Raw genomic sequence first — 122,784 nt, forward strand, 5'->3', positions numbered from 1 at the left:
TTTACAATGTAATAATAACAGAAATCAAGTACAAAATAAATGTAATGTGCTTGCATCATCCTGAAACTATCCCCACCCAAGTCCATGAAAAAAAAAGTCTTCCATGAAACCAGTCCCTGGTTCCAAACACTGCTGTCCTGGTGTTCCTAAATACAAGAAGGCTATGATATGTGATAGAGAAATACATGTGTCAGATAAGTGTTTGCTCAGTCAGGAATGACAGTGCTGTTGAATGTCAGTGAATCAACAATGTTAAATAAAATGTCTTCAAACAGTGATACACATCAAACAAGGTTACGTACTGACCATTGGAGGAAAATACTGTAACCCAAGGCTTACAGATACCTGTATTTCCATTAGGAGCAATGACTCATTATTCACTAATTCAGTGTTACAGCGACTTTACAGACCATAACTACCGTGAATAAGAAGCAGCTGTATGCGACTATAGGAATTATTCAGTGTGATTCTGACATAAGTTTCCACACGTTCTCCTGAAACAGCCTTAACCAACCCCAGGCCAGATTCACTCAGTGCCCCGCTGCCTCGTCTCCCTCCTTTACATCCTCCTGCCCCAGAAACAAGAAAGTGAATGTTGCCCACCTGAGGGAAAAACTGTTTTTATACTTGCAACACCTGTGACACCTAATGCAGAAGGTTTTTTTTTTTCCTCCCCCCACACCAATCACCAATACTCCGACTCTCCAGACACCAACCGGGTGTCCAGTAATTCAACTCAATTCCGAAACTAACGACCAGGAGTTAGATCAGACCCCACTAGTGAAGGGTTCCGTCCCACACACAAGCCCCCCACTTCAGATGCCAGTAGTAAATCTGGACCTCCACACTTTTGGCCAGCTGGCTATAAATAAGGGGTCCCCACGACCCCATGCTTGGATTTAATATTTTGCCAGACTGCCTCACAGAATCCAGGAAAAGAGTCTACGCGTTTATTATAAAACACACGACTCACGAACAGCGAAAGGAAGAGATGCTGTATTAGTCCGTTTTTACGCTGCTAATAAAGACATACCCGAGACGGGGAAGAAAAGGAGATTTAATTTGACTTACACTTCCACATGGCTGGGGAGGCCTCAGAATCATGGCAGGAGGCAAAACGCACTTCCTACGTGGCAGAGGCGAGAGAGAATTAGAAGCAAAAGCGGAAACCCCTGATAAACCCATCAGATCTCGTGAGACTTATTCACTATCACCAGAAGAGCACGCACGGGAAAGGCCGACCCCATGATTCAATTACCTCCCCCTGGGCCCCTCCCACAACTCATGGGAATTCTGGGAGATACAATTCAAGTTGAGATTTTGGTGAGGACACAGCCAAACCGTATCAGATGCCCAGTACGATGTATGGGGAAGGGGCAAAGAGCTTCCATGCCCTCTCCAGAGCACCACCGTCTAGGAACCTCCTCGTGTTCACCAGTCCAGAAGCTCTACAAACCCCATTATTTAGGGGTTTTTATGGAGGTTTTATTACATAAGCACAATTGATTAACTTATTGCCTGTTGGTGATTAACTCAATGCCCAGCCTCTCTCCCCTTCCACAGGTTTAGGGGAGGTGGGGTGATGAGGCTGAAAGTTCCAGCCTTTGATTCCTCTGGCAACCAGCCCCTAACTTGTTAGGAACGACAAAAGAAGCTCCTCCCACTCCCATCACTCAGGGAGCTCCAAGGGGTTCTTAGACGCTCTTGTACCAGGAACCAGGGGCAGAAATCAAATATATAGTTCTTAATTTCTTATAACACCCCTCCCAGAAATTCTGTCTTGTGGCACTATTGGGAGAGTCAGCGTGGCCTGCTTTGTGAGGGGTTTTTTTGTTTGGTTGGTTGGTTGGTTCGGTTTGGTTTTGGTTTGGTAAGCCAGGTGCGGTGGCTCACGCCTGTAATCCCAGCACTTTGGGAGGCCAAGGCAGGTGGATTACAAGGTCAGAAGTTCGAGACCAGCCTGGCCAACACGGTGAAAACCCGTCTCTACTAAAACTACAAAAATTAGCATGCACTCCTATAGTCCCAGCTACTTGGGAGGGTAAGTGAAAGAATCGCTTGAACCCAGGAGGTGGAGGTTGCAGTGAGCCGAGATCGGGCCACTGCGCTCCAGTGTGGGCGACAGAGTGAGACACCATCTCAAAAAATAAAAATAAGTAAATAAGAAAGCAAGAAAATTTTCTGTTCCATTGTAGAGATTTCCTCTGACGGCTATCCTTGCATGGTGCCATATTGGTACTGCATGTGCTCATACACTTATATACTGTATGTATTTCATATGCTAAGAGATAAAGGGTGCCTCCGTTTCTTCCAAAAACTTCCTGGCTGTGGGTTAAGAGAACTATGTGATCAAAGGGAATCCAAGATTGAAGGGTTAGAGGAAGTGAAAGGAAGTTTAAGAAACGACAAGGCATCCTTAGTGAAGAATTGGGATGCAATGTCAGAAGTAAGCTCTCCTGATGATGGAGAAACCAGAAGCAGTCTGTTGCCTGAGCTCTCCGTTACGTAACTTCAAGGATTCTCACACTCACTCGCACACCCGAGTCAGGAGGTGGGGCGTGGGAAAGTACATGGCCGTGGTCACTCCTCTGTAAATTGCAGCAAGGGCTGGGGACACAAAGACCCTTGAGAAAGCAGCTGATTTCCTCCCCAGCACAGCCCGGCCAACACAGGGAAGATTCCAGAAGAGGAAATTTGCTCAGCTCATAACAAAGTTTATCAGCTTAGCAGATCTGTTTGTCAAATGAGAGTCCACTTCTGAAGACTCCATTCATCAAATTGGCTCAAGCTTAGTCATCTGTGAAAAAAAACTGCCAAAAACCCCACAAAGACAGCATACAGAAAAAAATTGCAGCCCAAGGTTTGGGAGGATTTGAAATAAACACAAAAATCAGAGATAAATACCAACTCCCTGAGACTATGAGCTGATTTCCTCAAGGGTAGATAGTTAGATGTAGAAGGGAACTGTCATTGCTCCATGGGTTCTTCCTGCTCACTGCCCAGACAAAACCAATTCATTGCAACCATGACACTGCAATAAGGAAGTCTGACACAAGACCAGCCATGCCACGTGGGAGATGAAGTTATTACCCAAATCAATCTCCCTGACAATTCAGAGGCTAGGGTTTTTTAAGAATAGTTTGGTGGGCAGGGGGCTGAGGGAATGGGTACTGCTTGATTGGATGCAATCACAGGGGTGTGGACAGTGGTCCTTGTACAGAGTCGCTTCTGGGCAGGAGCCACAGGAACAGAGTCCTGGGTCCGGGTGGGCCATCTGTTAGATAGAAATGCAAAAACCTGAAAGGCCATCTCAAAAGGCCAATCTTTTTAAGTTCCACAATAGCGGTGTTATCTGCAGGAGTAATTGGAGAAGTTGCAAATCTTGTGACCTCCGGAATAATGGCTGGTAATGGTTTATTACCTTGTTTACAGGTAACAGTTTATCCTGCCTACATCTTAGCAGAATTCAGGCTCCTCTCATCTTCCTAACCTGGTAGTCTTTCATTAGTTTTAGAAAGGTGGTTTCGTTTTGGGGAAGAGCTATTATTATTTAAATGATAAACTAAATTTCTCCCAAAGTTAGCTAGATCCAAGCCTAGGAATGGCCAAGGGCAATCTGGAAGTTAAAGGCAAGATGGAAACTGGTTAGATCAGATCTCTTCGACTGTCATAATTTTCACATCGTTAAAATTTTTGGAAAAGTGGTTTCAAAACTGTCCCATCTCTTACTGGGCATGACGGACAGGAGGGAACAGGAACAACTGAGATACCTTGTAGGCAGTTAATGCCAGAAGAGGTCTCAAGACTGGGTTGGGTCTAGGTCAATTATTTGCAAAAGTGTGGGTGCAAACCATGTTCTGTCTAGGGACTGCCAAAATACAAAAGTGGGAAGATAAAATTCTGCTACAGAGAATTCAAATGTGAGGCTAGAAATAAGAGACAAAGTCAAGATGAGGAAAGACGGTACATCACAGCAGTGCCTGCACTTGGCTTAACACCAAGGGGTACAATTCACACTGCAGTCTGTACGAATGGTGCCCAGTACAGCTGGGCTGAGTGTACCCCACACCACTCCTTTGTAGCTGTGGATAATGAAATAAACAAACTGAGAAATGAAATGACAGAGCCCTTGGATCAAAAAGATCCAAGATAATTGCTGAGGATAAGGCTTGAGCTTCCTCCTTTTTATTAGCTCTCCATTTTAAAAGCACAAATAGCCTGAAATAGAATCAAGATGCAGTAGAAAAAGCAACAGTCTAGAAATTAAGAGACGGGAGGTCAAATCACCCTCTGAGAAGTTGGTAATTTATTCAGTATTCTTTGAGTCTGGTTTATCTCTAAAGGGGAGACAATGAGAACTGGTCTGCTTCTCTTCCTCTCGGGGTAGGACAAAGTTTGATCAAGGATATAAGCAAACACTGAAAACGAATGCTTTGCAAATGTCGGGGGTTACAAGTAACACAGTTGTCATGGTTTTAGCAGGGTGCTGAGATCTATCAATGGCCTACAAGACCCTGCAGTATCTGTCTCCTCTTGCTAGCCCCATCCACTCCACCCACACTGGCCCCTTTGCATTCCTCCAGTACCTGTCCCCAAGGGCCTTACGAGTGGCTCTTCCCTCTGCTTGGCACACTCTCCTGCGGAACATCAGCTTGGTTTGCTACCTTCCCTCCTTTGGGTTTTATTCAAACATCAAGTTCTCAGTGAAGATTTCCCTGACAACACAGTATTTAAAATGCTCACCTCCTAGCATTTTCTAAACCCTTCCCTATTTCCTTTTTTTCTCCTGAACACATCACTGTCTAATGCACAATTTAATTTACTTTTTCCTTTGTTTATGTTTTCTCCTCCCCCATCAGAATAGAAGCTCCTGGAGGGCAGTGATTATAATGTTTTGGATCCTAAACCAAAAATAAAGTCTAGAAAATTGGTAGGCACTCAAAAAAAAGTCAGATGTATGAAAGGGAAAAAGCTGTTCAAAGACAGAGGCTCGCCTCCTTACCAGGATGCCTTTTGCACGTCAGTTGAAATGGCTCCACCCAATAAAATGTCTGTTTCAGCACTTTGCTATCAATCTTGACTTTTGCTCCGATTCCTTTTGAGACTCCAGGACGTTTCAATGAAGTTTTAATTCCCCTTGCTTGCTGCCCAGGAAAGAGTATTGAGAAATGCAAGGTCAATTTCGAATAGACAATTTGCCAATTTGCCACATTTGCTGACCTACTAGTGAAATGAGCCATATTTCAGGGAAGGCTGTGGGTTCCCTGAGATGGGTTGTAAGAGCCCCACAGGGGAAAGAACATGTGGAGAGCCCCATGCCAGATGATGGAATGTTTAATAGGCATTCAAAAAATATATGTTGCTTAGTACAAAAGAAAAAACAAGCTCTCTCTTGAGCTTTCTTTGCTGTTGTTTGTTTAAACAAAATACATCCTCTGAACTCAGTAACTTGGAGAAATCTGCTGTTGCTGCAGAACTGGGAAGCATATAGAGTTCTGCCAACAAGAAATCTATTCCCCTTTGGGGGTTATATTCTTATCTTGAGTTATTTTCTCTTGGCCTAGAATGTAGTGCTAAATTATTCTCAAATGGCTTGCTTCTGGGTCAGTTCTTTATGCAAGGACACAGTTACCTCACTGTGATCTGGTCAAAGTCAGTCTCCGACCTGCTGGGAATAGAGAGGGGATGGAAAAGAGGCCACCTCTCTGCCATCTGAAAACAGAGGCTTGTAGATTATTTGCTCAAATTGGTTAATATAACGATGTTAGGACTTGAGTATATATATATATATTTTTTTTTTGAGACAGAGTCTCACTCCATAGCCCAGGTTGGAGTGCAGTGGCACAAGCTCAGTTCACTGCAACCTCTGTCTCCCAGGTTTAAGCGATTCTCCTGCCTCAGCCTTCTGAGTAGCTGGGATTACAGACATGGCTAATTTTTGTATTTTTAGTAGAGACGGGGTTTCACCATGTTGGCTAGGCTGATCTCGAACTGCTGACCTCAGGTGATACGCCCATTTCGGCCTCCCAAAGTGCTGGGATTATAGGCATGAGCCACCACACCCAGCCAGCACTTGAATGTTTTCACCATATGAAATTATCTAGAGGATTCCATATACACTCTGCGGAAACAATACATCACCATACTAAAGACTAGCTTTAGAATGAAATAATCGTGGTTCAAATCTCAGTCCTTCTGCTTATGAGTTATGTAATTTTGAGCAAATTACTTAAGCTACCTGAGACTCAATATTTTCATCTCCAAAATGGGAATAATAATATATACATCAGTGTTTTCTAGGATGATCAAATGAGATAATGTATTTAAACAGCTCAACAAATTGTTCTTGTTTATAATGATTATTCCAAAAACACAGGAGTATAGTTTTGTTAACCAAGACGATTTACCCTTAATTGACAAGAGAACACAGAAGGCAAGTAGTGAAGACAACATAATCCATCTGGTGAAACTTGGCCAAAGTGATCAGATGACGTCACTTTCCTGTGTAAAGCATCCTGCAGCAAACCAGCATGTCAACAGCAGAGCTGTTCGTCTGCAGATGGATGAGAGGCCAGTGGGAAGGAGGATCATACACCCTGGGACAAGGAAAATGATTCTTCCTCCTTCCCTTCCCTTTCCTGCCCTCCTTCCTTCCTTCCTGATACATCTTTCTAATTCTGTCATTTGTGGCTGTCCTTTCCACACAGTCCCTATTGTGTGTCTACACTGGATGTCCTCAAGATTTGTATGTTCTAGACCCAGTTTGGCTCACTCACTAGTTGAGTTGGACAAATCACTTTTACCACAGAGTTGAACGGTTGAGAGCATGAACTCAGAATTAGTCTATCTGGATTCTAAAAGCCTGCTCTACCACTTACTGGCTGTGTGACCTTCAGTGAGTTGCTTAAACTCTCTGTGCCTCTGTTTATCGGTCCATGAAAAGGAGATTTCCAATAGTGTCTATTTCACAAGGTTGGTATGAGAATTCAATGAGTTACTAATGTGAACCACTTTAAACTGTGCCTAGCATGTAAGCCTTATATCTCCTCATTATTCTAATAGATTCCTATTACTATCTGTAAAATGAGGGGATTATGCCATCTCCAAAGTTCCTGCTATGGTAGAACTAACACTCTGTGAGTCATCTGGGATCCTCCCTGCAGGGACTGAGTTTCCCACTACCTGCCTGCTGCCTTTCCCCATCCATCCTACCTCATTCACTTTCAACTTTCACAGCTTCCCTCCATGGCAGAAATTATGGAACTGTTCCAGCGTGCCATCGTTGGTTCAGTTGGGTGACACAGATGCCATCTGCTAGGGGTGTCCATTTGGGAAATCAGATGTTTAACAGATCACAGCGGTATTGTGTTCAGGGAAACAACATCATGTTCCTGCACAGGAAGGAGACTCCAGGAGGCTTGGTTTGGAACAGGGCTGGTACACATGTCGGTACAGTGGTTTCCCCACCCCTTATTCAAGGCTTTCTTTTCAAACGTTTTAGTTGCCAGTGGCCAGTGGCCAACAGCAGTCCAAAAATATTCAGTGGGCCGGGCGCGGTGGCTCACGCCTGTAATCCCAGCACTTTAGGAGGCCGAGGCAGGTGGATCATGAGGTCAGGAAATTGAGACCATCCTGGCTAACACTGTGAAACCTCGTCTCTACTAAAAATACAAAACATTAGCCGGGCATGGTGGTGGGCGCCTGTTGTCCGAGCTACTCAGGAGGCTGAGGCAGAAGAATCGCGTGAACCCAGAAGGCAGAGGTTGCAGTGAGCCGAGATCACGCCACTGCACTCCAACTTGGGCGACAGAGCGAGACTCCGTCTCAAAAGAAACAAAAATCAGCGGAAAATTACAGAAATGAACAATTTCTAAGTTTTACATTGTGATGAAACCTCGTGTCATCCTGCTTTGTTCCACCTAGGATGCAAATCATCCCTCTGTTCAGCAGATCCACACTGTAGACACCTCCCACTGTAAGTCACTGGGGTGCTGCCTCAGTTATCAGATCAACCATCACAGTATCCACAGCACTGTGTTCAAGGAACTCTTATTTTACACAGTTATAGCCCCCAAACACAAGAGGAGTGATGCTGACAATGAGGATCTGCCAAAGGGAAGCCATAAAGTCCTTCCTTTAAGAGAAAAGGTGAAAGTTCTCGACTTAGTAAGGAAAGAAAAAAACAACGTCATGCTGAGGTTGCTAAGATCTATGGTAAGAAGGAATCTTCTATCTGTGAAACTGTGAAGAAGGAAAAAGAAATTTGTGCTCGTTTTGCTGCTGCAAAAGTTACTGCCACAGTACACGATAAGTGCTTGAGGTGGAAAAAGCATTACATTTGTGAATGGAAAACAGGGACAGAAATGTGTTCCCATTGATTACAATCAGGTATGGTACTATCTGTGATTTCAGGCCTCCACTGGAGGTCTTGGAACACATCCCCCGTGGATAAGTGGGAGAGATGCTGTGTTATCACCCCAGGGAATCAGTATGTACTGTATATTCCACCGGGCAATGGGAATGTACAGAGTACAGCCACCCAGCCACCAGCTGAGGCCAAGCGCCCAGTGGCAGCACGTCAGGGTTGGAGGTCAGCCTGGAGCCAGGAGACCCCGGCTTATGCCTCAGCTCTGTGTCAACCTGTGAGATCTGGGGATTGTCAAACTTCAGAGGCTCAATTTTCTCAGCTACTAAATGGGGATAACAAAACCAACTTCATAAGTCATTTTAAGAATTAAGGGAGTGGCCGGGCGCGGTGGCTTACGCCTGTAATCCCAGCACTTTGGGAGGCCAAGGCAGGCGGATCAAAAGGTCAGGAGATCGAGACCATCCTGGCTAACACGGTGAAACCCCGTCTCTACTAAAAATACAAAAAAATTAGCCGGGCGCAGTGGCGGGCACCTGTAGTCCCAGCTACTCAGGAGGCTGAGGCAGGAGAATGGCATGATCCTGGGAGGCAGAGCTTGCAGTAAGCTGAGATAGCGCCACTGCACTGCAGCCAGGGGGACAGAGCGAGACTCCGTCTCAAATAAAAAAAAAAAAAAAAAAAAAAAGAATTAAGGGAGCAATCGTGCAGTTTAGAGCTATCATGGAGGAGAAGAAGATACTTTGTAAAATGTATAGGCTTACACTGTAAGAGTCATAATTATTCTCATTAGAGCTTCAATACATGGTAGGACTGGAATTCCTGAGTCTTCCTTAAAAGACAATAACCTAATTTGTTTTCTTGTTTAATTTCAGAATGTTTACTATTTCTTAGCTAAACAATACATTCAAGAAGTTGGAGAAGCAAAAATAACGGTAAAAGATGTCCCTTCCCCATCTTCCAAATTCCCACCGCCTCCTGTTACTAGGTTTTTTTGGTTGTTTTTTGTGAGCTCTCAGATCTTTTGGATAAATACAGAAGGCAAAGGCATTTGTCCATTTCAAAATACATTATCCCCTGCGTTTCCGCCTTTTAACCACAAATGATGTCACACTATGCCCGTTGTTCCATACTTACTCCCTTAAAATCTTAGAGGAACTTCTACATCAGTACATAGAAAGTTTTCTCATTTCCTTTTCTTCTGCTTCTTTTTTTAACCACTGAATGAGTTCCATTGTGTATATATACATATTCCATAATTTAACAGTCCCCTATTGATGGAAATTTAAATTACTTCTTAACTTTGTTGTTACAAGTTACTTCATATGTATGTGAGTGTATTTGTAATAGAAATTCCTAAAACTATAATTCCCAGGCAGAAAGCATATGTATTTACAATTTTAGTATTTATTGACAAATTGGCCTCTGACAGAGTTGTGCTAATTCACCCTCCCAACAGAAATGTCTGAAAATACCAATTTCCTCCTCACAGCCTTGCCAACTATGAGTGTTATCAAATCCTGAAGATTTTACCAATTTGAGAGGTGAAAATGCTATCGCAGCATAGTTTTAAGTTGTGCGTGTTTCCATATGTGTGTTTAGCAAGTTTATTCCCAAATGGACAATGTGTAGGAATTATTTATTATTTCCTTTTTTCTAAATTGTCTCTCACTTTTCCATTAGGTTGTTTTTTCCTATTGATTTTTAGAGATATTTTGCGTATTAGGGAGATTAACCTTGTGTCCGAGATATGGTTTGTAAAATATTTGTTCTCAGTTTCTCATTTATCAATTGGCTTTGGTTATGGCATGTACGTGTGTGTGTTTTATTATGAACAACTCTTTAAATTTATATGTTGCCAACTTTGTCAATCTTTTAGGTCTTACTGATTCTGAGTCATATTGAGAAAGGCTTTTGCACCACAAAGACATAAAAAATAATTCTTCCGTATTTTCCTCTAGTCCTTTAATTAATCTTTTTAAAAAATATTGTAATATTGGATTTATGAGGAGTTAGTGGTTGAGGCATTTACCCCTAAATGATTCCCACAATTGTCACTCATTGAGTAGTACTTTTCCCCACTGAGGTTGAGATGCTATTTTAATAATCGTATACTACATTCCCATGTTACTGATTCTGTTTCAGATTTTTAAAGACCAGATCTCCCAAAGAGTGAATCTGCCAGAGAATGTAATCTCATTGGCAGGGGAACAAGAACAGCATACCTGGTCTGGATCACTATTGTTAATATGTTCTTGCTTTAATGCCTTTTTTAGCCCTCTGAAGAACCTGTGATACAGAAAGTGGCAGTCTCTTGGCAAACACTTATTCTCTTTTCTAGAGAGTAAATTTACTATGAAATCACATAAAAATAACAGTAAAGCCTCCCAATGACTGGACTGAGGCTTTTTGTGCCGGTCTGTAGAAGTCATAAAAAAGAGTCCTGGTGGGCACAGTGGCTCACACCTGTAATCCCAGCACTTTGAGAGGCCAAGATGGGCGGATCACAAGGTCAGGAGTTCAAGATCAGCCTGACCAAGATGCTGAAACCCCGTCTCTACTAAAAATACAAAAATTAGCCGGGCCTGGTAGCACGGACCTGTAATCCTAGCTACTAGGGAGGCCGAGGCAGGAGAATCTCTTGAACCCAGACGGCAGAGGTTGCAGTGAGCCGAGATCACACCACTGCACTCCAGTCTGGGCAACAGAGCAAGACTTCGTCTCAAAAAAAAAAAAAAAAAAAAAGAGTCCTGGCCTGCATGTGGTGCCAGACACAGTGTCATCACCAATGCTCATAGTGTCCCTGGGAGACAGAGCAAGACATTTTTTTTTTCCTTGCTCTGTCACACAGGCTGGAGTACAGTGGCAAGATCTTGGCTCACTGCAACCTCTGCCTCCCAGGCTCAAGCAATTCTTGTGCCTCAGCCTCCTGAGTAGCTGGGACTACATCCTTGGCTAACTTTTTTTTTAATTTTTAGTAGAGACGGGGTTTTGCTGTATTGGCCAGGCTGGTCTTGAACTCCTGCCCTCAAGTGATCCACCCACCTCAGCCTCCTAAAGTGCTGAGATTACAGGTGTCAGCCACCGTGCCTGGCATTGATCAAGACTCTTTTTAATGTCATACTTCTTTACTTATACCTTTCTTTCTAGTCACCCTTCCAAAGTTCAAAGCACTTTAATTTAATTATAATAACTAAATGTCTTAAGTGCTTTTTATGGACTTAGACCCTACTAAATGCCTTATTTACATTATCTCATTTGATCCCTACAGTACTCCCATGAAGGAGAATTTATACTAGGGTTCACTAAATGTAGGCAACAGAACCAATCTATCCAAGTCAATAAAGATATAGTAGAGTTCACAGAATCCAAGGAGAAGCCAAAGAAACAGGGTTGGAAAGCACAGGAAAGGGCAGCCAGGGTCTGGGTAGCAGGAACTAGTTAATATACTGTGTTATACTGTATAGTTAATATACTATATAGTTAATATACTGCATACTTTATATACTGTGATATACGTGGTGAATTAACTTCAGCAATTTTCTCATGATTTTTACACCATTCTGCATCTGATTTTGAGTCCAGGAACACAGTGGCTTGGTGTAGTAGATGACAAATGGTCACAGTTTCTTTGTAGCTCCTCCCATCAAAATTGGGTCAATTTCTCCACCCTTTGAAACCAGGCTATGACTTGCTTTAACCAATAGAAAGTGGGGAGGTGACATTGTGTGAGTACCAGGGCAAGGCCTCAAGAGATCTTGCAGCTTCCATCTTTACCCTTTTGAAATCTGAGAGCACTAAACTCTGAAAAGGTTCTGGGTAGCCTCTGAGTATAAGAAATCCCACAGAGGGAGAGGCTCAAAATTGCACAAGTCAGGGAAAGGCCTTTAGAGACCTTGCAACTTCCACCTTTACCCTTTTGAAACCTGAGACCACCAAGTTGCAAAGAGGCCTGGGAGAGGCTCCCTGTCTATAAGAAATCCCAAGGAAGGAAAGAGGGGTCCAACCAACCCAGCTGAGGCCCAGACACTTGAGTCACACTGTCCAACATAAGCACAAATTTTATCCAAGAGAGGTTAAGGCTTAGGGCAAGATAGAGACCTTGTTAAAAGCATCCAGTGCTGGAATGACTGCTTTAAGTTTGGCCAATCATGTTGATCCTTGGGTCCTAAGCTTTACCAGGGACATCCAGGCGAAGGGATGGAAAGCAGTAATGTTCCACCGAGCTCCACCATCTCTGATGGCTGGCAGTGTCATTTGTACAGCCTATAAACTCCCATTGCTGCTCCATCAGTTGACCGCAGGGGTCCCCTGGGGCAGTGGTGACTTCCTCCAGCACTGTCTCCTTAGATCCAGACTCCTTTCTAAAGGCAGCACATCCCGGTCCACACGTCTCCGCTACCAGAGTCCAGCCGAGAATAGGTACCTTAGAACGGCAAGGTACATCCACATGACTCCTCTCTTATCGCCACTGCTTGGAATCTTTGCCAGCTTCCCTGCTGGCTGACTGGGCCTCCTGACGTGCTTTTCTGAACCCTGCCTGACCTTGACATCTATCAGGACCGTGCCTAGGGCTCTCTGGCTGTATGCTGGCTGGCACTGCCTCCACAGTCACATTTGTTTCCCCAGCTGCTCTCTGTCCCCAGCTCCCCCAACTCCTCCTGCTACCAGGTTCTTTCACTTCTCTCACCTGAGTCATGTGATTTTCCCTGAGCAGAGCCAAACTTCTCCTTGGTCCTGCGCCCAGCCTGTCTCACGTGTTCCTAGGGAGATGGCCAAGGACTGGAAGTCCCTCATCTCTGTGTGTTTCAGACAGACCTGCAGGCAGGTTGCAGGCAGGCAACACCCCCAGGGCATCAGGTTTACCAGGAAGCCTCTTTTCACAGCAGGAATTGGTGTGTGGGGGGATGGGTGGGTCAGGGCAGGAATAGACAATGACTTTCACTTTCTCACTCACTCTTCACTTTTCAAACCTCTCCTCTGGAATGCCACCATGCCACCAGCAAAGGCTTCTAATGACTCTCATGTATCCAAGTCTTATCCAACTAACATTCAGTCCTAGTTTTAAAAAATCTGCTGTTAGTTTTCTGGTTTACACTTGGCTTGTGGAAGCATCTCTCCAATCGCTGCCTCTCTTCACACGGACTTCTTTATAAAGCTCTCTGTGTCCTCACCTTTTCTCATGGGAAGAGCAGTCACTGGATTTCGGCCCACCGTAATCCAATATGATCTCACCTCAATCTTTAACTAATTACTTCTACAAAGGCCCTATTTTCAAATAAGGTCACATCCTGAGTTTCTGGGTAGACGTGAACTTTTGGGAGACATTAATCAACCCACTATACCTTGTAAGCAACATTTAACAAAATTTCCCTATTCCATTTCTTCATCTTTCTGACCACTCCAATGTTCTTTCAATCCACAAGAAATGTTTGGGAAAAAAATTCACATATACAGTTTCTCTTGAAAAATCTGAGCCTTTCATTCCCCACGATTGCCCCCTTTAAATGGGGGCTATCCTCTCATTTTCAGTACCTGCCTGACCTTGGGAGCATTTGAGTTTGTGACTCCATTACATGTAGAAGGTTTTCTATGATCAGCATAGAATTTACTGAAATAGAAGTGACAGCATAATAAGATTTCTACCATGCTGGGCAAATCTGTTTATTCATTTCATTCATCTATCAGATAACACCTATAAAATGAGTGTCTACTATAGGTTAGGTACTATCCTTGGCACTGGGAATACAATTTTGAGCAATTATAAATGCACTTGCCCTTATGGAAAAAGGATATGAATCACATGAATAAAAATAATAATTATGACAAATCTTATAAGTGAGAGGTCCACAATGCTTTGAAAAGATAGAATGGGAGAGATTTTCATTAACCTTAAAAGCTAGGGAAGGCTGAGATATGAATGACAAGGGATTTAACTAGATAAGGGGAAGCAGTGTATGCAAAGGTCCTGTGGCTGTTGGGACTATTATATGGAACAAGAGTAAAAGAATGCTAAGAGAGGCAGGAGAGCTGCAGAGGCAGGAGAATGCCATAGAAACCAAGGGGGTGGCGGAGGCAGCAGCCCCATACAGAGCCCTCCTCACCAAACTGAGTTTTGTCTTTATCCTAAGAGCAGTGGGGACTTGTTAATGTGTGTTTAAAAAGAGAATATGTTAATATTTGTCTTATTAAGGAGATTATCTTCGATGCAATTTGGAATTCAAGGAGTGCAAGGCAGATATGGGTAGACCAATTAGGAGGCTTCTGTCAAAATCTAAGCATGAAAATGATGGTATTTTGGAATAGGGTAGTAAGGTAGAGAAGTGTGGATAGGCCTGAGAGAAACATAGGATTCCATAAAATCCACAGAATTTGGTGATGGATCAGAAATGGGGTGCTAGGGAGAGGGAGGAGTCAAGGGTAACTCCTCAGTCTAGGTATTAATAGATGCTGTTCACTGCCATAGGGGACACTGGGAGAGTCTGGGACGGGGCAAGGCAGCACAAACTTCTGTTAGGACACGTTGAACTCGATGTGTTGTTGAGACACTCAACAGGAGATATTGAAGTGGTGGGTGGTGATCTGGGTCCAGAGCTCGGAGGAAGAGTTTTGGTTAAATAAAGTAACATGTGCAAAACACTTCTGTCAGCATCTGGACATGAGCGTTAGCCAATGCTATGATTTTCCAGCAATGTCTTTAGTGTGGTCATGATTAAAGCTACATACATGATTAAATGCCTGAACTCAAGTTTAAAGTGCTAAAGCAGTGCCCAGCCCACCATAAGACGTTATAAAGGTTAGGGAGGAAATAAAAGGGATTATATCTCTGAAGACATTTTTATTTCTTTGTATCAGTGTAAGAAATTACATCTTCCAAATTTGGTCCAGCTTTGGGAACTTCATAGCCAGGGGGCAGTATCTCCACCTGTTATTTAGAAAACTTCACATTGCTTTCCAAATAGAAATTTCTAAAAATTGTCCTTTATACTGTTATCAGAAAAAGCACTGAATAAAGAGTCAAGAAACCCAGTTCTAATTCTCAGCCCCGCCTTTGGCACCTGGGCTGCCTGAATGAATTACGTGTTAAAATTCCATATTTGATTGATTTTTAAACATCCCAGGAAGCAACAACCTCTTGGTACTCAGACCAAGGAACTCACAGAAGAGCCACAGAGAAACCACACCTCAACAAAGAGACTGGCCCGGCAGGCTCCCTTCCTTTGTCCCCAGCATGGAGATAGCCATCTGGAGATGGCATGATCATCTGATTAACAGTCATCTCGCATGTGCTTGTTATTCTCTCAGCGTTTCCTCTTAAGTCAAAGGTCAATGATTTCCCCACTTCCTATCCCTGCAACAGACAGAAGGAGATGTGGAATGCAGATACACCAGGGGTCAGGACACTGGCGCCTGGACACAAATCAGTCTAGGGAGCGAGGACGTGGGTGTCCTGAGGCACCTCTTTGTGCTTCCAAACCCTTGGGACTGTTGAGTCTTGGGAAACAAATGGGGCCACTGATGTGAATGGCTGAGAGCAGACCTAATATAATCTCACTTCCCACCGGACAGCCCGTTCCTAGAGGAAGCAAGCACTTAAGGGGATACCAAGGGACATTTACTGCCACAGAGGCTTACTGTATTCCAGGACAAAGCTGTGGGTCACAGCACTTGGGGGAGAAGAAAGATCTGTTGGAGAAGTGAGTAATTCAAATCCCAGCTTGGCTACCAACTCACTCCATGGCCTTAAATTCAGAAAGACTCGCGGCTTTCTGAATTTAAGCTTCTTCGTCTATAAAATCTCTATGACTCCCCTACCCTACCTCACAGGATTGTCATAAAGATCATGAGATTACAGGAATGAGAGCAAGCACAGGTCCCAACACACAGTAAGGAGTGAGTTCTCAATACATGTTCCACATGATCTCTGAAGCAGACATACACTCTTGCTTCGTAGCACTCAACAAGAAACTTCAAAGTGTGAGGGGCCCATCAGAGTAAACAGAAGACATATTGTCTTCCTACTCCTCTCACAGAATTCTGCTGGGATCAATTATGGAAAAGAAACAAAGGAGATAGAGAGAGACGCAGCCTTTGGACCAGTAAATCCCAAACTCTGAAGACTCCAAAAGGAGCTGAGCTCCCTGGAGCATTTCCTCGCGTATTCTGCCTGTTTTCAGCTATGCAGAGCCCTGGAAATGGGTTCTGGATCATGGGTCTTCTAGAATGTATTTGCAGGAAACTTTTTGCCATCAATCTCAAGAATGTGCCAAATCACAGACTCTACCTCAGGTCCAGGAGATGCAGAAAGAGAGATCGGATGGGTAAATGCACTGACTTTGTCAACTACATTAGTTCTTTGAAGACATAAACATTCCTTACAGGGCCAAGTGCGGTGACTCACACCTGTAATCCCAGCACTTTGGGAGGCCGAGGCCTGTGTATCACAAGGTCAGGAGTTCAAGACGAGCCTGGCCAATATAGTGAAACCCCATCTCTATTAAAGACACAAAAAAATTAGTCGGGCGTAGTGGCGCACGCCTGTAGTCCCAGCTACTCGGGAGGCTGAGGCAGAAGAATTGCTTGAACCTGGGAGGCGGAGGTTGCAGTGACCCAAGATCATGCCACTGCACTCCAACCTGGGCAGCAGGGCGAGACACCACCTCAAAAACAAACAAACAAACAAACAAACAAAAATTCTTACACTGATACCCAGAAAGGAAAGACATTTTCAGAGACATCTCTTTTACTTTCTCCTTAGCCTTTATTAAGCTCTTCCTATGCTGTAGGCACTCCTTTAAGTACTTTAAATGTGCAAATGTATTCAGCATGTAAATTTAACCTTGTTGGGGATGACCACATAGAAAGGATCTTTCCATAACCCCGCTTCCCTCTCCCATTGCCAGAGGAAATGGGTGGGATATTCCCCTTGTCTCACATCCTTTGTTGGTTGTTCCAACAGTGAGCACCCACCACCTCCCTGCACTCCCTTGTTGACCACGTAACTGTTAGAGCAGCTTAGGGAAGATCCATAAAGTTCTAGTGCTTCAGTCAAGACCTCTGGCCCTTCCCCAACCCTCATAGCCTCACTGCCACAATCCTCCAGAAGACCACCAGGGCTAGTCTTTTCGTGCCCAGTGAGGGTCAGCCTGCAGACCCCCATGCCCAGAGGGACTGCACACCCTGCCAGTCTGGCGCAATGCCCTCTGCAGCTTGCTGTCATTCATCAGGAAAATACCACTTAATCTAAAACTCTTCCTGAATTGTGCCTTCGCTGTCTTGATTGAACTCATGCCTTTTATCTTTGGCTGCCTATTATAACTGCCTGTAAAGCACTTTAAAAATGAAAAATATATAAAAAAATCCATCTTCCTCCCCTCCCCAATAATTGAGTAAGGATTTGGGGGCGGGGGCTGGGGCTGGGTAGAGTTTAAGCGTGGGTATTTTTAAAACGTTTCGTCCCACCTACTGGGGAGGCTGAGGCAGGAGAATGGCGTGAACCTGAGAGGCGGAGCTTGCAGTGAGCCAAGATCCGGCCACTGCACTCCAGCCTGGGCGACAGAGCGAGACTCCGTCTCAAAAAAAAAAAAAAGAAAAAGAAAAAGAAAAAAGAAAAAACGTTTCGAACAAGGGGTTTGAGTCAAGACTCACAGATGTGCAGGATCTCCAGAACAGCCAGAACCCTGGCGGGGCCAGCCAGGCAGCAGAGGGGACCCTCCATCTCAGGGCAGCCCTGGAAATGGGGGAAGGGGGATGTCTCCATTGCCACCTTCACCAAAAATTGGAGTCTGCCCACCACATGCTCCCCCAGGGTACTTGCTATCAGTAAGCATTTTTTTTTTTTTTTAATAGAGACAAAGTCTCCCTACATTATCCAGGCTGGTCTCAAACTCCTGGGCTCAAGTGATCCTCCCGCCTCGGCCTCCCAAAGTGCTGGGATTATAGGCTTAAGCCAGCATGCCCAGGCTGGCTCACATGTTTGTGGAAGCTGGCAAATCTAAAATCTTCAGCATAGGCTGCCAAGCTGGAGACCTGGGAAAAAGATAATATTGCAGCTTCAATCCAAAAGCAGTCAGCCGGCAGGGTTTTTCTCTTTCTCGGAGATCAGTCTTTCATTCTTAAGGCCTTCAACTAATTAGAAGAGGCCCACTCAACCACATTACAGAGGTTCATCTGCTCTACTCAGAATCTACCGATTTTTTTTCGAGACAGGGTCTTGCTCTGTCACCCATGCTGGTGTGCAGTGGCACAATTTTGGCTCACTGTAACCTCCACCTCCTGAGTTCAAGAGATTCTTGTGCCTCAGCCTCCAGGGTAACTGAGACTACAGGTGCCTGCCACCTTGCCAAGCTAATTTTTGTATTTTAGTAGAGATAGGGTTTTACCATGTTGTCCAGGGTAGTCTCAAACTCCTGAACTCAGGCAATCTGCCCACCTTGACCTCCCAAAGTGCTAGAATTCTAAGCATGAGCCACCACGCCTGGCCTAAAATTGCCTTTTTAATTGAGATACAATTGTTTGAGTTTTAATATATGAATGCAGAACAGTTCCCTCATCCCAAGTTACCCTCTCAAGCTACCTCTTCATAGTGAAATATTCAGTTCCACTGCAACCCTGGGCAGCCACTGGTCTGCTCTCCATCACTGTAATTTTGTCTATTGGCAATGGGATGTAAATAGAATCATGAAGCGTTCGGCATTCTGAGACTGGATTCTTGCACTCAACGTAATGTACTTGAGATCACTCCAAGCTGCTGTGTGGATCAAGAGTTTGTTCCTTTCCACTGCCAAGTACTGTTCTTTTGTGCGTATGCGCCAGTTTGTTTATCCATTTGTCTGTTGAAGGACTTTTGAGACTCTCCCATGATACCACTAAGCCAGCAGTGCTGATTGTGGAAGAACATTTGGATTGCTTCTGGTCTTTAGTTATTTATAATAGAACTCTCAGGTCCATACTGTAGGGTGAAATTGTTTGGCCACATGGTAAGAAACTACCAAACTGTTTCCCAAAGTGGCTACATCGTTTTGCAATCCCAGTAACCATGTGCGGCCACCCTAGTCATTCCAAATCTTCATCGGAACTTGGTATTGTCAGTATTTTTTCATTTTATCCATACACACAGGTGTGTCTTATTGTAGTTTAATTTGCATTTCTCATTGGTATTTTTTAATGTCACCATGTGATTTTATTTATTTATTTATTTTTGAGAGGGAGTCTCATTCTGTCTCCCAGGCTGGAGTGCAGTGGCGCCATCTCGGCTCACTGCAAGCTCCACCTCCCGGGTTCACGCCATTCTCCTGCCTCAGCCTCCCAAGTAGCTGGGACTACAGGTGCCTGCCACCACGCCCAGCTAATTTTTTTGTATTTTTTTTAGTAGAGACAGGGTTTCACTGTGTTATCCAGGATGGTCTTGATCTCCTGAGGTCGTGATCCACCTGCCTCGGCCTCCAAAAGTGCTGGGATTACAGGCGTGAGCCACCACGCCCGGTCCACCGTGTGATTTTAATATGTAGCTGGAATTGCAAACCACTGAAAAAACTAGATCTTGTCTGCCCAGCAAGGCCAGCTTTTGCCATCAAATCTTTTACACATGTGTGCTATGTCTCTGCCTGTTACAGTGGAGTTATCTGTCCATGTTCCCACAAACTCCTTCATCTGCACTCCAGCTACACATAGGATTTGTTTTCTTTATTTTATTTATTTATTTATTTATTTATTTATTTATTTATTTATTTATTTTTTAGAGGGAGCCTTGCTCTGTTACCCAGGCTGGAGTGCAGTGGCATGATCTCAGTTCACTGCAACCTCCACCTCCCAGGTTCAAGTGATTCTCCTGCCTCAGCCTCCCGAGTAGCTGGAATTACAGGTGTGTGCCACCACACCCACCTAATTTTTGTATTTTTAGTAAAGACAGGGTTTTGCCACATTGGCCAGGCTGGTCTCGAACTCCTTGGCTCAGGTGATCCACCCGCCTCAGCCTCCCAAAGTGCTGGGATTACAAGCATGAGCCATCACGCCTGGCCTACATGCTAGATTGCCCAAGGGCATTACTTGTGTAATTATTCCTTCTATTTCTTGCCATCATCATTTTTCCTACTACTAGATCATTATCATCAACAACATACAAAGATTCTGTAATTAAAATAACTCTTTCCCACATCCATTCCTAGCCACCACCCCACTTCTCTGTTCCCCCTTACAGCAACAATCAAAGGGAGAGTAGTCTGTAAGTAGTGTCTGCAAGTCCTTCCCCAACTCCATCTTCCCTGCCTTTTCTTCTACATCTACACCAGTCCATGGACAATGTTCTTGTCAGATTCCACAACTGCCTTCATGTGCCAGATCCAAAGTTCAGATACTCTGAGATCTCAGCTTGTTCAACTATCCTCAGCAGAAGTGATCTCTCCCTCTCTTCCTTAATAGTCTTTTGGCCTGGCTATTGTGGGGAGTAGTTTTTGACCCCTTAGCTCTGTACCTACTCTGTCTCAGCATCCTGCTTTTGACCCCTTAGCTCTGTACCTACTCTGTCTCAGCATCCTGCTTTTGACCCCTTAGCTCTGTACCTACTCTGTCTCAGCATCCTGCTTTTGACCCCTTAGCTCTGTACCTACTCTGTCTCAGCATCCTGTGCTGGTTCTTCATCATCCTTTCTCTGGCCCTGGGCTCAGTCCTCAGATAACTTATCTTTATACTCATTACTCAGCTGATGTTACTCCGTCCCTCAGCCTCCAATACCATCTACAGATCGGTAACTTTCAACTTTACCTCCCCAGTTGAGACCTCCGCACTGAACTCTAGACTAGCATAGCAAGCTATCCACTAGGCATCTGCACTTGTACGTCTAATAGACATCTCAGACTTAGCATGTGCATCTCTGAATTCTTGAATAATCTCCCAAGTGTCTGTTTCCCATCTGATCTTCCCCAACTCAGAAAACAGTAACTCCATTCTTCCATTTACTCAGGCTAAAAACCTTGATATTGTGCTGCTTTTTTCTTTCTCTCATATCCCACATCCATCCAACCAGGACATCTTGTTGGCTCTCTCTTTTAATATATCCAGAAGGCGAATAATTCTCTCTATAATCGCTATATCCTTATAGTAGCCACCATCAGCTATCAATAAATTATTGCAATATCCAAATGGTCTCCTTGCTTCCACCTCTCTCTCTCATTTTATTCTTCACACACCTCCAGAGTTAATACTAAAAACATTTAAACTTAAAATAAACATGAGCCAGAAACCATCACTGAATATGTTCCAGGGGCTCCCCATCTCAGTGAATAAAATCCACAGCCCTTTTCACCAGCCTTCGAGGCTTTCCACAATCTTACTGCAACTGTCTTGCTGACCTCATTCCTCCACTGTGCACCTTCTCCTGCTGATCCTATTCATTCATAAGCAATTTGCACATCTGGGAGCTGACAAAAGATACGATTGTGGTTGTGTTATTAGATGGTGTGATTTGGAGGAGCAAGGATGTACTTACATCACGTGATCATTGACCATCCCCACGAAGCTCCCTCTTGTTCTCCTCTCTGCCCGAATGTTTTTCCCCTGGATATCTGCTCTACTCCTTCCTCAGGGATTCAGGCTTCTGCTTCTTCTATTAATTAGGAATATTGATTAGGGTCTACCAGTGAAGATGACGACTCTGTCAAAGGGGCTTCCTTGAGTGCACTTTCTAGACTCACATCTCTCTCTTGTCACTCTCACCCAGCTGATTCCTTCTTCAAGGCACCTATCACCCCCAGAATTATCTCATTTATTTATCACGGATCTCCCCTCTACCTCCCATGTGAATGGAAGCCCCATAAGACAGGGATCATTCTAGGTTTTGTTCACTGATGGAGGCCATGTGCCCAGCACAGTGCTGAGTTAGCACTTTGTAAGGGTTCAATATTAGTTGAATGAATAAATGAATACATCTTCCCTTACCTAGCCATTTTAGGATAGTTTTTCTTTCTAAAGCTTCCCTAAATTTCGTCTGAGCTGAGTTTCATCCAGATGATAACTCCCAGAGGGCCCCATATGATGTGTTTTTCCTAACCAAATTTTCTAGTGATAACTCTGAGACCCTGAGGCTCTCTAAGGATGCACCCACTCTGAATTAGTTTACAATGGCATCATTTCAGGGGAGAATCCTATTCGGAAAATTCCTGTGAATGGAAATTAACCATAAATGGAAGCTCTTGGGACAAAGGATTCGCACACACTTGCACATAATTTGGTCTCTTTGGTAAATATTATATTTTGTCTCCAAGCCAAAGTTATGTTCTATTTGTCTTCTGGAACATGTCTTTTGGCTTTTAACATGTCTTAAATAAAAACCACAGAAGTTCATCTCCACAGGGATTCTTACAGAAATTATTTGTCCGGTTCCATTTTTGAAACTAGGTCATCTGCAATTTGGAAATGACTCAACACAAAGCATAATAAAAACAGAACCAAAACTGCATGCATTCACATAACAAAGAAATTTATACTTTTAGGATATCATTTTATAAAATGTTATATTGATTTTTTTAATTTTCAAAGTTCTGAAATTTTATTTACTCATAATTGTTTTAATAAATACAGAAGAACAAAATTATCTGCCTGCAAACATGTTCTGTGTAGGTAACAACTCCGTAATTCAACTGGTGTTATCATTTTGATATATTTCTAGTTATATTGTATAAGTTTAGTGCATCTTTGAACTTTGCATCGACTCCATCACTAAAGGAGCTAATCTACAAATAAAATCACTGCACTTCAGAGGGGCAGGCAGGCAGCAGATGTTCACGGAAGTGCTCACCACTCTCTAGGCTACACAACTCCTATGAAGAATACCTTGCATCCTACGAAGGAAAGGCAGACAATGATGAACAGTCAGCACTCACGGGGCTTCTTACTGGGTGCAGGACTCTAAGTACTTTCTAAATATCAACTCATTCAATTCTCATAATGACCCCATGAGATGCATGCTATTATTTCCCCCGTTTTATAGATAAGGAAATTGAGGCTCAGCAAGTTTAACTGAAGGCATCCAATGTCACACAGTTAGACTTACTCCCGAGTCTACTCTTTTATTCACCATGGGACACACACGAACAAATGCACAAGTTATTTTTAAGAAATGAAATGATATTCTAAAGAGTAACTGGAATTGATGCTTTAAAGATGTTACAGAAGGGTCCCTGAGAAGCTGCCATCTGAATTGAGAAGGCAGCCACCTGAAGATGTGAAGAGAGGCATGTGGTTGAAGAGGGTGAGGGCCCCAAGATGGAAAGAGCTTGTTTGGGGAAGAAACAGGGAGCCAGTGTGTCTGGGAAGAGTAAAGCAGGTGGCTTAGCGTGAGTTGCGATGGGCAAGTAGGGGCAGGATTCACAGGGCCTTGTAGGCCTTGCAAAGGATTTTGGATTTTATGCTGGATATAATTGGAACTCATTAAAAGGTTTAAACAGTGCAATGCTGTAATCCAACTTACGCATTAGAAAGGTCACTCTGTAAAGGGTGGATTGTTATAAGGGTCAAGAGTGGAAGCAGAAAAATAAACGAAGGAGCTACTGGGTTAATTCATGTGACAAATGACCATGGCAGATTGAACTAAGCATACAGCAGCAGAAATGAGAAAGTGGTCAAACTCAGGATGTATTTTGGAATAGATTTACTGATTCACTGGAATGTGTGTTAGCCGAGCCCCAGGACCTGGGCCTAAGCAACTAGGTGGCTAGCAGTGAAGTCAATGACTGAGAGGGAGTAGTGTTGATTGGGAGTAAACCACATTATTTAATTCTTGCTGTTTTGGGGCTAACTAAAAAAGATGTCATGCTTTATATAGTTTGAGAACTTGCTTCTTCTTTCCTCTGTAACATTATGTTATGAAGAGGAATTCATATTGTTGCATTTAGCTACATATCATTGTTTTTATTACTGTATAATATTCTATCGTATCCACAAAATGTATCTATACATTCTCTTCTCATGGATGTGGAAAAGTGGAATGACAGCTCCTCTGAAGAAGCCATGTCCTTGTCCCTGGAGCCTGGGAATATGTGAGCTGGGAAAATCCAGCATGTAGGCCAGTGCATTTCGAAGAGGAATTAACATTGCAGAGGGAATTAACGTTGATAATCAGCTGACCTTGGAATGGGTTAATCATTCTAGATCATCCAAGTGGGCCCAATGTAATTATAAGAGCCATCGTGAAAGAGGAAGGCAGAAGCATCTGTGTCAGAGGGATGCAGGATGACCAAGACCGGACCAGCCATTGCTGGTTTTAAAGATGGAAGTGGCCCTGAGCTGAGGAACATGGGTGACCTCTACAAGTCAGAAAAAGAGAGGAAACAGATTCTCTCCCATGGAGCCTTCACACTTGGCTCTGCCAACACCTTGATATTAGCCAAGTGAGATCCCCTTTGGACTTCTAGAACTGTAAGTTAACACGTTTGTGTTGTATTGAGTAACCAGGTTTGTGGTCATTTGTTACACCAACAATAGGAAATTAATACAAAGGGCGTTTTGATGTTTTTTTTTTTTAATGACTACAGGCAGTGCAGCTATGAACATTTTTGCACATTATCTTCTGATTTACATGTGCAAGAGTTTCTCTTTGCTGTACACCTAGGAGTGGAATGGTTGAGTCCTTGCATACATGAAAGTTCAGTTCTATAGGATAATGCCAAGTTGTTCTCCAAAGTGGTTGAACCCATTTACTTCCTCACCAACAATGTGTAAGAGCTCTGATTGGGCCAGGTGTAGCAGCTTACGCCTGTAATCCCAGAACTTTGGGAGGCGGAGGCGGGGGGATCACAAGGTCAGGAGATCAAGACCAGCCTGGCCAATATGGTGAAACCCTGTCTCCACTAAAAATACAAAAATTAGTTGGGCATGGTGGCACGTGTCTATAGTCCCAGCTACTTAGGAGGCTGAGGCAGGAGAACTGCTTGAACTAGGACCTGGGAGGCAGAGGCTGCAGTGAGCCAAGATCACACCACTGCACTCCAGCCTGGGCTACAAACCAAGACTCCATCTCAAAAAAAAAAAAAAAAAAAAAAAAAAAAAGCTCTGATTCATTAAAAGATCTTCTCCGGCACTTAGTAATGTCTGATGTACTGATGTATAAATTTTTAGTAATCAAATAAGTGCAAAATCATATTTAACTGTAACAGAGAATATATGGCCTGCAAAACTTAAAAGAATTGATTGCTATTAAGGAGGGCATTGTTACATCTTTACTGAACAAATGTCCTCCTTTCCTGTGAAATGCAGGTTTATGATTTTTACATGTTTTTCTATTATTTGTCATTTTCTTAGGAATTAGTAGATCTTTTATATTTTTATATTCTTCTTTTTGAGACACAGTCTGGCTCTATCACCCAGGCTGGAGTGCGGTGGTGCAATCTCAGCTCACTGCAGCCTCTGCCTCCTGGATTCAAGCCGTTCTCCTGCCTTAGCCTCCCAAGTAGCTGGGATTATAGGCAGCCACCACTACCCACAACTAAATTTTGTATTTTTAGTAGAGACAGTGTTTCACCATGTTGGCCAGGCTGGTCTTGAATTCCTCACCTCAAGTGATCTGCCCATCTCAGCCTCCCAAAGTGCTGAGATGACAGGCATGAGCCACTGTGCTGGCCATATCTTTTATATTCTTGATATTAGCAAATCCTTTGACTATTCAATGTGTTTAAAAAAAAAAAAAAAGTCTTCTCCCAGTGTGTATCTTTTCACTTTGTTGAAAGCAGAAGTCTGCAAACTACAACTAGCTGGTCAAATCTAACCCACGGGCTATTTCTGTATGGCCTTTAGGTAAGGATAGTTTTTATGCTTTTTTTTTTTTTTTTTTTTTTTTGAGATGGAGTCTCGCTCTGTCGCCCAGGCTGGAGTGCAGTGGGGCAATCTCCATTCACAGCAAGCTCCGCCTCCCAGGTTCACACCATTCTCCTGCCTCAGCCTCCTGTGTAGCTGGGACTACAGGCACCCGCCACTGCGCTTGAGAAGACCCAAGGCTGGAGGAATATTAAAGACCAAAATAAATCACTAAAGAAGATCTATGTTATGGAGAGATTTTCAGTCTTCAGAGATAGTATTATTTAATATCATAAATGTGATGGTTAACACTGAGCATCAACTTGATTGGATAGAAGGATAGAAAGTATTGTTCCTGGATGTGTCTGTGAGGGTGTTGCCAAAAGAGATTAATGTTTGAGTCAGTGAGCTGGGGAAGGCAGATCCACCCTTAATCTGGTGGGCACAATCTAATCAGCTGGCAGAAAAAATGTGGAAAGGAGAGACTGGCCTAGCCTCCCAGCCTAAATCTATCTCCCTTGCTGGATGCTTCCTGCCCTCAAACATCGGGCTCCAAGTTCTTCAGTTTTGGGGTGTGGACTGGCTCTCCTTGCTCCTCAACTTGCAGACAGCCTATTGTGGGACCTTGTAATTGTGTGAGTTAATTCTTAATTAACTCCCCTTTACATATGTGTGTGTGTATATATATATATATATATATATATATATATATATATATAATCGTCTATTAGTTCTGTCCCTCTAGAGAACCCTAATACAATAAAGATGCCAATTGTCTCTAGATAGGCTTACAGACTATAGGTTGGATGCAACTACAGTGGAAATCCCCAATGAGATTTTCATGGGCCTTGACAAACTCATTTGAAAATAAAAATGGGGAGTCATGGCCAAGAATATTTGAGATGCTTCTGCATAAGACAAATAAGGAACGGGGACTTTATCCTACCAGATTTCAGAACTTATTATGAAACTTAAGTAACAAAGTACAATACTGGGACAGAGATAGGGGATAGACAAGCTGAATGATGGGACAGAAGGTCATGCAATAGAGCCAATACAGAAAGCTGATATATGACAGAAGGGGATGAAAGACCAAAGGCAAATAAATGGAGCTAAAATTAAGTAATTATTCAATGGTGGTGAGGGAGCATAGAATTGCATCTCTACCTTATGTCATACACAAAATGAAACTTAGAGTGATTTAAGAACTTAAATGCCAATAGGAAATCTTTAAAGCTTTTAGTAGAAAATATAGGTCAACATCTTTCCTTTCATACAGCATTTCGAGATTTCTTGAACAAGACACTTAATGACTGAAAGCTTAACCAAATTAAGAAGTATGCTCATCAACATGATTTAAAGCAGGAAGGGTATCTGATGGCAACAGTTTTAGGCTTCCCAAGCCACATGGTCTCTGTCTTGTCTTCTTTTTGTTGTAGTGGTTTTGTTTTTACAACTGTTTAAAAGCATAAAAAGGCCGGGCGCGGTGGCTCGCCTATAATCCCAGCACTTTGGAAGGCCGAGACGGGAGGATCACGAGGTCAGGAGATCAAGACCATCCTGGCTAACACGGTGAAACCCCATCTCTACTAAAAATACAAAAAATCAGCTGGGCATGGTGGTACATACTTGTAGTCCCAGGTACGTGGGAGGCTGAGGCAGAAGAATCGCTTGAACCTGGGAGGTGGAGATTGCAGTGAGCCGAAATTGTGCCACTGCACTCCTGCCTGGGTGACAGAGAGAGACTAAGTCTCAAAAAAAAGGAAAGAAAAGAAAATCATTTTTCACTTCTTTCTTTTCAAGACAAGTGGCAGCATGATTCATGCAACTACTTCCTCCTCCCACATTGTCTTAGAAAAGGATTTCTAGTGGAGAAAAAATAATGATTTCGTGGCAAATCCGAATTTACTTGCCAACTTGCAAAATTCTCCCTTCTCCTTTTTATTCTGCGTTTTTCTTCCAAAACAGAAAGAGTTGGGTAGAATCTATGTAAGCATCTACGTTCTGGTTTATGTCCACCCTCAGTAACCTTCATTTCTTGGTACTTAAAGAATAGAGTTTCATCCGGTGGTACACTTATCAATAGCAGACTTAATTAAGATGTGGATATTCTAGCATTCATAAAATATTTTTGCTTTCTAATTGCTGAAAGTGAACAATTATTGGAAGTAAGACTACAAAAGAAATAAATACATATTTAAAAAAGAGAAATGCTACAGTTCAGAGATGTTACTCTACGATTAAGGGGAAGACACTTAAACTCAGTGAGCCTCAGTCTCCTTATATGTTAAACAAGAATAAAGAGTCTATGTTTTACTCACCTCAGTGGCTTGTTTTGAGAGTGAAATGAGATAAAGCAATGTTCTGTATGGTGGCTTAATTATAAGATTTCCTTGAGTTGCCTGTTTAAAAAAAATGTAAATTTTCTAGATTTCTATGCTTTTCAGAGAATTGGGTAATTCTTCTCACAGGTAAGTTTGGGGAATGTGAAATAACAGAAGGAGATCACAGAAATACAAGATGCTCACTTTTCTGATAGTCTCTTACAAGTATACACAAATTTTCTTGTAAAATTATTTTTCATATTTGTTCTTTGTCAGGGTAGAGACTGTTTTGCTGCTATCATTGTTTTTTGAGACCTTGGTTCTGATCTCAGTTCTCCTAACTAGTTGGTAATTGGGTGACTCATTTCTCGGAGCCCACTTATTTGCAGAGTAATTGGAAGCCTTCCTTTTTTTTTTTTTTTTTTTTTTTTTTTTTTTTTACTTTTTTTTGAAATGAGGTCTCACTGTGTTCCCAGCCTGGTCTTCAAGTAATCTTCCCGCCTCAGCCCCCCGAGCAGCTGAGATAACAGGGCACAAACCAACTTGCCTGGTCGGCTTCCCTTTCTGATGTTCTCTTTCTTCCCTTGACAATTTCCCTTCCAATTTTCCATCTGTAAATGCCTAATACGGTGAAGTATTTGATCATTTCAGAATTTGACACATTTATGTTTAATAAGGAATCATAGTCCATGCCCCTATCATGTGAAAACTTACTATTTTTATAACTCTACACCAGTATCATAGCAAAAGCAAAGGAGTTAAAAACATTCAACAATTTAATTGGCTGATAGAGATTTGTGGATAATTACACCTGAGCTCACAAAAGGTCACTTGACAATTATAAATGAGAGATATGAGCGACACGTGCTGTAAAGACAGATAATAAGGTGACTTTCTTATCAATATTAACGATAAAAGTTTTATTTTTAAATTTTAAAAAGTCAAACATGTATTTTAAAACCTAATGGTATTTACATATTAAATGTATTATGTAACGTGTTACATATTAAATACATTACATATTATATAGTATGTAACCTATTACATAAGTAACATTTTACATATTACATAAGTAACATATTACATATTACATAATATATCTTAGCTAGTATTACATGCATACATCTTATATATTTCTTTAAAATTTGAGATTAAGCAATGAAAAGCAAATCCTTCTTCCCTATTAAAGTCCCAGTCATTCCTCCTTCAGATGCTAACGTAGCGAATTCTGCATGTCATTTTCCAGAGAAGTATCTTATGCACAGACGTGCACACACAGAGACAAACACAGCCACACACCCCCACAGACACACCCCACGAACATGGCTTTACAACTTACGTTTTCTCTCCTAATATACCTACAAACTCAATCCAATCCATTTCAGCTCATATAAATTGGCTGCATTGCATTTCACATCCAAAGAGTGTTCAGTCAATTGCCCAATTATTCACTTTACTATTTCTCATGTTGATGGACATTTGAAGGCTTTCAGGTTTTTTGCTCTTAACTAATTACTAAATAATACTCCAGTGAATATCTTTGCACATCCTTCTTTGCACATTTCATGTGGGTGTACCTGTAGGATATATTCCTGGGCATGGAATAACTCGATATGTGCATTTAGGATTTTGAAAGTTATTGGCAAACTGTTCTGCCTTTAATTTGTAGCAGTGTAAGGGTGTACTACTTCTGTACATTCATAAAAGCTTTAATAGCCTTTTGACCTTTGACATTTTGATAAAAATGGACACTTGTTTTCATTTGTTTCTAATAATAAGATTAACTTTGAAAACCTCAGATATTTACTTTCTTGTTTTCTGGAGTTCTTGACATTTTTGTATTTGATTGGATCCTATTTGATTTTCTGTTGCTTTTTTCTATTTGATTTGATTCTTATTTATTCATAGACTCTTTATATTATAAAAATTAACCCTTTGTTGGATCACATGTCTCATAATACTATTGCTAATTATTTTCGTCTTTTAACTTTGTTATAGTATCGATAGGGTTTAACTGCGTCCCCACCCAAATCTCATCTTGAATTTTAGCTCCCAAAATTCCCACATGCTGTGGGAGGGACCCAGTGGGAGTTAATTGAATCATGGGGGTGGTTTCACCCATGCTGTTCTCGTGGTAGTGAATAAGTCTCACAAGATCTGATGGCTTTGTAAGGGGAAACCTCTTTCACTTGGTTCTCATTTTCTCTCTTGCCCCTGCCATGTAAGAAGTACCTTTCACCTTCCACCATGATTGTGAGGCCTTCCCAGCTACATGGAACTGTGAGTACATTAAACCTCTTTTTCTTTATAAATTAGTCCTGTCTCAGGTATGTCTTTATCAGCAGCCTGAAAATGGACTAATACAGATGGTTTTGGTGAAGCACAAATTTTTACTCTATAAAATTTAAAACAAAAAAGTTTAGAAGAAGCTAGTACACCTACTAAAAACAGTTTTGACATTTTTACTGGGATGATACTAAATTATAGATTATTTTAAGGAGATCTGATCTCTGTACAATATCAAGTTTTTCTTTGCAAATTGTATCTTTCAATTTATTCATATCTTCCTTGGGTAGCTGGAGAGGAGAGAAAAGAATACGCAAGGAAAGTAGAATGATAAGATGAAAGAGCTGTGAAAGAAATGCTCTGGGAACTCTGGACAGATCTATTTTTTTGGAGTCAAAGAAAGAGTAGACAACAGTGGGATAAGGCTTCTGGGAGCAGTCAGGTGAATGAAGACTTTTGAATGCCAAGCTAAAGAACATGGATCTCATTCAAGCAGGTGAAAGGCTTCCTTCAGGAAGTTTCTTAAGAGCTGCAGTTTAGTTCTCAACCAGGAGCAATTTCATCCTTGAAGGCATATCAACTTCTGCAGACATTTTGGTCAGCAGAGGGGGAGATGTTCCTGGTATTTGGTGGACATTGGCCAGGGGTGCTGCTAAACACCCTGCGAGGCACAGGGAAACCCCCACAACAAAGAATTATCCAGCCCCAAATGTCCATAGCGTGGAGGTGCATAGTCCCTCTACTAGAGAGACTGAAGGGCAAAGAGACTACTGGGCTCTGACCATGCCCCCACATCGGTCATTCTAGTTAGCATCTCCCCTCCCAGCATCTGTGGCACAAAAGCAGAAAAGAGCCAGTGAAGCCCGGGAGGTCCTGAGTTGGCTCCCAAACTCACTTCCTGCAAAGGAATTCTTCCTTAGTGGTTTATAGACTTCCTGTTTATTCACATGCAAACAAACACACAGGAAAACCTCAGTCCCTCCATTCAGAACATGTTTTGAGGAATTCAGGCTGCACAGCTTTCCTCAAAAGTGAAAGCTTCTTTGTGTAAACGCTCAGAATTCATAAGCAATTAAATGAGGGATGGCGGGAACGAGGGAGGGTGGGAACAGGAGAGAAACCACATGGGGCTGACTTTAGAATGGCCATAATTCAAGTGAACATGGGTGGCTTTTTTGCTCGTGAGAGAAATAAACAGCATTTCCTCCCAAGGAGTCACATCCCTGAAAGCGTTGTATCTCCCCGCTCCTCAAAGCCGTCATGGCTCCTGGGCCGCTAATGCAACACTTGGCATCGTGCATGCAAATGGTAGGCACTCAATAAATAAAGTGAGTGGCTACATAGTAAAGGAAAAATAAATACATCACTGTTTTATTACAGAGAAAGTAATTTAACAATATGAGTTGATTACAACTAACATTTACTTTTACACTTAATATGGGCAAACCCACTGAGCAGATTCTCTCATTGACTCCTCCCAAGAGTGAGAAATGAGTCAATAAATGTTGCTTGTTGTTTTGATTAACTCATTGTTAAATTCCTTTAAAATTGTCAGTGAAATAGGTGTCATCACTATACCTACTGAAGCTGCGACACCTGTTATTAGTTGACAATTTCCACCCTCTGTCTTATTTGATCCCGGCTTTGAAAGATAAGCATATAAGACCCCGTTTTGTAGCCATGAGAGTAGAGGCTCAGAGAATGAGACCTGCCTGAGGCCATATGTCGCTGTGCTGGGCCTAGAGCCCAGTGTTCCCTGTAAAATGCCATGATCTGCGTCAGTTATCAATTTATTGCCTCTCAGCTCCAAATTCACCCTTCATTGTTCTGGGCCAATGGAGCTGGCCCTGTGTTTCTCCTTTGCTAGCTGGCACAATGTGGACCCTTGTTAGCAGAGGATGTTGGAAGGGTACTGCTGCCAGAAGGGGTTTCTCTCTTTCGGGTTCCAGAGCATTCTCCTCTCTGGGCTTTTGCAATACACAGTCTGTTCAATATCTGAGCCCAGCAGTGAGTGACCACAACCATCTCCTGCAGAGCACCCAGCTCCTGCAGGGCCTCGGCGCCTCCTCAGGAATCTTTGCAGTGAGTCCTGAGACCTATCACCTACCTGGGACAGTTCTCCCTGGCACCTCAGAGGGAAGATTTCCAGCAAGTTCTGCCACCATGGCATCTCTGCAGGTTGATGTCTGAGCAGTGAGCCATGGCTGGGCTCTCAAAGAGTTCTGGGTCTCAGCCTTAGGGACAGCAACTGCTCTCTATAGCTGCAAATCCTGTATTCTTTGGTATTTTCTCTCCTTCTTACTGATGAGTTCCCCACTACTTCAGTATCTTGTTCCAATGAATAATTCTTTATAATAAACTCTCTACATTCAAATATCGGTATGGTTTTTGTCTCCTGGTTGGTCCCTGATTGATACCTGTTGCTTCCTTTCTGAGCATCTTATTGCAGAGATTAAGGCCTGAAAATTACCTGGCATCCCACAAACATGAACAAAAGATTCAAGAAGCTGGGACCTGAGGAAAAATTGCTTTTATCTTATCTTCTTAGTTTCTCATCTAGGTTTCATGGGATGCAGGAGAAAAAGATCTACCACAACGCACTTTTTGGAAGTGGCACCTATGAAATACATCCATCTTTTTTCATGATCTAAAAATATTTCAGTCTTTTTAAAATTTCACACTTAGGTTTCAACTATAACCCCATGTACAGTAGCCAGCATCCAATTCTCCATCCCATTGGATTGATTTTAATCAATCTTAAAAGCTCAGTGTAATTCCTCCCCCAGGAATGAGTGGACTCAATTATCAGCTCTCAGGACAGTAAGGCCACCTCCCATGCACACAGCAGCTCCATGTGTGTTAAGTCATTCAACTATCAAAGCTCTGGGACATCCAGGACAAGTTTTACTGTCCTCCCCCTTAGGCAAGCAAACCTGACCCTGGAAGAGTTAATGGGTCTCACAAGGGCAAGTAATAAACAAGTCAAAGTGTGTGCTAAGACTAAAATCCAGTCCTCTAAATTCATTGTTCTTTGAGCCATGGCTTCCTCCCCCACATCTCTCTGTTTCCTGGACAAAGGCTTTATCTTCTGCTAAAGAATTTCAAAGATCAGCAAACAGGAGTGTGCGGGAGGTTATTCTGAGGGGGCGACAGTGGGGAGTGTTCAGGACTCTTCTGGTACCTCATCTCTGCTGAGTAGACGCCATCTGATACACTGAACTGGCTCCAAGCCAGCCCCAGACAGAAAGGCAGGAACCGAAGGTAGGCGAGGGCTGATGTGGGGAGGGAGGGACAGTGGAAATGGTGTTGCACAATCAGACGGGGACTCGTGAGGTTGGCACTTCCCTAGCAGGGAGGCAAGGCTGCACAGAGGGAGAAGGGGGTGGGGTGGGGTAAACAGTGGCTCTGCCCATCCTGTTTGGACACTAGCTATATGAGAGAAGTCACCCTATCTGAGGGTGCATGCCAGCGGCCTTCACATGGTGGCTTAGAGCTGGTACGCTAGCAGGGAAACAACCCCGCTGTGTCCCTATATAGATAGGGTGATGGAATGGCCTGCTTCACAGCAGACTGTCTCAGTGTACACCTGCTCTAGAGCCCTTCATTCCTGCTGATTCTTTCTAGCACTGTTTTTACTCTCAAAATTAAGTGATGTGGTCTCCCTAGTAAGTCTACTACAGACAGCAGACACTGGAATGTGGGACTGGGGGCTGTGTAGTGATGCTGCCACCTCAAGTGTGGGTGTTTGAACTCCCTAAAGAAGCCCAGTTTGGGGAGAATGATTTGATGTTTTTTGAGTTACCTTCATTTTCTGGAAAATTTCTCTCCTCTTTTCACCACTGATTTAGCTGTGTGTCTGTGCACAAGCCCCTTCATCCAAGGTTTAGTAAAACCAAATTCATTTGCTCATTCTGGAGTCCTAAGATAGTTCTAAGGACACATTTATTTTAATAAAAAGAACACATAAATAACTCCTATTTTTAATTTCCTAACAAATTGTGGTGGCGTTGAGTAAAAGTTTGCATTAGTCCATTTTTGGGCTGCTGATAAATACACACCCGAGAGTGGGCAATATACAAAAGAAAGAGGTTTCATGGACTCACAGTTTCAGGTGGCTGGGGAGGCCTCACCATCATGGCAGAAGGTGAAAGGCATGTCTCATATGGCAGCAGAGAAGAGTGAGAGTCAAGCTAAAGGGGTTTCCTCTTATAAAACCATCAGCTCTCATGAGACTTATTCACTACCAGGAGATCAGTATGGGGGAAACTGCCCCCATGAGTCATTTATCTCCCACTGGGTCTCTCCTACAACATAAGGGAATTATGGGAGCTACAATTCAAGGTGAGATTTGGGTGGGGACACAGCCAAACCATATCAGAGTCAAACTGAGTCTGTACCTAAGGGGAGTAAGTGCAGATGTGAACATTTCCAAGTGGAATATGTGTGTCACCAGAGGCCCCCTAAGCTTCAAGAGCTTATAACAACCAGGATGACAACCATGGAGATGACAAAACAGTGGCTAGAATTTATTAGGCACGTACTGTGGGCCAAGGACTGCTCTAAGAGTTTTATATTCACCATTCTACTTAACCTCAAAGTAGCCACATAAAGGAGATGTGAATGAAAAATACTGTATTTAACTTAGCACCCAATGATAATAGATACTAGCTTCTCCCTTTGGCACCTCTTCATTCTCCCACACATCACGGAAGACCTTCTCACCTTCTTCCACCCAACTCCCAGTTATTTCTGGAACCCTGGAAATCTCATGAGTCCTTGTGTGTTGGGGGTGGGGGATGTAAATTTTTTTTAACTTTTTCAAGCTTTTCATTTTGAAATAATTTCAGACTTCCATAAAAATTGCAAAAATATCACAAAGAATTCTAGCGTACTTTTACCAACTCCCCAAATGTTAACGTTTTATATAACCACAGTACAATGATCACAAGGAAATTAACACTGGTATAAATAACAGTTATGGAATCTACTAATGTCACTTTTTTGGGTTTAGGATCCAATCCATAATCATGTATTGTACTTTTTTGTCATTTCTCCTTGGTTGTCTTTAGTCTGAAACAGTTCCTCAATCTTTTTGGCTTCCATGATCCTGATACTTTTCAAGAGTACTGATCAGTTATGTTGCCCAATGTTCCTCAGTTTGGGGTTGTCTGATGTTTCCTCATGATTTGTGTTCAGGCTTTCTATTTGGGGTAAGAATAGCACAGAAGAACTATTTTGTCCTCGTTAGGGCATCATATGAGACACACGATTTGTCCCTTTACAGGTGACAGTGACTTCCCCTTATTAAGGTTGTGTCTCCCAAGTTTCTCCATAGTAAATATTTTCCCTTTGGTGTTTAATAACTAGATCCTTTAAGAACATGTGAAGACCATGTTCTCATCATTGTCAATTAAGTTTAGCTTACATTGATGATTCTTGTCTGCAAAAATAATCATTATTTTGTTTCCCTAAAGGTGATTTTCTATTTTATTGGCCCTTTTGTATTTACTCATTGGAATTCTACCCCAAGAAAAAGCCTTTTCTTTTCTGTCATTTATTTTTTGAGACCTAGTCTCTCTCTCTCACCCAGGCTGGAGTGCAGTGGTACGATCTCTGCTCAATACTACGATCTCTGCTCACTACTACTGATCTCCACCTCCTGGGTTCAAGCGATTCTCCTGCCTCAGCCTCCTAAGAAGCTGAGATTACAGGCATGTGCCACCACGCCCGGCTAATTTTTGTATTTTTAGTAGAGATGGGGTTTCACCATGCTGGCCCAGCTGGTCTTGAACTCCTGACCTCAGGTTATCTGCCTGCCTCAGCCTCCCAAATTGCTGGGATTATAGACATGAGCCACAGCGCTCAACCTCCCTTCATTTATTTAATTATTTATTTGTATTGACATAGACTCAATAATTCTTATTTTATTCCATGAGTTCCAATCATCTCAGATGTGGTCATGGAATTGAAAATCCTTTTAAACTCACTCCTATAATCCCAGCTCTTTGGGAGGTTGAGGCGGGAGGATCAGTTGAGGCCAGAAGTTCAAGACTAGTCTGGCCAACATGGTGAAACCCCATTTCTGCAAAAATAACACAAAAATTAGCTGGGCATGGTGGTGCGCACTATAGTCCCAGTTACTCAGGAGGCTGAGGCAGGAGAATCTCTTGAACCCGGGAGGCGGCAGTTGCAGTGAGCAGAGATCATGCCACTGTACTCCATCCTGAGCGACAGAGTGAGACTCCGTCTCAAATAAATAAATAAATTAGCTCCAGTAAGACTCATGTTCTCTCTCTGTCACCCAGGCTGGAGCGCAGTGGTGCGAGGATCATAGCTTACTGCAGCCTGAAAGTCCTGGGCTCAAGCAATCTTCCCATCTCAGCTTCTCTAGTAGCTGGGCATGCATCACCACCCCTGGCTACTACTCTCTTGAGGCCATCTCCTCCTGGAGGTCTGTGTCCGACAGCCACGTTTCCAAAAGGCCCTTGCCACCACTCCTGCCTTTGCCACTGCCTGAAAATGGCCTCTCTAACCCTTCATCCTATGGGGTGCCCCTGCTGATTCTGTTTTCTGGTTTTCTGAAGGCCTGGGGTGCAGGGCAGGAAGAGAGACATTGCCCCATTCTATGTGGTCCTTTGTCTCACCTGGGCCTCAAGTGGCCTTGCCCACAGCCCACAAGCGCATGTGTTTTCAAGTGACTTTATCCACTTCTAAGTTCTTTACCTTGTGCTGAGAATTTTAGGAGGCCTAAGAGAAAAGTGCGTGGTGAGCTTAGGGGCTTGGGAAGCGCCGGAGCCACAGAAAGGAATCCAGAAGAGGGTCATAGAAAATTGATCAACTATAGGGTGGGGGAAGTCTCCGAAATCAAATGTACCAGGAACCCGTCTATTGGAGAAACAGTTATTTAATCCATTTCTTCTATGAGAGTAACAGTAAGCAGCCTTTATTCAGGAGCAGGTAAACCATTACTTCCACACATAGCTTTTATAACCATGAGATGTCTTGATCTTGATGTAGCTTTGTAAAAAGAAGCAAAATTAAAGCTTTTTAAAAAACAGCTATTTTATGAATGAGAAAACAAAGGCCTTTAGGAGGTCCTACAGGCTCAAGTGAGTGTCTGTACCTGAAACTCAGGTGTTCTGATTCCCGTTTCCGGTCTCTATTGATCACACTGACCGGCGCATCACCTGCCTTCTCTCGGCTGGTTTCCTCTACGATACAAAGCTGGGCTGGGCCACGGTTTTGTTATCCCAAGAGGCATAGAGGTGACAAGAGGTATGAAAACAAAGCAGAGCTTTCATCCGTTGCTTTGATCTGTTTTTTATTTTTATTAAATTTGTCATTAATAGCAATAATATTTTTTAATTTTCAACTAACTTAGAAGCAGATTATAAGATCATTATATTCCGTTGTCCAAGGGGACATGGAGAGAAAATACTGAGAAACACAGGAGTGGGTGGCCTTAAGTTCTTATTCAGCCTACTGGTCACTGATTCCAATTCCATTAACTTAGTGATGCCACCAGGAAGTTAATTTGCATATGTTGATCCACATGCTCAACAACTCACAAATGTTTGTTAGGTATTGTTTTCTAAAATTGTATTTACCTACATATGTATGTACTTATGCTAACATACCTCAAAAGGGGGAGTTAAATGTTTAAAGACAAAACCTGGTCCAGACATAGCTGCATGACTTGAATATTTTGAGTTTCTTCCACTTGCAAATTCTAAAAGAAAACAGATAACCATCCCCGGAAAAATGTCACTGTGACAACCCTAGAGTATCTATGATTTGTTTTTGGTAGAAGTGGAACATGGATTGCTAGAACATGTTTCCAGGTTGGAGATTTAAGCAGAGCTCCCTGTACAGAAACAAATCCTGTGGTCTCAGCAAGGGAAATGAGATGAAGGGGTACACATTCTCCCTGCCAGCCCTTCCTCCTCCAAAATCTCAGGGCCCCAGGGGGAATGTGAATGTAGGTAAATGATTTAGAAACAATTCGAGGTTCTTTTGCATGTTTAGAGTGGAGAGAGGGAGTTGCAGGATAACTTTTGCTAAAATATAGAGTGGTAAAATAATAAATGAACTTGGCTGCAACCCAGCTCAGAGCTTGTCTCATTTTCTCATCTCCTGCTTGCATTGGAAGTAGCATAAAATCAGGCGTCTTTTGACTTTAATCCTAAATGGTGATTGTCAACTGAATAAAAATCAGGTAAAAATTTATTATAAATGGCTGTTAAAACCACCTTTTTATTTTTATTTTATTTTTTTGAGACGGAGTTTCGCTCTTGTTGCCCAGGCTGGAGTGCAATGGCGTAATCTTGGCTCACTGCAACCTCCACCTCCTGGGTTCAAGCCATTCTTCTGCCTCAGCCTACCAAGTAGCTGGTATTACAGGGGCATGCCACCACACCCAGCTAATTTTTGTATTTTTAGTAGAGACAGGGTTTCACCACGTTGGCCAGGCTGGTCTCGAACTCCTGACCTCGTGATCTGCCCACCTCAGCCTCCCAAAGTGCTAGGATTACAGGCGAGAGCCACCACGCCCAGCCCGTAACTACTGTTTCTATAGGTTATTTGCTCAGACAAGGAAATAGGTTCCTTTCACAGGGCCTTCTTTCTGGTGTTCAGGAAGTACTGTGGACAGGAGTCAGAAGATGGGGATTTGCATTCTGACTCTGCTACTCACTAGGTATGTGACCCAAGCAGGACGCTGAGCCTCCTGAAATGTCTGTGTCTTCATCTACAAAGTGGAGTGAATGATACCTGCCCAGTTCATATTGGATCAAATGAGGGCGTTTCCATATGTTGTAAGGTACCACATAAATTTAAGATGTTATTAGTATTATTTCCCATTACAGGCTTCCACCTACATAACCTGTACAAAATTTCCATCTCTCTCAAGGCCAAAGGAGACTCTCTGGCTTAAAGTTTGTCTTTGACACTTGAGAAGACAGGAGGTTCCAGAATGTGCTATGGCTCTTCTTCCCAAGACTACATGTGGCTCAAGCCCCCTCTGTAGAGATTGCCAGAAACAGAACTCTAACTCTTCATCTGAACACAACTCGATGCATAATAGAACAGGCTATTACAATGCTATTTCTCTAACAGACCCAGTTGTGAGCTGTACCCAAGATTTGGGCTGCAGGTGTCTTGTCAGCTAGCTTTCTGTCTTGGGGCTTTGCAGAACAAGGCTGACTTAACTATGGACCACATTCCAGGGACCATCAGCTTCAGGGTCAAAAGCCACCATACTTTTCTTTTTTTTTGAGACAGAGTCTCACTCTGTCACCCAGGCTGCAGTGCAGTGGTGTGATCTCAGCTCACTGCAAGCTCCACCTCCCGGGTTCATGCCATTCTCCTGCCTCGGCCTCCCAAGTAGCTGGGACTATAGGCCCCTGCCACTATGCCCAGTTTTTTTTTTTTTTTTTTTTTTTTTTTTTTTTTTTGTATTTTTTAGTAGAGACTGAGTTTCACCGTGTTAGCCAGGATAGTCTCGATCTCCTGACCTCGTGATCCACCTGCCTAAGCCTCCCAAAGTGCTGGGATTACAAGAGTGAGCCACCGCACCTGGCCAAAAGCCACCGTATCTTTTCCATATCTAGGACTCCGAAGAAACAGACTCTGGTGGGAAAAATTAAAGCAGACACTGCTTGCCAATGGCTTGGAATTTTTCTTGATTTGGGCTTACAACCTATATGGGGAGTTTGGCTGATACAGTTTTATCAGGCCCTCTTTCACCTACAAGGATGTGTCTCCAGATTTCTTTGCCAAATGTAATCAAATGCCTTTACCAGGGCTCTCAGAGGAGAAATAGTCATATATTTTAGGAGCATTTGGCCCAGGAATGTGAATTGTGAAATGATTTTCAGAGAACTATCCAGAGATACCCTGTTTGGATAGAAAGCAAGCATTGTTTTGATTTTTTTAGTGGAAAAGTGAATCTTACAAAATCAGTTCAATTCCCTATGCTTCCTCTAGTTCACTTTCCCTGCGTGTGGGGTAGAAGGACTAGGTATGTCCATGCTTCCTGATGGTCAAGAGAACACAGATTTTCCCCAGCGAATGCTTTTGTAAATGATCTTATCACAGTCTCTCATTCAATCTTAGTTCATCATAATTTATGTCTCTAACACCTTCAGGTACGCGCTCATGGTCTCTCTGGGCTTGAGGCTTCTACTTGGAACTCTTCCTGCCATTCTATGATTTCGTTAGTCCAAACAAGACAAGGATTTTGAAAGAGGCCCTTGGACTTCTGCACATGCCCCCAAATTATGCAACATCTTCAACAGAGAAAATGAAGCCTTGAACGACCAGCTACTTAGGGCAAAAGCAGTGGCAGGCAGGATCCAAGACCCTGATCCGGGCTCTGACTTGCTTAGGTTTGGTACACTGCTGCAGCCTCTTTACCAGTCCGCCTGTCTCCTGCTGCCCCCTTCATCTACACTACATGGCCCTGGCCAATCATCTTCCTGGACGACTGCCTCTGTATGCTCCCTTCCCTTCTACCAGTAGGATGGAAGCCAGCTTCCTCTGACCCATTAGAGGCTCTGAGGGTCCTGTAACTCACACCCAGCCACCTCTTCCTCCTTCGCTTTCTTTTCTGCTCAACCTGACACTTCTGTCCTGGCGGCTTTTCACCCTGCCATTCCTCCCCCTTCTCTGTCCATGGCCTGAATGTCCTTAGCATACCTGTGCTTTCCTCAATTGCCTGCTCCTCTCTTTCCCAAAATGTGTTCCTAAGCTTCTTTGCCCGACTGAAACCCAATCCCTTCTAAGGAGTACAGCCCAAACTCTGACTTCCACAGCACTTTCCTGTGCCCACTTCTTCCCTTTAACTGTTTCAGAAATGTTCGCTCTTTGTCACTTCAATCAATCTCCTGCAATTGTAAACTTTGATAACACTAGGAGCTGAATGCTTCCGCCTCCCACTCAGCAAGTCTATATAGTGAAGCTTTAACACCCAAGGGGATGATATTTGGAGATGAGGCCTCTGGGAGGTGATTAGAATTAAATGAGGTCAGGAGGATAAGACCCTGGTCTAATGGACTTAGTGCCCTTAGAAGAAGGGATACCAGAGAGTTTTCTCTCTCCCTTTCTCCAGGAGCCTGCACTAAAGAAAGCCCACAGGAGTAGGTGGAGTGGTAGCAGCCATCTGCAGACCAGAAAGGGGACCTTTGCCAGAATCCAGCCATGCTGGCACCTTGCTCTCAGCCTTCCAGCCTCCAGAATGTAGGCCATCCAATCTATAGGTTTTTATTTTGTTTTGTTTTGAAGACAGAGTCTCGTTCTGTCACCCAGGCTGGAGTGCAGGGGCACGATCTCGGCTCACTGCAACCTCCACCTCCCAGGTTCAAGTAATTCTCCTGCCTCAGCCTCCTGAGTAGCTGGGATTACAGGCATGCACCACCACGCCCGGCTAATCTTTTTTATTTTTAGTAGAGACTGGGTTTCACCATGTTGGCCAGGCTGGTCTCGAACTCCTGACCTCGTGATCTGCCTGCCTTGGCCTCCCAAAGTACTGGGATTACAGATGTGAGCCACTGTGCCCAGCCTCTTTTGTTTTTTTAAAAAAAATAAGCTCTGGCAAGCTTTTTTCGAGAAAAATTTGGCGTGGTCTACCTTTCGCCAGTCTGTTCTGGCACATTATTGATGATACTATGATCACCCTGATCAATGGTAGCCAGTATGCCTACTCTGTAGTATTTTCCACATGCTGTGCCCAATTGGATATTATTGCCACCATAGTGATGGACAAGTTTTGGCCAACATCATGTTGTTCTCTATTTTGGATTTCCTTGAAGTTGGGCAATTGTTAGCAGGCACAGCCAGTTTCACTTTGCCTCATCTGATCATCTCTGGAATCTGCTTATACCCCCAGCAGATTTTCCGCTTTTCATGTGTTAGAGTCTAGAGTTGATGCATTCCAGTGAGTTTTCCTACAAAGCAAACATTAAACACAGACCTGAAGGCCTCTTTTGCCACCACCTCAAAACTATGTCCACGGTAAAGGGAATTTGAGGAGATATAAAATTAAAAACAAAAACAAAATAACTTGATCTAGCTTTCTGAACCTGAGCCCATTAATAAAACCTCTCCAAGTCATTGAGAGGGCTTCTGGGGTCCCTTGGGACCCTCCAAATGCCAGTGGCCATGCTGTCACCCCGGGAGGCTCGCATCTGCCCACCCCGGCCGAGACTCACCTCTCCACGTGAATCCCAGCCTACGGTATTTTGTTATGGCAGCCTGAGCTGACTAAAGCAGATGATATTTCAAGGTTTGCTAAGTAACTTCTTCTTCTCTTGTTTTACTTTCTAATTCCCAACAGGATAGTGCCCTCTCCTGGAGAGCAAGTTGGTACCCATCTTAGCATCCTTCCCGGGAACTGACACTCAAATAGGGATTCATCTCATTCAATCCAGTTCAGCATTTCAGAACAATTGAGGAAAGGCCTGTCTACCTTTGTGAGAAAGTATGTTTCTGAATATAATTCAAAAGATCTAGTTTTATATTTTTTAAATTGTATTCTAACTAAAATCATTTTCTAAACATATCATTTGAGAGAACTCCTTTTGAGTGTTTAAAGTATAAATAGAAATTGTTGACTTAGTTGGATTTTAATGGGTTTTTCTTACTCTTGACAATGCTTATGAGGGCTTTTCATGCCTGTGAAGTATTCGGAATCTCCAACCTGCCATCGTGTTTACATCTTCCTAGTGTTGAATCAAGTTTAGCCTAAAGCTACCTCCTTATATATTTTATGATCAGCCTAAAGGTTTCTCTGCACATCGTGAATTATAACCTAAATGGAGGTATAAACAGACTGTAGCCTACTTTGTGCCAATCACTGAGTTTTGGCCAATCGAACGTGGCCATCTATTGAAAGTGTTCAAGTAAAGCAAACTCCAAGCTGTAACCAATCCACCTACTTGTTCCTCAATTCTGTTCTCTGTAAGTCACTTTCCTGTTTCTGTCCATAAATCTTCCACCACGTGGCTGCGCTGGAGTCACTGAGTCTATTCTGGCTCCGGAGGCTGCCTGATTCGCGAATCGTTCTTTGATCAATTAAAACTCTTTTAAATGTAATACGGCTGTTTTTCTTTTAACAACAAGAACCACCCTTCCTTTATAATCAGTCACAAATCAATTCATCCTTCATGTGATCCACTGTGATTTCTCAGGAAACTAAAACAGAATGAGTGAGGTTTTAACAATATGTGTATTTTGCAAAACAAGTGTTCTTCTCCAATCAGTTCACATCTGCAAAAGCTTTATCTTTTCTTAGCATGCTTACTACAACGTGGGAAAGAAAAACACCCCAAAAAAGTTGAGGGCTGATCTCCCACTCCTCTCCTCCATCTGAGATGGGATGTTGACTCTGTCTCTGAAATTTATAGCAACATAGCTCTAATAGCAGATAAGGAAAGACCTGGCTTCTTAGGAACTCACTGTATCTCCACTTAGAAATTTAGGTGGCCCAGAGATCACAGCAGCTGATGAAAATAAGGGTGTGAGATTGTTAGACAGGATACCTAACTCAGTGGGGCTGCTGTGTCCTCACTGGGAAAAAGAATCACAATGCATTTCCTGTCCTCTAGTGGATGTTAGTTCGTTATCTACAGGAAGCACTCAGCAAAGCTTCTTCGATTATTGAAGCAGCAGCTGAAGAAGTCTCGTAACTATACTCTGAACAGCACAGTCTATTAAGCCTGAGGCCCTGAAGTCTCTTATAACTATACTCTGAACAGCACAGTCTATTAAGCCTGAGGCCCTCTGCCTGGTTGGGAGGACTCTTCCATTTCTCCTGCTCGATGACAGTGGCTGCTCCCTCCAGCAATTCTCTTTCCTGCCTCACCCTCTCCAACAGACGCTCCCTACTACCCGCAGACTGGCCTCAGGTGTGTTTGCGCCATACACTGGCCTCAGGTATGTTTATGCCCACAATCCTTGTTCAAAAACATTCCATGGTACCTGAAGCATCCACACTATTAATTCCAAACATCTTCAAAATGGTATTCAAAGCCCTTCACAATCTCACTGCTTCTAAATGTTTCAGCCTACTCTCTCATTACAACTTCCCAAGTTATGTGATTCATAACCCCCATGGGTCTGGATCGACCCTAGTGTCTCCTACCTTTGCTCAAGCTATTCTCCTTCCACGTGGCCTCATTTTTTACCAATTTGGCCAGTGCTGTGTTGAGCCATGTTGGAGTCCAGGAGAAAGGAAAGATACACGCTCCCACATGCACTTCTTATGTTTGGAATCAAGTGTATTCATCTGTTCTCACACCGCTAATAAAGACATACCTGAGACTGGGTAATTTATAAAGGAAAGAGGATTAACGGACTCACAGTTCCACACAGCTTGGGAGGCCTCACAAATTATGGCGGAAGGCAAATGAGGAGCAAAGCCACATCTTACACGGTGGCAGGCAAGTGAGAACGTGTGCAGGGGAACTCTCATTTATAAAACTATCAGATCTCACGAGACTTATTCACTACATGAGAACAGTATGGGAGAAACCACCCTGATGTTTCAATTGTCTCCACCTGACCTTACCCTTGACATGTGGGGATTATTACAATTCAAAGTGAGATTTGGGTGGGGACACTGCCAAGCCATATCAAGTGTAAAAGCTAATAAAAGCTCTACAGTTTTTAAAAATGACTATATATAAAGCTCTAGGTTGCCCAATCTGCTCACAGGTTGCTGACAACCCTTATAAAGGCTCCTGGTAGGGAACTAGGAACCAAGGGCTGATTAAAAAGAACAGTTCCCTTGTACGAGAATGCAGGCTCATTCAAAACATCCTGGACTTATTGAAATAATGGATGTTCTATTACTCATGGGGTATTCTGCATTTATTTTGATTTTAAAATATTTCATTAACATGTTATTAATCTTGATTACTGAGTTTTTTTGGCACGCCTGGACATGCGGTAGCCCACTCAAGTGTCCCACTCATTTCACCCTCATCCCCGCCTTCAATCTGGTAAAAGTCTGTGAGATCCCTGTTTCAATTCCATTTCCTCTAATGAGCTTTACCAGAGCTCCCTAAATGAAATAGATCTCTCCCTATCTTCTACTTCCATAGCACGCTGCTTGGGTCTCAGTCTTGGTCTTAACTACTTGCCCTTTAACAGGTTATTTATGTAGGTCTTACTCTCTTACCAGCCTGAAGCTCCTGTAAAGCAGAATTCACACATTGTTCTTTTCTTCTCTTCTCTTTTTTTGAGACAGAGTGTTGCTCTGTCACCCAGGCTGGAGTGCAGTGACACGATCTCGGCTCACTGCAACCTCTACCTCCTGGGTTCAAATGATTCTCATGCCTCAGCCTCCCAAGTAGATGGGATTACAGGTAAGTATCACCACACCCAGCTAATTTTTGAATTTTTAGTGGAGACAGGGATTCACCATGTTGGCCAGGCTGGTCTCAAACTCCTGGCCTCATGTGACCTGCTTGTCTCGACCTCCCAACATGCTGGGATTATAGAAATGAGCCACCGTGCCCAGCCCCACATTTTTCATTTCTTGCTGTATTTAACACAGTGCTCTGCACACATAATTTTTCAATGACAAGTCTTGGCTTGATTAAATGACAGCTCTAAGCCCCTTCCCTGGCATCTCACTCACATGTTATTTACTGTAAAGCAGGACTTAATATAAGTTATTCTATTGCAACTGTGGAGAACTTCACTCCTGAAGCTCTAAGGATACGAGTTTCATTATACAGAGACCAAGGCGTAGTCCACCGAAACCTCTCTGATGATTTCCTAATCTCCTTCAGTGTCTCTTACAAATAGGCCTCCTCGCATTTTCCCTGATTAGATCAATGCGGGTTTCTCCCACAGTGAGGGCTGCCTAAATTCTTTACTCTCCCTGCTGCAGAACTAGAACTAGACATTGGGTCAAATGCTCTAAATGTTTTTCATATTTATGAGTATACTTGACTGTTTTCCATCAATCTACCTCTCACTCTCCAGGCAAAGCTTCTCGAATGGGGGAGGCTGCTGCTCCCCCAGATTGCTGGGGAAGAAAGGGAGTTCCTGATCTTTCTCATAGACTCACTGAGCTTCTGGTCTGGAGATTCACTATACTTCAGAAATGGCTCTGGAGAAGAGAACTCAGTATCCTCAAGACCCAATGGCTCGTGATGATAAAAGCCTTTGGGTCTACCGACATTTTTCCTAAGTAATCAAAGACATGTCTGCATGCATTTACTGGCCCACTTTTCCACACTCAAAGCAAGTTGCTATATGTTGGTATTAAAGCAACTCATAACAGTAAAAACGAATTTCTGCACCAAGAGAAGGAATCGGCAGCTGAGAAAGTCAACGTGAAGAGGCCTCTGTAATATCTCTACCTCCTTGAAGGTTAAATATTCCTAAGACTCTAGGAGGAAAGAGAAGAGAAAGTGGGCCCTGTTCTCTCCTCCAGAAGATTTTTCCAGGCTACTTTGAGAAGTCTCAATTACTCCAGGCTATAGAAGAATAAAATCGGAGATGAGTTCCCTGAAATCAAGGACACCGCCTTATCTAAGGGTGCTGGGAGCCCAGCGAACTTGCTGGGGACAGTTTGAAGGATCCTCTTAAGCTCTGAAACCAGGTTGCTGCTGCCTGCTACAGACCACCCACAGCCAATGTCCTTGTCTGAGCGACACAGCTTCCCAGTGACCACCACCGATCCAACCACCAAGTATGCAGCCCAACCTATGGAGCTGAGCCCAGAAGTGGCTCAAGAAAAACAAGCCACAACCCAGAAATGAAACACAACAGCTTTTTCCTTAACACCATACTTGCTCTATTCAACCTCCGCCACGGCCAATTCAATAGATTTTCACAGAAAATATCGCCAGGATGGCTTGGTTCTCAACACCAGCTTTGGAAAGCTGGGTTTACACGCCCCAGCTGAGCAAGCCCGATCGGTGATTTTGTTGGGCTCATTCCTCACTTGGCCTCTTCAAGCACAGATAGGCCCTGCAAGAAGTCTCTCTAGGAATTATTTTCTCAATATTCTGAAATCTACTTTTCCTATATTCTATCGATGGGCATGGAGTGAGAGTGACACCGGCATGTGGAATTTCACAAGGCAGGATGTGCCAGCTTCAAGGCTACTGAGCTTTAGGTATACACTTGCTATGGTTTGGATTTGTGTCCCCACCTAAATCTCATGTGGAATTGTAATCCCCAAAGTTGGAAGAGGGGTCTGGTGGGAGATGGTTGGATCATGGGGGCAGATTTCCCCTTTCCTGTTCTCATGATAGTGAGTGAGTTCTCATGACATCTGGTTGTTTAAAAGTGTGTAGCGCCTCCCCTTCTCTCTTTTCCTCCTTCTCTGCCTTGTAAGACATGCCTGCTTCACCTTCACCTTCCACCATGATTGTAAGTTTCCTGAGGCCTCCCCAGCCATGCTTCCTGTATAGCCTACAATAGAGTGAGCCAATTCAACCTCTTTTCTTTATAAATTACCCAGTCTCGGGCATTTCTTTACAACAGTGCAAGAATGGACTAATACAACAACACTGAAACATACATACCAGCCAGTATTCGCCCTGTCCTGTTCTTGACATGGTGACCTACCAGTATCACTCTTTCCAAGCCCATTTCCACTGCTCCTTCATGTTCTTCTTTGCCTTTTGAGTAAACAAGTCAAATCTATCCATTCATATCCCCATGTATTCACTTGCTTATCCAACATTATCTGAGCACCTTCTGTGTCCAAGCCACTGGCCAGGTGCTATGGGGGTTGGGGGGCTCAGAGATGACTCTCAGAGCAACAGAGAGCCCTGCTAACTCATCTCCCTCCCCATCTGCTCCCTGCATTAGCATTTTAGAAGCTCAGACCTCCCCATACCCTTAGCCCTAGCCACCATTACCTGGATGAACCAAAATCAAATTCTTCAATAGGGAAAGATTTAGAGATCTTGTCCTCATAGAAAAGGTAAAAGCAATGTTCCTAAAATCAACAGTATGGTGTTTCAATTAGAAAAATAAAAGTTCAGGTTAGTCAAATATTGCTGGGTACCAGGAAATCTGTGCAGGCAGAGAAATTGTCTGTCGGGCCTATGCCAAGATAATCTTCTGTCCAATCTTCTGGGAGGTCAGGGCAGGCCAATGCACTGACTCACCAGGGAGGGCTTTCTAAGAAAGAAGTCTGGCCAGGAATCTTCTGGTGGGAAATATGCTGTTTTTCTTGTGCCTGGTCTCCCCGACTCCCTCCTATACCTGTTGAATGAGGGAGTTCATCCACGTGGTGTTTGACAGCTCAAGCTGTCCAGCACTGTAGTAAACATCAGGCAAAGAGCAGTAAACAGAGCCTCCCCGTCCCAGCTGGGAGGAACCCAGACATTGAAGAGCACAGCGGTGAGCCACAGACACATAGAAAAACAAGAACAAGCACCCGGTGCAATGGCTCATGCCTGTAATCCCAGCACTTTGGGGGGCCAAGCTGGGCGGATCACCCGAGGTCAGGAGTTCGAAACCAGCCTGACCAACATGGTGAAACCCCATCTTTACTAAAACTACAAAAAACAGCCGGGTGTGGTGGCGGGAGCCTGTAATCCCAGCTACTCGAGAGGCTGAGGCAGGAGAATCTCTTGAACCTGGGAGGCAGAGGTTGCAGTGAGCTGAGATCACACCACTGCACTCCAGCCTGGGTGACAATAGCAAAACTCTGTCTCAAAAAAACAAATAAACAACAACAACAACAAAAAGAAAAACAAGCAAACAGAAGCAGGGCTTTGGCAGGACTATTGGCAGGACTGAGGTTGGTACCCAGGTCTGTCTGACTCCTCCTTGCAGGCTTTCCCAGAAATCAAAGCCTCACGTGACCCCCTCCTCTAAGGCATGGCAGAACCCAGCTGTCTGTTCAGGCAACGGGAAGGAAGGGGTGGCCCACCTGGGGGATTTCAGGGGTGCTGCCACCTGGAAAGTGTCCCTCAAGAGCTCACCAGCAGTGCCTGGAACTCAGACCAAAATCACTCTTGGGTGTTTAAATTGTAAATATGTTTACCTGTATTCAGTCTCATCCTGTTTATTGTTTGCTTCTCCTCAGTCCAGAAAGCATTCAACACTCACCATTCTAAAAATAATAAAACTGGGCTGGGTGCGGTGGCTCACGCCTGTAATCCCAGGACTTTGGGAGGCCGAGGCAGGTGGATCCCCTAAGGTCCGGAGTTCGAGACCAGCCTATCCAACATAAAGAAACCCTGTCTCACTAAAAATACAAAATTAGCTGGGCATGGTGGCGCATGCCTGTAATCCCAGCTACTCAGGAGGCTGAGGCAAGATAATTGCTTGAACCCGGAAGGCAGAGTTTGCAGTGAGTCAAGATGGCACCATTGCATTCCAGCCTGGGCAACAAGAGTGAAACTTTGTTTCAAAATAAATAAATAAATACATAATAAAAATAATAATAATAAAACTGGCTAGGCATGATGGCTTATGCCTGTAATCTCAGAACTTTGGGAGGCTGAGGCAGGAGGATTCCTTGAGCCCAGGAGTTCAAGACCAGCCTGAACAACATAGCAAGATCCCATCTCTACAGAAAATAAATAAATAAATAAATTAGCTGGGCGTGGTTTTGTGTGCCTGTATTCCCAGCTACTGGGGAGGCTGAGGTGGAAAGATTGCCTGAGTCCAGGAGTTCGAGGCAGCCATGAGCTATGGTTGCACCACTGCTCTCCAACCTGGGCAACAGAGCAAGACCTTATCTCTTAAATAATAATAACAATAATAAAACTGAAAACGTTTCACACCTCTGCCTGCCCCTCTATTTATAACCTTATCTTTGATGTTCCAACTCTTTGGAAAAGTGGGATCACAGCACCACTGCATTTTCTTATCCCCCGATAACAAGTTCTGGAGTTGCTAAAACAATGTATTCTTAAGGTGCCTAGTAGTAGGTGACTCCTACTTGTCACCTGTAATGGTATCTTTCAGTCTTCTGCTTACATGACCTTTCTGTGGCATTCAGTATCTACAGGTCACCACTTGCTTGAACAGTCTTCTTTCCCACCTTCTGACAAACTCATTTGTTCTGATTTATGGCACTCCGATGATTCTCTGTCTTCTTTGCCTGCATGCTAGATTGATCTCCAATTTGCAATCTATCCCTTCTTCCGTTCCTCCCTCTTTACCTCCCTCTCAGCCAAAGATCTCTCTTTAGAAACCATCACCCAAGGTAGAGGTATGAATCTCTATGCTTTGACACCTCCTTCTGTTCCTCACTCTCCACATTCATTTTTACAAAGCCTTTTTTTTTTTTTTTTTTTTTTTTTTTTGAGATGGAATCTCACTCTGTTACCCAGGCTGGAGTGCAGTGGCATGATCTCGGCTCAGTGCAACCTCCACCTCCAGGGTTAATCAAGCGATTCTCATGCCTCAGCCTCCCAAGTAGCTGGGACTATAGGAACCTGCCACTATGCTTGGCTAATTTTTGTATTTTTAGTAGAGATGGGGTTTCCCCATGTGAGTCAGGCTGGTCTCAAACTCCTGACCTCAAGTGATTCACCCATCTTGGCCTCCCAAACCGCTGGCATGAGCCACTAAGCTCAGCCACGAAGTCTTACAAATTCTGCCTTTTTGAATTCATCCTGCCGCCTCCATTATCTCTGCTCATACCCACTTTTAGGCCACTTTTAAGGAGAAGGCTCCTAGCTGGTTTTCCTGCTGATAATATTTCCCCAACCTCCACTTGGCTGTCAAAGAGATCTTTTAGAAGAACAAATACAGCAAATACAGCCATGTTAAGACATAAATGCAGGTCTGTCTGACTTCTCCTTACTTACTGTAAGTTCAGGTCTGAATGCCCCCTGGCTGGTGTGTAAACCTCTTTTTACATGATCCGACTGTGCTTTGCCAGACCTGCCTACAGCTGCCACGGCCATTATCTGCCCTGAGTACACCTGCCACTCCTCCCTGTCTTTACTGCTCAACTCCTGTTTAGAAGAAGCTACTCTTGTCTATGCTTCAAGGTCCAGCTCAAATGTCACCTCCTCTGACCAAGTTTCTCTCTTCTACCTTTACTCCCTTCCCCCAAGAATGGCAGAAGGCTGGGTAGGTCACTTTGTGCCCCCACCTCACTTGAGTCCTCCCACTTCCCAAAGCCCCTCTATTATATGGAGGCGCTGGGCAGGCAGAGCCAGGTTTTATCCGACTTTGTTTTTCTGGTAGAGTAACTGAAACATCATAGGTGCATAATGAATGATCATGATGACCGTGGAAATAAATGAATGAGTGAGTGAGCTACTGAGTTACAATCATTCTTTCAAGGACTTTCAGGAAGGAGGGAGGGAGAGAGACAGGGAAGCGGATAGAAGGTAGTTTACTGAGTCACCAGCCAGAGTTAAATGAAGGACCAAGTCAGTTTCATTGGACAGAAGCAGGCTGGTGGCTTAGAAGCAGAGAGCTGCCTTGAGAACCCCAGGAGAGGTGAGAAGCCCTGGTGAGCAGAACACAGATGAGACAGAGCGAGGGGTGCATCGGGCTCCGGGTGGCCTGTGCATTCCAAACTGAAAGGGGGCAGAAAATTGACCAGAATACACCACTTCACAATTTTTCCTTGAGCCTTTTTGTAGAGTAACAGTTTTCCACGCTTGTAGAAAACTCCCTATACTTAGAAAGCTAGATGCCGCTGAGGAGTCAGATTTCAGTAGTGTGATAAGGGCTCCTCCTGGTGGATCTACATAAAATGAGAAAAGAATCTTTTATTATTATTATTATTATTATTATTATTATTATCATCATTATTTTGAGACAGGATCTCATTCTATTATTATTATTATTATTATTATTATTATTATTATTATTATTTTGAGACAGGATCTCACTCTATCATCCAGACTGGAGTACAGTGGTACAATCAGCCTCAACCTCCCAGGCTCAAGTGATCCTCCCACCTCAGCCTCCCGAGTAGCTGGAACTACAGGCACATATCACCACACCTGGCTAATTTTTAAAATATTTTGTAGAGACAGGGTCTCACTACATTGCCCAGGGTGGTCTCAAACTCCTAGGCTAAAGCAATCCTCCAGTCTTGGTCTCTCAAAGTGCTCAGACTACAGACATGAGCCACTATGCCCAGCCTAAGAATCTTTCCTATTTCTCTCCTCTTACCCAGTTATTGAATTTTCTCTATTTTTATAGCTGTGTTAGTTTTCTCTCACTACCATAACAAATTATGACAAACGTCGTAGCTGAAGGCAACATACAATTATGATCTTACTGTTCTGTAGATTAGAAGTCCAAAACCAGTCTTACTGGGCTGAAATCGAGGGGCTGGCAGGGACGTGTTCCTTCGGAAAGCCAGGGCTCTGGGGAGAGCTCGTTTCCTTGCCTTTCCAGCTCCCAGAGGCCACTGCATGCCTTGGCTCATGGCTCCTCTCTTCACCTGTAAAGCCAGTAAAATGGCGAATCTTCCTGGCCCTTCTCCAGCTGTTGTGTTGTCCCCTGACCACGACCTCAGCTGGGGAAGCTTCTCCTCTTTGAAGGATTTGTTTGATTAGATTGGACCTGCAGGAACACCTCAAGATCACCTTCTTATCTCAAGATTCTTTACCGGAATCACATCTGCAAACCCCTTTTGCCATATAGGGATCATATTCACAGGTTCTGGGGATTGGGTTGGGGACATTTTTGTTGAACCATCATTCTGCTATCACTGATTGCCACATTCCAAGTGCCAGAGTAAATAATGAATAGTATGTTCCCTCCCTCATGGAGCTCTCACTCTATCAAGGGAAATGGACTTGGAAACAGCCTTGGCATCATGCACCTTATATAAGGCAGAGACACCGTGGGAGCACTGAAGGGGAAACGCTATCTATATTAGTTCTCTCACTGCTATAAAGAAATATCTGAGACCGGGCCCAGTGGCTCACAGCTGTAATCCCAGCACTTTGGGAGGTTGAGGCAGGTGGATCACTTGAGGTCGGGAGTTCGAGACCAGCCTAGACAATATGGCGAAACCCTATCTCTACTTAAAATACAAAAATTAGCCGGATGTGGTGGCACACCTCTGTAATCCCAGCTACTCAGGAGGCTGAGGCAGGAGAGTCGCTTGAACCTGGGAGGCGGAGGTTGCAGTGAGCCGAGATCATGTCACTGCACTCCAGCCTGAGCAACAGAGTGACACTCTGTCTCAAAAAGAAAAAAAAAAGGAAAAATACATATCCGAGACTGGGTAATTTATAAGAAAAGAGGTTTAATTGGCTCATGGTTCTGCAGGCTGGACAGAAAGCATAGTGGCTTCTGCCTTTAAGGAGACCTCAGGAAACACAGTCATGGCAGAAGGCAAAGGGGAAGCAGGCACATCTCACATGTCCAGAGCAGGGTGAAAGGTCTTGTGAGAACCCACTCACTATGGTGACGAAGGAGGATGATGCTAACCACTCCCATGATCCAACCACCTCCCACCAGGACCCTACCTCCAACATGGGGGATTACAACTGAACATGAGATTTGGATGGGAACACAGAGTCAAACCATATTACTAGTTCTGCCTGGAGACCTCAGAGACAGGTTCCCAGTGGGGAGGCTTCCTCAGCCCAGAGATGAATTAAGAACAACATTGACGGGATGCTGCTGTGGCTTCAATGTCCCCCCTCAAACTCACATTGAAACCTCATCTCCAATGTGGCAGTATTGAAAAGTAGGGTCCTTTAAGAGGTGATGGGATCACAAAAGCTCTGCCGTCAGGAGTAGATTAATCCATTCATAGACTAATGGGTTAATGGATCAGTGGGGTATAAAGAGAAACTAAGACCTGAGCTAGCATATTGGCACACTCAGTCCCTCCCCGTGTGACACCCTACACCACCCCAGGACACTGTCTAGTCCCCACCAGCAAGAAGCCTCTCACCAGATGAGGCCCCTTGGATTTCTTAGCCTCCAGAGTGGTAAGAAATAAATTCTTATAAATCACCCACTTTCAGGCATTCTGCTATAAGCAGCAGAAAACAAACTAATACACATGCCTTATCTACAATTAGAGTCCTACTCCACCCACTAAGTATAGACTATTTTACTACTTGGCTTCCAGGAGGGAGGGAACGGTATGAAAAGAACACAGATGCATAACTACATACAGAAATGGTTCCCAAGGGGGCTGGAAGCTGTGTCAAATGTAGCTTTAAATGTTTCTAAATGATTTTTATCCTCATAAAACTTGGTTCAAATGCAATCTTACCTGGATGTGCAACGAGTCAAACAAATGAAAATAATGATTACCCTGGGGCTTCACTGACTGGGTGTGAAGGAGGCTTTGGCTGCTGGAAGCGTGGAGGACCCCAGAGACCCTCTGGGGCAGTGGTTCCCAGTGTTTTGTCTTTGCTCTTCAAGCAGCATAAGCATTCCTTTAAACAAGATTTTAGGTGAACATGTGAAGCGGGCTAACCCCAAACTCTGGCCACCCATCTCCAGGGACAGTCTAGAGCTCTGGGGGCCTGGGTGAGCATCTCCGACCTAGACCAACCAAAGATCTTAACCAGACCCAGAGAGCAGCCACAGCTAACATGGGCAGGGTGACAGAGAGGACAACCTGTCACCTGCATGCTTCCCCACACTGAGGCTCCGGCACGCATGAGAGAGAGCTCCGAGAGACATGCTATGCATCAAATAACTATCTTGAAACAAAAGAGATGCAGAGAACTTATTCCAGATGTCACTGTTAAACGAACCATGGTGGCAGTTTCCGCCCATCAGATTCCCGTATGTAGAGACTAATGAAATTCCCCAACCGGAAACTCTAGAGAAGTTCAGGATTCCCACCATCCCGGAAGGGTGAAAGCTTCAGTGGAGTCCTGTTAGGAGGAGGAGGAGCCCTCAGCCCTCGGGGCCCAGGGCTGTGGAGAGGACAGGGTGCCCCGCTGGCTGTTTCACCTCAGCACACCCTGGGTTTCCAGGAACAGGCAGGGAGCTAAAGATGATGAAGTTTAGGGGCCCTTAGGGCCTCGAAACTACAAGCTGTTCCTCAAAGACCAAGCCTCACACGCCTCTGGGTCCAGAGGTGCAAAGGCAGGGCTGTGGTTGAAGGGTTTCTAAGGCAGTCTTTCTCTTGCCCACCTCAAAAATCCTACCTGGGCAGGCACCTCTGGGTCTTATACAGTTTGGGGCATCTGCCATTCATTCTCAGTGGAGAGTCATGCAGATGCTAGAAATCAAAAACGTTTTTATTTATTTTTAATTTTTAATTTTTGTGAGGTGGATTTTTGCTCTTGTCGCCCAGGCTGGAGTGCAATGGTGCGATCTCGGCTCGCTGCAACCTCTGCCTTCTGGGTTCAAGCCATTCTCCTGCCTCAGCCCCCCAAGTAGCTGGGAGTACAGGTGCCTGCCACCGTGACTGGCTAATTTTTGAGTATTTTTAGTAGAGAAGGGGTTTCATCATGTCGGTCAGGCTGGTCTGGAACTCCTGACCTCAGGTGATCCACCTGCCTTGGCCTCCCAGAGTGTTGGGATTTCAGGCGTGAGCCACCATGCTCCGCCAAAAGAGTTTATTGACTGGGGCAGGACGATGGAAGTAAGAATGCAGGTCAGACTCAAATAACAGTCTTACCTCTTTTACTTAGATATCCAGATGTTCTTTTTAGCAAATTAAATTTTCTAATTTGCTTTTACTTTGTAAAAGTAAAATTACTTTGATATTCTAAGTATAAATGCACTAACTGTGCTAAGTTTAAATGCATCCAACACACATAATTTTAAAGTGTTTTATGAGAAATTCTGAACCTCCAATACACAAGGACCCTTCTCCTACAAACTACAGTTATTCCAAGGGCATTTCACTCTGTCTTCCACATGCAAGAGCTTGTAGTAGGAAAAAAAAAAAGAGAGAGACAAATGAAAAAGAGAGAAAGAAAAAAGAAAAGAGAGAGAAGGGAGGGAGGGAGGGAGAGGAGGGGAGGGTAGGAGAGGGGAGGGGAGGGGAGAGGAGGGGATGGGATGGGAAGGGAGGGAGAGGGAGGGAGAGAGGGAGGGAAGAGAGGAAAGGAGGGAGGGAAAAGGAGGAGGGAAGGAGGGAGGGAGGGAGGGAAGGGAGGAAGGAAGATATGTATGTGTATATTTTTATCTATGTCTTTGTCTAGACGGGTCAGCACAAATATTGAATTCACACTATATACTGTGACCTGCAACAGACACTGAGGATGCTAACATGGATGTGAGACCAGTAATTAGCCTGGAAGAGCACAGAGTATACTGAGGGAGATGGTTTGTTACAATACAACTACTACGTTATGTTGTCCTGCTATAGCAGAGGGAACAGCCCAGTGTTCTGGGGATGCTCTACGCCTCCCATCTAAGCTGGGTTTAATAGGTTAGTGGTAAATATCTGTGGTCCATTTGATTGATGGATTTGAGCTACAACTATAGCAGCCTTTGTAGGAGAAAGAAGCACCATAGGGAGCGCCTAAGACCCATAGCAGACACTGATGTTCTCTGTTCTATCATCTCAGGCTCTGTCTGAATTCTGCACCAGGATAAGCAGAAAACCAGCAAAATAGTTGTCATCTTCCATGAAGTCTTCCTAGATTTATGCAGGCCACACGGCTCCCCATCTGCATCCCCAGACTACTGAGCTCTTCCCTCTGTTATAGCAGGAGAACATAATGTAGCTGTTGTATTTGAGCTAGATCTTGAAGGACGACAGCAAGCTTTCTGTCTAGTGTAAGGGAAACTCATTTCAGACTGCAGAAACAGTGTGAGCTGGGGTGTGGAGGATGAGGAATGATGGCAGCTGGTCCAGGCAAACGACAGAACCAGGGAGAACAACGGGCGCTGCTACTGCATCACTCTCCTTGGCAGCAGCTTGGCCCTGACTGCTGAGGGGCAGGCCAGCTCAGGGGCATCCCAACTCCCCAAACCAGTGCTGAACATTCCCTCATCAACCTGGCTACCAAACCTTCTTCTGAAAATGAGAAGTAACTTGTTAACTATCAGAGCTTTCTCACAAAAGAATGGGCTTCAGGAGTGGTAGTGAGGTCCCTGTGAGAGGAGGTATGTAAGCAAAAGTGATAGGATAGGCCTTTTTTTCCAGGCTGTAGTAGAAGGGAGGTTTGGGACTAGAGAAGGTTGGCCTAACAGACCCCCCTCAGGTTTCTTCCAGAGCTAAGAGGCCATGATTCCCTTTGAAAGTAGAAGTCTCGGCCGGGCGCGGTGGCTCAAGCCTGTAATCCCAGCACTTTGGGAGGCCGAGACGGGCGGATCACGAGGTCAGGAGATCGAGACCATCCTGGCTAACATGGTGAAACCCCGTCTCTACTAAAAATACAAAAACTAGCCGGGCGAAGTGGCGGGCGCCTGTGGTCCCAGCTACTCGGGAGGCTGAGGCAGGAGAATGGCGTAAACCCAGGAGGCGGAGCTTGCAGTGAGCTGAGATCTGGCCACTGCACTCCAGCCCCGGCGACAGAGTGAGACTCTGCCTTAAAAAAAAAAAAAAAAGAAAAGAAAGTAGAAGTCTCTGCTCTCCTATGGGGAGTAGAAAAACATGTCCAGAGAGGTTAAGTGACTTATCCCAGGGTACACAGAAAGTTATCTGAATCATTGAATCATTCTCGAAACATTTCTTTCTTTTTTTCTTTTCTTTTTTTTTTTTTTTTTTGAGACAGAGTCTTGCTCTGTCGCCCAGGCTGGAGGGCAGTGATGCGATCTCAGCTCACTGCAAGCTCCGCCTCCTGGGTTCACGCCATTCTCCTGCCTCAGTCTCCTAAGTAACTGGGACTACAGGCACCCACCACCACGCCCAGGTAATATTTTTTGTATTTTTAGTAAAGACGGGGTTTCACCATGTTAGCCAGGATGGCCTCGATCTCCTGACCTTGTGATCCACCCCCCTTGGCCTCCCAAAGTGCTGGGATTACAGGCACGAACCACCGCACCTGGCCCAAACATTTCACTTTCTACGATCTGATCTCAAGTGGACCTTTAGACAGCTGAGAACAGATGCTGGCTCCTGTCTCTCTGCATCCTCTTTACCAACTTTGCAAGCATCAGACAGCAGCTGGACCATACATACATATACCTCATGTATGCAGCTTCAGTTCTGCCAAACAGGGCCATGCCCAGATGTGAGAATAATATGTTTATGTGGACCTTGAGCAAGACACTGAGTTGAGTCCTGACTTCACAACTGCAAGCAAGGAGGCTTCCCTCTGCCAGCGGCACTTGTTGTGACTAATTGGGGGGTTTGTAGTGAACATGTCCCTTTGCCTCCTGCAGGTCCTGGCATCCTAAAGCAAACCTTGGATCTATCAACACCAGTGATACTGAGAAGCAGATATTCTTTTCATTCTGTTCTTCCCAGCACCCATCACGCCTCTGGGCTGCAATCCCACCTCCAGAAATCCCAGCTCAATTCACAAAGATGTTCTGGAAAGGAAGGTAATCTTCCCAAAGTTCTTGAGAGCCTGGGACATGCCATTTGTACAGAACTCTAGAGTATGCAACGTGGCTTCACACAGGTCACTCCATTCGGACCCAGAGCCTCTGGCACAGGTGTCATCCAAACCTTCTCCTGCACACACGCAGCAAAGCAAGGCCCGGGGTGATGCCCTCTTGAAGTCATGGAGAGAATAAGTGGAGCAGCAAGAAATCGCAGCTCACTTTTCTGACCCTGAAGCCTGGGTTCTCTTCTGCATACACCAGATGGCCTGTTGAGCAAGGCTTGGGTATTCCTTGACAAGGGGTGAGCAGGGCTGGGATCCAGGATGAGTTGAAGTGGGTTGAGGATTTTCCAGGGCTCGCAGCTCTAACCGGAATGCGAGCAGGTCACAAGCACAGAAATCAGTCTTTAGAGCTCGCTGGGGCCACACGTGGGTGCTGGGCTGAGGTGGTGGCTTGTGGTTGTGAGTGTTGGAGATCACTGTTCCATGCAGGCCAGGTCCCATCCAGGCAGGAGGAGCAGGCACTAACTGGCCTGCTCTGCCCTTGATCTGGTGCCTGTGCATCTGCCCGGCAGACACAGCTCAGAGGCCACCAGGGCAGAGCCGTGGCCCTGGGGCCACCCTCTGTGAGGCTGTCAGGAAGACAGAAAGGGCCACAGGGCAGCTACAGGGACAATGAGTGGCTTGCTGGTGAGGGACAGTAGGAGGCCGAAACCAAGGGAAAGGACGAGAGCTTACAACCCCAAAAACAGATGGTGCCTTGTAGCAGACAGACTCCGAGAACCCATGGCCGGGGCTCTGAAAGGGAAAGAAGCCTGTCAGGATTAACACTGATTCCCACATGGGCCTCCCTGCTCCCCGTTCATCCTGTGTGACGGCCACCCCAGTCTTGCAGGCCTGTCTGTCTTCCTTTTGTTTTAGTGCCTTAGGAGACAGTTCATAGACCCTGGCCCGAAAGCCACCTGCTTCTAGAATGCAGCCCACCCCATCCTCGCAGCCTCGCTGCCTCCTCCCGCACCATCTCCTCACTCACTGCCCCACCTCCTGGCCTTTGATCACTGTGGCCCCTCGCTCGGAATGACTCCACCTGTCATCCAGTCATTTGATTCCCTCCCATCCATGAGGACCCACTTTTTGGGACCGCAGTTGTCTATAAAGACCTCCCTGGCCCCTCACTCTGAGCATCACTCTATCTAATCCCTCCAGGGCTTGCCTGGCCCCACCACATACTGTGCTTCTCCTGCACTACCTGCCTAGGTCCTCCCAGCCTCTAGAGGATGGGCTGGCCATGCCTTGTCTACACCTCCCATGTAAGCTGGGTTTAATAGCTTAGCAGTAAATATCTGTGGTCCATTTGATTGATGGATTCGTGCTGCAACTATAGTAGCCTTTGTAGGAGACAGAAGCACCACAGGGAGTGCCTAAGACCCACAGCACACACTGATGTTCTCTGTTCTATCATCTCAGGCTCCGTCTGAATTCTGCACCAGGATAAGCAGAAAACCAGCAAAATAGTTGTCTTGCCACTCACTCCACAGGTGCAGTGACCTGCAGACTAGCAGTCATAACTGGTGTATTGTCTGGTTTTCGCAGTTATGAGCAAACACTTCTCCTCCTTTGGTCCTTGCAGCAATCCTGGGGAAGGCAGGGTAAATATAGTTACCAACTCTTACTACACTCCATGAAATAAGATTCAGAGAGGAGAAGACATCTTCCCAGGGCCTCCCAGGGCAGGCAAAATCCAAACCACGTCTTTGATTTTGAAGCCAGACCAAAATGAACATGGCAGAACTAATTATTTTTCAGGTGTTTAGTACCCACGACATGTGTCCAGTGCTTGTAATGCCTAATCTCTGACTCTCATGCCTTCTAACGGTCTTCCATGCCCAACATTAAACCTCATTTCAGGTCTGATCAATGAGGAAAAGTTAGGTTTTGTAATGGAATGAAAGTGATGTGGAGGAATTGAATCGACTCTAAGATAACATTTCACATAGGATTTACAGGGCATAACGGTATTTCATCAACAGAGTAACTCAAGTCATTCATTTGAACACAGAATTTTTTCTTTAATTCAGTCCTATGCCAAGGAAAGCCCTGCCAGTTTCTGATTCTCAAAGAACACAGAAGGCATGTTCTCTGCTTCTCTGCAATCTTGCAGTGATGCTGTTTGCAATGCTTCTTTTGTTTCCGAAGAGGCAGACAGAGGCCCAAGCCTGGTGCCATCAGGGAACTGAAGTTTTATCTGACGTGGTGGAAACTTCCCAGGGACCTCCACAGCCCAAACTCTGTCTCTCTTTCACTACTGAGCACTGATCTGAGGAGTCCCATGAGAAAATGTCAATATTCAAAAGTCTTAGAAAACAGGAAGTAAACAGATTTGCCAGTCAGAGGTGAGTAAAACATTCCACTGGTCCACCTAAGGAACTCTGGCTGATTCCAGCTTGGTGTTTCTCTCCAAGGTCCTAATAAAAGGTAAAAGCAGGATATGTAGAATCCTAGAATAGTTGGGCTGGTAAAGACCAGCCTCCCTGTTTCATAGATGAGGATGCTACACCCAGATTTGGGAAATAACAGCTAGTGAGTACTCTCAGTGGGATTCCCTCTCCAAGTTCCAATCAACCAAGATTTTCCAAGTTCATGTATTGTGGAAAGTTCTGAGGAGGGCAAGAGAAGTATGTGGCACAGAGGTACCCTTGACCACACAGTCTGGCCTGGGGAGATACCATTCCTACACCCTGAATAGTAAGAATGACACTGGCAGTGGCTATTGCTATCTGGGTAAGTGACTCTGGGGTCTTTTTTTGTTTTTTGTTTTAGGAGGCAGGGTCTCACTCTGTTGGCCAGGTTGGAGTGCAATAGTACCATCATAGTTCACTGTAGCCTCTAACTCCTGGCTTAAGTGATCCTCCTGCCTCAGCCTCCTGAGGAGCCAGAAGTACAGGCACATGATACCACACAGTAAGTGTTTGTTATTATTTTTGGTTTTTTTCTTTACAGAATCCCATATAGATTTGACTAGTACCAGCCAGATGGTAGGTAATGCTTGTTGCACTGAAGTCAGTCATTACAATGTTGTCACTTTGAGGTAAATCACTGACACATCCAGTAAGCTACTTTTTAGGATTATCCTGGGGAGGGGGGTGGGGAACAGAGCCTGAAGAAAACAGAATTTTCACCCACTTATTTTGAGAGCTGGGAGAAGTTCAGAGGCAAGACAGAGTGAGAGGCAACCACCGTTGACTCAGGAAGGCTGGAGTTGGAAAGGAAAACAAGAATGTAGACAAAGGAAAAGCAGGGAAGGGAGAAGAGAAGGCCGAAAATAAACTATATGAGTCTGTTTTCACACTACTGTAAAGACATAGCAAAGACTGGGTGATTCATAAAGAAAAGAGGTTTAGTTGACTCAGAGTTCTGCATGGCTGGGAGGGCCTCAGGAAACTTACAGTCATGGCAGAAGACGAAGGCAAAGCAAGGATCCTCTTCACACGGCGGCAGGAGAGAGGAGAGTGAGTGAAGGAGGAACTTGCCAAACACTTGTAAAACCATCAGGTCTCACGAGAACTCCCTCAAATCATGAGATCAGCATGGGGGAAACAGACCCCCTGATCCAATCACCTCCCACCAGGTTCCTCCCTCAAAACTTGGGGATTCCCATTCAACATAAAATTTGGGTGGGGACACAGAGCCTAACCATATCATAAACTTTACTTAAAATGTGTAAAGGTGTTACTTAAAAGGTATAAGCCAGTGTGTGTAAGGCCCTATTACTTTCTTTAATAGAAAATAAAGTGCGTCAAGTCTCAAGTCTCAGAATTTGGTCCAGGCAGATCCAATTTACCAGTTTGGTGTCTGCGCAATTTAGTGTGGGCTCTACTGCCCTCTTCTGGAAATTCTGGGAATTGGTCTTGTGGTTGTTAAGTCAGTCACAAATACTAGAAATCTGAGCCCAATTTCATCGTGAAAGTTGAGACAGAATTCGGCAGGTGGCTCAGGAGGAAGGAGAATCAAGGTGGGAGAAGGTGAAGGTAACATAGCATTTTTCTTAAAATATGCAGAAAAGTTTCTACAGCCCATTCAAACATTAGTAATAAAATTCACTGTTCCAAAAAAAAGAAAAAAGCCTTGTATTGAGTTTTGTTCGTGAGCAAAAGGTGTTGAAAGACTGATTACTTAAGGAAAGGCCTCAGACTTTGGGGTCAAACCCACCTGAGTTCAAACCTGGGTTCTGCTGCTTGTTGCGTAAGTGACTATGTGACCTCAAGCTGATTATTTAACCTCTCAGGCTGTTCTCAGCTGTAAAATGGGGACCACAATGCCCACCCCAGGGGGAGGAAGTGAAACGATGCATTGAAGAGAATCAACATGTCATAGACTCCCCTTCAAGAAATTCAGGTAGAGAAAATTATGCAATCCTGTTGAGAAAAATGAGGAGAGACCCGCGTAAGTGAAGAAGCACTTATTAAGGTCCGGAAAAGGCAAAAGTAATTGATGGGGAGAGAAGTCAGAACAGTGGTTACCTCTGGAGGTGGGTGGGTATTGACAGAGGAGGGATGGAAGGAGCTTTCTGGAGTGCTGGGAGTGCTCTCTATTTTGTTCTGAGTGGTAGTTACACAAACACATACATTTGCCAAGCACACACTTAAAATTTGTGCACTTCACACACACAACCTTTAAAAAGAGGGGAGAGGAAGAGAAAGAAGAAGGAGGAGGAGGGAGAGAAGAAGAAAAAAAAAGACTTTTTTTTTTTTTTTTTTTTTTTGAGATGCTGGAGTGCAGTGACACAATCTCGGATCACTTCAACCTCCGCTTCCTGAGTTCAAGCGATTCTTCTGCCTCAGCCTCCTAAGTAGCTGGGACTACAGGCATGAGCCACCACGCTCAGCTAATTTTTGTATTTTTAGTGGAGACGGGGTTTCACCATGTTGGCCAGGCCTGTCTCCACCTCCTGATCTCAGGTGATCCACCCACCTCGGCCTCCCAAAGTGCTGCGATTACAGACATGAGCCACCGTGCTCGGCCCAAGGAAAAGGCTGAAAACAGTTTTGGGGAGGGGGAAATCCTAGAACTTGACTCAGGATAGTTATCTCAGCTTTTTAAACTCTGCCCCATCTCTTCTACCTGTTCATTACACAACCCATATTCATTCTGAAAATTATGGGAGGAGACATCTGCATGCAGATTATGAAGAACTTCCGCTGCCACAGCTATGAGCAGATAGTGTGAAGGCGAACTCACCTGTGATTCAACCCAGATGAAGGCAAAGCCTGTGAGACGTGAATGAGTGGACGTGATTTCCAGAAGAAACCCCTTGGCTCAGGGTGGCAGAGGCTGGAGGCCAGGACGGACTGAGAGGCAGGGGCTGGAGGCCAGGACGGACTGAGAGGCAGGGGCTGGAGGCCAGGACGGACTGAGAGGCAGGGGCTGGAGGCCAGGACGGACTGAGAGGCAGCGGCTGGAGGCCAGGACGGACTGAGAGGCAGGGGCTGGAGGCCACGATGGACTGAGAGGCAGGGGCTGGAGGCCACGATGGACTGAGAGGCAGGGGCTGGAGGCCAGGAAGAACTGAGAGGCAGCCAGAGTCGAGTTGAGGGGTGCGTAGGTTTTGCTACCATAATTTCTGGAAAGTGTTTCAGGTGTGGGGCATCAATAAGAGTGGAAATTCCCACATCAGCTCCCACACCTTTGCATACCAAGAGTACTACACATGCCACAAGCAGTTCAGCTAGGGCTCTGCCCCAGCTACTTGCTAAGAAGAGTTGTCATACCAGATAGAGAAGGAGAACCCTTAACTTCAACCTCTTCCTGCAAGCATGACAAACAAACACAGGCCCACAGGCCAAACTCTCTTCCACAGCGAAGGAGCTCAAAACCAGCTCCTTCCAATGTCCTTATGAGCAAATTAAAACTCTGAGGAATTTCCCCCCAATTTCCTTCAAATGAGCTGGAAAGATTTGAAGAAAGACTCTTGTAAGCTCTGGTATCTACTGTATGAAAAGATTTAAAAGGAAATAACTTGGGGAAATAAACAATAGCCCATGAAAGATAGAAATGCTTTTTAGACATTGTTGGAATGGAAATGTTGGGTGAAAACTGATAAGAACACTAGCAAAATTAAGCTGTCTGAATACCAAATTACACACAAGGAGATGCCAGTAAAAATAGTCAACTTTTACCACAGAACGCAAGACAGAGGAATTGAAGGTGATGTAAGGTATGGGGCTGGGGGGGGGGGAAAGGCAGATTCATGAGAAAAAAGGAAAAGTGTAGGGAAGGACACCTCAGTCCCATCCACCACGCCCTGAAGTCAGCCAATAGCCCCGTCACCATGCAGGTGGAAGGGTTTATTATGTGGAAAACTTGAAGCAGAGAGGGCACAAAGTGAGGACTCGCCATGGAGGCAGGGGAGCGGCGCCACACTTCACACCGTGAGAGTGACCCGGCTGAGAGTCTGCTCCCCACCCTGAGTCCCCATTAGCCACTTTGTTCCAAGAAGATTGACTCTACCCATCCTCACCACTAGGAGGAAGAGTCTCCACTGGAGGAATTATGAGAAAAGTCCCACAGACGCTGATATTGGGGAGTTCTCCAACACAAGAGCCAATGCTACCGGTCACCCTAAGAGCTCACAACCCCAGTCTTGCATGTAGACTTCCAGAAGCTTTACAATGCATGCAAGATATTTGAAGATAGTCTCCGAGTGAAAGAGCTCAAAACAAGCAAAGATTGGAACTGAGGGCTGGGTGCGGTGGCTCACACCTGTAATCCCAGCCCTTTGAGAGGCCAAGGCAGGTGGGTCATGAGGTCAGGAGTTCAAGACCAGCCTGGCCAACATGGTGAAACCCCATCTGTACTAAAAAAATACAAAAACTAGCCAGGCGTGGTGGCGGGCACTTGTAATCTCAGCTACTCAGGAGGCTGAAGCAGAGAATTGCTTGAATCCAGAGGCAGAGGTTGCAGTGAGCCAAGATCGCACCACTGCACTCCAGCCTGGGTGACAGAGCCAGACTTCATCTCAAAAAAAAAAAAAAAAAAAAGAATGCAGGGAGAAAAAATAGCTTGACCCACCCTCAGAGAGAGAAAAAATATCTCAACCATAAAATGAGATTAGGAGGTCATGAGGAAATTCCGAGAGCTCTTATAAATTAAATTACGATAGCTGGGAAAAAAAATCTGAAGAACAGCTGAATGTAGAATTGAGAAAGTCTCTTACAGAGTGGAATAAAATAAGTTAAAATGATCGAATAGTAGGAAAAGGGAAGATTAATCAATCAATCAACATCCAACCAATAGGATTTCTGAAAGAAAGCAAAGATGTAGCACAATCAAAGATAATAGTACAATAAAATTACCAGAACAGACAACATGAGTTTCCAGATTGAGAGGGCCCACTGGGTGTGCAGCACAATGAATAAAAAAGACCCCAACAAATACTTATTATTGTGAAATTTCTAAAGACCTGGAATAAGATTCCAGTAGCTAAAAGCAACCACAGACCTCATTCAAAACATAGAGAATCAAATGGCACAGGGCTTCTCAACAGCAATGTTGAGACCATGTCCAAAGAACCAGCATTGGAAATATGAGGGAAAATAATATTCAGCTCAGAATTCTGCACCCAGGTAATTATCAGTCAAGTAGGACATTTTCACACACATCTGATGTCTCAGATTATATGCCGCCCTTGCACCCATCTGAGGAATTGGAGGATGTACTCCACCAGAAGATGAAAATGCACCAAGAATAAGAAACCAAATTCAGGAAACTGGAGGGCAGTTTAGGAGAGCCACACAAGAAAAACCAGCCCAAAGCCCATGCAGGTGGCTTTGAGAATGAATCCAAAGGACACAGGGCTTGAAACAAACCAAGCCGATAGATGATCTGCTATGCTCAGAAATGAATAGTCAACGGGCTTCATAAAACAGTGGGCTTGAGAAGAATGGGTAAGAGCAATCTGGAAAATGAAGTAAACAAAGCAACTCCAGAAACAGCAAAGCAGACATCATCAGCTTCACCAACAACAAAATGTAGAGCAAGGTGGTGAAATCAGACACCATCCCTGGTTCTGCAGCAAGCATTGCTAATAAGATCATTGCAATGCAAATACTCAAGTGACTAAATAATGAAATAATTAAGTTTGAAGGTTGAAGGACAGGAAGAAGCCAGTGAAGATACTCAATCTCCATCTATCATTAAAGAAAGACAATAGGTATGTCAAAAAAAAAAAAAAAAAAAGGCAAATCAAGAAAGAACTGAGTAAGCAGACTTTGTAGATGTAAAAAAGTAAAAATAATAAAATACATAAAAGTGTGAAAGTGGAGGACAGGATTCGGGAGTGGGAAAAGATGACAGCAAAGCCTGCTGTTTTCTGTCATATACTTGAGGTATTATTACTTTTTAACGATGTGATTTTAAAACTTACTAGACAGTTACATTAAGACATGAGATAGTAGCAGAAAGAGAAACACTGATAGATGACTAGAACTGAATTGAGAATCCAGAAATAAATGTTTACATTTATAGTCAATTGACTTTCAGAAACAATGCAAGTAAATACAATGGGGAAAGAATTGTCATTTCAATAAGTGGTGCTGGGGCAACTGGATATCTACATGTAAAAGAATGAAATTGGGTCTCTACCTCCCACCATATACAAAAAGTAATACAAACGGATCAAATATGAAAATGTAAGAGCTAAACCTAAAAACTCTCAGAGGAAAGCATAAGTGTACATTTTCATGACCATGGGGTAGGCAATGGGTTGTTAGATGTCATGCCAGAAGCATAAGCAGTAAGAAAAAATAGACACATGGAAGGGGCGGAGCAAGATGGCCGAATAGGAACAGCTCCAGTCTCCAACTCCCAGCGCGAGCGACACAGAAGACCGGTGATTTCTGCATTTTCAACTGAGGTACTGGGGTCATCTCACTGGGGAGTGCCGGACAATTGGTGCTGGTCAGCTGCTGCAGCCCGACCAGCGAGAGCTGAAGCAGGGCGAGGCATTGCCTAACCTGGGAAGCGCAAGGGGGAAGGGAATCCCTTTTCCTAGCCAGGGGAACTGAGACACACAACACCTGGAAAATTGGGTAATTCCCACCCCAATACTGTGCTTTAAGCAAACGGGCACACCAGGAGATTATACCCAAACCTGGCCAGGAGGGTCCCACAGCCACGGAGCCTCCCTCATTGCTAACACAGCAGTCTGCGATCTAACCGAAACGGCAGCAGCGAGGCTGGGGGAGGGGCGCCTGCCATTGCTGAGGCTTAAGTAGGTAAACAAAGCTGCTGGGAAGCTCGAACTGGGTGGAGCTCACAGCAGCTCAAGGAAACCTGCCTGTCTCTGTAGACTCCACCTCTGGGGACAGGGCACAGCTAAACAACAAAAGGGGAAGCAGCAGAGGCCTGTAGCAGACGCGAACGACTCTGTCTGACAGCTTTGAAGAGAGCAGTGGATCTCCCAACACAGAGGTTGAGATCTGAGAAGGGACAGACTGCCTGCTCCAGTGGGTCCCTGACCCCTGAGTAGCCTCACTGGGAGACATCCCCCACTAGGGGCAGTCTGACACCCCACACCTCACAGGGTGGAGTACACCCCTGAGAGGAAGCTTCCAAAGTAAGAATCAGACAGGTACACTCGCTGTTCAGCAATATTCTATCTTCTGCAACCTCTGCTGCTGATACCCAGGCAAACAGGGTCTGGAGTGGACCTCAAGCAATCTCCAACAGACCTACAGCTGAGGGTCCTGACTATTAGAAGGAAAACTATCAAACAGGAAGAACACCTATACCAAAACCCCATCAGTACGTCACCATCATCAAAGACCAGAGGCAGATGAAACCACAAAGATGGGGAAGAAGCAGGGCAGAAAAGCTGGAAATTCAAAAAATAAGAGCGCATCTCCCCCTGCAAAGGAGCGCAGCTCATCGCCAGCAACGGATCAAAGCTGGTCAGAGAATGACTTTGACGAAATGAGAGAAGAAGTCTTCAGTCCATCAAACTTCTCAGAGCTAAAGGAGGAATTACGTACCCAGTGCAAAGAAACTAAAAATCTTGAAAAAAGAGTGGAAGAATTGATAGCTAGAATAATTAATGCAGAGAAGGTCATAAATGAAATGACAGAGATGAAAACCATGACACGAGAAATACGTGACAAATGCACAAGCTTCAGTAACCGACTCGATCAACTGGAAGAAAGAGTATCAGCGAATGAGGATCAAATGAATGAAATGAAGTGAGAAGAGGAACCAAAAGAAAAAAGAAGAAAAAGAAATGAACAAAGCCTGCAAGAAGTATGGGATTATGTAAAAAGACCAAATCTACGTCTGATTGGGGTGCCTGAAAGTGAGGGGGAAAATGGAACCAAGTTGGAAAACACTCTTCAGGATATCATCCAGGAGAACTTCCCCAACCTAGTAGGGCAGGCCAACATTCAAATTCAGGAAATACAGAGAACACCACAAAGATACTCCTCGAGAAGAGCAACTCCAAGACACATAATTGCCAGATTCACCAAAGTTGAAATGAAGGAAAAAATCTTAAGGGCAGCCAGGGAGAAAGGTCGGGTTACCCACAAAGGGAAGCCCATCAGACTAACAGCAGACCTCTCGGCAGAAACTCTACAAGCCAGAAGAGAGTGGGGGCCAATATTCAATGTTCTTAAAGAAAAGAATTTTCAACCCAGAATTTCATATCCAGCCAAACTAAGTTTCATCAGTGAAGGAGAAATAAAATCCTTTACAGATAAGCAAATGCTTAGAGATTTTGTCACCACCAGGCCTGCCTTACAAGAGACCCTGAAGGAAGCACTAAACATGGAAAGGAACAACCGGTACCAGCCATTGCAAAAACATGCCAAAATGTAAAGACCATCGAGGCTAGGAAGAAACTGCATCAACTAACGAGCAAAATAACCAGTTAATATCATAATGGCAGGATCAAGTTCACACATAACAATATTAACCTTAAATGTTAATGGACTAAATGCTCCAATTAAAAGACACAGACTGGCAAACTGGATAAAGAATCAAGACCCATCAGTCTGCTGTATTCAGGAGACCCATCTCACATGCAGAGACATACATAGGCTCAAAATAAAGGGATGGAGGAAGATCTACCAAGCAAATGGAGAACAAAAAAAAGCAGGGGTTGCAATCCTTGTCTCTGATAAAACAGACTTTAAACCATCAAAGATCAAAAGAGACAAAGAAGGCCATTACATAATGGTAAAGGGATCAATTCAACAGGAAGAGCTAACTCTCCTAAATATATATGCACCCAATACAGGAGCACCCAGATTCATAAAGCAAGTCCTTAGAGACTTACAAAGAGACTTAGACTCCCATACAATAATAATGGGAGACTTCAACACTCCACTGTCAACATTAGACAGATCAATGAGACGGAAAGTTAACAAGGATATCCAGGAATTGAACTCATCTCTGCACCAAGCAGACCTAATAGACATCTATAGAACTCTCCACCCCAAATCAACAGAATATACATTCTTCTCAGCACCACATCGCACTTATTCCAAAATTGACCACATAATTGGAAGTAAAGCACTCCTCAGCAAATGTAAAAGAACAGAAATTATAACAAACTGTCTCTCAGACCACAGTGCAATCAAACTAGAACTCAGGACTAAGAAACTCAATCAAAACCGCTCAACTACATGGAAACTGAATAACCTGCTACTGAATACATAATGAAATGAAGGCAGAAATAAAGATGTTCTTTGAAACCAATGAGAACAAAGATACAACATACCAGAATCTCTGGGACACATTTAAAGCAGTGTGTAGAGGGAAATTTATAGCACTAAATGCCCACAAGAGAAAGCTGGAAAGATCTAAAATTGACACTCTAACATCACAATTAAAAGAACTGGAGAAGCAAGAGCAAACACATTCAAAAGCTAGCAGAAGGCAAGAAATAACTAAGATCAGAGCAGAACTGAAGGAGATAGAGACACAAAAAACCCTCCAAAAAAATCAGTGAATCCCGGAGTTGGTTTTTTGAAAAGATCAACAAAATTGACAGACCGCCAGCAAGACTAATAAAGAAGAAAAGAGAGAAGAATCAAATAGACGCAATAAAAAATGATAAAGGGGATATCACCACGGACCCCACAGAAATACAAACTACCATCAGAGAATACTATAAACACCTCTACGCAAATCAACTAGAAAATCTAGAAGAAATGGATAATTTCCTGGACACTTACACTCTCCCAAGACTAAACCAGGAAGAAGTTGAATCCCTGAATAGACCAATAGCAGGCTCTGAAATTGAGGCAACAATTAATAGCCTACCCACCAAAAAAAGTCCAGGACCAGATGGATTCACAGCTGAATTCTACCAGAGGTACAAGGAGGAGCTGGTACCATTCCTTCTGAAACTATTCCAATCAATAGAAAAAGAGGGAATCCTCCCTAACTCATTTTATGAGGCCAACATCATCCTGATACCAAAGCCTGGCAGAGACACAACAAAAAAAGAGAATTTTAGACCAATATCCCTGATGAACATCGATGCAAAAATCCTCAATAAAATACTGGCAAACCGGATTCAGCAGCACATCCAAAAGCTTATCCACCATGATCAAGTGGGCTTCATCCCTGGGATGCAAGGCTGGTTCAACATTCGCAAATCAATAAACATAATCCAGCATATAAACAGAACCAAAGTCAAGAACCACATGATTATCTCAATAGATGCCGAAAAGGCTTTTGACAAAATTCAACAGCCCTTCATGCTAAAAACGCTCAATAAATTCGGTATTGATGGAACGTACCTCAAAAGAATAAGAGCTATTTATGACAAACCCACAGCCAATATCATACTGAATGGGCAAAAACTGGAAAAATTCCCTTTGAAAACTGGCACAAGACAGGGATGCCCTCTCTCACCACTCCTATTCAACATAGTGTTGGAAGTTCTGGCTAGGGCAATCAGGCAAGAGAAAGAAATCAAGGGTATCCAGTTAGGAAAAGAAGAAGTCAAATTGTCCCTGTTTGCAGATGACATGATTGTATATTTAGAAAACTGGAGTTCAGTGGTGTGATCCTGGCTCCCAGCAACCTCCACCTCCCAGGTTCAAGTGATTCTCCTGCCTCAGCCTCCTGAGTAGCTGGGATTACTGGTGTGTGCCACCATACTCAGCTGATTTTTTTGTATTTTTAGTAGAGATGGGATTTCTCTGTGTTGGCCAGGCTGGTCTCAAACTCCTGACCTCAGGTGATCTGCCCTCCCCAGCCTCCCAAAGTGTTGGGATTACAGGCGTGAGCCAACGCACGTGGCCTTAAATAGGGTTTTATGGTTGATAAAGTATGTTCTTTCTCTATTTCTTATTATCTCATTCATCTTAATTACACTCCTGTTACAACCCTGTCATTGTTATTCTCATGTTACAAATAAGAAAGTTTTCACTGTCACATTGTTTCTATGTGGTGGAGATGCCCCAGAGGGCTTTGCTTTGCAACACTGTAACACTGCTGTCCCATCTGCTCCCTGTCATTCCATGAATATCATGGCAGATCTACTTTGAGCACCAGGCCACCTGCACATTGAGTCACACCTGAACACACAAAACTTCCTGCTTTCCTGTGATGATTTGTTCAGCAACCTGTTGCGACCTGCACCCTGATCGGCTGCCCCTCAGCACACCCTAATTCCACCTAATAGGGATAATTGCTGGCTGGGTGCGGTGACTCACGCTTGTAATCCCAGCACTTTAGGGGGCCAAGGCAGGTGGATTGCTTGAGCTCAGGCATTTGAGACCAGCCTGGCCAGCATGGTGAAACCCTGTCTCTATTAAAAGCACAAAAAATCAGCCAGGCATGGTGGCACATGCCTTGTAATCCAACTACCCCTTGGGACACTGACGCAGGAGAATTGCTTGAACGTGAGAGGCAGATGTTGTAGTGAGCCGAGATCGTGCCACTGCACCCGAGCCTGGGCGACAAAGCAAGACCCTGTCTCAAAAAAAAAAAGAAAGAAAGAAAGAATAGAAGAAAAATTGTCGATTACTGACCTAGGGTCAGTAGCCAAAACAAGGAAAGTATGATTCCCAAAATGCACTCTTCTTCCTTGTGATTTCCAGAGACCACACAATGACTCAATTTGGATGACAAATCCTGAAAGACCATGACCACGCTCACGCCTCTAACACTGTCCTCTTCATTCTCCAGAAGAAGAAAGAAAAAAAGAGAAGAAGAAGCAGGGAGGAGGAGAGGAGGACAAGGGGGAGGAGGAGAAGTGGGGGGAGGAGGAGAGGGAGTGGGAGAGAGAGGAAGAGGAGGGAAAGGGAGGGGTAGGGGGAGGGAGAGGAACAGGAGGGACAGGAAGGGGGAGGGGAGGGGAGGAGGAGGGACAGGGAGGTGGAGGAGAGGGGAGGAGGAGGAAGAAGATAAGGAGAGGAGGACAACAAGGAGGGCAAGGAGGAGGGGAGGGGAACACAACACGCTTTACTTCTAATAATTTCTTGATAGCAACAAATGAAACCTGAAATGACGTTTGTGTTTCTGGGGTGATGCTGGCCCTCAGCTTTATGTGACCTCTCAGCTTTGTCTTTGGTTCCTTGCTCAGGTCCTGCTCCTGAACTCACAGAAGGCCACCCCAAAATGGGCCAGTGGCAGACGGAGCCACAGAAAGCCAGAGCTACAGAAGTTGATGCCAAAGCCCAGAGACGTCAGATGTCATCTGATCTCACAACTAGTTAATGTCATGGCTAGACTAGGACCTCAGGATTAGGTCTGTTTATTCCTGATTTGGTCCTCCCTCAACCACCTTGTGACTTGACCGTTTCTCTCTTCAGCCCCTCCCAGCAACAGCAGAGAGCGCTGTGTACCAAAGCCATCATGCTCCAATCCTGCCTTGCTGCAGAGAACGTTATCCTGTCCCATACACGAAATTGTAGGGGTGAGTTCAGCAGAACTGAATTCTGTACCGCAGCAGCCGTGGGGTGTCAAAACCTGTAGAGAATCGGCCACACATCCGGGGAAGGTGTGTGGAAGGGCTGCGCTGCCCTTTCTTCAAATAAGCCTCAGAGGACTGACTCCTACAAGCATTACGGAGCTACCTCCAGGAACAGGGAGCTATGTTTCTAGTAAATTTATTTTAAGGCTGGGCACCAAAGCAAAGCCCTGTCTTTACAAAAAATAATAATAATTTACAAAACAAAGAAATAAACTGGGTGCAATGGCATGCACCTGTAGTCCCAGCTAGTCTCAGAAGGCTGAGGTGGGAGATGGTTTGAGCCCAGGAGGTGGAGGCTGTAGTGAGCCATGACTGCAGCATTACACCCCAGTCTGGGTGACAGAGCGAGACCCTGTCTCTAAAATTTTTTTTTAAAAATGATTTTAGGTAGCTTAGGCTTTATCTTGGAAAAATCAATTCCATATGTAAGACAACACAGTGGGGGGAAATATTTCCTAATATTCACCCTAGAGTTAGCCCTCTAGTGATTTCAGAGTTCCTCTGGTGGTGTTCTGAGACTGTGGCCATCACAACAGGCCTTCTTAAAGGTGTAAGCTACTTTAATAATATCCCCTTGAATTTGGTTCCCTCCCTATAAGAACTTTCCTGTCACTTGCCACACTGCTGTTTCTGCCACCCATTCATCATCCCATGCGCTCTCTGCATTTCTTCAGCCTCCGTAGTTACTGCTTAATTTAAGGTGCTGTAGCTGCCACTTTAGTGTGGAACTGCCATACTTCTCCTGCTTTTGCACTTGGGAAAGGATGTGTCTTCTGATTTGTTTCTAATGCTCTGAAAACTCCAACATTTTCCTAGCTTATTGAGCACCATAGCTCATTAGTTGCACTGTCTTCTTTGCTACATGGTAATTGGTGGTAGAAAGCCCATCTTTCTATAAAGACTTTTATAGTCTCTGCACCTCCTCCCTCTCACGAGGGAAAAATGCATCTCTTCAACTGTCCCACAGCGGAATGGAGTGCTATTCTATGACACTTTCATAGAAAACTTCTTGTGGCTCATCCTTGCTGGGTGGCATTTTCATTGTTAGAAGAAATTCATCTGACCTGTGAATATGGGAAATTGACCATGCATTCTCTTCTTTATATTAGTGGCCTTCTTTATAAGGCCACTAATAAAGGCTAATTCCATTTCCTATTTTTGTGGAATTCTTTTTCATACTCTTCCATATATAGGCTACGTTTATGATCTTTAACCTACCTCTGGTCTATAATTGTAAAAAGTGTCCTGACTTACTTTATAGTGTTAGGTGTTGACGGCTTTTTTTTTTTTTTTTTTTGAGACAGGATCCCGCTCTGTTGCCCAGGCTGGCATGCAGTCACACGATCATGGCCCAGTGCAGCCTCCACCTCCCAGGCTCAAGTGATTCTCCTGCCTCAGCCCTTTGAGAAGCTGAAACTACAGGAACTCACCCCTATGCCTGGCTAATTTTTCAATTTTTTTGTAGAGAAGGAGTTTCGCCATGCTGCCCAGGCTGGTCTGGAATTCCTGGGCTCAAGTGATCCTCTTGCCTCGGCCTCCCAAAGTGCTGGGATTACAGGCATGAGCCACTGTGCCCGGCCTGGTGTTTACCCTTGTCAAGAATTGTTGTAAAAGTCTCAAATTTTATCCATTGGCTTCCCTTTATCCACATCTTTGCATATTGTTCAAACTACGTTAGCTGGCAAGCCAGGAATCAGTTTCTCCGAAAAAAAAAATTGTTCCCATTGTTTAAATGCATTCATTTCTGTAACAAGCCCAGTCTTTATTCTAAACCCTGCCCCAAGTGAATGTCAGAGTCAGCAGGCTGTCATTGCCAGAGCTCCGCATCCCGCCCCACCCCACTCCCACCTGTGTAATGCATCCCAATGGTCCTTCACTCACTCTGCATGTGTACTTACAGTTTATATATTTTGACAAACAATTTTTTAATTTCACCTTTGGGTTCCTTCAAAATCTGAGAAAGATGTCATCCTGACCGAAGATGATTATAATGCATCTGGTTTTGGAAGTCAGGTGAGTCTAGTTAATGCTAGCCCCCTAAAAACATGTCTGTAAGTCAGGTATCTATCGTGTTCATGATAAAGATTCATTGAAAGGTTCAGCTTGAATGTGCTCTGGTGATTCAGGGTTTGTGCTGGAGCCAGCAGACTCCTACACAGCAGTGCAAAAATCAGAGCCAGGTGTCATTCCAGATAAAGTCTGAAAACCCCAATCTGATATCCAGGCATCCCAAAGCCTGTCTCTGTGGGTCTCTCCATCCTGCTTCTACCTCAATCTCTGCCATTATTTCCCACCCAGCCTGTGAACATCCCACCTCGTTGTACTTGAACACAAAATGTATACTAACTTGCAGCATTAATCATTTTTTATACTGTCATACCCTGTTTGTCCAAATAGATGGGGAACTACTTAGGTGGGTGCCATGTCCCCCACCTCTCTGAAATCCCATCACCCAATCAGTGTTTCAAAAAGGTAGCAAAGTGTGATAATATTTATAGAATTTGCTCTATTTGCCCACATACTCTTGTGCTATAAAATGACATCTAGTTTATCAGGTCTGAATTAGGCAATAATGTATTTGTTAGCAAGTATGAACAATGTCTCATTACACTCCTCCTATTAGGAAATCTACAATTGGGAGGGATTTCAAGGCAGTTTCTTTTCACTTCTTCCCATGAAATCATGGGTCTAATCAATTATTTTTTCTGTCTGTCTTCTACTTTTGTTTCTAAGAGTCTAAGAAGTTCAGAAAAGGTAGGAACACACAGGGAGGTCAGGAGAATGTCGATAACTCCAACAGAAGAGAAATGAGCTCTTCCTCTTTCCCAATGATAATGAAAATAGAAGATGCTTTTCACTGAGGGTAAAGCCCTTTTAGCAGCTGTAGGTTTAGCCACAGAAAAATCACTCACTTTATTAAAGAAAAATGCAAAAAAACAAAAAAAAAACAAAAAAAAAAACCTCTTCAAGCTGGCACTTGGCAGCAGGACAACGCTGAGAACATTTTCTCAACTCAGCTGGGATACCCCGGGAAGGAACATGTTGAGGAACAGAGGGTAACACTCTTCCAATCCGTTGGGACTATGCCAGAGAAAATCAGGCAACAGATAAACAGGCTTGTCAGTCGCCCCACTGGTTTCAGGGGCACATTGCTCACTACCGCCTCCACGCAATGAGTCACCCCTTGCAGAACTCGTCACAGCTCAAGTTTTATCACCCTCACAGGAGCGGGAAGGTGCATCACTCTGTCTTCCCATAAAAGTTGGGCCACTGCAGCACCAAGGCGTAGAGGGAGAGCTACGGGTTACACAGGTGAGAAGAGTATCAGGGACAGTGTCCATGGGAGGGGAGGAAAGAAGATTCCCAGGAAAAGGTATGTGAAGCCCACTGAGCCGTGTGCTCAGCCATAGTGATCTGGTCCCAGGGAAAGAGGTGGTAACTGAGGCGTCATGAATTCGGGGATCCCTTTCTGCAGCTACTCCTCATGATCAGGCTCGTCATCACTGTCCTCCCCCAGGGGAAATTCCTTCGTGGGCTTCTGGGTTGCGTACGTTCGGGTTTCCATGGGGCAGTCCTGACTCAGAATAGCCTGCAGAGAGAGGCAAGAAGAGAAGACACTGCACATCTTTTTTTTTTTTTTTCCCCCACCAGTCTCCCCATTCTGCTCTCCCACTAGTTCATACAAGTCTGGCATTGCTAAGTACTCAAGAAACATGCACAGGACCCCCTGCCTGTATATGCACCAGCCTCCCGAGATACCCAGTATATCAACCCTTGTCAGGACAAATATCTCATATGCTTTTAACTGAATATAACGATGGTAGTGGAAGTTACAGCAGGAAGACAAACGGAATCAGCACCATTCCCTATCACACCTTCCTGTCTTCTTTTGTTCCCTTGAGCAGCCTCTGTCGCCATCCCAAACCCATCAGGCCCTCATGATGTCTGTGCTGCAGTAAGAGGAAAGTGCTTTATTAAAGAAAATCCTATGGTATGGATCTCTTCCCTGGGATTTTTGTACTTTTAAAAAGGTGACCTGCTGACCAACATGGAGAAACTCCATCTCTACTAAAAATACAAAAAATTAGCCAGACATGGTGGTGCATGCCTGTAATCCCAGCTACTTGGGAGGCCGAGGCAGGAGAATTGCTTGAACCTGGGAGGCGGCCGTTGTGGTGAGCCGAGATCACGCCATTACACTCCAGCCTGGGCAACAAGCGTGAAACACCGTCCCAAAAAAAAAAAAAAAACCTGATAAGGATAATGGTGCACTAGAGTGAGTGAGTGGATGAGTGGATGAATGGATGTGCCAATAGAATTCTGCCCACTTATGAGAGCGATAACTTGGTAATTCACATCTTGCTAGTAACTAGCAAGTTTGGAACAGTAGCTACAGGATGTCTTTGATGGTCTTCTGCCCCCATTTCCCTTCTCTACTGAAGACCCTTCCTGATAGCCCCAGAAAGAGAGGAAGTAGTTACTTAGAGAAGGGAAATTAAGGAAGTGCACAAAAGAAATATGAAGATGAAAGGGGGTTGGGAAACATGGCAAAGCAGAGAGAATATCAATAAAGCAATAGAGGGAGGAAATAACAGCCCAGGATGAAAGGGAATGAGAGAGATGATGGAAAGAAACAGAAGTGAATTTTTTTCTTTCTTTCTTTCTTTTTTTTTTAGCAGTCGGCGCTCCTTACGAGCTTCTCCTCCTTGGCTGGGGGGCTCCGCAGGTAGTAGCAGAGTGGAGCATAGACGATGTTGACGACCCCAATGATGACCATAAGCCAGGGGAAACCGATGGCCTGTACAATGGCACCCCCGGTGGATGGACCTGGGAGGGATACATCAAAGTCACAAGTGTCTATGGAGCCTCCATATGGAGCGTCCTCCACGTAAGACGCTATGCTAGGGGCAGTGGGTGACCCAGAGGATGTCTCAGGGTCAAAGATCTCCAGAACCCTAGGAGAATAGCTTCCTGGCTGCACTTCCAGCTGGAAAACAGTAGATAGGGGAAAGTGAGACACCAGGTCCTGCCAACATACCTATAGCAAAGCCCATGCAAAAAGCCACATCAGCGATGGCGTAGACACTCCCATACACCGAGGTGTGGCGTAGATCCACCAGGTGCCCCATGATGGGCATCATAGAGGAATCCACCATACCTGCGGCCAGAGCAAACAGGACACAGTCAGCACCACCCACAGTCAGTACCATCCCTCCTCTGTTCCTCCATTTAGTCCACTCGCTTTGCCTGTTGTTTTCTCCCTCGGACCAACACCTGTTCCAGGTGGGAATTACGAGCTCATCTCTCCACACCCCTGCCAGCTGCACTCCTCCTCCTTCTGCCTCTCCACCTACCTCCTCTGATGAGAAAAGGGGGAAGAAAGGCAACAGACCCAAAGCCAACATTCAGGGGCTTCTCGTTTTCTTCGAGGGTACTTCTTACCTATAGCAAGGCCAAGCCCTGCATTGGGGCCAATGAGACCAAAAATATTGTGAGCCAGAGGAACCTGCAAGAGGAAGGAGGAAGAGTCATCAGGACTCCAGATGGGTCAGGTGGGAGCAAGGTTCAAAGAGTTTTCACATGAAATGCGTTTATTCAGAGTGCACTATTGGCCACATACATCATCCTCCTGCACTCTCATACTTCCTCACTGAGAAGAATCCATACCTCCATTTTAAGGATGTGAAAATTTGACCAGCGCCATTGTGTTTATTGCTCTATCCAAAGTTACAGATGTAATGAACGGCAAGATCAAGTTTAGACCTCAGACTTGACTCCATTATGCTCTAATGAGGGTCTTCCTCTGTGGCATGGATGCTTTCTCCCCTTCCTCTACCCCCTCCACCTAAACATACACTCCTGGCCTCATTCTTCATAGAATAAAGTTGCCTCTGTTTTCCGTTATGGACATCACTGAAACGTTTTATTTAGACTTCTAACTTGGTAACTGTTGGAGAAAGAAGACAGAGAAGAGACCCCAAAAACCAGTTAGCTGTAAGCGAGAGAGGGCAGGTGGTGTGGCTTGAGTGCCGTGTCAGAAAGCTTGTGAGAATCATTCCTGTTGCCCTCCCAATCCCCCAACAAAAACCCTTTCTTCCCTCTTTTGCAGGTTCCTCCCCTCCCTTTCTGGGCACCTGTCATTCAAGCCTGCTACCCCTGGACACTCACCCCTCAAGGGTTTAGCATACTATTTAGATGCTACTGGCTGATAACAATTTTTCGGGTTCATGTCCTCAAGAAATGTTTAAAATTTATTGATAGTATTGGCTGAGATTCACTATGGGCTCACCACGTGCCAGACACTGTGGTTTATGTGGATTACCTCGACAACCCTGTGGACATTATCAGAACCCTCTCTACACAGATGAGGATGCTGAGCACACAGAGATGAGGCAACCTGCTCAAAGTCACATGCATAGAAAGTGGCAAACCTGCCATGGAACCCGGATCTCATGCTCCTGCTCAGGACCTCCAGCTGGTCTTGAGCACAGTGTACAGTGCCTTGTAGCCCTGTTCTTCTCTCCCTCAAGCCTAGGAGATTTGTGCGTTTCTCATCTCCACTGCAGAGAGGAGGAAATGAAGGCTTAAAGAGCTTGAGGGGGACTCTTGGAAATGGAAAAGTCCTTCTTTCTTTCTTCTTCTATCAAGCCTCTGGTGCCAGAGACTGGAGCATAGGTGATGGTTCCCTGGGGACTTATGAGGATCTCTGAGGGTGGGATGAGTAAATGAAGTCACAAAATGCACCATTTTGTCCAGAAATGGACAGCAACATATATCACTTCATATGCCCACACATACAGCCCCAGACCTCTGGCTCCAGCTGCCCTGCAGCACTGTCCCTCTCCTTTCCCACTTCCTCTCAAAGGAAAGCCACTGCAGCTGGTGGCATCTCCCCCAGTGCTAAATTCCTGCCTACTCAGAAACACTCTTTCTGACACTCCTTGCCAAGTCAACTCTGCTCATTTTAAAGGAAAGTAGTCTTTAAATGTCTGGGTCGGTCTCTCTCTCTCTCTCTCTCTCTCTCTCTCTCTCTCTCTCTCTTCCTTCCCCTCTCCCAGGTCTTCTTATACTTACACAGAGCAAGCTGGTACCTACTGCCAGCATCCCGATTAGGGAACACAGCCACCTGGAAGAAAAGGGCCATCATCAAACACCAATAGGGGAGAGCTCCCCTCCAGCTGTACCCCATCACCACCAAGTTGACCTGTTCCACCAGCCCTAATCCCAGCAACCCCTTAGGACGTGAGGACGGCACCCCACATGACCAGTTTGTACCCAAATGAGCTCTCTCCCTGCCCTTTCCTTGTCCCCCCTGGCTCCACATCTTTTTCTATAGGCAGACGAGGTGCCATGGGACACACTCTTCCTTCCCTTACAGGACGAATCAGCTGACTCAGAAGGCACTCGCTCCTTAGAAAGAGCCCTCAAACTTCACTCTTGCTGTTGCCCAGCTCAGACCGCCTCCTACCTGTCCATATTTTATTTGGTCCTGAGGTCCGTCTCAAAAACCACAGAAAGTACCAAACTTCTTTCCTTCTCTGATGTCCTATGGCAGTGCTTCTAAAATCTTGGTGCTGAACTCCAAAGATAAAATTAAAGCTGTCCTTATTGTGGTGGAGGGACAGAATCTAGACTCATACCTCTTGGCCCCCAACCCTTCCTCCTCAGTGGCCTCTGGGGTGCCTCTGTAGAACTCCATAGGGTTCCCTGGAACATAATTTGAAAACCACTTTCCCAAAGTACTGCATTTTTAATAGCTGTTCTCTGATGTGGTTATTTTATCTCTTCAACTGGACAGCAAATGGATGGAAAGTAAGGGGTGCCCCTCATGTATCCACTGCCTCTTCTATACCAATCAGCTCAGAGCTCAGCACTATCCATTCTCCATACCACCCTCACCACCCACCACCCACCCATCCTCCCGGTGGGAAGTTTTTATCAGTGTGCACTTGTCCTAAACTTTTAACCGTGGGGAAGCTGTTCATCGCTCCAAGATCAGGGACAGGCGCTCTCCCATCTTACATTTCTATTGTTCGTCCCAGATCCTCAGGCTACATACCGACCCATCTTGTTGGCCAACACACCAAAGAGGTTGGTGCCAATGAGGTAGGACACGCTGGCAGGCAGGAAAGCTAGACCTGTGGAAGGACACAGATCCTTACCTTAGGACATGCCCAATTTATTCTAAAATGCCTTGTCTCCTATGAGACAGTGAAGTCCAACCCTGTAACTTTCCAAGATCCCCAAACCACTTTGTTTTATGATGTGGGGATCTTTGTGCAAACCCACAGTAGTTGCCATAGGACCCCCACACCTCTCCTTTCTTCAGGAGCAGGGTTTTGTTTAGCCTCACTCTTTATTTATTTATTTATTTATTTATTTATTTATTTATTTTTTTTTTTTGAGACAGGGTCTCACTCTGTCACCCAGGCTGGAGTGCAGTGGTATAATTTCAGCCCACTGTAGCCTCGACCTCCTGGGCTCAAGTGATCCTCCCAGCTCAGCCTCCCAAGTGGCTGGGACTACAGGTGAACACCATTACACTTTTTTTTTTTTTTACAGATGGAGTCTCATCATGTTTCCCAGGCTGGTCATGAACTCCTGCCTGCCTTGGCCTCCCGAAGTGCTGGGATTACAGATGTGAGCCACCGCACCTGGCCTAGCCTCAGTACACTTAATGTGCTTCCAGCTCCCCTCTTAGATTCCTAATGAATGGCCCTGATGAGCCATTCTCATGTATAAAATACCCTTGATTATCAGCATGAGAGTGTGAGCTTCAGAGGTGGTATGTTTGGGTGCCACATACCCATACATAATTCCTGGGAAGTTAATTTCCGCCTTGCTATTCACCTGCCCTTCTATTGCTCTGAGAGGGATCTTGGATTAATTACTAAACCTTTCTGAGCCTTGGTTTCCATACCTGGAAAAAGCAAAGCTACAATTATATCATACCAGGTTACAGTGTGGAGCAAATTAGGTAATGAGTGTAGAAATATTTTATAAATTGAAGTCCTGACCACATGGCTTTTTGTGACAGTAGAGGAAAGTGTTCTGGAAACGTGGGCTTTGGAGACACACAAAGCTCCAAATTTTGCATTCAAATCATGGCTTGTTGACTTGTTAGCTCTGTGACCTTGGACAATTTGCTCACCCTCTCTGAGTCTCATCCATCCATTCATTCATTCATTTTAACAAACTTTTACCATGTGTCAGGTACTCTGGGGTCTGGGAATACAGCAGTGAATAAGACAAACAAAATTCTAGCTCTCAGCTAGCTTATACTCCAGGGGAGGGAGACATACAATAAACAAGTAAACAAATATACATGAAAAAGAATTTTGAAAAGTGTTATGTGCAGGAAATTGAATTTGGTGATACGACAGAGCGACTCAGAAGGGCTACCTGGGTTTTCAGGGTTGGGGAAGGCTTCTCCGGGGAAGCGACATTCAAGCTGACACCTTAATAACCAAAAGAGAGTATTTCAAGCAGAAAATAAAAAGGACCTAATGCAAATTAAAAGGTCTTAAAGAAATCATTTAGTTTGCTCTATAAGTGGAAAGGATATCTCTGTGGCTGAAACATAAGCAGAAAGTGGAGGGTGAGAAAATGAAGGTCCTAGAAACGAATCCGGAATTTATTCCAAGGGCAATGGAAGCTTTGAAAGGAAATGACATAATTGGATTTATATTTTCTAAAGTCCCTTAGAAGAATGGGTTCATGGGACAAGAGTAGAGGGCAGACTATTTGCAGAATCTAAGAGAAAAGTTATAGTGCCTCAGATTAGAAGTCATGGAGGAGAGAAGTGAATAAAATGGGAGGTTTTGGAGGTAGAGTTGGTGACATTTTCTGTTGGATTGGGTACAGATGTAGCAGGAGTGATGAGGGGAAGTGAGAAATCAGGGATAACCTAGGTTTTTGTCTTAATCAATTGGGTAGCTGGAGATAGAGAAGACTGGTGGAAAAGCAAGAGCATGGGGGGAACATGAGAGGTTTGAAGTGACTGTTAGAGATCCAAGCGGAGCTGTCAGGCAGTAAGATACACAAATCTGGAGCTCCAAGGAGAGAGAACTTTGAGACATTGGTTTACACATGGTTCTTAAAGTCACGCGAATGGATGGGATTGCCTATGAAAGAATAAATAAAGAATAGAGATCCAAGGACTGAGCCTTGGGGGACTCCTATCTTTAAACGTTAGCAAAGAAGGCAGAGATAGCACAGGTGATGAGGAGTAGCCAATGAAGTAGGTGAGGGGAGATGGAATGGATAAGAGGAGTCTGGCCTTTGATCAGGGCTGGGATGCTCCAACCATAATTAGAGAGAAGGCTGTGAAAGCGTGAAGTACCTCCTAGGTACTAATGCTGCAGACTTTCACGTCCTCTCCCAAGTATTAGAGCAAGTTGTATCTCCAAAGAGGATCTCAGGAAGCTCTACACTGCATCCTTAGGCACCAAGGCTATGAACCCAGGGAGTCTTGCCCCTGGTTTCCCTCCCAATTTAGGTGTACAGCTCTCAACATGGGCAGTGACGTGGAACCCGTTCCCCACCACCCTTGCCAGGGCCGCACGTTTGTAAATGGCTAGGAGGATTGCTCTGCCATTGTGTAAGATGCTCTCCTCCCCCAATTTCTACCCAGCTTACCCACCCCATGCAATACAATCTCCAAGCCTTGGCTCCTTGGCCAGGGCCTTAGAACTGATGACCCAGTACTTTAACAACTGAACTGCAACAACATGAAAGCGAATTGAGTAAATATAAAGCGATGGCCCAAATGCATTCAATCTGTAGTGGCAACTGCTTTGCTAGCAGAAGAAAGCAGAAAAATAACTTTTAGAGGAAACCTCATTGTGAGCACACCTCACCAGTTCGTAACTATCCTAAGTCCAAAAAAAAGAAAAAGGTAGCTTACTAACTCGAAAATCTTAAAGTATGGGGCTATTCTGGTTTTTTTTTTTTTTTTTTTTTTTTTTTTTTGAGACGGAGTCTCGCTCTGTCGCCCAGGCAGGGGTGCAGTGGCCGGATCTCAGCTCACTGCAAGCTCCGCCTCCCAGGTTTACGCCATTCTCCTGCCTCAGCCTCCCGAGTAGCTGGGACTACAGGCGCCCGCCACCTCGCCGGGCTAGTTTTTTGTATTTTTTTTTTAGTAGAGACGGGGGTTTCACCATGTTAGCCAGGATGGTCTCGATCTCCTGACCTCGTGATCCACCCGCCTCAGCCTCCCAAAGTGCTGGGTCTGTTTTTAAAAAGATGATTTAACATTAACCACTAAAAATTGCCTTAACCCAGCAGATTTCCTAACAGGGGATTTAAATCTTAATTACCATACAAAGGTCCGACCAGACCTAGGAGGTACTCCCTTCAGGATAGGAGGATAGATGGTTCCTCCCGGGCGATTGAGGGAAAAAACCGTAACAGGTATTCCGTAATTGATAAGGAAACTCTTGTAGAAGCAGTTAGGAAAATTGCCTAATAATGGGTCTGCTCAAACGTTTGAACTGTTTGCACTCAGCCACGCCTTAAAGTACTTACAAAACCAGCAAGCTCGTTTTTTTCTCCTCGCTTTCCTTCTTGTAGGAAAAAGGCACATAGGATAAACAGGATCCATCTCTCGTATTTCATACCCAAAAGGACTTAATCCAGGGCAACAAAAAGTTTAAGATCGACAATTAGGGCATATTCCTACAAAGGAAAAGAAGGACAAAGGCCCTAGTGGGCAAAAACTATCTTAATCCTGACTCAAAAGGTTACCTACACCCTCTCTGAAATGAATTTACATAAGACCTGTTGTTTATGGGAATGCATCTTGATGGGGAACTGGGTTGCCCAGCCCAGTGCTAGAACTCATCCCTGAGCGCGAACCCAATGTTGGGCACGCTGGTAAAGGACCACTAGAATTCAGCAACCCGGACCCCTTTCTCTGTGTTCAAGAAAGGTTTGAAAACAGGTGCAGGACTGCTACATGGGTGAGAGTAACTAATCCGATAAGCAGAGGTCCATGGGTGGTTACGCACCCTGGAAAGGAATAAGCATTAGGACCATAGAGGATGCTCTAGTACTAAAGCTCATTGGAAAATGACTAGGGGTGCTGCCATCCCTGTGTTCTTTTCTCAGATGGGAAACGTTTCCCCCCAAGGCAAAAACACCCCTAAGATGTATTCTGGAGAGATATAGTTACTGCATGATCAGACACTAACCCCAAATGAGAGAAGTGCCACCATAATTGCAGCCTGAGAGTTTGGCAGTCTCTGGTATCTCAGTCAGGTCAACGATAAGATGACAACAGAGGAATGAGAACCATTCCCCACAGGCCAGCAGGCAGTTCCCAGTGTAGATCCTCACTGGGATGCAGAATTAGAACACGAAGATTGGTGCCGCGGACATTTGCTAACTTGCATGCTAGAAAGACTAAGTAAAACTAGGAAGAAGTCTATAAACTATTCAATGATGTCCACTATAACACAGGGAAAGGAAGAAAATCCTACTGCCTTTCTGGAGAGACTAAGGGAGGCAATGAGGAAGCATACCTCTCTGTCACCTGACTCTGTTGAAGGCCAACAAATCTTAAAGAATGAGTTTATCACTCAGTCAGCTGCAGACATTAGAAACAAACTTCAAAAGTCCACCTTAGGCCCGGAGCAAAACTTAGAAACCCTACTGTACTTGGCAACCTCGGTTTTTTATAATAGAGATCAGGAGGAGCAGGCGGAACGGGACAAACGGGATAAAAAGAAGGCCACCGCTTTAGTCATGGCCCTCAGGCAAGCGGACTTTGGAGGTTCTGGAAAAGGGAAAAGCTGGGCAAATCGAATACCTAATAGGGCTTGCTTCCAGTGCGGTCTACAAGGACACTTTAAAAAAGATTATCCAAGTAGAAATAAGCCACACCCTCGTCCATGCCCCTTATGTCAAAGTAATCACTGGGAAGGCCCACTGCCCCAGGGGACAAAGGTCCTCTGAGTCAGAAGCCACTAGCCAGGTGATCCAGCAGCAGGACTGAGGGTGCCTGGGGCAAGCGCCAGCCCATGCCATCACCTCACAGAGCCCCAGGTATGCTTGACCATTGAGGGCCAGGAGGTTAACTGTCTCCTGGACACTGGTGAAGCCTTCTTAGTCTTACTTTCCTGTCCTGGACAACTGTCCTTCAGATCTGTCACTATCCAAGAGATCCTAGGACAGGCAGTCACTAGCTACTTGTCTCAGCCACTGAGTTAATGACTGGGGAACTTTACTCTTTTCACATGCCTTTCTAATCATGCCTGAAAGCCCCCCTCCTTTGTTAGGGAGAGACATTCTAGCACAAGCAGGGCCCATTATACACCTGAACATAGGAGAAGGAACACCCATTTGTTGTTCCCTGCTTGAGGAAGGAATTAATCCTGAAGTCTGGGCAACAGGACAATATGGACGAGTGAAGAATGCTAAAGTTAAACTAAAGGATTCCACCTCCTTTCCCTACGAAAGGCAGTACCCCCTTAGACCCGAGGCCCAACAAAGACTCCAAAAGATTGTTAAGGACCTAAAAGCCCAAGGCCTAGTAAAACCATGCAATAGCCCCTGCAATACTCCAGTCTTAGGAGTACAGAAACCCAACAGACAGTGGAGGTTAGTGCAAGATCTCAGGATTATCAGTGAGGCTGTTGTCCCTCTATACCCAGCTGTACCTAACCCTTATACTCTGCTTTCCCCAATACCAGAGGAAGCAGAGTGGTTAACAGTCCTGGACCTTAAGGAAGCCTTTTTCTACATCCCTGTACATCCTGACTCTCAATTCTTGTTTGCCTTTGAAGACCCTCCGTACCCATACTTGCCTGGTAAGCCTGTTTAATACCACCCTCATTGGGCTTGATGAAACCTTGGTCAAAAGCCTACTAACTGTTGGATATGCCTCTCCCTGCACTTCACGCCATACATTTCAATCCCTGTATCTTTAACCTCCTTGTTAAGTTTGTCTCTTCCAGAATCGAAGCTGTGAAACTACAAATGGTTCTTCAAATGGAGCCCCAGACGCAGTCCGTGACTAAGATCTACCGAGGACCCCTGGACCAGCCTGCTAGCCCATGCTCCAATGCTGATGACATCAAAAGCATCCCTCCTGAGAAAATCTCAACTGCATGACCCCAATTCATCAGGAAGCAGTTAAAGCGGTCTTTGGTCAACCTCCCCAACAGCCCTTGGGTTTTTCCATTCAGATGGGAGACTGAGAGATAGGACTTGCTAGATATCCTAGGCTGGCTAAGAATTTCTAAGCCTAGCTGGGGAAGGTGACTGCACCCACCTTTAAACACGGGGCTTGTAACTCGGCTCACACCCGACCAATCAGATAGTAAAGAGAGCTCACTAAAATACCAATTAGGCTAAAAGCAGGAGATAAAGAAATAATCAAATCATCTATCACCTGAGAGTACAGGGGGAGGGACAATGATTGGGATATAAACCCAGGCATTCCAGCTATCAGTGGCAACCCCCTTTGGGTCCCCTCCCATTATACGGGAGCTCTGTTTTCACTCTATGAAATCTTACAACTGCTAAAAAAAGAAAAAAAGAAAAAAGAAAAGAAAAAAGAAATCTCTGAAATACGGGGATAATCATAATTTCTACTGGCCATAACAGACAGGCCAGTTGTGAGGTTTAAATGAAATAGTGTATATCAAGCATTTTGCATAGTGCCTGTCGCAGAGTAAGGGCCCTACAAGCACTGGTCTTGGTTATTATCATCATAACTGGTGAGTGAGTGTCAGGACTTCAGTCCAGGCCTTCGCACTCTAACTCCAGGTGTTTCCACTACACCATCTCCCCAGTGTGGTAGCACAGATGGCTCTGGTATAAGGGACTGCTTGAGATCAGCAGAGTGAGTTTCTCTGGGTCTCACCAGCCCTTTTAATCCCTCTCTGTACCTAGCAAAAACAATGCAGCCTAACAAAAAATACCATGGCAATTGCAATTAAATTAAAAGTCAACAATCGACCAGTTATTGGCTGACAACTTGTTTGCTTTTAATATTCTCTTCTATGGAGTGGAAGTAAGCACACCTTAGTGTATTTGTGTAGGCTATCTGGACAGGTGGCAATCTGTTGCAAACTGTACCCATTCGTTTATATTTAATTGCTTAAAAAAATTAAAACTACTCAATTGTTTATCTAGTATGTGGAAGTAAGCACCACTAGGAAGCCTACAGCCTCCTGGATACAGCTCCTTGACATCATTTTAAATGGTGTAAAATTTCCTGAATTAGATTTTTCTCAATCCGTGTTGCTTGTTCTTTAGGATCTGAGTATAGCTTACATTTTAGCAGTATTTTGTGCAAAATAGGTACTCCAGAATATGTATCTATGGATACACATCTGTTTTTAACAGTGAATCTTTAAGGGATGAGGGATTACACATTTTGTGACTACCAAAATGGTTTAAACTAAAATAATTATTAAAATTGTAGAAATAAATTTTTATTTACTGATAGTATCCTGTATTCCACACACTGGGCTAATCCATTTAGGATCCCAGATCAAAATGACCCTAAAAAATATCTACATTTTTATAAATTAAAAAACTGGAGTTTACCTTAGTCTGTTTTATTTTTGCTGCCGTAACATATTACCACAGACTGGGTAATTCGCAAAGAAAAAAGATGTATTTGGATCACAGTGCTGGAAGCTGGGAAGTGCCAGAGCATGGCACCAGCATCTGCTTGGCCATCTGGTGAGGGACCTCTTGTTGGGTCATCATATGGCCGAAGGGTATCACATGGAGAAAGGGCATTCGAGAGAGAAAGGAAAAGGGGGCCCAACTCCCCACTTTTGTAACTCACTCACTCCTATGATCATTGTTTTTATCTACTCATAAAGGTGGTGCCCCTAGGGCTTCATCGCCTACTAAAGGTTCCACCTCTCAACACTGTTGCATTGGGGATTAAGTTTCCAACACACAAATTTTGCAGGACATAGCATTCTACCCCTGGCCTCCAAAATTCGTGTCCTTCTCACAATGCAAAATGCATTCATTCCATCCCAATAGTTTAAGAAGTCCTAAGTGGTTCCAGTATAAACTCAAAAGTCCAAAATCTAGAGTCTTGCCTAAATTAGATATGGGTGAGATTCAAGGTACGATTAATCGTGAGGCAAATTCCCTCCAGCTGTGAGCCTGTGAAATCAAAACAAATTATACTTGGCCCTTTGTATTTGCAGGTTTCACATCCTTGGATTCAACCAACCGCAGATCAAAAATGTTGAGGAAAAAAATTAAAAATAACAATACAATGATAAGAATAATACAAACAAGAAAAAATACAGTATACCAACTATTTACATGGCATGATAGAGATGATTATAGTACATGGAAGGATGTGTGTAGATTATATGCAAATATGACGCCATTTTATGTAAGAGACTTGAACATCCTTGGAGTTTGGTAGCCATTAGGAGTCCTGGAACCAGTCTCTTATGGATACCAAGGGATAATTTATCTACTTTCAAAAACAATGGTGGGACAAGAATAGAACAGACATTTCCATTTCAAAAGCAAGCAACAGGGAGGAAGAAAGGGGTAACAGGTCCCATGAAAGTCCAAAACCCAAAATGGAAAACAGTATTAAGTCTTAAAGCTGGAGAATAATCACCTTTGACTCCATGTCCAAAATCCTGGGCACACTGGAGTGGAGGTTGGACCCCAAGGCATCAGGCAGCCCCACCCCTATGGTCTTTCTGGACTCAGTCCACCCAGCAGCAATCATGGGTTGGAGTCTTGTGCTTGCAGGCCACCATGCTGGTGCCCCTACCGTTCTGTGATCTTGGAAGTGGCTGTCCATGACATCTTTCGAAATTTAGGTGGAAGATGTCGTGCACCCATAGCTCTTGCATTCTGTGCAAGTGCAAAATTTGCACTACATAGACACCACCAAGGCTTACTACTTGCACCCTCCAGAGTGGGAGGCCAGGCCACTTCTGGGCCCACTTGAGCCATGGCTGGCACAGTTGAGGGGCACTGCACTGAAACGCAGAGAGCAGAGTCCCAAGGTGGTCCTGGGCAGTGAGCCCATGGAGGATGCCCCAGGCTTATTCCCAAACCATTCTGCCCTCCTAGATCTCTGGGCCAGTAATGGGAGGCACAGTTCCAAAGATCTCGAAAATGCCTTTGGGGTCTTTCTCCCACAGTCTTAATAAATGGTACCTGGCTCCCTTTTATCCATACTAATCGCTTTAGGTTGCCTGGCCACACTCTTGGTGTGCTCTCCTAAAGACGCCTTTTCCTTCTTTCCAAGGCCAGGCAGCAAATTTTCCAAGTCTTTCTGTTTTGCTTCTCTTTTAATCATAAATTTCACCTTTAAGTCATTTATTTGCTCTCATGTGTCACTATATATGCAGTTAAAACAGCCACACGCAGCCTGAAGCTTTGCTGCTTAGATATTCCTTCTGCCAGATATCCTAGTTTATTGTCTCTAAGTTCTTTGTTCCATAAAGTCCTAAGCTGTGGATATAAGTCCCCCAAGTTTTTTGTAACTGTATAACAAGGATGGCCTTTACTCTAGTGTCCGATACCTTGTTCCTCATTTCTATCTGAGACCTTGTCAGAGTGACCTTTACTGTCCACATTTCTGTCAACTTCTGGTCACGACCTCTTAACCAATGTCTAAAAAGATTCAGTTTTTCTCTATAGCTCTCCTCTTCTTCTGAGCCCTCACCAGAATCACCCTTAATGCCTTAATCACAGCAGTACAGGCTCTTTCTAGCCTGCTCCTCCAAATTATTCCAGCCTCTACCAATTTCCCAGTTTCAAAGCTTCTTCCATATTTTCCAGTATTTGTTATAGCAACAGCCCTGTTTCTCAGTACCCATGTTCTGTCTTAGTCCATTTTATGCCTCTATAATATAACAGAATACCAGAGTGTGTGATTTATAAAGAAAAGAGATTTATTTGGCTCAGGGTTCTGGAGGCTGAGACGTTCAAGGGCAAGCCTCCAGCATCTGTTTGGCCATCTGGGAAGTGCCTGGTTGCCGGATCACAACATGGCCAAAGAGGATCACATGTAGAGACAGCACCCACAAGAGAGAGGTGAAGGGGGCTGAACTCCCCTTTTATTGTAACAAACTCACTCCCATGATAATGGCCTTCACCCATTCATGAGGATGCTCCCATGACCTCATCATCTCTCAAAGGTCCCACCTCTCAAGACTGTTGCATCGGGAATTCAGTTTCCAACATATAAATTTTGGGGGACACACTCAGACCACATCAGAGGTCAAAGAGGTTAAATAACTTATCCAAGGTCACAGTCAGGAAGTGACATGGTCAGGATTCAAACTCGGGTGGACCTGGGCTCTTTCCTCCCCTTAGTGAAGCTACCTAGCATACGGTGGGCCACACAGCAAGCACTCAGAGGCAGACTACACATTTCTTTCAAAAGCATGGACTCCTTTGCTCCTCCCAACACCCTCGAGGGGTGCTCTTCATGTACAGCAGCAATTTTCTAGGTGTGATCACTGACCTGGAAACTTACTAGGGATGAAAACTTGTTTTGACTGAATTGCTCACTGTCTCCCAGCAATCAGAGTTTTAACAAGCTCTCTAGGTGATTCTGATGTAGTAGTTGGATAACCTTTGATGTCAGACTTTACAGACCACGTAGCATTGAGGAAGCTGTAAAAGATGGTGGTAACTGAGTGACTGGTAAATAAGTAATTGGTAACTGGCAACTGAGGCTGGTGCCTAGGCTGCTGGGGAGGAGCTACTCTGTGTTGCAGCTGCTCACCAGTATCGAGAGCCTGAGAGGCCAGAGCCTTAGGACAGGGGATGCATTATCTGCACTGAACACCGACTAACTCAATTAATCGTCATGGTCAAAAGCACTTGCAACCCATAAAAATTCAATTTGGCACTAGGAGTGCAGCTGGGAGTCTTGCTTAGAATTGTCCCCCTCAAAATTAGATTTAATGCTTTTTATTGCATGCTGAACTATATCAGGTTCTTATCAGCTTCCCTTCTGGCCCCGTAAGCCTCTCCTCCTGGCAGTGATGGAGCAGTTTGCACGTAGCCTTCCCCATCCTCTTTCCTCAGGGTTCCTAGGAAGGGCTAGAGCCTCCTCCCCAAGCTCCTCTCTAAATCTCTGCATGAACGAAGGAAGCTGGAACCCTCTCTCCTGGGCCCATAGCTTTTCCTAAGTGAGTGCTACATAAGCACCTTTTTACAGGTAAAAAAAAAAAAAGATAACCAAATGATAGTCTTGAGGATGAGGAGCTAAAGGGAGAAAAATATGGATGGTAACGGTGCACATGAATATTGTACATGGAACAAAGCATTTTCACTTCGTATGTCATTGATTCATCCTATTTCCCTTGAACTAGAGAGTATTTTGATGCTCATTCTAGCAATGAGAAAAGTGATGCTCAGAGAGTTTAAAGTATTTGCACAAGTTTTCATAGAAAATCAAAGGAGCTGAAACCAAAACCTGAATCTTTGGACTGGAAATCATTAATCATTTTACTGCACAGCTAGGTATGTGACCTCTCCATGGCCGCTTTCATCCTCTCCCACCCTCCCCTTTCTCAGACTGCTTCTCTGAGGGACTGTACACCCGCTTGGGCTTGATTCATGGGTGTGGACATGGGAGGTCATTCTACAAAGGAAGCACGTTGTCCCCGTGTCACACTGAGCAAAAGGACTCATGGCACCCACCTCCTCCTGCCAGGCCCTGAGTGGGGGCTGAGGGCACTTACCCAACTGCCACTTAGGGGAGCACATGGTCTGCATCATCCAGATGGGCAGTGTGGGCTCCAGGATAGCCACTCCCATGTTGGCAAAGCAGATGGACCCTGGGGAGACCGTTCTGTGAGCAGCCGTGGCTGCCTGAAGCCCAGACACTCCCCGCCCAATGGGAGGTCATCGCCAGCTTACCTGCAGCCACCAGGATGTAAGGGTCTTTGAGAAGCATAAAGAGTGGAGTCCCCTTGGCACTCTGAGAACATGGATGACAAAAAATATCCATTTGTACAGTGCATACATCTCTCCTATTTTCACAGAATCTGAGAAGATGCAATTAGGGGCTTAGAGACCATCTACAGCAGCTCCTTTACTGCAGAGACCAGGAATCCCAGTGCAGGGAGAGAAAGTGACTTGTCTGATGCCACAGAGGAGCTGGAGGCAGGGCCCCTCCTGTGTGCAAGGTAGGCACTGTAGTAGTCACAGATAGAGAAGCAATATATTCCAGCTGTGATTCCTGCCTTCACATGACCATCAACAAGGTCAGACTGAATTGGTAGCAAGGTCAGGGTTGGACATAGGTGTCCGGACTCCTGGTTTCCACTAGATCTCCCTGGTACTAATGTTTGTCCTGGGAGAACCACAGGCAGAGCACCGAACCCCAAAAGCAAGCACAGAAGCCATAACTCAGAAAGCCTCTCAAGCTTTCTGAATTCATTCTGATCATTTTGAGCCACACTGGAGTAAGGTAGAAGAAGCAGAGTTAAAATGCAGCCTAAACATGCAGGACCCACTCTCATCAGGACGCACTCTCATCTAAACTTGGTCACCCCACCCTCCTTCCATGCATCCCAGCAGTCCCTCAGCCATCGTTACTGCCTTTGCCTGAATTACATGTCCTTCGCTTCTCCATAGTTCCAAGTTCTACTCACTCTTTAAAGTCAAGCTTAAATGGCTCCTTCTTTTCCAGAGTGCTCCCTGACTCAGTAGCTGGGGCTTCTCTCTCTTTCAAACATCCTGAACACTGTCTCCTAATCCTTCATGGTGTTTACTACATTCTGTCTTGTAACAGATTTGATCATTTTGGTATGATAACCCTCTCTGCACACACACAATAGTGGATTGAGAAATTTAGAGATTCTAAAACTAAAAAGATCATTCTCTCACCCCATTATTATTCAAAGTAAAGAAATTGATGTAAATCATTACAATATACATTTAAAACTCCAATAAACCCTTTGACCCAACAGTCCCACTTCTAGGAATTGACTCTAAAGATTAATGCTAACATTATAAAAATGCACACATGTAAATTACAGCACTATTTGTAACTACAAAATACTGAAAACTACCTAAACACAGGAGATGGAATAAAATATGGTGCACACACAATTGTGTACCATTGTGTACACATACACAATCGTGCGTGTGTGTGTATCACACAGGTATAAAATAATGAGGAAAGATTCTATGAATTAGTAGAGTAATTTTCAGGACATATTATTGAGAAAAAAAGGAGAATGCAAAAAAGAATACACAGTGTGCTGCCTTTCATGTAAGAGAAAAGGGAAGAATAAGAAAACATATAAGCTATTCATTTTGAGGAAAAACACAAAGACACAAGAAAGACAAACCGGAAAGCATTAAGATTGGTTACCTACATGTGGTAGGGGTGGGGAAGGGGAAGGGTTAGACAGATTGGAGGGATTGACATGTTCTGAGTATACCTTTTTGAATAATTTTGACTTTTAGGTGGTAATGTTTTATATACTCAAAAATTAAAACTATTTTAGTGTTTTGGGATGAATTGCGCCCCACCTTGGTCAAATTGGTATGTTGAAGTCCTAACCCCTAATATGACTGTGTTTGGAGAGAGCATCTGTAGGGAGGTAATTAAGGTTAAATGAGGTCATAAGAGTGGGGGCTCTAATCTGAAAAACTGTTGTCCTCATAAAAAGAGGAAGGGACATCAAGGCTCTCTTTCTCTGTGCATACACACTGAGTAAGGGTTATGTGAAGACACCTGAGAAGGTGGCTGTCTGCAGGCCAGGAAGAGAGGCCTCACCAGAAACCAACCCTCAATACTACCTTGACCGCGGACATTCAGCCTCCAGAGTCATGAGAAAATAAATATGTGTTGTTTAAGTTACCCAATCTGTGGTATTTTGTTCTGGCAGCTTGAACAGATTAATATAATTAGCCAGAATGGAGAAAAAAAAACTAAAACTAAATGCCAAAAAAACCCCACAAATGGATGCAAATGAATTTCAAATGCATTATGCATTATATAATCACACTAAAGGTGGAAAAAAGAACCAATGCAAGTACGATAATTTCTAGATGTAGCATTTAGCTGTATTCACTAAGTCTAAGGGAGAAAGAACTGAGAAAATCTTGAATATTTCTTGGTAGGTTTGTTTTTTGTAATAGCATGGGTAAGTATACAATTATACAAATGGGTAAATGTTTTTGTCTATTTGTATAATAGGTATTTACCTATTTGTATAATAGAGGGAGACAAATTTCTTACTTTGAAAGAAGGAGAATACTTGTATGGAATGGGGCAAGTAGGGAAGAATCCCGCGGAGTTAGGCTGCAAGTGGAGGTCTCAGTACGAACTTGTGTGTGTGTATTAGCTCTGTCATTAAGACGGCAGGGAAACAAAGTGACCCCAATGGCAAAGAGCACATCGAGTGCCCGTAGTTTGGTTTCTCCTTTTTCTTTTTTTTTTTTTTTTTGAGACAGAGTCTTGCTGTGTTACCCAGGCTGGAGTGCAGTGGCGTGATCTTGGCTCACTGCAACCTCCTCCTCCTGGGTTCTCACCATTCTCCTGCCTCAGCCTCCCGAGTAGCAGGGACTACAGGCGCCCGCCACCACGCCTGGCTCATTTTTAAAATATTTTTAGTAGAGACGGTGTTTCACTGTGTTAGCCAGGATGGTCTCGATCTCCCGACCTCATGATACGCCTGCCTCGGCCTCCCAAAGTGCTGGGATTACAGGCGTGAGCCATTGTGCCCAGCCGCATAGTTTGGTTTCTAAACACCATCCATACTAATAAGAACCTGGGCTCCTTGGCGAAATGATTTCAGGGCTGAGGCAGGGAAAGTACAAGATGAACGTAGGACATATTTTTGTATCAAAAAGTAAAACATTACTCAAAAAACAATGAAGGTATGTTAAAATGACACAGCAACCGGTTAATGGGCTTTGACTTGTCAAATCTAAGAGAATTTGAGCATCAAAACGATTAAGGACTGGAGGCCAGGAGTTCAAGGCCAGTCTGGGCAACACAGGGAGACTCCATCTCTATAAAAAGTTAAAAATAAGCTAGGTGTGGTGGCATGCCTAGCTAATCAGGAGGCTGAGGCAAGAGGGTCACTTGAACCCAAGAGTTGGAGGCTATAGTGAGCCATGATCACACCTCTACACTTTCAGTCACAGAAAGAGGCCCTCTTTCCAAAAAAAAAAAAAATTAAATAAGTAAATAAATAAGGAGAGTGATGAGCTACAAAAATAGGACTCCATGATTCTACACGGATAATAATCAGATAAATTATTTCTTAAAGTTTTTTCTGAACATAATCACATGTACATAAAATTATCATATACCTATTTAGGTATTAATATTTATAAATATATATGTATAAAGGCAATAAGAAGGGAATGTCTATTCTTTTTTTGTTTTTTAGGGGTTTTTTTGAGACAGAGTCTTACTTTGTCACCCAGGCTGGAGTGTAGTGGCTCACTGCAACCTCCGCCTCCCAGGTTCAAGGGATTCTCCTGCCTTAGCCTCCTGAGTTGCTGGGATTACAGGTGCGCACCACCATGCCCAGCTAATTTTTTTGTGAGATAGGGTTTTGCCATGTTGGCCGGGCTGGTCTCAAACTCCTGGTCTCAAGTGATCCGCCTGCCTTGGAGGAATGGCTATTCCTTACAGCAAAGTGCCACCTGATGATTTGGACGAATTGGTAAACTAGAAAAACCAGTATTTTGTAAACATTATAGTAAAGGCTGGGTCAGTCAAGAATCATTAATGGATAACAAATATAGGCAGAGAGGAAATTTAAGGAGGAGTAGGAGATTTATATGACTTAACAATGTCTCCCACAAGTTATTTATTAGTTACATGGTGAAGAAGTAATAACTACACAAGACACCCAGACGACACCTTGACCCAGTGATCGGGATGGACATCATCACTGTGATGGGCATTAAATACCTCCAGCCATGACTCTCAGAAGGCCACGGTATCATGAAGAAACATCAGACAAACCAAATTTAGGAATACCCTATAGATAACTGTAGTCTTCACAAACGTCAATGTCATGAAAGATAAAGGCTGAGCCCTTTTCCAGATTAAAAGAGGCTAGAGAGGTGTGATGCACAAATGTCTTATGCAATCCTGGACTGGACCGTGAACTAGAGAAAAAAAAACTTCCATGGAATACATTATCGGGATAATTGACACAATCAGAGTAGGCACTGCAAATCAGACTCAAGTATTACATCAAAGTTAAATTTCCTGAATTTGATAGCTCTATTGTCATTACATAACCAAATAATCCTTTTCTTAGGGAAAATGCTCTAAAGTATCCAGGGGTAAGGGAACGATACAATCAATCTACTGTCAACTGGCTCAAAAAATTAGTAGTAATAATAATAATGTGTATTTGTTAGAAAGAGAGAGAATGGGCCGGGTGCAGTGGCTCATGCCTATCATCTCAGCCCTTTGGGAGGCCGAGGTGGGTGGATCACTTGAGGTCAGGAATTCAAGACCAACCTAGCCAACATGGTGAAACCCCGCCTCTACTAAAAATACAAAAATTAGCTGGGTGTGGTGGCGCATGCTTGTAATCCCAGCTACTTGGGAGGCTGAGGCAGGAGAATCACTTGAACCCAGGAGGCGGAGGTTGCAGTGAGCCCAGATTGTGCCACTGTACTACAGTCTGGGTGACACAGCAAGACTCTGTCTCAGAAAAGTAGATATTTGTGGGTGCCTCACTTTCCTGGAATCTCAAGCTGGATTTACTTGCTGAGTAATTCACCATGGCTGCACAGCGAATCACCTGGATGAGAGTCCCTGTGCTTTGGCCAGGGCTGGAGGGGTGCTGGGCCCACGCATATTCCAGGACTGGGAGCCTGTGCAGAGGGTATTTGCTGCTCCTTGCCCTGAGGAGTCCTGGATAGGTGGTGGTTATGACCTCCCTCCCATGGACCCAGACACCCTACTCCTAAAGCCGGTTTGTAAAGAGCAGCAGCATCTCAGCAGACTGCGGGAGGCTCCTAGTCGAATTGGCACTCTAAAAGTATTGATTATGTCATAGTTTCAAATTCTTTCAGATGTTTCTCTGTTTACCCTCGATTTCATTATCTGTAGAGTGAGGCTAAAAATTGTACTTATTTCATGGAATGTGTAAGATGCAGCATAGATGGCGCACTAAGCAGAGCTCCTGGTGCATGAAAAGCCCTGAAGAATGATGAGATGTTAGTGTCACGACTTCTGGAATACCCTGACGAATTATGAAATGCAAAGTCAAGGCCTTTAGATCAAACCTTTTTACACTTGACGCACTTTCTTACTTTTTTTCCTTCGTAGTGGGATATGGATGTTCCAGAGCCATTTCTGGCTTAGAGTCAAACAAGTACCAACTCTGATACTTATTGACTGTGACAGAATGACAGTTAGGGATGTTCATAGAGGATATCTTTTATTGGAGAAGAGGCTGTCTAGGTGGCCCCCACAGCCTTCATCTCTGAGATGATGCTACAGCTCCAGATATTCAGTCCCCAATGTCATTATCTCCTAGCTATAATTATGTGTGTGTGTGTGTGTGTGTGTGTGTGCATATATGGAAATCTCCAGATATACATGAATATATATGTATACACACTTCATATATGTGTGGAGTGTGTATACATATAAATATACTCCTTATCTATATTCATATATATCTGAAGATCTCCATATATAATACATATAACATACATAATATATACATATGTTATATATTATATATACATTATAAAAGCTTTGTGAAGAATCATAGAAGCCATACAGAATATATATAATATATATAATATATAATATATATATATAATATATAATATATAATATAAATATATATAATATATAATATATATATAATATATAATATATAATATAAATATATATAATATATAATATATACATATATCATGTATAATATATAAATATAAATTATATATAAAATATATAATATATACATGTAATATATAAAATATATAAATATATATTATATATACAATATATAAATATATATTATATATAAAATGTATACATATATTATATATATATATTCTGTATGGCTTCTTTAATTCTTCACAAGGCTTTTCAACCATCTTTGTCCAACATCAAGCCAAATACCTCACTATCCCCCACACTACCTGAAATGTAGCCCTATCCTGGAATCCAAACACAGTTCTCACTTTCTCTGACTCTATTCCTCTTTATTTTTCTTCTGATGACTTGACAGGCATGCCTGGGTTTCTGCATTCAGCCATCCCGTGTATCCATGAGCAATGGAGCTTTGTGTCTGCTTACCTCAGGAGAGACTTTGGAAGGCTGTAGGATGCAAAGCTGGAGTGCTAAGAAAGAAAGAAGGCAAGACAGTTCAGAGTGTCTACTGATTAGCTGGGGGTTCCAATAGCAGCTGTAGTGTTACCACCCTATTATGTACAAATTTAACTCCCTGAGTTTCTTCTCTCTTTTCTACAATGGGGCAGTCCTTGATTCATCAAAACATGTCCACACCACCCATTCTTAGTCAAGACTGACACCACAACATAACACATTTCCAACCTGACCTGGGCTGTCTCCTGCTGGAGGCTCTGATGGTGACTTACCTCCATCCAGTAGTGCCAGGAAGGCCAGGATGAGGAAAGGTGCAGACTTCCCAACAAACTCATACATTACACTTCCAAAGGGAGCTCCCACTGGAGAGGCAAAGCACACACAGATTCCAGAGGTGAGGTTGAGTCCTATCCAGTGAGAATTGTCCACATTTACCCTGTGAGCACTTGCAGAAGGGCTGCTAGGGGCCAAGCTCCACCTGAGGCTCTGGGAATTCAGATGGAGACATGATCCCTGTCCCCAACAAGCCCACTTTCTAGTGGAGGAAATGTATGTGTGTGGGGGTGTGTGTGGGTGTGTGTGTGTAGGGAGGGACCCAAATAATTAAAGCATGGTGAAAGTTTGACAGAAAATGTTACATACAATGAAAGCACAGTCGATGTCTCAGGAAGTCCAGGCAGCCACGAGGGCTTTGCCAAGTGCAGAGTATCTGGAGGGAAGAAGCGTGTGTGAAGAACACAGAGGTGTCAGAAAAGAGTGTGTAGTTGGAGAAAGAAAGGAGAAAGTGGGTGTTAGCAGAGGATGAATATTTGAGAGGAGAAAAGTAAAGTCTTGCATATGCAGGAACCTTGTATACACAGATGAGTCATCTACTTGGCCTTGCAGCCTATGGAGAAACATCAGGGGAGGAACACCACCTACTCTGGGCTCAGGAAGGTTCTTCAGGCGGCATCGTGGTGGAAGGAGGGAGTACACAAGAGGGGGGCTGCTGCCAAATTCTAACCCAGAGGTGACAAGGAGCCAGGAGTGGCTGTTGAGGATCTAACAAGTTTGTTCATTTGGGAGTTCACTTGGGACATGATAAAGGACTTCAAGATGCACAGGTTTTAGAATTGGGCATTTGGTTTGATGGATACTAACAAATAACAGGGATTCTGTTTCCTCTGCTTCCCATGGGGCTAGAGGGTGGGGCGTAGGCCGAGGAAGAAATTTCAGGTGTTTTCTTTTCGATGCACTTGTGAGCTCCTAGAAGGCAGGAACTATGCCTGGGGCTTCCCACCCTACAGTACTGGCACTGTACTTGGCATGTAATAAGTGAAAGTATGTAAGTTGTCAGTAAAGTAGTATGAGGGATGAGCCTCAAAGAAAGGGTAATTTTATCATTTGGAGCTTGGGTTTCCAAGCCCAGAAAATTGGAGTCTGTATCCTGGCTCCAGCATTTCCTGGCTGTGTGATCTTGGATGGCTATTTCGCCATTCTTATTTTCATCTCTATAATGGGGAAAATCAGTCCTCCTTTTATTCCTGGTGGTGAGGAATAGAAGAGATTATGACTGTAACGGATTTAGCAGAGCATCTGGCAACAGCCATGCTCTGGTGGTGTCTGCATGGGTACCTAGGCGAGGCAGAGGCCTCTAATGTGGGGAGGCTCACTTCCTCCAACAGGCTGGGCTTCCAGATCTTTCCCTGACCCTTATGTGTTTCCCAGCTTCTTAAGGAGAAGGGAATTTTACATTTTCTCAGTGATATTTCTGAAGGAGTTGAAATAGGATGAGGCCAACGAGGGAAGGAAAATACTCGTCTTCCACACCTCCAGAACACCTGCTTCCTGGAGTCCCACCCTCAGGAACCCAGAGCTCCAGCTGGTACCACTTACCCAGCAGCCCCAGGGCCAGGCCCCCCAGAGCAATTCCCATGGCTCGTCCTCTCTCATGGTCATCTGTGTAGACACTGGCCAGCATCCCAAGACCTGTGCAGAGAGTGACAGATGCAACTGGCCCCCAGGGGCTTCTGTCCACCTCTCAGAGCCCTTGGTCCCACCCTGTTATCTCTTCAGTGACAATCTTAGCTAGAGTTTCGGTTTGAGGGGTTTTACAAAACTTAACCCATAGTATTTTCCAAGTACTGCCCTCCCTAGTCCCCCAGGCCCCCACATTGTCCACTCCTGTTCAGAATATTGTTGAAAGCGCAAGTCCTCAGGGAAGGATAACACAGAAAATCCATTGTCTGATTATACCATGTTTCATAGCATTTTCTTGTTTCTGAGCACGTTTCCCTAAATGAGGGATTACAGAGCAGGTCAGGGAAAGGAAAACCTAGGCACACAGAGATCATTCTATTTAACAGGGATGCCCAGGGAAGAGCAGGAAAGCACTGGGGACCTGGAAGAGAGTGTGGGCTAGTGCTGTACGGCAGCTGGACTCTCAGGCCTTCATAGTCATGGGTGAAATGACATAAAATCCAAATTCACAGGATTGCATTAGATAGTGTATTCACCAGTACTGTGAAAACTATGCTGATATTACCCATAGTATTAACATGATTATTCCTATAAAGTACTAAGAGGGGAACAGACAAAGGACCATTGAGTGGCACTAAATAAAAGCCTGCCCTTCTTCATGATTTCACTGGAGGCTTGTTCTGACCTGAGCTAGCTGCATCTGAATATTAGCAGAGGAAGTTACGTCAGGCTCAGGGATCTATGGACCCTGTCAGAAATTCTATAATACCTTTTTTTTTTTTTTTTTTTTTTTTTTTTTTGAGTGAGGGTCTAGCTCTGTCACCCAGGCTGAAGTGCAGAGGCACAATCATGGTTCACTGCAGCCTTGACCACCCAGGTTCAAGCCATCCTCCCACTTTAGCCTCCCAAGTAAGTGGGACCACAGGTGCACACCACCATGCCTGGCTAACTTATTCTCTCTTTTTTAATAGAGGTAGGGCTCTCACTATGTTGCCCAGGTTGCACAGGTTGGTCTCAAACTCCTAGAATCAAGCTATCCTCCTGCCTTGGCCTCCCAAAGTGCAGGGATTACAGGTGTGAACCGCTGTGCCCAGCCCAATTCCCTTATTTCTGAATCACAATTTCTATCTATCCGGATGATATTTTCCTTAATTTCTCCATATAAATATAGGATCTGAGGTAGTAAGAGATGTGTGTGTGTGTGTGTGCATGCGTGCATGTGTGTGTGCATGATGAAGTTGCCAGTGTTACCTGCAACAGATGAAAATGAAGATCCAATGCCTTGAAGGGTTCGGGCCACAAAGAGTAGAGTATAGGTCCCAGAGAAAGCAAACACTGGGCAAAGAGAATAGTAAGATAACTGCATTAGCAAATTGCCTTTGCTTCCCTAGCTGCCAGAGAACATGCCCATGATACTGCAGATATGAGTCATGATGCATATGTTTTTAATAAAGCATGATGACTGTTCCCTGTATTTTGAGTTGTCTTTTCAATCTCCTACTCCTCCATCAGAACCACTTTTTAAATGCAAGAAAACTGAGAAACCACAGAAGTATAAACCAAGTCACCACACAGCAGATGGAAGGCTGAGTCTCTACATCTCTTGCCAAGAACCCAACATTCTGTCCACTGAAATGAGGGATGTCCATGAAGCTCAGTGTCCTGGGCTGGAAACTGGTTCTTAGACCATACTGCTGGATCCTCCACGTGCAACACCCAGATCCGGTCTTTACCATTGCTGGGTCTTACAGGGTCATCTGGAGTACAGTGACAGTAAGGAGGTGCTTCGAGGATTATAGGAATTGGGTAGAAAATACTATATTGTGATACAATCAGATCCTTCTTTATATCTTATATTGAATGATCTTTTAACCAGACAAAATCAGCATTTATTAAATTATACTGAATACGCAGCTCTCCTAGACTCTGTAGCAAATGCAAAATTAAAATAACGTCTAGTTACTGCCCTTGAAGAGGGTCAGTTGTTGAGGATGAACATCCATGAAACTGAGAACCAACAGGAATATGTTACCAACACGAAATCAGAGGGTGCTGCTGGTCAGGGTAGTTAAGTCCAGACATGTCTCACCTCCAATTCCAGAATAATGTCTCCTAGAGTAAGAATAATCTCCTCAAAGTGTCTGAATCAGAAGGATTGTAATCCCTTTGCCTGTTCATTAATGTCTTTGGTTGTGTTTTTAATCTTCTCCCATTACTTCCCGACAGACATGATCACACTGAACTTCTCCTTGTTTCCCAAAGATGCACATTCTTGGTCTCTCCTTTCCTGGCCACCAGCATCTTTTCTCAGGCTTTGTTATCTCCAATCTTTTCTGTGTACCCTTCCAATGTCCTTTGAGAACAGAGTGGCCCACTCATCTTGGTCTGCCCGGAACTTCCTTGTTTTTAAAACTGAAACTCAAAATACCGCCACAAAAACAGAAAGTCTGACATCCTGGGAAGCCCCTCGCTATAGTGTGGATATGGGTTGTTTGTCCTGACCAATTCTCATGTTGAACTTTGATCCCCAGTGTTGGAGATGGGGCCCAGGGGGAAGATGTTTGAGTTATGGAGGCGGATCCCTCATGAATAGTTTAATGTCCTTCATTAGGTGGTGAGTGAGTTCTCACTCTACAGTTCTCTCAAGAGCTGGTGGTTTAAAAAAGGCTTCTTTTGCTTCCTCTCTCATCTCTGCACAGCCAGCTCCCCTTCACCTTCCACCATGAGTGAAAGCTTCCTGTAGCCCACACCAGAAGCAGATGCTGGTGCCATGCTTCTTTTCTTTTCTTGTTTTTTTTTTTTTTTTTTTTTTTTTTTTGAGACAGAGTCTTGCTCTGTCGCCCAGGCTGGAGTGCAGTGGCCAGATCTCAGCTTACTGCAAGCTCTGCCTCCCGGGTTCACGCCATTCTCCTGCCTCAGCCTCCTGAGTAGCTGGGACTACAGGAACCCGCCACCTCGCCAGGCTAGTTTTTTTGTATTTCTTTTACAGACGGGGTTTCACCGTGTTAGCGAGGATGGTCTCGATCTCCTGACCTCGTGATCCGCCCGTCTTGGCCTCCCAAAGTGCTGGGATTACAGGCTTGAGCCACTGCGCCCGGCCGGCATCATGCTTCTTGTAGAGTCTGCAGAACCATGAGCCCACAGACCTCTTTCTAATATAAATGACCCAGCCTCAGGTATTCCTTTATAGCAATGCTAAATGGACTAAGACACCCCTCAATTCCAGGCAAACCAAGAGAGTAGGTCATTCTATTTAGGAAGACCAAAGCAGTTTTTTGTTTTCACTTTGGACCCTTTACATGGGCCACCAGTTCACTCTTGATTACATTAGGCATGGCTCCTAGTTGGCGGATGGAGAGGTTAAGGGTAGTAATGGGCATCAACATTCTCTTTTAAGTATTTTTTTGAAACGTTGGACAATACTACAAGGATACCCTAAACATCAAAATTATTTTCTTTTGGTTAGAATTGGGCCAACTCCATATAGTCACACAGCTATCCTATGGAAATAATAATTATTTAACATATATAGTTTACTTTAAAAGTGAAACTTTTAAAACATGAGTTCTTGGCAGAGAATCAGGCAAGGATAGCCCGTTAAAACATCTCAGATCCACTAGCACATCACATTGTCTTACTTCTCAGTGTGTGTCTTATGTCTCCCCAGGCAACCATCATACACTTCTGATACCTGGAATCATGTCTTTTCATTCTTTATGTGACTATGGCCTTCTGGGCATTATACATGCACTGTATAAAATTGTATGGAATAAATCTTAAGTCTCATTTGATGAAATAGGGCATCTTATTTTTAAATTTGCTGCCTAGCATAGGCTGAGCTTCTAGAAGTTCCATGAACAGTGCTAACTTGAATTTCTGCATTTTCTTCAAGTCCGCTAAAATTTCACAAACAAGATGCAGTTCTCAGAGAGAACCTCACACCTCAAGTTCTTGCACTTTGCAGCCTTCCAGCCCAGAATGCAACACATTCTTGTTAAATATTGGGTTGATAGGAATCAAGTCCTGTGCTGGGAAAGAAGAGAAGTTGAGGAAGAGGAAGAGAGAAAGTAGATAAGAAACAGAAAGGTAATAAGAAAAACTTGAGGGAGAAGGAGGTATGTTGTTGGAGAGCAGAGGATCAGCAGGGCCATTGGGAACCAAGGCTGGATCCACAGGCTGCCTTAAACTGCAAACGCTAACCCCTTTTCATTCCTTCTTCCTTTACTTCTCAGCATCAATTTCCAGACTTGCTTTTCTCATGTACTGTGTTTATTCCATCTCCATTTTATTAGAAACATTTAGCTGATCCTGGATAGACTATTTGTCTTTCTCTTTCTTATTTCTTTAGAAAATTTACTTTTCTAAGCTTAACCTTTAAAGTCCTTAACTGAAAAGGAGTAGGCTTTTTGGAATTTTCCAGATGTTATTGTCCAATTTCCACTTTTTTGTTAGTTGTCCTTTACCCTGGCATATCGAAATAATATTGCTTCTTGTAGATGGAAAGTTTGCATTAAACTTGCTCAAGGGATTACTGATACATACATAACACACACACACACACACACACACACACACACACACCATAGCATACATATTCAAGCAGCTTTCATTATGTCCAGCTGAAGGGAATAAAATATCTGCTCTTGTATAGCAGAAGAGACCAATTCCAACTAGACTGAATTGTCACTACTGTTATAGTCCGCATACCAAAAAGAGCAGAGCATTTAAATCAATATCCCAGTCTGCTTAGTCAGATGCCTAATTACTTTCTAGGCTACCCTGCTATCTACACCACACTCACTTGATTAAATCAAAGGTAATCAGTGAAGGGAAGAGAAGAGGAAGCAAATTACTTACTAACTGTGGAGAGAAACATGATAATAAAGCCAGCAAACATGGGGATATGATATCCAATCCTAAAAGGGAATTGAAAAAAAAAGATGCAATTCCAACAGGCACTCATATACTTGGACTACATTTTTAAATGTAAGTGGGAGCAGAAATGCAGCTATTTGGGTATATGGTAAAACATGCCTCTGAATGTAGCGTGGAGACGAAACAGTGGATGAGTACGAGCAAATAAACCAGCATGCAAATATGACCATATGTTAGGGCCAAAATTCTCATTTCCAGAAAGGATAGCCTAGGTAGAGTGTATAGGTAGAGTGTATATCTCTTAAAAATATCAGAATAATCCTAAATACAACTCCTGGGAAGCCCATGCTCTAGATTACAACAGGACTGTCCCGTTCATACCCTTTTCCCATTCAAGCCATGCTCCAGGTCACTGATACAACATCACAGCACACTGCTGTTCATGGTTCTCTTCTCGGTACTCAATACTCAATATATCACTAAGAAAATCTGATCCCATGACATTTCATCAGTAACATGTTATTCTTTGCATAACGAGCTTTCCAAATAGCTGACTCCCCTGGTGAACCAGACAAGTGAGTATTTCTTCTTTTTCCCTTCCAACCCCCTTTCTATACTTTTCTAGTCCTCTACTCCTGTGTACCCTGCAGGGCCCTACACCCAGCGAGATACCTGTTGGTGAGAGGGCCCACGAAAGGGTTGACCAGAAGTTGCATCACAGCCTTTGAAGCAAACAGAACCCCAACCCGGGTATTCTCTTCCTCCAAGAATTCTGTGCCTTGCAAGCAGTTGTTTTTAGGAGCTGAGACGGCTTCAGTGGCTGGAGGTGGGATGGTGCTGGCGGTGTCATTCATCCATGCTATGCCACTGGGCACGCTTTCTTCAACAGCCATGGTGGTGTTGTCGAAGAAGGAGAAGATGGTGGAAAAGGCAGGAGAGGCGAGGGCATGTGGGGAACTTCCGGCATGGCCGAGGTGCAGAGAAGAGTTGACTTCTTTGAACTCCATGTCATACAGGAAGGTGGGCACAATTGGTACTGAAAGTCAGAGGACAGGTTATGGGGGCTAAGGACAGATGTCATCTTACCACTGAAAGCCAAGGGGCTAAGGACAGATGTCAATTCTACTGAAAGTCAAGGAAGACAGGTGATGGGAACTAAGGGCAAATGTCATCTTGCCACTGCAGGGTTCAGGGGCACTGTGACGAGGTTCAGCCTTATGCCCAAGGCTGGTGTCTGGAGTGGCATGGTTTAAAATCTACTAAAAGACTGTCCCTACTCAAGTTATCCTGTTAGCTAAAGTAGCTAATTTCTGACCTTATATAATTAGTTCTCATTCTTCATGGTTTCCACATTGGCTAACTCTCCTACTCACTTAGATTGACATGGAACCCTCCAAACCAACACGCACTGAGCTACCACAACATTTCGCAGACATGTCCAGCTCTCACACAGACCTGGCCAGAGGAGGGGATAGGAGGAGGCAGGGCAGGCTGGTCAGAGGAGCCTCAGCTCTGGGACCCCTGGACAGGGCTTGAATCCCAACTCTGGCACCTGTTAGTGGAGAGGCCTTGGGCAAGTCACTTAACACTTTTGAACTTGTTTTTCTCTTCTACAAAGAAAATAGGATTTACCATGATGTTTAAGATTTAAGATTATAATTGTGTGTGTGTGTGTGTGTGTGTGTGTGTGTGTGTATGTGTGTGTGTTTCCCCTGGGAGCAATGATTCAGTATTCACTAATTCAGTGTTTGCAGTGACTTTACAGAATATAACTGTAACTACAGAACTATGAATAATGAGAAGTGATTGTATTGGATTAACAAATTGTCTCAGAAAGATCCTTATTTAAAAACATATATTTTACCCAAGAGGAGAAACCTTTTAGTACCCATTTATACACGGGTATAACTTAATGTAATGATCAAGAGAGTATCAACTAAAAAAAGGAGGATTCTGAAGGAAAGAACCACATGGAAGGTAAGGTCTTGATAAGAAATTGGATATCCAAATAAAATATGCTGTTTTTATAGAGCAGAGGCCAGAAAGGCACCGCTGTGAGAAGATGCTCACTGGCCCAGAGGCACTTGTAGTCATTAACACCTTGAGAAGACAGTCTGGGGAGGAAGAAAAGTACAGCCAGTTCTGGCTCCAGGCCATCCTCTTCTCCAGTCAGACCCTCTCTGGACCTCCTTCTTTTTGAACCTCCTGAGTCTTTTAGCTATGTTTGACAAGTTTCAGACTCCATTTTCTGTAGGTTTTTTTTTTCCCCCATACCTAACAACCTCTGTGTGTTTTTGAGCATAAAAAGGAAAATTCTCAGATGGATTCGCTGTTGAACTCAAGCAGGGTGTATGCTGCCTGCTGGGGCCCAAAGCAAATTAACCCTCAGCACAAAGACCCCCCCCAAACGTACCCACCACAGTAAGCAGCATGTTGTCCAGGAGCAGAGCGACGAATACCACCACCAGTACCAGCTGCCGGGACGCTCTCCCCTCCTTCAGCAACCGCTGGGGAGCGACCAGAACAGTCCGGAGCATGGCGAGGGCCAAGCTGGGGCAGTCTTCCCCTGCAGGCTCTTAGGGAAGGTCCTGTGACAGCTACAGGTCTCCTGCAGCCTTTACAGAAGAGGGGAGGGAGGCTGCCCGGATGAATGAAACTCACTATTAAAACGAAAAGTGCAAAGGGTTGCAAGTAGTATGATATTTGGAAACATCTCCATGTCTGTGTCACTGTTCACTTCTTACACAACTCAATAACTCCACCTGGTTCCCAGAATGCCTTCCAAGTAAGCATTGCTTACTAGCTATTTATGTCTGGATTTATATCTAGCCATTAAATTCAAGGGAAATTAATGCCTAGATATAAATCCAGAAAAAAATAGATGCTCTACAGATCACTTAACCCTGTGTTTTTCAAACATCCGACATTTATTTGCCTATCACATTGATGGTTTATGTCATATCTGAGGACTACCTGTACTATCATTTACTTCATCTTTTCCTCTAAATCCACTCTTTTAAAATACTGAGATACTGCCAGGTATGGTGGCATGTGCCTGAAGTCGCTGTTACTTGGGAGGCTGAGGTGGGAGGATATCTTGAGCCCAGGAGTTTGAGTCCAGCCTGGACAGCATAGCAAGACCCCTATCTCTCAAAAAAATTTTAAAACCAACATAGATATTGATATCATGTTTCAAAAAGTAATTTTATGTGGCAAGCAAAAAAAAAAACAACAGTATGGTCTATGTTTTAGGTGTTACCCCAAAATACTTCACATGGCACAGTGTCACTTGGGCTGCCCCCTGAGAAACACTGGTATAGACCAACCTTCATCTCATAGACAAGAAACCTGAGCCTCTGGAGGTTAGGAGACTTGTTTGGGGTTGCACAATTAGTGTCAAACTGGGATGAAACCCCAGGCTTTTCAATTTGCAGGCTTATCCTCTACCATTTTCCCTTGCTCTGTGGTTCTAGAAGCACTCTCATGCTTTTGTTTGAGCAGAAACCCCTGCTCAGAAAGATGCCTTCATCTGTGAAAGTAAAATACTGACTTTCCTGATTAGTTTTCTATTTAGGATTTCATATCATTAGTCAGCATTAAGTCACAGTACCTTGTCAAACTTCAAGTAAAAAGAATTTCTGGGAAGAATTTCGTTTTCTTTGATGTGGCTTCTGTTGTGGTATCAACAATACCAGTCATTTAAATTTTAAAATAGATTACCATCATGAAATCTATCGGGTCCTAAAAATTGTATACTCTTTGACTTAGTAACTCTAAGGAAGCCATCCTAAAAAAAAAGATCAGAGAGATCAGAGATGTAGCCAAAGACTTCTACTCAAAATGACCCATTGCAGAATGATTTTTATTACTGAAGAAAAGTCAAACATGTTAATGGTGGATTATTAAGCAGCTCTTAAAAATTATATTTTCAAATAATTTTAGTGACGTAGAAAATACCATTACTATAATGTTAAGTAAAAAAGGGAAATTCAACTGTAGTTTCAGCTTGATCTCTAATGTCTAAAAATAAATATATGGGCACGTTTTTGAGAGAGCGGAAGGATACTCAAACGCCAGTTATTCATAATCAACGACTTCAGTCATTTTCTGTATATTTCTAAATATTCAATAATGAGCTACTTTCTTAATTAAGGAAGTAAATAATTTTAAACGATTATCACTGGAGTTCAATAGTCAGCCTCCCATGTTGGGAGTATCCCAAGCACTGAGCTACTCTGTTGTAAGCCCAGGGCTGGAAGAACCTTCTCACTACTACAGATTAATGTGACGAAGGTCCTAAGTGAACCAAACTCTCAGTTAAGTTTTAACCAGTAAATGCATGCAATTACTTAAGATCCTTCATTTCTCTGTATAAATGAGGTATATCTGAATACAAATGGACTTAGGATATGTGTGGATAAGAATAAAAGACAAGCCAGAGAAAACTAAAAGACATAGCGAATGAAGGAAGTACTACAAAGAAAGAGAAACGCACACACCAAAATCCCAAAACGAAACCAAACAAAACCAGGAATTTGCCAACAAATCAAGAGTAAACTTTACTTAACAGTCAAAATCCTCTGCGAGAGACATGAATCACAAGGAAAGATTAAATTTGTCTGGAGAGAGAAAAATCTTACCTTGGAGCCCATCTTGGTGTGAGGCGCTCAGTGAGGTATTGGCAGCTGTTAGCAAGACAGCAGGAACACTGTTCTCTGAACGTGGATGTGTTGATAGATTTACTGCCTCCTGTTATCTGAGGATGCTGTGTATGTGTGCGTGTGTGTGCCCTTTGTCCACAAAGATTTAATTGCAACCTCCAACAGGGTTCATTCAGACCCTCAGCTCCCTGCGTCAAAGGCAGGAAGGCAGGGCTGGAGAGGATAAAGAGAGGGGAGATATTATCCTAAGCAAAGAGGCACTGGACTGCACTGCTTTGCATCTGTACTTGTCTATCATCGAACTCTTTAACTCTTGCCTGAGTCTGAATACAAATTGGAAGCCAAGATGGAACCAGCGTGCAGTTTGCATTCCTTGCTATTTAGTCAAAGAGGCTCCATGTACTAGAGTTTAGCTTCCTGAAAAGAAACAATGCATGTTGTTCTCAAGCCATAGAACCCCATCATCTACTGCCTCGGTAAAGACTTAGATTGTGCACTGTGTCTTCACATCGCATTACTGGCTCAGTGCCTGATACATGGTAGCATCCAATAAATATTTCTTGCATGAACGACTGGACGGCTAATTACAGGAGAAAGTGCCGCTCATTGTGGGATCTTGAGAGGCTCTATTGATCTATATTATTCTGACATTAAACCATGGGTGGCTCAAAGAACATAAACAATTTATGAAAAAGCAAATACAATTTATGAGCAAGAGCAGCGCAGAGGTTTCCTATTGTGGAATTAGTGGGCCCCTCCTAATTGTGGGAATTAACTAGGGAACTTTTGATTTGACGCTAAAAAAAGGACAGCGCTTTTTTAATTTTTTTTTTTTTTTTTTTTTGAGACAGAGTCTCGGTCTGTCACCCAGGCTGGAGTGCAGTGGCACGATCTTGGCTCACTGCAACCTCCACCACCTGGGTTCAAGCAATCCTCTAATCTCAGCCTCCTCAGTAGCTGGGATTACAGGTGCGTGCCAACATGCTCAGCAAATTTTTGTATTTTTAGTAGAGACAGGATTTCACCATGTTGGCCAGGGTGGTCTCGAACTCCTGATCTCAAGTGATCCTCCTGCCTTGGCCTCTCAAAGTGCTACGATTACAGACGTGAGCCATAGCACCCGGCCTAGATGGAAAGAGTTTTAAAATGTAAACCTAGAGAGAGAAATAGGAAGCAGAAACAAAGACATCAGCAGAGTGTATTCATTCCTATAGTTTGCTGCTATCACAAATTACTACAAACTGGTGGCTTTAAAACAGCATGTATTTAGTATATTGCAGTTCTGGAGGTCAGAAGTCCAAAATATGTCATACTGGGTTAAAATGAAGGTTTCGGCAGGGCTGTATTCCTTCTGGAGATTCTGCGAGAGGGTTGTTTCCTTGCCTTTTCCAGCTTCCAGAGGCCTCCTGCATTTCTTGGCTCCTGGCCACGTTTACCTTCAAAGCTAGTAGCAATGCATGTTCAACTCTCCCTCTGACTCTGAGCCTTCCTCCCTCTTTCATTCTAAGGACTCACGGGATGACCCTGGGCCCAGCCAGATAGATATTCCAAGATCACCTCCCCATCTCAAGATCCTTAATCATGTCTGCAAAGTCCCTTTTACCATGTAAGGCAACATACTCACAACTTCCAGGATTAGGAGATGGTCATCTCTGGGGTGCCACTGTCCCACTCTCTACAGGGAGCATGGCATACAGTCCCCCACTTACATGCAGGGCCTGTGGCCTGAGCCTCTAGGGAATGAGGGGGTTAGGGCCAAAAGATGGAGGAGCTGTATAATAATTAATATAATAATAAAGCTGTACTGATAATAATAAAGATATTTGCAAGACTCTGGGCATAAGGCAGCATCCTTTATGGAGTCCAGGTGACAATTCTGCCACCATGCCCTCCACCCCTTTAAGTACAGTGTTACAACTCTGAGGGTTGACAGCTTCCAGCATAGTACAGCTGTGTCCAATAGAGGGCGCTAGAGGCAGAGGGCTTGGGTAGAGCAGCCTCACAGGGATGTTCCGAGACCCCACCTAAGTGGGGATGCCTCCCAAAAATTGGGAAATCAAGGTTTTGGCAAACTGAGGGCCTGGGAAAGCAGGTAAAGACTAAGAATCATCATATGTTGGGCAATAATAAGAATAAGAGCAACAATAACAGTAGCTATCATTTATGGATTACCTACATTTGGCCATGTTTCTAATACATACTCATACATTATATGGATAATACATATTAGTTCAAATAGATATATTTTTTCAGTTTATTGTAACCATGCTAGCATTCACAGGCTGGCCAAGTCTGGGGTCTCCTCACAAACGCCCATCACTATTAATAATCAAAGTGTCGTCTATTAAAAATGAATGAGCACTCATCTTCCTCCCTTTAATCATATAATGTAAAAAATAAATAAATAAGCTGTGAGTACGGTGGAATGGAAATTCACATGCACTATTGGCAGCTAGGCAAATACCATTCTTTTAGAAAGCAGCGTGGTTTTCTATCCTTTGTCTTTGAAGTTATAAAATGTATGTTGCTTTTGATCCAGTAATTTCACCTCTTAGGAATCTATCTAAAAAGGTATGCTAAAATATGGAGGAAGAGAGGGAAATCATAGGTACAAAATTTTTATCATAGGATTTAGAGCAAAACTAGAAACATCTCATATGTCCAACTGTAGAAATTATTTAAGTGCATGAGCTTGAAGGACTGTCATGTTGCCCTTAAAACAGATTTTAAAAGGGTTATAATGAAGACTATATATCAAGTTGGAAAAAATTATATATATATACATAATTTATATTTATAGATTACATATATAACATGTAATTTATATTCTATAATATGTTATACATAATATGTCATTTATATTATATGTATATACACACAGATATTACGACAGAAAGTAAAAAAGTACAATATAAAACTTTATGTAAATTGGAGCTGGGTTTGGTGGCTCATGCCTGTAATCCCACCACTTTGGGAGGCTGAGGCAGGTAGATTACTTGAGGTAAGGAGTTCAAGACCAGCCTGGCCAACATGACAAAACCTTGTCTCTACTAAAAATACAAAAGTTAGCCAGGCGTGGTGGTGCACACCTGTAGTCCCAACTACTTGAGGGGCTGAGGCACAAGAATCACTTAAACCCGGGAGGCAGAGGTTGCGGTAAACCAAGATCGCGCCACTGCACTCCAGCTTGGGCAATAGAGTGAGACTCTGTTTAAAAAAAAAAAAAAAAAAACTTTATGTAAATTCACAGTAGCATTATGCACAATAGCTAAAAGATGAAAGCAACCCACATGTCCCTCAATGGATGAATAAAGGAAATTCTGATCCTTGCTGTAACATAGATGAATCTTGAGGACATTATGCTAAGTGAAATAAGTCAGTCACCACAGGACAAATACTATGTAATTCCATTTATATGAGGTAAGTATTATAGTCAATTTCAAAGACATAGAAAATACGATGGTGGTTTTCAGGGTCAGAGGGAAGAGGGAAATGGGAAGTGATTGTTTAATGGGTATACAGTTTCAGTTTTGCAAGACGAAAACTTCTGGAGATTGGTCAGTTGCACAATAATGCGGGTATACTCAACACTACTGAACCACACACTTAAAAATGGTTAAAACGGCAAATTTTATGTCATGTATATTTTGCCACAATTAAAAACATAAAAACAATACTTTATGTACATTGTGATTATAGAAGTGGTTAGGCCCAATGGCAAAATTATGGAAGATTTTAAATTTATTATTTAAATAATAGTGAACAAAACTTAAAAATGAAGCACTGCCAGTAAAAAGTAACAGCTCAGTCTATACTGGTGGACTCTGAGCCCTTGCAAATAAATAATAATTTCTAGCCAGAGCATCCTGTTGAGAACTCTCTGAGACTGAAATTGAAGTTCGAGGCTCTTTGATAGCTGCTCTGTTATCTTCCTAGTTAAAGTGGTTGGCATACAACATCCTCAGACAGACGGCTTTTTCTCTGGGCCAAATAATATCTATAACCCAATTACATGTACCCTGGGCTGTGGTTGACATGGCCTGCCAGAGGAGCCTGTCCTGTGACTAAGACCTGGAGGGCGCTTTTGTTTCTCATTGCTTCCTGTTTCCTGTGCTGTTCAAATATTTAACAATCAGTTCCAACTTCTTCCATTCAGCACATGTCATTGTCCCAGCCTCGGATTGGAGGCTGACTTTGGTTCAGGAGTCACAGGCTTCTGAAAACAAAGCCTAAGAGGAATCAGGGCGGATACTTTACAGCCATGATATGCAGGGCACTGTGGACCCTGTAGGAGTGGATATGTGTCCAAAAGACAGGGAATTGCTATGTCTGTAAAGCAAGGGAAGTGCTGGTTTCAGATCCAAGGGAAAAGGAGGTTCTAAAAAAGTAAAATCAGCAACAACTGGAACCCTATTGAACAGTTCTATTGTAGGGACAGTGGTAGCAAACTCAGCAATAAATAAGTGATAGGGAAATTCAGTTAGGAAGATGCAGGACCTACCCCCAACCCACCACCAAAACTGGCATCCCTTCACAACATCAAAAATATTGGAAAATAAAACAATAAAAAATAACAATACAGACTGGGTGTGGTGGCTGACATCTATAATCCTAGTGCTTTGGGAAGCCAAAGCAGCAGGACTGCTTGAGCTCAGGAGGTCGAGGCTGCAGTGAGCCACGATTGCGCCACTGCACTCCTGGGTGACAGAGCAAGACCTGTGTCTCAAAACAACAACAACAACAACAACAACAACAACAAAATCCAATCAACCAACCAACAAAACAAAACAAAACAAAAACCAAAAACCAATACAACCATAAAAAATAACACAAGTAAAAAACCAGTAAAGTACAATAACTACTTCCATAGCATTTACCTTGTGTCAGGTATTAACAGTAACCCAGAGTTGATTTAAAGTATACAGGAGTATGTGCATAGGTTATGTGCAAATACCACACCATTTTATATCAGAGACTTGAACTTTCATGGATTTTGGTTTCTGCAGGAGGTCCTGGAACCAACCCCCCATGGATACTGAGAGATGATTATATACCATTTCAAAAACCCTCTCTAACTATCCAGTGTCAGCCTGGCCACTTTCCCTGATTGTCAGGGTGGATTAACTCTGCCTAGTTTGACTCAAACCTGCTTTGCATGGAAAATGCAGGCACAGTTACATCGACTGGCCAGAACTTCTGCCTCCTTCCCTTTGTTTCATCTTAGAACTATGCAGGAGATGGTTAAGAAGCAGACTGGCCAGATCCAAAATCAGAGATATCAAGTTCTATGACATGTGGGAGACGTTGCCCTGGATTACGGTTATCTGTCTCTGGAGCCTAAACTTTAAGGACGGGAGTTTTTATCCTACCCGTCTCGGTATTCCACCCAGCACCAGGCATCTGGCCCGATAGAGATGATCAATAACTATTGATGGTTTTTGTTGGTAATGATGAGGTTGGGTCATTCTTGCCTCTCTGAGTATCGCATAAGACTGGCAAGGTATTGGAAGCTTTGAAGTAGACATGCACCTCCCAGAGCCCCCCGCGCTTCAGAATGGGAATAAGCACATTCCAGCTTTTACTTGGAATTCAGCTCTCAGACCCACCCATCCTTGATTGTGTGAGCAGGATTCCACAGGCAGAGCTGATGGGTTTAAAACCCACCATAGATTCTTGAGATCTTAACCTTGGCAATGGCTCCTTGTTAACTTTAATTTATATGAAAGATATAGAAAAATCTACCATCCCCAAAATCATTGTGGGTGACCAGGGAGTCTGTGGAAATATCCGTATTTTCAATGGAGCAGGAAGGGCCAGTGTTAATGTCTCTTAGAAAGAAACGTCATGTTTTCTACAAGTATCTTTTTAGAAATACTAGGACACAGAAAAGAAGCATCTGAATGATCAGTTTCAGTCCTGGGTCTGCCATTCACTTAGCTGTGAGACGTTGGACAAACTGCCTGATTGCTCGGTACTTCCATTTGCTGACTTAGAGCATTCTTGTGAAGATTCAAAAAAAAATAAATAAACAGTAAACACTTAGAAGAGTGCCTGGCACACAGTGGGCACATAATGTTTATCCTATGCACTCTCTTATCAGAAAAACAGTAAACTACTAACTCTGCTCTCACTGAACTCCCATTTGTGTTGAGGGAATTTCTAAACACTAAGTTCCCTAAAATAAATTCCTCTTCTAAGTGCAGCATTCACCGTGAAATGCTTCAGAACTCTTATCTCATGCTGACCATGAGAATGCATAAACCTTGCTCAAGACTTACTTCCACCCAATATTGTTCCTCGAATCCAAATCCTTCCCAAGTTATGTCTAACTGAAAAAACCCACCTCCCCTCCCCAGCCCCCCGTGGAGAACCACCTGACCTAAGCCAATCCTCTTTGACCTTTCTCTTACCAGGTAGACAACCCAGCATGCTCTTCCATACTGTTTTGGATGAAAAATCATGTGTGTTCATCTTCTCTCTACAATTCAGCCTTTAGCTGCTTTGAAATAATGTATTATATAGTAATGTCGCCTTTGCTTTAAAGATGTAACCCAAGCCCAGAGGCACAGAGCTAGTTAGGCACAAACCTGAGGCTGCTCCTCCAACTCTCAGTCCAATGTACTCACCACTGAGAGCAGAAACATGTCCTGTGGTCCTTCTGCAGTTCTGCAGTTTTTAGCATGACGTTTAGTTCATGAGCAGTGCTCACTCGGTATGTACTTGTTGATAGAAAATGTCATTCAATTGCTTTGACTTCTCTAATGAACACATCATAAATAAGCCAGGAATTAAGGCCCTTTCTGGCAATGGTCAGATTCAGACTTTGAGACAGTGTTGCCACATTGCCATGACAACAGGTGGAAATGATCCAAATTAGAATACGTCCCTAGAATTTTTCCAGATACCGTCCAATGTTATCAGTCCAGTTGGTCCCCAGGTCATCTTTGACACAGAAAAGAGGCTTCAGGCAGATGCCAGGTCAGAGACTGGGCCTTAGATTTTTTTATTTCAGAGGATCAGACACCTGCAACCATCTTAGAAATAATTTGACTTTCCAAAGTTCCCTTAGATGGGGTTAGAATAGACCCTCTATAATTACTCTGCATCAGAAAGGATCTCCCAGACTTACCCAGATTTGTACACAAGCAACAGGGCCAGAACTAGGTGACTTCAGAGGCCAGGGAGTGAAAAAGGAATGGTCTATGGTGTAGAAAGCTTAGATGGCTGGTGTCTCACTTCCAGAACTTAGGAAAATCACTTTACTTCCCTAAGATGCAGTTTCCTCATCTGTAAATTAGGGAGTTAAGTCTAGTTGAGTGCTAAGATCTATTCTAGGTTTTATAATCACTCTGGTCTTAGAGGTAAAACAATGAGCTCTCATCTAATGTTGACTCTGTCATCTGTTACTAACCCCTTTGACCTGATTTTTATCAGGCCTCTGTAATACAGAACGTTTTTTCTTTTTTTGAGACAGAATCTCACTCTGTCACCCAGGCTGGAGTGCAGTGGTGCAGTCTGGGCTCACTGCAAGCTCCGCCTCCCGGGTTCACACCATTCTCCTGCCTCAGTCTCCCAAGGAGCTGGGACTACAGGCACCCGCCACCATGCCCGGCTAATTTTTTGTAGAGTCGGGGTTCCACCGCGTTAGCCAGGATGGTCTCGATATCCTGACCTCGTGATCTGCCCGCCTCAGCCTCCCAAAGTGCTGGGATTACAGGGGTGAGCCACCGCGCCCGGCCTGTAATATAGAACTTTTAACTTACGGGATTGCATGCTTATTTTACCACCAGCCATAAAACCTGCTCCCTGTTAAAGCGAAAATGACACCATTTTAAACAGAAGCACCTTATTATTTCTCGTTGTACTTTTGATTCAAAAGCATAATGAATGTTCATGCCAAAATGTGACAAATTAAAAAGGAAAGCAAAACATCTCATAATTCAGAGTAGTCACTGTTAATATCAGTATCTACTCCTTTACAATATGTTCCAAGTGTATGTGTATGCAAATAGATAATACAAATCATATTGTGTATGCCACTTCATATAGAATGCTCTACTCAGTACTGCATTACGAAAATTTTCCCACACTTAAACTTTTTTTGTCCATCTTAATGTCTGAATACTTTTTCCATCAAATCAAAGCATCTGATTCCTTTTTGTTGGAACACTTGTGATGTGAAAATGCTGTCATGATCTGGCAACAAAAGAGGGTCTTCGACAAAGGACATTTGGAGTTTCAAGGACAAGTATCCCCATTTCAGACAGCCAGACAACAGGAAAGCAGCACTCGGTAAGAGACCTTCCATCCATCAGCTACTTCTTGGTTTTTATGTTTAAACATTTGCATCACTCTCTTAAGTAGCCATCGTTCTGATCATAGGGGGCCCTCTGCTCTCTCCTCTCTATTCTACTGCACATCTGTGACCCCAGTGACAAGGAAAGTAATATGAGATATGGAAGAGAACCAGAGATCTCAGTTTTAGGAGGTCAATGTGTAGTTTCCAGCCTATATACCTCACTCTGCATCTGATGGTCAGAATTTGAAAATAACCAACACGGCCAGGCGCGAAGGCTCACGTCTGTATTCCCAGCACTTTGGGAGGCCGAGGTGGGTGGATCACCTAAGATCAGCATGTGCAGACCAACCTGGACAACAGGGAGAAACCCTGTCTCTACTAAAAACACAAAAACTAGCTGCATATGGGTGTGGGCACCTGCCATCCCAGCTATTCAGGAGCCTGAGGCATGCGAATCGCTTGAACCTGGTAGTCAGAGGTTGCAGTGAGCCGAGATCATGCTACTGCACTCCAGCCTGGGCAACAGAGCACGACTCTGACTCAAAAAAAAAAAAAAAAAAAAAAAAGCCAACAACAAAGTATATAAAAAATGAATTAGCTTCCTCTATCATATTATGCTGAAAATTTTGTATTGATGATTTTATGTTGTCATATGCCTTGTTACATAGAAACACCTGGGTCTATTTATTTAATCTGTTGTGGTTTGTCTTCATAATATTTTCCTTGATTAGAATTTTCCAGCAAATAAAGAGAGATACACATTATATGGGAAAATTTCAGTCACTGGCATGAGATTTCCTTACCCCCTCTTCTCTATTTTTCTTCCCCAATAATCATTTGTGATAAGAGAATAAGAGTTTGCATTTCTGTCTAAGGTGTTGACTTCTGGAAGCTTCTTTTTAAATTCTTGAGAAGCAGGCATGACATGAAATCTTCCCAACTCACAGATGGAGATTCAAAGACAGAAGGAATTGAGGATTGGCCCAAGGTTGCACTGTGCATAAGGAGACAGTCAGCAATGAAACTGGGCTGGTGATTCTGAGTCTCATGTTTTGACCACATTCCCTACTCCTGGGGAATTCCTGGGATTTTTGCGTTCCTTGGGAGTAAAACAAGGATATGATTTCAGCAAATAACAGGAGGACAATAGCCAGTATACAATATCAGTAGGGTGACTCCTCCTTGGGGCGAGGGGGGAACCCTGTGTACGGAAGAGTAAAATCGGAGGACAACTGTTCATTTTTCAGAAAAGAGCAACACACTTTCATTTATCTAATAGATATTTACTAAGCACTATGTGCAAGTTACCTTGCTAGGTACTTGAGATAGAAGACAAGAAAATAAGATATGGTCCCTGCTTAATACAAACTGGTCAACTAGTCCAGGAGACATGTCATTTCGCTCTTAGAAAACAGCCTGACATGGCCAGGCGCAGTGGCTCACACCTATAATCCCAGCACTTTGGGAGGCCGAGGTGGGCGGATCACGAGGTCAGGAGTTCAAGACCAGCCTGACCAACATGGTGAAACCCCATTTCTACTAAAAATACAAAAATTAGCCAGGCAGTGGCAGGCATCTGTAATTCCAGCTACTCTGGAGGGTGAGGCAGGAGAATCGCTTGAATCCAGGAGGGAGAGGTGGCAGTGAGCCAAGATCATGCCATTGTACTCCAGCATGAGCAACAAAAGCAAGACTCTGTTTCAAAAAGAAAAGATAAAAGAAAAGAAAAGAAAAAAGAGCCTGACACATATTACTTTTTTTTTTTTTTTTTTTTTTTTTTGAGACGGAGTCTCGCTCTGTCGCCCAGGCTGGAGTGCAGTGGCCGGATCTCAGCTCACTGCAAGCTCCGTCTCCTGGGTTTACGCCATTCTCCTGCCTCAGCCTCCTGAGTAGCTGGGACTACAGGCGCCTGCTACGTCGCCCGGCTAGTTTTTTGTATTTTTTAGTAGAGACGGGGTTTCACCGGGTTAGCCAGGATGGTCTCGATCTCCTGACCTTGTGATCTGCCCGACTCGGCCTCCCAAAGTGCTGGGATTACAGGCTTGAGCCACCGCGCCCGGCTGACACATATTACTTAACACGTACTCTATTAATCAATAAATCAAAGCAAGTAATAATAATGTAAGCTAAAACATATCTAGCCCTGCTGTTTGCCAAATACTTTGCATTCTTTATCTCTTTTAATACAACAATTTTATGAAGATAATATTATTATTCTCATTTTATAAACTAGAAAAACGAGACCTAGAGAGAATAAATTTTGTTCAAAGTCATAGAACTAATCAACTCAGGACTTAAACTAAGTTTGTCTGACTTCAGAGTCCATACCTCAAGCCCCTGATAAAAGAAAATCTTCAGGTGAATTAAATTTAAAGGCGCCTAATTGAGCAATGAATGATTTGCGGAATCAGGCAGCCCCCAGAATCACAGCAGATTCAGAGAGACTCCAGGGATGCCTCATAGCCAGAACAAATTTATAGATTAAAAAGGGAAGTGATGCCGGGCGCAGGGGCTCACGCCTGTAATCCCAGCACTTTGGGAGGCCGAGGCGGGCGGATCACGAGGTCAGGAGATCG

General features: G+C 43.9%; 1 protein-coding gene across 4 annotated transcripts; it reads right to left on the bottom strand.

Annotated features, from left to right (window-relative positions):
• Positions 1 to 76,676: 76,676 nt before the first annotated feature.
• On the bottom strand, positions 76,677 to 112,032 carry SLC18A1 (solute carrier family 18 member A1). Of its 4 annotated transcripts, XM_010376361.2 has the most exons (17): positions 111,889 to 112,032; positions 110,575 to 110,777; positions 109,662 to 109,908; positions 107,921 to 108,284; positions 107,231 to 107,289; positions 103,625 to 103,708; positions 102,290 to 102,382; positions 100,687 to 100,776; positions 100,385 to 100,428; positions 94,000 to 94,060; positions 93,822 to 93,917; positions 82,178 to 82,256; positions 81,193 to 81,244; positions 79,561 to 79,624; positions 79,157 to 79,276; positions 78,812 to 78,945; positions 76,677 to 77,707 (listed from the first exon to the last, which is right to left on the bottom strand). In XM_010376361.2, the coding sequence occupies exons 3-17, from the start codon at positions 109,783 to 109,785 to the stop codon at positions 77,594 to 77,596; spliced, it is 1,578 nt and encodes a 525-aa protein (XP_010374663.1). In that variant the 5' UTR covers positions 109,786 to 109,908; positions 110,575 to 110,777; positions 111,889 to 112,032; the 3' UTR covers positions 76,677 to 77,593. The 4 variants fall into 4 exon arrangements, with proteins under 4 accessions (XP_010374663.1, XP_010374662.1, XP_010374665.2 ...); XM_010376360.2 differs by lacking the exon at positions 110,575 to 110,777; XM_010376363.2 differs by lacking the exon at positions 78,812 to 78,945.
• Positions 112,033 to 122,784: the final 10,752 nt, after the last annotated feature.

The sequence above is a fragment of the Rhinopithecus roxellana genome, chromosome 9 (genome assembly GCF_007565055.1).
Source record: "Rhinopithecus roxellana isolate Shanxi Qingling chromosome 9, ASM756505v1, whole genome shotgun sequence".
Taxonomy (NCBI): Eukaryota; Metazoa; Chordata; class Mammalia; order Primates; family Cercopithecidae; genus Rhinopithecus; species Rhinopithecus roxellana.

What these genes read in the sequence shown, in the direction of transcription:
- SLC18A1 (XM_010376360.2), bottom strand. Translation starts at nt 109,785, where the DNA reads ATGCTCCGGACTGTTCTGGTCGCTCCCCAGCGGTTGCTGAAGGAGGGG. An exon ending in TTACATCCTGGTGGCTGCAG is followed by an intron (nt 93,918 to 93,999) that starts GTAAGCTGGCGA and finishes CGGTCTCCCCAG; the next exon opens with GGTCCATCTGCTTTGCCAAC. An exon ending in CAGCCAAGGAGGAGAAGCTC is followed by an intron (nt 77,708 to 78,811) that starts GTAAGGAGCGCC and finishes CTCTCTCTGCAG; the next exon opens with GCTATTCTGAGTCAGGACTG.